This window comes from Phyllostomus discolor, chromosome 3, assembly GCF_004126475.2.
Source record: "Phyllostomus discolor isolate MPI-MPIP mPhyDis1 chromosome 3, mPhyDis1.pri.v3, whole genome shotgun sequence".
Classification (NCBI taxonomy): Eukaryota; Metazoa; Chordata; class Mammalia; order Chiroptera; family Phyllostomidae; genus Phyllostomus; species Phyllostomus discolor.
This window is the reverse complement of record NC_040905.2, coordinates 187,636,519-187,765,591: the sequence shown is the minus strand read 5'-3', so window position 1 is coordinate 187,765,591 and position 129,073 is coordinate 187,636,519. Positions and strand designations below refer to the sequence as shown.

Below are 129,073 nucleotides of genomic sequence, written 5' to 3'. Positions count from 1 at the left end.
AGCCAGCATCAACTGCAAAGGCACCTCCACATGATTCCAACTCCAGCCCTCAAGTCTCTCTCCAACCTTCAGACCTTCCTGGCTGAGGCCCCAGACAGCAGAGAGTAAGCACAATCCATCCCCGCTGTGCTCTGCTCTACTTCATGACCCATAGAAACCCTGAGTATAATAAGAACTATTGCCTTATGCTGGTACGTTTTGCGGTGGTTTGTTACACAGCAATACTAACAGAAACAGTATTCTATTCAGCACGTTCCTCACAGCTGGTGGGGGCAGACTCCCAGCTCCCCTTTATCTCGTACGTATTTTTTCCCACTCTGAGACACCTCCTTTAACCTGAGCTTAAGCAGCCTTCATCTCGTCTGTTTTTGAGGCTCTCCTTTCTGGCATCTTAGAAGCCTCACCATTAATTTCAGAGACTGGTTTATCAATTACTGCCAGGGGATCTGGGACTCCATTGTAAATATTTCTGTCTCGCTCATTTATGGCCCATTTCTCACGTGATCTACCTTTGACTTCTCATCCCATCATCTGCCCCTCGGATTCACATCTTGAGAGGAGTGCGGTGGGAATTTTACTTCTGTTGAAGAGACTGCAGCCTACCCACAGGAGTGTGGCCTCACCTGCTGGTTCTATAGGACAATTATACCATTGGTGGCCCATTATCAGTATTTTCTAGCATGTTCAGCCTTCACCCTGAGATAATGACAATGACGAAAAATTATTGAGATGTTGCAATGTGCCAAGCTTGTGCTAAGCTCTCCAGATATCCCTTTCAATCCTCTCAGCAACCTCATAGAGTAAGAACCAGCATCTCTCCCATTTAAAAATAAGGAAAACAAAGAGCAGGGAAGTTAGTATTAGCTCAAGGCAACAAGTAGAGGGGCATTCAGAGGAAAGTGGTCTAACACAAGAGCCCACGCTCCTAACTACATGTCCCACGTGCAGGGCATTAAACAGCTGGCAAGCTGCACACAGAGCCCAGCTCTTTAATAGCCTATTCCAATGCTAGGCGAAGATCTTGTGTATTCATCCCTTTCCCCTTTCTCTCCCCCACAGCTTCCTACTTCTGCAATAGGGCACATACGTGTACACCTTCACAGGAATAAGCAACTGCTTGAAGGTGAAGAGAATCCAGTTGAGTTCTACACAGAGAAAATAAACATTTCTCCCAAAGAAACAGCAAGGTCTGTAGATGCATAATCATGGTTGTTAAAACCTGGCTGGGACCATTTATATTAGCTCATGGTCACTTAACTTTTTAGACTAAATATATCTTCATTCAGCTATATCTCCAATGTAGTTCTTCCCAAGAATAATAGGTGGAAACTTGTTTTATATTTGTGTAACTCATGGACCCATTCAGGGGTTTATTCTCTTGAAAGAAAAGGTAATCTGCCTCAAAGGGTAATCTGGACCCTTCCAGAATGTGCAGAAGTTTGGGCTAGGACATTTAAACGGAGGGAAGGAAGAAACTCGGGCTCTTGTCTTGGACCCACAGCTCAATGCGGCGGCTGGGGCTTGCGGGGTCTTTTCTGGCCCTGGAAGCCACATGGCTGATGGCAGCACCAGCCCCACATGCAGACCCCAGGAAGAAGCCTAAGCCAGACTGCCACCAGGAACAAGCTAAGCCACCTGGAAGATCGCACAGCAGCTACCTGCGATTGTCAAAGGGTGGTGTTTTCAAATGGGAGAAGAAACTCTGGGTGCAGCCTTGGACTGGCTTAGCAGAAGGTGGTGGGGTTTTTTGGAGGGGATGGGCTCTGAGGCAGGAGACTGCTGTCCTCCCAGACTGTGCAGCTTTTGAATAAAAGACCTCTTTCCTCTTCTCACCAAACCTCTGCCTCTGGAATTTGCCTATAGGTGGCGGCAGGCAGTGGAACCCTGCTTTTGTTGAGTAACATTGGCAATTTAGTAACAGTGTTTTGCTTTTTTTTTTTTTTTTTTTGACAGATATAGCAGGCTTCTTGCTTCCAGGCCTGCTATCATGATTGCACCCAGCACTTCGGCAGATCCCAGGATAGGCCCTCCTCTTTTGTGCATGGGGGAGAAATGGGTATTTTACTGAAAATTTCATGGGAGGAGGGGAAGAGGTTTTGTATTGCAAAATCATATTTTAAACCTTAATAAAATCCCCTTTAACTCTCTCTGTCCTCCCCCCAATTTTCCAGTGTGGACAGCATCTTCTTTTTCTTTTCAAAACTCCCACCCCTTCCACCAGGATTGTTCTCCCAACCCACACTCCTTTTCTGCCTCTCCCCACAAGTTGTGACCTCACCCCCACTCACAGTGTCCCTTCCAGCCTGCATCCTCAGACCCATCTTAGCACTCGGAAGAGGAATCCCCTCTTTAGAAGAGGAAAGAGGGTGGTATATATAAAATGGAATTTTTCCCAGTCACAGATAATATACTTTAAACAAATATTTCTGTTGCAAGGGTTTCTGTGGATCAACTTTTAAACTGGTATTAAAATATTCTTTTAAAATTAAGGACTACATCATAATTGCAAAAGAATAAACATAATGTACATGTATCTGTTAAAGCATTAAAAATAAAAACACACAAAAAAACCCCTAGTGTACTGGATTATGCTGGGAAAGCGTGGTTAAGCAGGGAAGTGTTTCCCAGTATTCCTTTTACTCTGCAGCTCAGAATTAGAGTTGGCCAGAAGAAAACTCGTGCCGGCATGGAAGGTGGAAGTGGAGCGGCAGCCACAATTCTCACCATTCTCACCATTCTCACCATTCTCACCATTCTCTAAAGGTCATTGCGGTCAGGTGTGGTGATGGACAGGTGCACAGGTTCCCAGTGAGTTCCAGCTTGCTCTTGTTCTCCACTTTGTCAGTCACCTTTCTTCACAGCTGTTCCAGGTGTGCTTTCTTTACTGAAGCAAATCAACATTTCAGTACCTGCAGGTATTGGTATGGCACATGCTTTATTCTTAATGCCCATTGGGAAAATCCACTAGAAGCAGTTGTCTGACTCAGCAGATCTAATGGTTGTTAGAATGTCTCGACAGAGATGCATTACAGAGCATGTGCAGAGCATTAGACAAGCCTTGTAGGTGAATCAGCGCAGACCTTTTGAGATTTGGAAGCAGAGTTATGTCATCCCTTTCCAATTGCCATTCTTCTGAGAAACAGTTTCTGACTTGTTTCTGGGCCCTAACAGAGACTACACCCCTGACTGTGTCGCACCAAGTTCCCAAGAAGCCCAAGATGCCCATCGCAAAGCGGCTGATATCTGACCCAGCAGGCTTGGGCGTGCGCACAGCAGCACTTCGTCATCAGGTGGGAGTGATGTAAGAGGTCAAGCTCAAGCAAGTCCTGAAGACACAAGTAAATTTCATCAGTAAGTGGCTGAGATTGTCATCAATGCTATTTCTGCTACTTTGCTTCTCCTCTCTCAGCCTGAACCTATGGCCTCATAGGGCAATCTTTATGATCATTTGATTAAGGAAGAAAAAAATGAGTCAGATTTACAGGTACTTCTATCCAAAATGTTGGCAGAAACTGAAATTGGACACCTACAGCATGACACCCCCACTCAAGTGTGGCTGTGAATGACATTGTGAAAGAGAAATCTTCATAGTGGGCAAAACTCCAAGCAGAGCCCCTGATTAGTTAATTTGCCTGGAAGGAGAGATGACCAAATGTATGGACCTATGTTGATTTATGAGCAATGACTAATGATTTGGCTGATTGGTTATAGACTTAGAAGGAAGGTGATTGGAGAATTGGAGGTAATGAAATATGGAGATATGAGGATGGACCTCTCTGAGTAAGCACAGAATATGATAATATTTGTGCCCCAGGTGAATGCTCACCATAGAGCAATTTTACCAGAGAAGGCTCTTATTAAGATTATTAATCAGGCAGACAAGATGACCATGGACACTTATTTACAAGTGGATTGAGCAAGGACAAGAGTAACTGAGGAAAGAGGCTGACTGATAACCCCAAAATAGGTCATCTTGTCAACAAGGACTTCCTCTCGTTAAAGCCGGTCCGTTTACCTCCACTGCTGAGTCCCCAGCTGCCAACAGCGAAGACCAACACCAACTGGAGATAGGACACTACTTCTCAGGCCACCTGGCATTTGGCTGATTACATTGGGCCATTTCCATCATGGAAGTAGAAGTGCATTGTTCTTATTAAGGCAGATATTTATTTTGGATACAGATTTGCCGTTCCTCCCCATGGCGTTATTTTCAACTCCCCTTCCCCCATCTATAGATTGACAGAACGATTTATTCATGACTGTGGTATCCCACACGGCCTTTTCCTTGTCCTACCAGAGAACTCATTTTACAGAGCATGAGTGCTGAGTCCCAGTCTTTCCATCCACTGGAAGTAGCTGACCTGGTTGAATTATATAGTAGCATTTATACAATTTATTTATTTTCATTATATTTTTTCCATTACCATTTAGTCCCCTTTTACTCCCTCCATCCCTGCAATCACCACACTGTTGTCCATGTCCATGAGTCCTTTTTGCTCAATCCCTCCACCCCCTAACCACCCACCCCCCTTAGCTGTCTTCCTGCTCTCTATCTATGAGTCTGTCTGTTTTTGCTTGTTAGTTCAGTTTGTTCATTAGATCCCATATATGTCTTTCTCTGACTGGCTTATTTCATTTAGCATAATGTTCTCCAGGTCCACCCATGTAACAGCATTTTGAAGATTCAGTTTAGTGCCAGCTAAATGGTGAAACTTTGCTCTTTAGAATGGATGAACTTGACTTTGTATATTCTTTTATTAGGAGAAATTTGCATGTTTTCAGTTATATGGATAGTTGAATTGTGCTATACAAAAACATGGTCTTGTAGGTATTTTTATTTGGAAGTTAAGTATGTCTAAAGAAGTGTTTGTGGAGACCAGTTGAAAAGGGGTGGGCTCTGCTGGATTATGCTGTGTCTACTTGGATAAACTGAGAACTACATTTCCTACAATTTCACTTTTGTATGATTCTGAATTAGAATTGGCCAAGAGAGAACCTTGTTCTAGATCTGACCGACGTAAGTAAAAGTAATTACCAGATAGGGTGCTGGACAGATACAGAGCTGCCTACTGTGTTCATCTTACCCACTCCCATTTGCATTTAAACATATCTTTCCCACCTGCAAAATCTCTCACTGGATCTCATGTCCTCTTCCACACTACCCTCTCTTCCTTCATGCTCTGTTCATCTTCACTCCTGCATCCTCTACTATTGGTTCCTGCCACATCCATCTCCCTGAAACTCTTCTTCTCCTGACACTCAATCTTTCTGGATTTCTACTACTGTTGTATGCTGATGGTGTTCAAAAATATCTTGCTGGATGTGTTCTCTGAGTTTCATACCTGTGTATCCAATGCTCTTCTCAACACTGCCACCTAGATGCTAGACAGGCACCTACAGTGCAGCATGTCCCTAACTAGACTCATGGTATTTTCCCTCAAAACTATACCTCCTGCAGATCTCAGTGAATAGGATCGTCATCCACTCAGGTGTCCCAACCAAAAACCTGGCTTGAAAGTTTCCTGCTTTCCCTGCCCCTCCCCCCCCACTGTCACTCTTATTGTTTCAGTTTCCTTTCTCTCTCGCCTGGATTACTGCAGCAGCCCTGCTTCCTGAAATTGTGAGGTTCTGGTGAAATAACACAACTGGAAGGCACCATAAAAATGCTACGGTGGATCCTCAGTGTGGACCCTGAGAAGATGGGACAATAAGCTCATTGCATGTGAGACACTGCAGCCAATAACGGGCTAACGTGAACAAAGGGGAAACACCCGCCCAACAGTGGACACTTTCAGTGTGTTAGACCTGGTTCCAATGCTCTTTATTCCTCAAATATTTACTAATTTCCTACCATGAGGTAAGAGCTGTGCCTGCAGGAGGCACTTCTAAGGCATTGATTCACTGTGTACTTTTTGGGCTCCAACATTAGGTGACATGCAGGGGACACAAAGACAACAAGTCACGGCCCCTGATCCTAAGGGGCTGTCAACTTTCTTCAGTCACTGCCCACGTCGAATGATATCTCAGATGGCCCCATCTACTGCGGAGCTCCTCCCACAGACAGTGTTGCATTAAAATTCTTTCCAGAGCCCATGATTTTCAGAGAATAAATTAAGTGCAGAGGAAAAGGAAAAGTCAATCTAGAAGCATATGTAGGCTGTTGTCTAGATGCAAAAATTCTTTTTTGATGACACATAGGGACCACTTCTTTGGGACCTGAATTAAATTGCAAGCAATTTCAGTAATGAATTCAGCCTTGTGTTCAGCCCATTCCCAGAACCTCTGGCTTAATTATGAGAAGAAAACTTATTTATTCTGGGGCATCACCACTTTGGTATAAATTCCTGGAAGCCATCAGAAAAGCAAAGGGAAGGTCTTTCTCAGAGTCCCTTCGCTGGATTTCTGAGAAAGAAGTGCTTCATGTTGGGGCCTGTCAAGTTGCTTTTAATATCAGCCCATGGATTTGCCACTCATTTAATTCTTTTTGAGCTTTGGTCTCCCTGCTCATCCTGAGGCCTAGGTCTCCTCTGGGGGAGTAAGTCAACCTTTCCGTGTCTTCCTCAGATATCATCTCTTCCTGAGCACATTCTTCATAATATTGGTTATAAAATACGAATACGTATTTAGTCTTTGACATTTTACAAAACTCTTCTCATGGATTTTAATGAATTGAATCATAATAGCAGCCCAGGGAGGCAAGAGCCACGAGGAACCTGAGGCTCACTCAGAGAAGAAGACCAGCTTGTCCGCGGCCATCACACGGCCGTCAGAGGGCAGGCATCGCCGAGGACCTGCATATTCCAGCTCGTGCCCTGTTTCCACCATTTCTGCTTCAGTCCATCCAGGGGCCAGAGTCCTTTCTAGCCCTGATCTAGCTCTAAGTCATTTTGAAACATGAATAAAATTATGCTGATATTGGGAGCCAATGAACATGGACGTTTCTCTCGGGGCCCAGCGTGGTCGTGGGGACCCCTGGCCTACCGAATACATACAAGGAGCTGCAGAAGGTCTGCCGAGGCACTGGCTCTCGGCCTTGGCTACTCATCTCCCCATCTACCTGGGGAAATGAACACTGTTGGAGCCTGGCTTCTAGCCCCAGAGATTTTTATTTAATTGGTTTTGGGTGCCCCCTGGCTATTGAGATGCTGTTAAAACTCCCCCAGTGATACTAACACGCATCCGGATTGAGAACCATTGCTTGGGAGCTTCCACAGGTTTGTTCATCCCTTGTGGGACTTGTGGGACCTGTGGGCTCATTCTCTTTCTTTCTCCTTTTCCCAAATGCTTATTGTACCACATGGAGTCATTGAATAAAACCTAGAAAATATAGAGACTCATATTTGAAGGTTGATTATAATTATTTCACAGAAATAGGAGTGTAGCTTTCTAGACTTTTTTCCATGTAGAGACACATAAATAAGCCTATAATGTTTTAAAAAATCAAAATGGCACATACTGTTCTCTTTGCCATTTTTTTTTATATACCAGTAAATTCAAATCAACGTCATTTCCAAGGCTTTACTAGCATTCCATTGTTTGGCCGCACCTCACTTTGTCTTTAATAACAACAAAAGTTTTCTTATTATCTTCATATCCACTTCCTTTCAAGCAAAGTGACACTCAAAATCCTAGAATCTAGTAAAAAAGAACAGTTTTATTTTGTTTCTCTTGGCTTCTGAGTCAACTCCAATTTACCTGAGAGAATTACAATTAATCAAACAGTAAACCATGCAAGAGTCTTTTTTGGGGGGAAATTTGGAAACTATTATTAACACTTAAGCCATAATAATCTTAAAGAAAGAAACTCTGGACTCTACGACCACGAACGTTTCATGATGTCTTCAGTTGTTTGAGGTCTTTTCTTTTATTGTGAAAGCCTAGCCAACTCCCTGGGTAGGCTCATTGAGTGAATCTATAAAATAATGCTAAAAATAGTGACAACTAATATTTGATAGCACTTTAGAGTGGCTAATTCTAACATAAAAAGAACTAATTGCTATTTATTATGTACCCTTATTGAGTATCAATGTGCAAGGTACTGAACTCGGCACTTAATATAGCCCTCTACTTGATACTGCATAAAGTCAACCAGTGCCATTCCTATCCCCATTTTACAGATGAGACATCTAAGTCTCTTTCAATGAATTGCTCAAGTTCACCCATTAAAACATGGATTGTGCCATGGTTGTACTCAGCGTTGTATCTTAGAGCCTAGCTCTGTGCTTTGCACTGTGCCTAACAGAGAGTAGGCACTCCATGCATAGTTGGTGGATCAAGAAATATTTAAATCACATACTGTTTCCTTAACTCATGCTTCCTCTGGCTGATGCAGAAATGCTCTCCCCAGAGGAGATTAACTTCCTGGACTTTCATTCTTTGCCAGTGATCACTCAAATAGTAATGAGTTGCTGGGTCAGAGAAATGTGCCCGAGTTCTTTTCTCTAGGGTAATTGTCCTCGAAATGTGGTCCCTGGCCCAACAGCAATGGTGTCACTCATAAGCTTGCCTAGAAGTGCAAACTCATGGACCCCACTCTAGACTGCTGAAACAGAATTTCTGGACAGGAGTCTCAGAAAACTTTTTTCCTTTCTTTATTTCATTGCTTTTAGAGAGAGTGGAAGGGGGAGAAAGAAACATCAATACAAGAGAGACACACTGGTTGGTTGCCTCCTGGAGGTGCCCTGACTAGGAATCGCATGAACCTGGATGGGGGATTGAACCTGCAACCTAGATATGTGCCTTGACTGGGAATTGAACCAACAACTGTCTGGCTACAGGATGATGCTCCAACCAACTCAGCCACACTGGGCAGGGCCAGAAAACCATTTTAAATAGCTTTCCAGATGATTCCAATGAACATTAAAGATGAACATTTTGAGAACCAAGGGGAATAAAAGGGTATCTTCTTGTTCTGAGACTCACAATAATAATTTAGAGTGGACCCATGATTTTCAGCCTTTTCCATCTCATGGCACATGTAAACTAATTATTAAAATTTGTGGGACACCAATAATGTATTTTTTTGCTGATCTGAGAAAAAAGTAGGTATAATTTTGATTCATTCATACTCGAATGTTGTGATGGCTGTCGTCATTTTTTCTATTTGACAATCTAAGGGAAAAGAGGTCAGTGCCCCTGACTAAATAGTCAGGTATTGCATGTTTTAAAAATTCTCACAGCACACCAGTGTGCCTGACATGGCGCACCAGTTGGAAACAGCTGGCTCGGACAATTGGGAGAATGGAGGAGCTATTTACACAGATTGGGAAGACAGCAGGGGAAAATTTGGATGGAGACCACAGATTTGGGTTTGGTATGTTAAATTTGAAGAACCAGTGGGATACACAGATGAAGATACCTGGAGGCACCTGGAGCCTCCAGGTTGAAAGCTCAGGAGGAAGGGCTGAGTTAGAGATGCAGATTCAGGACTGGTAGCTGAAGACATGAATAAGACTGCCCAGGGCCGTGCGGGGATGAAAGAGGCAGGTCATGGACGTGGCCTAGGTAATAGCATTATTGAGGAGGGCTGGGGAGAGGCGCTCAGAGAAAGGAGAATCTGAGAATAGCCCTGTTTTTCTATAAGTGACTTTCACTGGAATGTTGGTGTCATCTTCCCCTCTGGATTGTAAACTCTTTCAAGTCAGGGACTGTGTAAACTTGGATAGGTCCCTCGAACAAAAGCACATTGCTTCACACCCTGAATAATCAGTGACTTCCTGCCAAGATTCTGCTTTGCAGAAAATCCAATGTGATCAAAGCTACCAGCAAGATGTCTTCCCAAAAACACTTATATAATTTCCCCATGGACAGTGTGGCAGATTAAAAATAAGTGAATAAATAAAGGAGATCAAGTGTAATCCACTGATATCCATGCTAATCACATTAATCAGAGTGAATTAATTATATCTGAAAACAGATGCAAAGTTAAATTCCTTAAAAAATCAATTCATTAAACTCACATTGGAATGCACAGCCAACAACCCCCATGTTTGGGTACTATCGGCACAATTTGTGGCAACTTCTGATTTGCTAAAGAAACTGCCTAAAACACTTTAAAACGCAATTACAATTACTGTCTGGCATTTGATGGAAAGAAATCTCGTCAGCATTGTCCCTTGTGTGTCAACTGTCACAATTTTCTAAAAATTTTGAGGCAAAAAATAGGCAGGCTCTACTATTTGCTAGCCTCGATTAGGGTTAATTCAATGTGTGTCTGCAAATAATAGTGTTTAATGTAATCTCTCTAATTACAGATAAAACGCATTTTCAGTCATGCTCATCACTGACGGTATTTTTGGATAAGTTAAACTGACAGCTGCTTTCTAAAGGAAAGGAAAAAAACAAACCTTCCTTGGGGTTGTGATGACTTTCACTCTTTTTCTCTGTCTTTTTTTTCCATTGAAGTTCAGAAAAATATGAAACAGTATAGGAAATGGAGAAGCCAAAGAACTTATATGTATGGTCCAAAGGCATGAACTAAGTGGGGGAAATGCTAGAGAGTGGGGGTTGTGCAGGGAAGAGGGGAATGAAGAGGAGAAAAATTGGGACAACTGTAATAGCATAATCAATAAAATATACTTAAAAACAAAAAAAAAGAAAAGAAAGAAAAACACGAAACTAGATAGATACCAACTTTGGAAACCATGACATAGTCTATCTCGTGGGAATTTGATATGTTTTCCATCTCTCACTTCCATCAATGAATATCTAACTTGAATTCACTCAGCAAGCATTTTCTAAGGGTTTCAGGGAACCAGGCATTGTGCTGGACACTAAAGAGATCAAGAAGGAATGATTCTACCCAAACTGTCCTCTATAATTGCTCCCATGAACCACATCAAGCTTCCTACTCCAGTGGATATGATAGTCACAATGCCACTATAATCACAGCTCCTTCAGATGGAAACTATTCACGTTACTGTATTTTCTGAAGGGTCAATGCATGTTCTTCCTTAGCCACAGCTGACTGGGCCAGAGATGACCCAAGGGCACCTAGTCCACAGATTGCTCAGGCATCTAATCTGGCATGGCATGAATGGTTGAGCTAGACTTATTACATTTTCTCTCTCAGGAATAGGAATTGGAAAATACTGAATAAGGTGGTTAGTGGTGAAAGTGAAATTAGAAGGTGACAAGAGAAACCACAAGATAGAAAGAATTACGACCATGTGGGGGCAGGCTGCATCCGGTCTAGGAGGTTATGAAGAAGCAGAAACATACAGGACCTAGAGCAAAGTTGAATGAATCGAGGAATTAATAAATGAATAAATAATTGTGACTTAAGATGTCTTGGAGTTTTTGGTAGCCTCAAAACATGATTCATACTGAGTCACTATCCTTAATACTCCTGACACCTTTTTTTAAACCTGTGCTGCAGATGGGCCATTTTTCTTGCATCTTGTGTGTCTTAGCTGGAATATAGTTCAGCTTTGAGTCATGGAAAAACTCAAAATAACGGTTTAAACAAGGAGTTCTTTCTTTCTCATGAATCGTTTAATATAAGCAGCCTAGGACTGACAGGATGGCTCTTCTCCACAAAGCTCTCAGAGCACTAGATTCCTTCCGATTTATTTTTCTACAGTCCTGAAGAGGTGTCCTTATCTCCATGGTCTAAGGTAGCATTCATGTTCCAAATAGAAGGTGGAGAGAGGGATGAACGAGAAGTGAATGACACCAGCTGTTGCTTAACATAGGTTTATAGAACCCGGGAAGCCTTAAATGTGATTTTGGTGTGGAAATTAAGAAAAAGATTGAAGCTGTATTCCCCAAAATAGGGATGACACCAGAAAGAAGTACAGCAAGGCAGTTCCTTAACAGAGCTAAGCAAACAGAAGTGGCACCCTAAAGCAAGGGCTAATGTAAAAACGGGCAGAATTTGTAGATATCTTGAGGAGGTCTTTGGGCCTCCCTCTCTTTGGAATAGGAAGTTCAAAACAGTGCCTTCTAGATCCTAAAGAACAGAAGCCACAGCTAATGTGGGTTAAAATACAAATCAGACACATTCTAGGACCAGCCCTATACACAAGCCATCGGAGAACATCACCTATCATGTGACTACTCCTGCTTCTTTTCCAAGTTGAAATTTCCACCCATAGAGACACTTTCTGGGGCCAGACAATAATAATGTTGTCTTTAGAAGGTTGTTGTCAGATGCCATCTGGAAGGAGAGAGAGGCATATAGGACATAGTACCCAGATGACACTTTCACTCATGTCCCATTGACCAGAACAGACTGCCAAGGCTACCCCTAGCTGCATGGAAGCCTGAGACGTGTTTATCCTGAGTGGCCTTGTGCCTGGCTAAACATTCTATTTCTATATAAAAAGGCTTGGCAGCTTCTCATAAGTTAAACCTACCCAGCGATTCCACGCCTACATATTTACTCTAGAGAAAGGAAACATGTTCGTGCAAAAGACCTGTAAGTGTCTCAGTTTTGCAAGATGAAGAGTTCTGAAGACTGGTTAAACAACGTGAACATATTTGACATCACTGAACCACACATGTAAAAATGGTTAAGATGGTAAGTGTTACGTGCATTTTACCACAAATTTTAAAGAAGTCAACATTTAGCTTCTCATGTTAAAATATTATTTTGGTGTATTTAACGTATGACAATTCAACTGCAGGCAAGTGCCCCCTTATTTAGTGACTTCCTGTCTCCCTCCCCACTCAAACCAGACCCGAGTGCCCCCAAAGAAGGAACTTAATCCTTTCTCCCCCACCCACTCCGCTTTATTTTTTGGCCAAGCCCCTGTGTTTAAATTCATATGCAAGATGATCTCTCATTATTTCTCTTTTTTTTCTTACTAATCATATTTTATTGCTGAGGAAACGAAAGTACCGTTAAGAAGCAGGAAGAAGGGCTTAGCTTTTAGACCACACGTGGCTCTTAGATGTCACAGAAAATACTTTATGCACAAACTGATGAAGTAAATCTCAAGAGCTCCGCATTTCTTTTTTGAACCATTGACACACACACAAAAATGCGTTTGCACCAACTCAATACAGGGTGTTTGGGGTAGAGTTGAATAAAGGTTGCACTGACCTTGCCCACAGAGAGGGGCGTCTAGCAATGTAGTTGTAATGGCTTCCACAAAAAAGCAGAGCACTGAGCCATCGCTGAGAACTCTAACCTTGATTCTTATAAATTATGGTTCACAAACAATTGATATCCCATCATCTTGATGCAGAGCTCAATCCTGCATACCCCTAAAGAATATACTTGGACAACGAATTGTTAGGTCCATTAAGTTACATGCAGTTGAAAGAAAAGCAGCTTCATACACTGTGCATTTGTGTCTTCTAAAAGCACCCAGCAGTGCTCCGCAAGCAGGAAGTAGTCAATGAGTGGTTATTGAATTTAGAATGTCCTTCTTCCCAATCAGTGAGGTTTCATATATTTCCAATTGGAATGCCTATTAATTTTTCAGCATTAGTAAGCTTTTGAAAAAATCCATTTGGGGATGTGTTTAAGAGTTCGCAGCAAATATGATTAAATAAACAATTACGAAAACACTGTTAAATGAAGCATGCTTATTCAACACACCAGCAGCCATTGATAAAATGTAATTTAATTTAATCATTTAAATGTACATTGTTAATATACAAGAGCATTTCTTTCAAATCACAGGTTAACACATACTAAAGAGCAATGCCGTTTGAGGAGCAGAGAAACTCTGGAAAACTCTGCTGTCTGAAATAAAAGCAAGGCACTCTCCATTAACAGCTGGTGGATTCCTGATTTCTGCCCACAGAAGGCAAGTTCTCGCTGAGAGAGACCTCCCACAAGGGAAGAATCACCTGCTTTAATTCTTGCTGTCCTCTTCTGCGCTAGTTTGGTCATCCACTGTATAAACGTGTGTGTCCATATTAAGACAAAGAAAGAGAGTTGGACTGATAGATGACTTGGGAGGCTCTCATAGTTGTAACAACTAGGGAAGACAGAAGAGCACTGGCTATCATCTTTATGTTCAGCACTCGTGTCTGGACCAATAACTAAAACCCTTCTTTATTTCTTCCAGCCAATCAACATCGTGGTTACAAAGTCTTTTCCTTAAATCTGATGGGTGTAAAAATAAAAAGTAACAGCATTTCTCTGGGGCTCTGTTTTTGTTGTTGTTGTTTTCAGACATGACAAAAAAAAGAAAAGAAAAAACAAGGACTGACTTTCTAATACTAATGGTGCACGAAAGGATTATGTATGCACAGTACTTCTAATATATTCAAATTCAGCTTGAATTTGGTCTGAAGCAATTGATACCTTACATGAAATGTTAGCTTTCCTGGTATTTAAAAATGTTTATTATGTTCACATAGAAGCTGAAAAAATTAATGCAAAAGTACTACTTTACTCATGGTTATCATCAGGTAAAATGTAAGCTTTACTGGTTATTTTTAAAAGCCTGTTTTCCTATAGATGCAGTAAGTCGAGTAAGAAGATGATGAAAAGGAGATTTAGGCCCTAGTCTTGATTCTGGTACTAGTTGTTTGACCTTGGGGAACTCTTAACCCTTTGATGGGCCCTGGGTTTTCTCCTCTATGAATTTCAGGGTGGGGGTGGACTAGTTGACAAATCAGGCCCTTTCCAAGTCTGACTTCCTAGAGACTAACATGCCAGATCCTATCGTCTTGATATAAAAATAATAATCTTTCATAAAAGCTCACACAAACATAATATATGATCAAATATCAGAATGACTCTTGGAAAAAACAGGGTTTGCTATCTGGGTTACTTTTTGCAGTGATTAGGTAATTCATTTGGCATTTGTTTGATTGATAATTTAATGACAGTATAAACAGCATAGTTTTGTTATTTTCCCTTTAAAAAGACTAAAGCAAAAATGATTTAAACCTAACAGAAACTATTGTGACATCAGTTTGACATTCAAAGTTTGTGGTTTAGCAAAAATGGCCAAAGATATTTTGACTTGATACAGAATATATAATATAAAGACTTTTAGGCCTAAAAATCTTCAAACATTATTTGAATTTAGCAAAACATAAGCAAAATTTTAATATCAAAGTGCTAAACAGTACTGCCTTAAAAGTCACTGCAAATGAATCATAAAATAACTGCATGGGAAGTAACATTTATTGTACAAATGGTTAATAAAAAGACACATTATAAATATATATGTAACCTGCTATATTTATATATTTTTGCTTATTTAATTTCTAATTGGCGTATCCAAGCCACTGTGAACACCCAATTTCAGTACTCTGTAACTCAGCTTCCAGGAGCTGGTGGTCTTGCAATAAATACAGGCAAAGCTATTACAATATAACGTGCATACAAATGTTTATACAAATAAGGACACTATGCAACAAATTATCTCATAGTAATATGGCATTAACAGTATAAACATACAAAAGGGAGTACGAACACGGAATGTTGAAACGCAGCCCACTAATCCTTTCTAGTACTCACATTCATACTATTTTTTAAAAAATAAGACTTGCTTGCTCTCCAAAATTGTCTCTTTCACCGATAACAAAAATTAAATTATATATATTTAAAAAACCTTATTACCCCTGGTGTTTACCCTGTGTGATCCAGTTCCTATTTATTTGCATGTTCTTATCTAGGGGTCAGTCACTTGAGACTCACTAAATGCTCCTGGGCTTCTGAATGGAAGTGTCGGTCAGTTGCTATAACTGAAGCAAGTTTAGGGAACTCTGGATAGAACACAACCAAAGCAGTTCCATCTCATAAACTGAGCCCCCTTCAGGACAGCTGGACAGTCAGGGCAGGGATCTGGATCCACTAAGAATGGCCTGAAATCTTGGATGGCCCATACCTCAGAAGGGTTCTCTGGGGCAGGTGCACAAAGCCTTTGCTAGGAAATTAGCATCTGTCATTTGTTAACTTGACTGCCTCCTTTTTACTTCCATATAAAATAAAGGAGAGTTCATAAACAAGACTTAGTAAGACAGCACTTTAAAAATTGCACTTGTATATGGAAGCAAACAGCCATTATCATTTTGCTATGTCTCATTTATAGGTTATCCTCCGTCTTTCACCGTTTGTTGAAATAAAGGAAGAAAGCAATTAAGAACGGGGAATTTGTGCCTTGTTCGTGCCACCTATGTACCCTTGATACAGGAAGTGTGTTCTAAAGCGATCCTCTCAAGACAGGTTCTACCCTGGCGAACAACCCTCGGCTGTTCTTGTTTTTAAATACAAAGCAACTATAATGGTATTCCCCAGAAACAGTTTTAAAACCGTTATATTATCCTTTTCTCCCCCCCTGCTGGGATAGCATCGTCCAAAAGTGCTTTGTTAGCAATTTCTTAGAAAACCCTCATGAACTATAACCCCCTCCCGCCCCAACCCCAAAGCCTAAATATAAAACACAACTCCAACACAATACTCTGCAAGTTTTCTGGCTTTAGGTTGTAAAGAAAAGTGCCAGAAACATACAAACAAAAAAAAAGTCTTTCTTTTTGTCAGGAGCTGCTTTTTGTCTTAAGGACGGACAGGCATGGGAGGCGTCCAGACCCATCCCTCTGCCGCTGAGCAAGCAGGTGCTAGCAGACGAGGCGGCTCCCTGCTCAGGCTGCCCCCGCTCAGAAAGGCAGGGTGTCCAGGAAGAGCCTGTCGATGATGGAAGGTGGAGACACCAGGTCTTCCAGCTTCAGGTAGAAGATGCGCTGGAGGCCCAGGGTGCAGATCTTCCGCAGTTCTTCCAGGGCACCCCGGACCTTGGGCTCGGTGGGCTCCAAAGCCTGTCCCTTGCTCTGGTGATCTTTTAAGCTGCTTGTGATCTTGTTGCATAGCTCCTCCACTCTCTTTGGTTCTTTTAACCCATGTCGTTCTGCAGAGGCACAGAGAAGGTCAAGTTTAGGAGGCAGTTACATCTTAAGAAACTTTGAATCCCTCATTCGAGGCCTGTCTTCTATTCTTCCAGTTGGAATGGCATTTTACAATCCAATTGCCCTCCCTCTTAGAGGCAGGTCATGCCCTTTGGTATCAAACAGCACCAGGGTTTAAAACCTAGTCTGTCACTCGCTATGTGCCCTTGAGTAAGTAAGTCCCATAACTTCTCAGCCCTGGTTTCCTCATAAAATAAAGATACACGCAATGCAGTTCAGGGTTTCTGGGCAGCCCAACTTAGGGGAATAACGCAGCTGAAGAGGACGGTTTCCTGCACATAGCCACACTGAATGAATGACAGTATGGTTATTATTTTGCTCAGCTAATCCTAGCAAGGTCTTACTTACAAAGGCCCTGTCAGGAGGCAACTTGTTTTCAGAGTGACCTGGAATCACATCCAAGCAAATAAACGAATATTCCCATCTTGACAGACTCACTTAGTGGGGGAGGCTGTAAGTTCCACTGGCTAATGCAAGGGCTGCCCCGCAAGACGCAAACCAAAGTGCACTTTTGTGCTCTCGTGCTGACCAGCGTTGAAAAAAATCCAGGTTTCCTTTTCCTTGTTTATCCCCCTTGAAACACCTATGGGCCTACACCTGGTGGTCTGTACAAAACACACACATCCTCCTGCTGTGGGGGCAGCAAAGTCAAAGAGGGGAGGAGGCCGAGGAGGAGGCAGCGCACGCATTTCATAATGCAGCTAGACACGAATAACCAGTATGCTACTTTCTATAGAACAATATATAAAATGACCCCCTTGTTAAATATCGTGGCCTCTTATTTTATGTATAAGCTTAAGTGGTTTTCCTGAAGTCACACAGCTGCTGAAAGCTGGGATTTGCACCCTGTCTTCTAAGGCAGACTCTTCCCTCTTGCTCCAAAGCGATGGTACCTCTCTCTCCCTGTAACGAGAAAGAAGCATGGCACCCAGTGCCAACTGCTTTGCTCTCTCAGCATGTAGATGTCAGAGCCCTTCCTGAGACAAGACCTTGGCCCCTGTTATCTCAGAGTGTTCATCATGTCTCTTCCTGGCCCCAGTCATCTCAGTCCAAGTTTTCCTCTCTTAGTATATCCTAGACGTAAAACAATAATTCATGAAAGATGAAAGACAATCACCCAGTGGGAAATCATATTTTAGTTTCTAATTTTCCCCACATTATTTTTTTTTTAGTTGGGAATATTTGTGTGAGAAAAGCTACTTCCCTGTAGCCAAAATTATCAGAAAAACAAAGCAACCACCCAGACATTTTTTCCTTCTCTTGCCCAAAGTTAAAGGAGACCCACACACCGGGAGATCTGCATCCTTCCCCAGCTGGGCTGATTGTGTATGACTTGGGTGCATTCTTCTCTCTCTAGGGCCCACCTTAGAGAAGGAGGGTGGATTTAATGACCTCCAAGATCCCTTCCAGCTTTGAGGTGTTATAATTATATTCAAGTACAACTATGAAAATTGCCAGCAGCATCTCAATGGATTGTAACATGCAGACGTCTCATCTTGATGCAACACAACACAGAGGAAAGGGCACTGGATTTGGAGCCAGACCCAAGTTCCAGTTTTGGTTCTATCACTTCCTAGTGGCGTGACCTAATCTCTCTGAGCCTCAATGTCATCCCAGGAAAATGGGTAGATATATAAGTTTTTGTTGTATTCTTCTTTCCTTTCTGTGTGTCTAAAGTATCACACAATAAATCAGAAGAAAGGGCGCAACTGTAATAAAACCCACTGCCATAGGTTATTGTGAGGCCCAGCTGAGACGACGCTGCATGACAGTGTTCTGTCATCCTGTGGTACGGTCAGCACCTAAGACGATGCCTGACACGTGGCCATGGCTGGCAACTGCAGGGTCAAAAAAAAAAAAAGGAAATAAAATCCCCTAAGCTTTGCAGTGTATAATTACGCTTTCCCCAGGAAACTATTAGCTAATCAGCCCAGATGCAAATCTGTCCTCTATGGTTTACCTTTACTCAATACATGCACTCAGGGGTGAACTTCAAGAGTAATTCAGCTTGCAGTGGTGTTCGGCCTAAATTTTTAATTCCCTCCCCCCCCAATCAAAAAGGAAAAAAAATCAGACTGCAAACTTGGCAGTATATTTTAAGAGTTATAAAATGTTCATAACCTTTGACCAAGTAATACCACTTATGGGAATTTATGTGAAGGAAAAACTCAACAGAAGAATAAAACTATATGCATGAAGACATTTTAGATAGTATTATCTATTTTAAAAACTGGTCAAAGATAAAGAGGGGAAGAATAGAGGAACTATTAAGTAAAAGATAGTCTGTCCACGTAATGGAAGATTCTGCAGACATCAGAAAGGACCAATATACTAAGGCTAAGAAACAATGTGGAAAAATACATAACATCACATTAAGTAGAGAATAGAACATAAAATGGCACCTAAGCTGTGATTATATCTATGTAGAATATATTTCTGCATACAGAGGAGGAGGAAAGAAAACAGAAAAGTGAACAAATTTATGAGATGGTCCAATAACTCTTTCTTTTAAAATTTCCAGGCTAATGCTGTTTGTATAATAAACAATGTTAAAATAGAACAAATGAGGATTTGGTCCTTCGTGGAGCCCTCTCGTAGCTATAACATGATCACACAATCATCTTGTTGATTGTACATCCTATTAATACTGAGATATACCAGATTAGGTTCATAACCCAGGGAGGGATGCTTCTTCCCGAATAAAATGCCAATCCATTGTTTTAAGCTTTCCTTTCTTTTCTGTGCCTCATGTCTTGAATTATAGTCAAGATCCCACATCCATTATCAGAATAAAGAAATTGAGCAATGTCGTTGGCTGGATTTCGGGAGGGGGTTGATTATGGAGCCTTGTAACCAGACTTTCTCATGGCCAAACTCACAAAAGGTGCCTGGGAGTTCTCCCTGCTCTCCAACCAGTGGTGACTGCTCAATAACTATGGCAACCATTATTTATTCAGTGAATTCAAGTGAAGATCGATACCTCCTGCCAGCTGGATCAACGCTAGGCCTGGAATTCCTTGAGGAATTCAGAGACACTCCTGTTAGAAGCCAAAGGCACCTTCTTTGTTGTTTTGAACAGCTACTGGATTTGTGGCTTCTTTACTTTTTCAAAAGGGCCGATTAGACAAAATTCAGTCTCCATGCAAACTACCGCCAGCAGCCAGCACGGTTTTCAAATCACTAGGGAGTCACTAAGTGTCTATGAGCTTCCTGGTAGTTTGGAATTCCTCAAAACCCCAATCACTGACATTTTAGTTTAAGGAACCCCCTTTCTTCTTGCAGCTTGGTAAACATGGCTGCAGAAGCGATATTCAGAGAGTTCACAAATTCTGGGGGAAATCAGACATTTGAATTTTTCCCCTTCTTAGAGAATTATACACAGATGCTCGTTTAAGATCTTTGTCCGCCATTAAACAGAACGAGCTTCTCTGTATTTTTTGCATTTTGATCTACCTTATTTTTACCCAGCACTTCAGTATTTTAACTCAGCTTTATGTATTCAAAACTCTAAAATACAACTTACAGAATTGGTTAAGTAATGAATTTATGTGTCAGAAGCATAGTACATATAAATCAGAAAGAATTTGAGTCACATAGTTCAGACTCCCACCCAAGACAAGAATCTCCAGTACAAGATGTTACAGAGAATACCCTACACCAGCTGGACTAGGTGGTCATTATTTCGCCTGATAATAAAATGCAAGGGTGGGCAAAAGTAGGTTTACAGTTGTTCAAATGGAAAGTAATGCAATAATTACTAAAAAATAATACAAGAATAAACTCTGTGTTTTGCACACTCACGACCTTACAATCCTTTGAATTAAGCAGGACAAAGATAATCTTTACTTAATAGATAAGGTAAGGCTCAGAGAGTTAAGTGACTTGCCCATGGTCAAAATTAACAGGTTGTTACTTTCTTTCACTCCAAGTTCAGAAATATTTCTATTACACCAGGCTGCCTTGAACATTATGTTAGAATGCCCCTCCTTGTTCTGAGATGACTCAGCTCCCTGCAATTCCCTCCTACTTTCTGTGTACCTAATTAACTAATTGATTAACGACTTCCTTTAACAAATATTTATTGAGTACCTATTCTGTGCCAAGCCCTGTTATAGCCACCGAGGTTAAAGCAGTTAACAAACAGACGACAGATCACACTCCTAACCTGTGTGGTATTAGCATCTAAAGACACTGTTGGATTCCTGTGCATTCTAGCTAGCTATCCATGCTGTAAATACCTCCTCTAAGAGAGAGAGGAAGGGAAGCAAGGAAGAGGAGCAGAGAGAGGAGGGAGAGTGAGGAGCAAGAATGAAGGAATGAGAGAGAGGGAGGGGAGAGAGAGAAAGAGAGAGAGAGGAAAAGGAGAGAGACTGAGTGAAATAACAGAGCTACTTAAGCCTATGCTCATATTTTTCCATTCTTCATCTAATTAAAATCTACTCATTCTTAAACCACAGATCAAATATTTCTTGAAGGAGGCTTTTCCCTTTTACTCCTAGTCTAGATTCTTTTTTTCTATTTTTTCTCTCTGAAGGACGTACAGGTTGAAATCAGATATCTATGTGACTATTGCCTGCCTCCTCCTCTAAATGTCAGCTCCGTGGGGGCGGGGACCGCGTCTGCTCACTGTCGCGTCTCTAGCACCGCGCCTCCTACACGGGGGAGACACCAGAAGCGGAGAGACCAGGGCCCACGTGGATTCCCTCTCGTGCTCACTCCAGGACATACAGTCATTGAGGACAACAGCCTGCACTCTTTTAATTTTTCTCTTCTTGCTATTGAGATTATATATGTGACCTAACAAATGGTTAATGCAATCCCATTGTACCTGCTTTTGCCCAAAATGTGAAGTGTTCCACTGCCATGACCTTGCTATGCTGTTTCCTTGATTTGCAACGTCCTTCCTCTATCTCTTCCCCTATATCTCGTCATATCTAGATATCACCTCCTTGGGAAGCCACTCACGACCAGCGCCTCGGTCTTTCTGCACCCCTAAAAGGCCAGCACCGAATCTGGACTTCCCCTGCACCAAATCTGCCCGTTTTAAGGACCTGAGCACTAACCACCACACATCAAGTTCCTTGCATCACAATCAGACACGACTTCCTTGTAGGCTTTCTGACAGCAGGATGCATACATCCCTGGAGACGGACACTGCACCTGACGGCCCCAATATTTGTTTAATGAACGGGTACTTGTAAACTGGTAATTCCACACGAACTTTGGGGGGACTCCTTATTTATTAATCTTAGTTAACTGCAACTACATATCACCTCATTAGTACCCTATCAGAAGCAAAGCATTTTTATTACTCTCTGTAAGGGATACGGCACTGGCAAAAGGAATGGTTAGGGCAGATGAACGGGGGACCTAAAAGCATTTAACAACCACAACTGTGGGGAACTCCCTTTTACTGTAGGGAAGAACAGCAATCGGAAAGAAACCATTTCCTGCCCCACCTCACCACCCAGTTTTTCACAAAGAGAGGGGTGGAGGAAGAAGAAAAAAGGAATTAGAAAAAAAAAGCCATGTTTTTGCAAACTATCAGTGCTGTCCAGATGCTTAATTTTCCTGGAAGCAAGACTGGTCAGCCTTCTAAGACCGTTTTTCCTTTTCATGCGTTCTCTGTGGTTTCGGGACAGACAGTTTTGGGTTGTGTGTTTTCTGATGCCAATAGCCCAAGTGATATTCTACAATCACCCTTTACGATCAATGGAGCTTATTCAGAAGTCAAGATTTCATGGGAGCCCATATTCAAATGAAAATTAATATCCAGAACAATGCACACTGCTGTTTCCCAGGCATGCCTTTTCTGCCACTTCCTGATGCTTTCACACATTTCAAACTCCCTCCCAAGCAGCAAAATCACAAAAAGAGTACTGTAAGGTCCAGAAAGGAGAGAAGAGGGGGTTATGTATGCTATAACCACAGCACCTAACGTAGCCCGCTCTGCACAGGCCCGCAGGACTGAGGCAGGAACTGAACTCCGTCATAAAAGACTCAGAGCATTTTAAGTGCAGCTTAATTCCTTTAATATCATTTCCCTTCTCTGTAGCCTCTCTCAAACATCTAAGAAGACATTCAGCAAACATACTGCCTTCTAAGGCCACACACCTGTTTCCTCATGGCACTGAGACTGATTGTGGACTACACGGGGTTCCCAAGGGCAAGGGGTGGGCATGTACCTAACTTGAGGGAGTCCCTGTCTCCATCCCTCCAGGACAGAATGCACGTGAATCTAGTGCCTCTTCTGAATCCCCATTTGGCTGCCTCACAAATCTAATTTGATGCAATCTTTGCTGCCTTGTGAACTAGGTGTTGTTATCCCCCTTTTAAAAATGGGGGAAACCAAAGTTTGGAGAAATAAACATCCACCCAATGGCATTTAACTATTTAACTATGGGACCCCAGGTTAAAACCTGGGGAGAAAGCTGGATCCCCAGTCCACGCTATTTCGACCCTGCCAAATGGCCTCTCCCTGAGCAAGGCTCACGAGACCCGGCGGGCTTGAGCAGCCGTCACCACAGGACACACAGCAAATGCCAGAGCAGACAGAACTGGCACCATCTCCTCATCCCTACTCGTCCGATCGCTCCAGGCTGGGGTTGCCTACCCTCACAGTTGTCTATTAACATTTACTCAAGAGTAAAACAACAATAACAACAACAACAACAACAACAAAAGACACAGACCTCAGGCCCTCCTCTTAAACTACAGCTCTCACACCTGGACTTGGCCTTTGCCCTCTTAGTCTCTTTTCTGCTACAATTTGTGCTCAAAACCAGCTGCCAGGGTAGATCCCTCTAAAATGCAAGCCTCGCATGATGCTCCTCTGGTCAAAACTTTGTGGGATCCCCGCAGATCCCCTCAACATATACTCCAACCATCTCACCCAGGCGTGAGAGGTTCTTCGAGTCCTACTTACAGCAGTCTCGTTTCCCACCCCCTGCTCTGTTCAGACATAGCCTTCTGGAAACATACTGTTAATGGCTTTAGCAAATTTATATTTACGCCTAGAAATCTCACTCCTTCCACTTCAGCTTGGCAACATCATATCCTTTGACCAAGGACGAGGTCATGGAACCTCTATGGAGGAGACTACCCCCACCTTTGACCTCTCAGCACTGTGTGCCCGCTCCCACATTCCTACAGCGGCCCTCAACACCCCGTGTCACGAGTACCCTCCGGGGATGTGTGTTGTCACCTCTGAACACCCACTGACATGCCAGAAGGCCTGGATTGGTGAATGCTTGTTGATGGACTATATAGATGTGATTGCCATAAAGAGATTAGCTATACAGATGTGATTGCCATAAAGAGATTAACTATACAGATGTGATTGCCGTAGAGATGTGGCAATGTACTGGGTTTACTTACTGAGAGCCAAGGCTGGCTCTAGATTTTGTTTCTGTTTTTAAAAATGAATGAAACGCCATACTCCCTAGTTTTGAATGCTTCACTGTCCTCGGAAAAGCTGAATGGTTTTGAAGTTGAGCTGAAGCACTTTAGTTGAAAGGCAGCCTTTGAACCCATTTCATTACAGTCCTGACACAGTAGTATGCTAGTGCCTTACATGTGCTTATTTTCTTCAGGTGCGCCTGGTTTGAAAGTCTTTTAAATAGAATCCATACCCTTAGAGACTGCCTTCATTTTTGTTTCATTAATGACTCCCTTGGAAGTCTCTGGCAGCTCTCATCAAAAAGAAGGAAGCTTTGCACTGGCCAAGTGGCTCAGTTAGTTGGAGCATCATCCCTTACACCAAAAGGTTGCAAGTTCGATTCCCAGTCAGGACACATACAGGAGTTGACTAATCGATGTTTCTCTCTCACATCAATATTTCTCTTTCTCTTTCTAAGATCAACAAATATATATCTTTGGGTGAGGATTTAAAAAAAAAAAAAGAAGAGGAATGGAGTTACTCAGCCAGGACCAAAGACCCAGAGGAAGTGAGGTTCCAACTTTGGTCTGTGATTCCTATTCTAACATATGCCATTTAACGTTCTTCGCCTCCATGTAAATCATTCATTGATGAACCAGCCTAGCCTCTTAAGGTACTTAGACAGATCTCACCAGGCTGTGCTTCAGTCTGATGAAAAGAATGGGAGGTGAGCCCTGAGTCTGGCTAGCCCTCCTCTGGAGCCACCACCAGCTGTCACTGCCTCCCTAGGCCCCAGTCTGGCCGAGAAAGATGAGATCAAACTGGGAACTCTGAAAGTATGAAGGCACAAAGGGAGCTCGGGCCGTGGGCCTGGGAGCAGCCACTGGGAGATGGCATCGCCTCTCTTACCCGACATGCCTTTCTAGTTCTTGCTCTCTTTCATGCTCTCCCTCTTACTCTCTCTCATGCTCTCTCATCCACCTTGGGACCCTTTATCTCCCAAAAGACAAGAAAGGGGGAGGCGTGTAGGGAGAGAATGTATAATACAGAAGTTGAATATGTTTTATGCTTCTGTTTCTAACTTTTTAAAATTATTGAGTTGAGCCATTTCTGCTCTTTATAAATTATCCTCAGTCCACTGCCAAAGCTGTTAAGTAAAGTTGTAAATAACAAGTATATAAGTAAATAAACATGTGTTTTATGCATGTGTAATTCTTTGGTTTTACTTGGGGCCAACGGCCAAGGACTGGGGAGAGGGGGAACTTGCCCCTTTGCCCATAGGAACAGGCTGGGTAAAGTGGTCTTCCTTTGAAAACCCCATGTGAAAAATCACCCTGAAGCAATGGGTTCGACTGTCAGCAGGGTGCTTGCGGAAGGGAATTCAGATTTTCATATATTGGGCCTGCTGACAATGGTGACCCCAACAGGAGTCCCTGTTTCCTGGAGGTTCATGACAGTAAGTTGCAGATACACGTCGCCTGTTTAAGCTGGGTTAAACATAGCAGATTTCAGAAAAGTGATCAGTTTCCTCATTTTCATGCATGTGTGACAGCCAAAGCCACAATCCACCTTAACACAGGAAAGGAGAGGAAGGGGGCGTGGTCACTTTGGCAGACCGCAGGGCGGTGCTTACCTGTGATCATGCTCAGTGCTGACAGGCATGCTAAGGCTTGGATATCAAGGTTCAGGCTCTTCAAACTTAAGGAAAAGTCTTTAATGGAGTCGAGCCACTCCCCAAATCCACGAAGGCACTGAAGTCGGTGCAGGACAAGTCCATTGCAGAACACAAACTTATCTTCAGCAGTGTTGACCTGTAGGAGAAAAGCCATGGGGGTGGAGAGTAGAGACACATTCAATAGGTCTATTCAGTCTGTCCCAGAGGGAAAATATCCTAACACACAGGGACCCGGACAGCTGTGGGGGCAGTGTTCAGAACCTAGCTTGGTGCCGTCACACCTGCTGGGACTCCCCTAATGACAAGACTGCACTCCTAGGATAAACAACCCCGACCCCTTGTCTATGCTAACTTCCTTGGGGAGCACCACACTCTGTCACAGACTCACCCTGGGACAGGACGCTGAGAAGCAGACACTCCTGAACTGTGGAGGTGAAGCTCAGTGCATCGCCTCTTTCTGCAGTGAACCAAGGCTGTTGGTTCCCTAGTTTTCTTAAATGTCAAAAAACTGATGAGGCCGGAGGCAAGATACCATGATTCCATTGTGCAGACTCTGAAACCACCAAGCCCCTACCAGTCCTGGAAGTCGATCACTAACTAAAAAGTGGCTCAAAATTTAAAAAGCCCTTATTTTGTATTACCTTCTCTGCTTTTAACAGTGGGGCTGTGGAGGGCTATTTCTAAATCTGTGCTGATGTATATTATGTCCATAAGCATCCCATACTTCTCTCATGAAAGGCACCCTGGAACTTCTAGGTGGACCTCACCTCTCAGCCAGGGCTGGTGGCTTGCATGCTCCTTTACTTTCTCTAAGTTTCCTTTTCCTGATGTATAAAACAGGAGTTCTAACTGCCACTTCCTAAGACTGTTGTGGGAATTCAGTCAAATATAGGGTCTGAAAGCCCAGGCATAGTGCCTGGTCCACAAGAGGAGTATTAGCTCCTGAATTCTATGGGATCCTAACTTGAATCTTAGCCTCCCTTTATGTTTCAAATCTCTTTCCACATAGTTACCTCTTTCAGTCTACTGCACTTACAACTTAGTATCTCTCTGACTGTGCCTCTTGGATGAATAGCTTCATTCATTCATTCATTCATTCACTCGTCAAGTACTTCCTGAGCGCCATGTATGGCCATTCCTGGAGCCGGGCACTGGGGAAAACTTGGTGAATAGAGCACATATAGCATAGTGCCTGCCCGCATGGAGCTAATCATTTACTTCATCCTTTGCTGCCTGCCTAATGGACAATAGTCACATCGCTGGTTTGGCTCCTGCGTACACCGGATTAGCAGTAAGGGTGCCAATTATTGGCCCTCTAGTTGCAATTCCACCTCTGTCTCCTCTGCAGAGGTGCACAAGGATGGAATGGCTCAATCTCAGAATTTAAGACCTGGACCTCAGACCACTGGCATCAGAAGCACTGGAGCAGAAGGTAAAATGTGGATTTCTGGACTCCTTCTAAGAGAGCTCCAAATGGAAATAGCCGGGGAATGATGCATAGGAATCAGCACTTTACACAAGAATTCTGGTAACACAGTATGAAATTGAGGGGAGGGGGCGGTTAAGAAGAAAATAAAAGGAAAGGGGGACTTTTTTTCCCTATATATTTGGTGAAATGTTGGTACCATCTGCTAAAAAATCCATAACTGTAAGGAAGCAAGGAAGATTAAATTTAAAATGCTACAGGTGGACCTGATGAGATGGGCTGAGGATCCCAGGTTCCAGCTTTTGGAAAAAGAACTCCCACTTTGTGTGGGCGACATTGAGCATGACGGGCTGAACCGAGTCTTTTGATCCAGCAGCTATCACTGCGGGGGTGAGGAGCTGTGGGAACTCTTTACAGCCACATCTGGTGCACTGGAACACTGACTTGTAAATAGAAACCCGTGAGGGAAATGCGATGTTCAAAATAAACACTTGCTCCCAGGAAATACCTTATGCACCATGCGACTCTTTCTAGAATCACAGAATGCTCGAGTTACAAGGAGCTTCAAAGGTCACCAGATCCAACCTCCCCAATTTACAGGGAAAGAAACTGAACTTCCGACGAGGCAAGTGACCTGCTCAGGGTCTCACAGCAAGTCTGCAGTAGGACTGAGGGTAGAGCCCAGGAGTCCTGGTTTCCAGTCCAACGCGGTACCCACTACTCAGGTTTTTTTATTTTTTATTTTTTTGATTTTAGAGAAAGAGAGAAAAGAGACAGAGAGAGCATCGACCTGCCATCCCACAGTTGACTGTGCTCTAATCAGAGATCCAACTCACAGCCCTGGCATGTCAGGGAGATGCTCTGATCCCCTGAGCTACCCTGCTGGGCCCCCACTACTCCGTTTTTAAAATGCTGACCATATTTTATATTCCCTTCTTGACCAAACTTCTCGCTGATGACTCATCTGCAACGCAGCAGGTTTCCAACTTCTTCAAAGGAAGGAGGGGACTGAAGGAAGATAAAATAATAGCAATTACCTGATGGAAAGTCTGAGAACAAACAGCTCCAAAAAGGCTGATTCTATAAGTAATGTCTGATCTTCTTTGGGGAGATCAGTGAATCCGGGGATCTTTTCTGCCCAGCTTCTGGATACGTCAATGGAGGCTGTCAGAAGGTCGTAGAACTGTTGGACGTGCTCAGCATCCGTGCCCGCGGCGGCCTGGTCAGTGGGACAGTACTGGAAAGCAAACCGCAGACAGCAGCGTTATCTCAGCTCAGCGGGGATGACAGCACATTTGCTAATGGGCTCTTCCAAGACTGTCTGTGCCTGAATCTTTACTTTTAGGTCCTGCAGTTTATGAAGCCCTTTTGCATTCACAGTCTCTGATTCTCACAATGGCCCTCGGTGTAGAGTGAATTTTGTTATCACTTGAGGGACAAAGAAATGTGTGGAAGTCCCATCAGTGCAGTGGTTTTCAACCTTGATGACTGCCATCGCCTAGGGAGCTTTAAAAAAACACTCATGTCTTTGTCATCACCACGGACATTCTAATTTAACTGGTCTGGGTTGAGGACTGGTCATGGGGACTTTCAAAAACTCCCCAGGTGATTTCAAAGGGCAGCCAGTGTTGAGAACCAACACCTCAGGGATTTGTGTCTGCATGAGCCTCCAGGATCTACTGATTCCACTAAAGCACAGCTGTCTCCAAACAAGATGCTTAATCAACCCACGGTTCTCCAAGTGTGGTCCCTGCACCAGCAGCATCAGCAACACCAGGAAATGTACTAGAAAGGAACATCTTAAGCCCTGCCCCAGACCTACAGAATTGGAAACTCTGAGAGTAGGCCCGAGAAACTGTATTATCAAGATTTCCCAGTGATTCTCATGCACACTGCAGTTGGGGAATGACAGAATGAATGAATAGGAGAAGAGAATGATGTTTGTTTGCTGTAGATGAATTTCTGTGAGACAAAACAAACCAGGAAGAGGATGGGGGAAGGGTGTCCCCTTGGCAGGGCCCAGCGAGCTGTGCACCATCAGACTCAGGACGTGTGGCTACTTGAATTAATGAAAATTAAATTAAAAATTCAGTTCCTCAATCACACTAGCCCATATTTCAAGCTTAATAGCCACGTGTAGTGTAGAGAGCATTTCTGTCACTGCAGAACATTCTATTGGACAGAATCGATCTAGAGGGTCCCCGGAGAAGAAAGATACAAATAGGAATAAAGTCTCTCCCCAGCTTTTGGATATGCTGGTAGAGTCAGGCAGGTTTGCTGAATCACGGAAGAGATATTCCCTGCTATCAGGCAGAAAGTTGAGAAAGTCAGGTGGGAACGAAGAGACAGCCGGCAGCGCAGACAGCTCTGCAGAAACACCCCTGCAAGTACGCACATCATTTCCCTCACACAAAGAGCTGCATGTGCTTTCGCATCCCTTATCTCCTGGGGTATGAATTTTAATTCCTAGTTTACAAATGAGGTAACTGAGGCTTGGAGCAGCTCTGAGGGCTAAGAGACTTTCCCGAGTTACGTAACAGCAGCGGTACGGCCAAGACTTAAAACGTGGCCTGTGGTTTTCCAGTCCTACCCCTCCTGGCTATTAATAATGTCTGATGTCGTTAGCTGGTAGCCTGTGGTATAGTTTACAAAAGCATTTTACGTCGCTCTAATTGGAGGTCTCCAGATATGTATTCATTTGGCCCCATGTTTTGTCGGCAGCACAGTGGCTGGCACGTGATTAGCCCTCAGTCAGAAGTTGTTGAACATTGCTCAGTGAAAGAGAGCGAGAGGAGTGCCTGGGTTGCCACAATGCCCTACCTGTCTGGAGAGGAGACAGCCAATAAGCAGCCAGATTCCTTATTGGAAGACCCTACTTAGGTAGGAGGAAATGAGGCACTCGTCTTAATTGGGTCTTTTTTTTCTTTGTGCTTCCCAAGAGGCATCATAAATAACAACAAGAAACTCAGACAAGGAGGACGAGCTACTTTAACCCTAGATTTGTCCAGTCCCCTAATCTGTGAAATAGTGTAGCTCTGCAGCTTTAGTATCTGGGTGAATGACTTCACTTTTCGGAGCTTCAGTTTTCTCCTCTGTAAAACTGGGACAATACCTTCCCCAGCATTTGGTTTGAGATGATTAAATGTGATAAGATATGGGAAGGGCCTGACCAGAGAACGTGTTTCCCAGGGACAGTGATGATACCGATAACAGTTGTGATGCTTAACTTGAAAACTCTCCCTGTCCCTCAGCTCTATGTTTATGAGAAGGGAGAAGGTTCTACTTTTCAGCCCTGACTTTCTAGGATCCTATAACATCAGGTCCAGTTCAAACCCCTGGGTCCTCTGTTACCCAGAAAATCCCACCCAGGGCCCAGATTCTAAGAAGCCCTGACGATCTGTGATACAACGGAGCAAAGTCCCTGCTTAGTTAAGGACGTTAGTCCGGTCCTGGTGTCACCTTCTCGCCACCATCTTTTCAGCATGCACACCACTATTAACTAGAGAGTAGAAAAAGGGGATTTATTTTATTTTTTGAACTTCTCCTCTGGTATGAATCTAATTCCATATACTCTCAAAGGGCAGGCTGAAAATCAGGGCAGAACCACCTTTCGAAAGCTGCCAGCACTACATGTGAAGCTTCCAATGAGTAGTGACACAGAGTAGAGGCAGCAGGTCACAGACCCTCCTCCAGGCTGTGGGCACTGGCTCGCCAGCAGCCCTGGACAAGCCACTTAGTTTCTCTAAGTAGGAAGGAGGAAGTGACTGCAGGAAGTAGGAAGTGACTGCAGGAGCTGAGTCCCTAGGATTCCTTCTGGCTCATGCATTCAGCTATCTTTCTGTTATTGATTTCTAGTTTAAGTCCATTATGGTTTGACAGCAGACACTATGATTTCCATTTTAAAAGTTTGCTAGGGTGTGTAGTATGGCCAGAGTGTCAGCAATCCTGGTGATGCTCCATGTGACGGCTCTTGCATGCAATGATTCTAAATGTGGCTATCACACCAGGTATGATGTTGTTGCCTAGAGTCTGACCTTGATTCAGCATATTTTGTTTTAAAATAGTGTGTGTTACACGGAGAGAAAAAAGACTACAGGATGTAAACTTTTTTCCTGGGAATGGGACCTAACGGCTCCCTTCTGCACTGACTTCCCTGAAACCATGGCTCACAACTCAATAATCTCTCTGCTTCTCATATGTGCTCACCATACTCCAGAGCACTTAGCTCTCACCCAGGGTCCTCTGCAGGTCCCCACTCCTGCTGGGCTCACATTTCATGCATCCTGCACACTGGGAAATGCCGTCCCTGCCTGCTCTGCATGTGCCGTTTTCTCTGATGAAGCCCAGCAAGGAGGAAAGCCAGTGGGCCTGGCATGCCAGGCTCCAGCCAGACCCTCGGGGCTTCACCTGCAGTGATTCTAGTCCACGTTCCAGGATTCTGGAGCCAGATTAGACACACCCTGAGCCACCAGTAACTTGGGGGTGAATCAAGGGTCAGCATCCAATGCTGAGGGAAAAGACAAACCAAGTATCCCCTCTACTTGAACATAAGATTTAAAGAAACACAACAATTAAACAAATAAAAGCTACATTAAATGTTGCAAATGATAAATACAACAAAACATTTTAGATCCTTTCTTTGACTGGATTAGCACTTTATAAAAACCTCACCAAAGAATACTGGACCTGGAGTTGGAAGAACCAGCCCCCCATCTCTGCTTGCGTGCTCCCCTATGTTACTCTCTCAGGGCTAGGCAGGTTTGGGGTTCGCCAAAGAGAATCTGGAAATATTTGTTTATTGATCATTACAGTCAAACTTAGGCCAAATAGAGAAAGACTTTAGAAATGAATCTTTTTTTTTTCCTGTTTATGCTAACTTTTCATTCTAGCTTTCATGGATAATTGACCCATCGAAAATCTGACTTTCAGTCTAAAACACAGTGTTACATTTACTGACACCTAATGTCTAATGGTGATTTCACCAGAGCACCTGGAATGAGAACCTGGAGCTACAAACAACAGTGAAAGTCACTTAAATTGAAATGAGCCTACACATTTCATATGGCAATAAGATGGCTGTACAGGTCAGATTTCAGGCAGAGCCCAGGCCTAAAATATATTATTAGAATGGGAATACCAGCCCTAAAAAAATTTAGCAATGTGATACGTTCACAGCAGCATGGAATCTGGTATTTACTCTGTCTCACCTGTCAGTCCAGGCTAAACATATAAAAACCCTCAGAACATGTTATCTGCTCTTACAATGCTACTTTTCCCCCTGCATCTTTATATATTTTAGACGTGATCATCCTGTAAGCCAAACTATGTATACATATTCTTAGGCTTCTATACTTTAAAAACGGACACTTTAAAAATTGGCAGTGAATGTATTTTTCCCTGTATGTAGTCTTTTCTTACCTAATTAACTCCTCTTAAAAACAAAACCAGAAGCAAACAAACAAAAACCTCCTCCTCTCACCAACGGCATCACTGCAGTTGCTGGTTTACTTTCTCTTTCTTTCATGGCAGGTAAGCTCTATGAAGGTAGGTGCTTTTCTTATGCAACAATGTGCCCCTTGCTCTAGAACAGTGCCAGCCACCCAGGAGCCAGTCCATAGATACTTACTAAATGAACTAACTGCTTTCTTGAACATCTATATCCCTACTGCTCATTCCTTGTCAGCCCAAGGAAAGCTGGGAAATAGGAGATTCAAAGTAAAATCGAATTGTTCTCATTAAAGTATATTGATGGTTCTTAAATTTTAGTGTGCTGATCGTCTGGGGTGCTTGTAAAAATAGCGACTCCCGCCTGCCTTCTCCCTTCCGCCAGTTCTGATACTGTAGGCCTGGGTGTGGCCAGGGAATCTGCATTTTAAGCAACCACCCTGGCTCTTTCTGGTAGAGGCATTCTGGGCACCACACTTTGGGAAATGCTGACCCATACCCGCAGTGGAGTTACAGCAGGCATGAGGATCAGAGAGTGAGGGAATGAGAAGGCTGGAAGGGTCACAGGCCTGCACTCTGTCTGATCTCCTCACCATTCAGATGAGGAAACGGGTTCCCGGAGGAGCAGGAACCGGCCTGCAATCGTCTAATGAACTGGCGGCCGTTTCAGAGGAGCCTCATGAAACCATCGTCCGCAGAGTTTTCACGCTGTTTACTTTGTAGGTCTGACACGTGTGGGCCATGTTATTTCTCAGGCTATCTTGTTAACATACTCAGATGCCATTTGCTGGTGCCTGGTTTTATCTAAGCAGTATCTCTTGTATTTGGCGTCTGTTACTACACCAAGTGACACCAATTACCAGAAGACATCCTGGTTTGCTGAAAAATACTTGAAATGACCAACTAATGAGGAGGTTAAGTTTATTTTCTCATTAGTAATTATGAAGGCTCTGAAACCAAGCCCAGTATCTATATATACTTGTATTGCTAAATTAAAAGCAACTGTGGGGCAGGGAATAGCAACATTTTAAGAAGAAACAAATCAAATGTGACATGTTTTGACTGCACTGATATACAATGATCTGAGCTCAGTTTTGAAGGAGAGGAGTTTGGCCCAAAGGAAACGTGACGGTCCCAGAGCCAGGAACGCTTCACAAAGCGAGCACTCTCTTTCTGGCCTCGCAAACGCTCGTTCCCTCTGTGACTTGGAACACAACTCTTCCACCTCCTTTTCCCACCAGTGAGCGAAACGGCGCACTACCTTAAAGGCACATATGCCGACACGAGACTATTGGAATGTACATACACGTCTGGCAAGCATGTCTTCATTTCTCTATTTGCCTGATTCACAAAGGGAAGCTAGTACCTTTTATAAATTGTTTCCATCAAATCAACTATCTGACTCAAAACTGACAGGGAAAATTCTTCTTTAAAATGTAATAAATTATGGGTACACACCACTGCTGTTAATGGGCAGGAGCAAATGAAGAGGCTGTCATTTTTTACTTTGCCCACTTCTAAATGGTTTGTCTTTTCAAAAACCAATGGATATCTGTTACTATTATTGTAATTTTTAAAAAGGCTAGTTAAAGTGTCATAAAATAGAAGTGGCAGCATGGTGAAAAGGAAACATATTCAAATGCCCTGAATGACGAGATTTAGATCTAGGCTGAGCTCTGCCACTGACCTTGGATAAGTCACTTAACCCCTGGAAGCCTTTATTTATTCCTCTGAAAACATGGGGGTTGGATTAGATGACCCCAAAGTCACTTCCAGTTGTGTACATTTATAAATATAAAACTTTAAGGAGAAGGTACTATGAAAATTGAGTTTCAATGAATGACATTCTTAAAAAAAATTACCAAAGGCATAAATTATATCACATAAAGCTGGGGTTTAAGTACTAGGTGCTCAATAAATTCATCTTGCTTCATTCATTTTGTGCTGTTTTTTTTAGAGGACAAAGCAAGTTCAATCTTATTAAATAACATGTTACTTAAAAAACAATATATATATATATATATATATATAGTCACTTGCATTTGGGGATAATAAGCTGAACCCCAGAATCATAAAACCTTAGAGCTGGAAGGAATTTAATATCATCCAAAATAGCCTCTCTGCTAGTGAAAAATCCTGTTACATGTTCTCTTTAGTTCCTTTTTATTGACGATCACAGCTTCCACAGTAGCTCTTGTAGCTAAGAGAGCTCATCCTTGTCTTCAGGGTGAGCTGAAACAGGGCCCCTCCTTCTTCCTCCAGATCTGTCCTTGAGAGCCACAGTCCTCTTTGCCACAGGGCAAAAGAGTGACCTAATCCTGCCAAACCTTTTCCCTTCCTGTCTACCTTTGGTCATTTCCTCCAATCGTCCCTGACAAGTTTCCAGAAGCAGTATGTCCACATTCCTCTTGAGCCTAGCTTAGAATTGGACTCGACCCTGACATGTGGTCTGATAGAGAGGACAGAGTCCATGGGACCATCCCCAACTTGGTTTTGGTACCATACTCCTGCTGCCCAAGGTAATTTGGCATCTCTCTCTTCCACCACATGTCATGTATCCTCTGTTGCTTCGTTGCAAGTGTGCATGGAATAGACTCCAAAGATCTTCTTAACATGGACTACTGACAGGCTAAGGCCCTCCCATGTTTTTAAATTCTAAATGCTTAGCTTCACATTTATTTTTGTTAACTTCCTCCATGATGGTTTCAGCCCATCCTGTTCCAACCTGTCGAAATCACTCTGACTGTTGATACTGACATCCATCATATTAGCGATCCCTCCCAGCTTCCTGTCATCTGCAAATGTGATCAGCATGCCTTCTCTGCCTTCATCCAAGTTTTTGATAAAAACTCAAAGTTAATTGATTTGGGTCCAATTTTTGATAATGTTATAAAGCCATCTAAAAGCAAGAGAATCCAAGCTATGAGGTTCAATCTGATTCCAAAACAATGCAATTAAAATAAATACGCTTTACAAAATTGAGCCAGGCCCCAAAGGTAGATCAATGTGACACAGACTCTGTCATGGTCAATCTGCTATTTTGGACAAAGCTAACCATTAAATTGGATAACTGTTTGTTGATGAGGATCATGACTCTGGTCTAACACACAGAATGGTGCAGAGGCGAGCAAACATGCTGGACTGATTTCTCGGTGTGGAGACAGTTCCTAGCTGGGACAACTCGAAGTGCTGGGGTGGGGGGGGATTTGCCACTGAGTAACTGAGTAGTCCATGTGGACCTATAATCGAATAATTTGGGGCCTCAAAAATCACTTTTTGAGCCTCAATTCTCTGGCCAGACCACCAAAAGTGATTTTAAATATCCTGGAAGAATGACAGATTGTGTTATGTAGTCTTGGCATGGGCAGTGCCAGAAAGCTTCATTAAGTCAGAAAAATTGCCTGAGGGGAGGCCAAAGTCCCTTCAGGGAGAAGGTCTTTATTCCCAGCACCCTCTCACACTGAAACCAGAGAAGTAGTCAAATTTGGTATTTAGGAGCACAGACTTTGGGGTCAAATACACATGGCTTCTAATTCTATTTCTGATGCGCATTAGCTTTATGATCTTGGGCATTCATTCAGTCCTTTAGCCTTTCTCAGTTTTAATCTCCACGTCTTTGAAACAGAGATCATAACACTTACCTTAAAGGTATTGCTACATGGCACCTGACATGTGAAATGTTCACACTCATTAGAACATCCAACAGATGGTGAATGAGGTTTGGTCACAGAGATGACACACAGGGAGGGCACTGTGCTAAAGATTTGATGAGTGTCATCTTACTTCATCTTCACAAACCCCAGGAAGTAGATATTATACCTATTATACCATAACACAGGTGAGGAAACTGAGGCACTAAAAGGTTTAAGCAGATGCTCAAGGTTATCCAGCTACTAAATGATGCTTCTGGGATTTTAATCTAGAAGCCTGCACAGTTCCAAAGCCCAAGGCCTTAACCACTGCATTGTTATGCTAAACTATTATTTGAGATTTGACTTTAGTCAAAATATGCTACTTGTAATCAGAATAAGAGTCCTCAACCTTTGGTGCTGAAGATCTCCCATGCTTCTCCTACAAAATCTTGTGATCAAGTGATGAGAAGAAGCTTCACAGCCCATAATAAGTGTAGGGATGGGGGGAGGAGAATTGAAGTAGATGTACCAATCACAACACTGTAACCTAAAAGAAGGACGCATAACAGGCACACTCGCATTCTTTTGTACCTGTTCAGTTGCAAGTTTGAAATACTCATTAGACCTGGGGAGGAAAACCTGGTAGTAGCTGCCAAGCCAGACCAACCAACTGGGGATCCCTAGACTGAGAGCTCTCTGATCTGTGTGCAAATTGTGTTTCTAAGTTTTCTTATCTTAGAGTGAGAGTAGCTATCCCTACAGATCATGGTTCTTTAAATGGTTAAATGAGACAATGTACCACAATGTCTAGCATGTAGAAATTGCCCAATAATTGAAATCTTTTTTATTCCTTTTCCTCTCTGGCGAGACCCTGTCTTACTAGACGTTTGCTTTCCTAAGTCTTTTCAAAACCTGCCTTAGGGTAATGTTTACACATTTGCTTAGAAAATCCTTTTTCTTGGTTCTTCTTTGTTATCTAAATTTCTGGCAACTTGCAGAACTCAGGCTGATGACATTTTACTGTATCTCACATGAAATAAAAATGTTGATACATTTTGGTTGACTTGATAACAACATTGGTAATCATTTATGGCTTTCAAGTGTTTTCTCAACCATCCTTCCTGTGTGACTGACGATCGGAACATCCCTCTGAGGTTAAACATTGTAATCATCCCTCTGTAGGGATGAGACAGCCAAGAGCAGGAGCCAGGTGACACAGGTAGGAAGCAGCACATGCAGCATTCCATCCCAGTCCTCCTGATGTCAAGGCCAGAGCTTGCTCCTCTCCATCGATGGTCTAATCCCTCTGAATAAGCAGCAGGTCAATCAATGCTGATAAAATTGGGTAAACTCCTTAAGGATAGCTTAAAGCTCACCCAGAGGGTTTGATCATAATATGAAAAAAACCAGTAGTCACTTTCTCTAAGCCGTAAAAGAAATCTACAAATTGTATTTCACCTGTGCAGATTTTCATTGGCACAACCACCAGGAACCCTGCAACAATAGGTATGACAGGTGCAGCACTGTCAGGGCCATTTGTTAAGGCATTCAGGGATCCAATAAGGCAAAATTATTTGGTGCAACGGATGCCCTGGAATTGCTAAATGAAGTGAGAAATATACAAAAGGTATGAAAACTGTTTAGCACAGTGGCAGGCTTACAAAGTCATTCAGTCAACCCTTATTACTAGTATCATGAGTAGAGACACTGATCATTCATTCGAAAGCAGGACATCAGAAAACTTACTCTGGAATAATCAAGATCTCTTGGTGTGGAGTCTGTTAAAGCTCGGACAAGGGCGTTCATCATACAGAGCGGCGGAGAAGGTGGAGAGGGCTGAGAAGGTTCCTGCTGTAACGGGCTCTTTGGTTTTGAAGGCAGCCGACCTCTCCTCCCCTTCAGACTATCTGTGCGGACCACTGGTGCCGAGAGAAAGAGAGAAAAGATGTCTTCAAAGATATTCACGAACAGCCATAAATCGCAAAAGGAAATAAAAAACACTTCACTGTTGAGCAATCATTAATAGACCAACCATTTAAAAATGGCAGTAAGTTTGGAATAATATTCACACAATGACTTCATGAGAGTTGAAACAAGCAGCATTAAAGTCATCCATACTTGCATTTGGTAATGAATTAGCCCTGAAAGTCTCCTTCTTAAATAGAACAAAGATGTGTGTACACAGCTCTCTATTGATTTTGAGAAATTAGAATAAGTAGTCCTTAGCTATTTTTAAATGTAAACATACACTGTGAAAATAAAATGTTGGAAGGAAAGGAAAACAAGGAAAATTCACTATCCCAACATAAATGTTAACATTTTTCTCAGTGATATCTGAAAATACATATACGCAAGTTGGATAAAAAGCATTATATCCATACCTTCTTTAACCATTCCGACACTGAGACACTTCTGAAATCGACAGTACTGACATCGGTTTCGACGTCTCTTGTCTACGGGGCAGTTTTTATTTGCCAGGCAAACATATTTTGCATTTTTCTGCACCGTTCTCTGAGAAAACACAATACAGGGATAGTCAACTAACAGTTTCTGGAAAGAGGTAGAACCTGACAAGATGTATTTTAATTACAATGTGAAAAGCGACAGTGCAATTCGTATAATTAGATAAATTTAATTTCCTAACACGCTAGCCTGCAGGAAAAACAATTTTATTAGTGTTAGCTGCTGACAATGAAAATCATCTCGGATTGTTCTGAAGCAAGTCTCAGGAGACATCCAAGTCTGAATGATAAAATCATATCTGAAATTACCAGGTCAACACATCATACCTTGGAGGATTAGATTATCTCCACTTTTAATATCCCTTTGGGAACAATTTTCTACTTGTTCTACTCCTCTGATTATTGCTGACCTTATTAAAATAAAATAAAAATTATCCGGGATGTACTTTGCTGGCTGTCACTTTTGTAAGTCAAATATCAGTAACTGGCTTCGTTTCTTAATAGAGATGAAATCAGAAATAGCACACATCGGGATTTGTCTAGTCAAAAATATATAGGAGATAATGTTTTAAGGCGAAAAATCACTTAATCAGCCCGTGTAGTTGATTTTATCCATAAAAAGAATATAGATGGTAAATGGCTATTTTTGGTATTTAAAATCAACATCTTAAAATTGGACACTAAAAACCACTATCACATCCAGAGAGAGAGAGAGAGAGAAAGGATTATGACAGCCATACATTTTCAATGAAAATTCCCACTAATATAGGTTATTTCATAAATGACTAGAGGCATAGACATCAAACTAGCCATACTGTAAAAGACACCTCATAGAACTTGGATATAAAGTAATGTTGTATTCTTCAGAATCACGTTTAATTTCAAAGTGACACATGGAGAAATAACTGAGCAAAATTTCATGCACCAACTATAAGGGAGGTTTGATTTCTTTTTTAACTTAAAAACGTTGGTGCAAATAAATGTATGTATTTACCACTTAGGATGAAATCATTCAGAAACTACCTGAATCTATACAACTCCAACTATGGCAGAAAGTTGGAATTTATTTGATAAGCCTAAAAAAAAAGAAATCCAGGTAATTTGGGGTGAGTGATCTATTTCTTGCCCCAAACTCTGGACTAGTGTTCAAGCTTTACTTGCAGCCATCCTCAGCTCCCATGCATCAGTTTCCATCCTATCGCCCTTTCATTTCACTTCAGGAGATCATTGCTCAGCCGCTTCAATGAAACTAAAATTTCACAAAACCAGATACATTTTCCCTGCATGCGTAGGTCATTGTAATTTAAAATGCAGAATTCCAAACTACAGACATGCTTCTGAGTTTCCGGCATTTAAATTGTCAGCAGTCTTTAAGAGTAGGAGACTTGTGTTTCCTGAATGAAGCTCTCTTTCACCGAACATGCAGCAATTTCTAAAACCATATTTCTTGTCCTCAAGGCTGCATGCCAGTGTGAGGGCTGGTGGCATTTTGTGTCGGGTATACATTCCCCTGATAACCTGAAAGCTTTCCCACGCTTGTGTGTGGCCGCACAGTTTAAGGACAGGGAGAGATCGTTACAGTTCAATCACGGAATTCCATCATTAACTGCATTTCATGTCACATTTTTTTAAAAAAATTCAATTTAATGGTAGAAAGCCACTGGGTAAAACCTGCTCCTGTTCCCTTAATTAACAGATCTGTGGGGTGGTTCTCTCCATCCTACTGCCCGCCCTATCAAATATAGATTTGTTTTCGAGGCATTGCTGCAGAAAAGGAACGCTGTTGGGGAACACTTAATTGACATTTCTAGATCAGGAATGTATTACCATTCCTGTATTTTCGTCAATTCTCAATTATTCAGGGATGGTTATATTTGAAGTTACTTGCCCATCTCTTAATTGTTTTTCAATCCCCCACCCCTTTTGGCTGTCTGTTTCACTGCCCTTCAGCATTTCCACTGAAATTATGTAAAAATCAATCTGTGAAAGGAATGCACTTCCTTGAAAGTAACCCTGGTGAAGCTTGAGTAGTTAAGAATGAAAAAAAAATGGCTAACCTCAGGGTTCTACGTTTAAAACATCATAATCCTGTGCCTACCTTCTATATGGCACTTACATTGCAAAGTCTTCCCACAGCATTTCCTCATTTTTTTCTGCAGAATTTAATTCGTCACATGAGTTCTATCCCCAGATCAAAAATAATGGTTGCTTGTTGGTATGTATACCAATCCAGAAACATGTGAATATTTACAAATATTTTGTAGTTTGCACTTATAATGAACTATTGTTTTACAGCCCTTTATGATTATAAGGTGCTTTTATAATTGTTTTATTTCATTTAATACTCACAGCCCTTCTCTGAATTTCATTCACCTGATAGGGAAACTGAGACCTAGAAAGAAGCGTCACACCCAACGTTATAGAGTTGTTAGGTGACAGATCAAGGCCTCCTATCTGAGTGTTCTCCAAGTCCAGCCTGCTCCCAGAGACATCCTATTGGCTCCCCAAATCCTAGTTATCCAATCAGCATCCAGCTTCCCCTCTCCCTCCACTCTGCCCAGCACTGCAGGGCTATTGTGGGAGAACATTCCTGGTTTAGCAAATGCCTGAGATAACAGTCAGGGGAGTGGGGAGAATTAAGTGTCTGAAAAGTCTGGGGGCCAATTACAAAAGCAGAGCTGCAAGAGAACAAGGTCTCTTTCCCCTGAGTGGTATACAGAGCGCCCAACTCCAGAGTCAGGAGAAACCAGTTGGAAAGTTCCTTTTGCTGATCAATCACTGGTAATGAGCTACATGATGCTTTGACTCTCTAGGCTTCAGCTTCCTCACAGGTAAAATGTGGGTGAGGCCGAAACCTCCCACTGTAACACCCTCCTTCGGTCTATGAGATCACGAACACCTTCTACGCCCCGGCACTGTGTGTGGCACAGAGGCAAGGCGCACTGGTAAGCCCCCAGCTCCTGTTTTCTATGGAGGGAGCTGTCTAGCGGGTTGCCTATTCTGCGGCCGCAGAGGTGCGAAGACGGGTACACTCTGGGGTGTGTGAACATGAGCTGGCATCCTGTCTCCCCCTCACTCTCTGAGTGTGTGCCCTGGGCAGTTGAATAACCTCTCTGAAGTTTCCATTTCCTCATCTACAAAACAAGGATACTGATCATCTACCCTCAAGACACTTAAAAATAGTGAGTGGCCAGAATGTGATCTCAGCTCTGTCTGATTCAACAGTTTTAGCTCTTACTATGAAGGTTAAATGAGATACAAATGTCCATGGCCTGGCACACTGACCCTACCCCTCAGAATGGACAGAGGAGACATGGGATGAGGTTTTTGCATTTTTGAGATCTCTTTGAAAAGCTGCTGAAAGCTCCCTCTAGAAAAATGATCATAAGATAATGCCAAGCCAGGAAGTTCAAAGCCCCCCCAAGTCCATCTGGGGAGGCCTCCTATAATGGACTTCAAGTTAAACCACCCTGAGAGAGTGGAAGCGATGGTGCTGTGCTACAGGAACGCAGAGAGGTAACAATTGTGTCTCTCAAACGGAGGAAGGACCCACTTAGATGCTCACTTGAGCGGGTGGCTGAGAAGGCTGGCGCCAAGGGGAGGTGTGCGCTCACCTTGAAGAAGCCCTTGCAGCCCTCGCAGGTGCGAACGCCATAGTGCTGGCAGGCAGCGTTGTCCCCACACACAGCGCACGTGCCCTCGCCGGACGACGAGGTCCTGATGGGCGGCGACGGCAGGCTGGGGCTCTCGCCCAGCAAGCTGGACGCGGTGGGCGACGCTGTGAGGCCGAGCGGCGAGAAGGCCAGCGCGGCAGCCCTCTTGGGCAGCGGCAGCCCGTAGGGGTGGCCCTCGAGCGCGGCGGCCTGGCTGCCTGCCGCAGCGGCTCCCAGGGGCAGGCTGAGAGCGGCGGTGGTCGGGTCGTAGCCTAGGTGGTGGCCGCCGGCCGGGCTGGGCGCGGGCGGGTGCGGCGGCGAGGGCTTGAAGTGGAAGAGCGGGAAGCGCGCGCCCGCCACCGTGGGCACCGCCTTCATCGGCGGGTCCAGCAGGGGGCCCGGGGCGATGCAGCCCTGCGCAGAGGGCAGCGCGTCGTCCCACAGCGCCCCCGCCTGCGGGGGGAAGCCCGGCGTGGTGGGAGTGGACGGCGGGGACGGCTTGAAGTACATGGAAGTGCTGGGCAGCACCTCGTCCTCCGGCCCGGAGGGGGGTGGAATGGATGACTGCTGCTGAGGCTGCTGCTGATGGTGGTGGTGGTGCGGGTGGTGGTGGTGGGGGTGGTGGTGGTAGCCGTGTGCGTGGCCCTCTTCCACCTTGATCAAAGGTCTCGGCCCAGGGGGCTGCATTTGGTACTGGCAGGACTTGAATTCGTAGTTGCTCGAGTAGCCCTCCACGAAGGTGCTGAAGCTGGGCAGGGATGTGGTGGCCGTGGCCGTGATCTCAGTGCTGCCGAGGTCCATGGTCAGCTTGGCGTAGTCAGGGTTCATGATCTCCGCGGTGTACTCTGGGCTGTAGGTCTGCACTGCATAACTGGAACCTGGAGGCGATGGACTATACTGGGCTTGCACGCAGGGCATATCTGCAGCGACAGGGACAAGGGTCTCTCAGAAGCAAGTCAGCACTCTTTCCTGGCTAAGAGGGAGCGCCGACTTCATTGCTCTTTAATTTAGGTCTAGGAAGTAAAAAGGAAGTGACATCCTTTCCTCTTTCTGGTAGCATAGATCCAAAGTCCCATGCTTCCTTCCTTCCTTCCTTCCTTCCTTCCCAGGGAAGAAAGCTGAATCCCTGTGAGACTGTCAGAGGGGTCACAGGATGCCCCTGGGGGCCTCCTGGGGACCTCTGTGCCCACCTTTCTTCCCTGGCCCTGTCCTCCACCAGATCTGGGAGATTTGCTGTCTTCTCGAATAGGCCCAGCGATGTTTTTAGGAGTGGTTTGGGGCCCTACAAATTAATTGGAGAGACTTCAGCCACTAGTTTGGAGGACAGAAAGAAAGCCAGTGGATGTTCTGTTGGTTTGTCTTTGGGGGAAAGGCCAGTGGTCCCCCAAGCCACACAAATTGATTTATAAACCTATGAATTAGTCAATAAAAGGTGTCCTACATGGGACTTACTGACCGAGGGAAACAGTGACATTCTAACATTTTGTAAGTGTCAACCAAGGCTACCTACACATGCTGCGGTCGCTTTCTCCCACCTCCTCCCCACGCCTCCAGGTGGGGCTGGCAGCCCACACGCACTGGACCCCTGTGGATGGCAGCAGGCAGTTAGGTGATGAGGTGGAAATGTAGGCCCAGGAAATGGACTCGGGGGAGTCTGCGCCATCTGCAAAGAAAATCAGCAGCTGCAACAGAACACCCACCAAACCTGCCCTCTGCCATATACAGTGTGTGTGCACATGCATATATATATATATATAAATATATATCTCCCCAGTTCTGACTAATAAAGTATATCAGTGGCTGTTTTGTAACAACAGCTTACAGCTATCATAATAGGTGAGTTAATTTACATATTTTCTCATGACAGAAGAATCGGTCTCCCTAAAAAAGACAGCAGTTTCTTAATAGTTTTATTTTTTTCTCTTCCAGTTTGACTGTGTTGAACCCCCAAAGCGACTGGTAGCCAGGGTGCTTACTACAGGTCAGAGAGGCTGAGCTGGATCAGAGGGCCCTGAGAATGATTGGCTCCAGCGAATGACTTATCTAATTATTTCCCTTTCTGGATGGCTAAGTATAAATGGTAAAATGGGGCAATTTCTGGTGGTTGGTTTTTCTGAACCAAAGGAAAACCAGGTGCCTAACGTCTGTTTGGCATGCATGATGTAAAAGGTGTGACTAATAGAAGAGTGAGTCCTTCACATTTCCTTTGACATCTTTCTCTTACCCACATTTCCAAATCTGATTGAGTCATGCGTGTATGGGATGGAATCTTGACTTGAAAAAAGGTGATGAGGGCCTGTTGGAAGAAGCAGTGATAAGGAGAGGCCAGTTCAAGCCTTGATTTTTCAAGCAGGGCCTTAAAAACACTCACTAGTTTGAAGTTAAAGGCTCACATAGCCTCCTTACAGACCAGTTGCTGGGGGTGAAATGAGAGACTAACCATTTAAAAGAAAGAACACTACCTGATGTTTCGTCTGTTCTCCTTCTCCCTTCAGACCTCTAGGATTTCTCTCTGAGTCTTTTCTGTCATCCTTCCTTGCCCATCCCTACCTATTGCTCTTGTGTCTTTAAGTGCTTTCCAGCTAGACAGTGAGCTTGCTGGAACTGAGTTCTATTTACCTGCCTATCTTTGGTGCCTACACAGGCCTGGCACCTGGTATCCCTTTGACAAATGCATAAAGAGGCGTTACAAGCCAAGCTTGCAATCCTTTCTTTTGCCAACTCAAATTGACTCCTTGGTTTTTAGGTCAAATGCCTTTTCTCCTTCCCTTTGAGCTTCAATAACCCACACTTCTGTGCCCAAGTGATTGGGGTTTTATACAAACAAAACATGCTCTGTATTGCTCTAAGTGACCTCATAACTCTCAAATGCATAAACTGCATACAAAAGGAGAGCAAAAATGAAGACATTAAAATGTATTGAAAGATCCTAAGCTATGGTGTATTTGCATTTTTTTCTTAGGAGAAATATTTTTTGAGACATGCAATGCTGAATTTAATCTGGCTGCTCCACTCGGTAGCAACAGGGTGTGGTATCCAGAGGAGCTTCCTGCAAGGAAGCCACCTGTGCTGTGAAATACTTGTTCAGCAGTCACTGTCCTGGCACTGGGCACATCGACCAGTTTGCCCACTGGTTGTGTGGCTTCCCCACTCGCCTCTCTCAGCTGGGGAGGAAGAAGGGGTCGTGCCTTCAGACCTACCTGGAGGGTATCTTGCGCGCTGAATGGTGGGGCTGTGGGTCTCTCCAGCGGAGGCTGAGAGCGAAGGAGGCGATGACGTGCGGCTAGGCGAGGCGGCGGTGCTTCCCGGCTCAGCTGAGGGTCCGGTCACAGCGCCGGGGCTCGCCGGGCTGCGCTCTTCCGCAGTGGACTCTGCGGACACCCGGAGAGAGAACAAAGGTCACAGTAAGTCCAGGCTGAGTCATCAGGGCCTGGGCGTATTGGAAGTTGGTGGGGGCCTTTAGAAATGCTACGTTAATTACAAATAATTTCAAGGGTAAGAAAGCAGTGCTCAAGGTGACTGGGGTCCCGAAACAAGACACACCACACCACCTTGGGGTACCCGAGGAATAGTTGTCCATACCAGCCGCGCTCACCGCCGTTTTGTGGCACTCGAAGGAGGCTGAAAACGCAAAGCCTGCCGTCGCCCAGAAATTGATCTATCTGCCCCCAGAATTGGTTCCAGCTCAAAAACTCAAGAAAACAAGCGAGGAAAAGGACTTGAGGAAAGAGTTCCGCCCGAATTGGGGGGGGGGGGGTGGTGTCAGTGAGTGTGCACGAGCGGAAAATAGGCATTTTCCAATCCCCCGCCCCCGCCCCTCAAATACAAATTTTACACATTGCATAGGAAATGCACGAAGTCCGGAACGAATGCATGAATGCCCCGAAGAATTAAGAAAGTCTGAGCTTTTCATTCTAAATGCTAATGGAGCTTCTCTTCTATTAGCTGCGAGTTGCGGGGGGCCAGGGGTCAAGCAAACAAAAGGGCACGGGGGAAACAGGCCCACGCTGGAAGCAAGGCGACAAGGCGGATGGCGTTCGCAGCTGGAGGGAGGCCCCCTGCACCCAGCGGGCGGCATGCTCGAGGGTGGGCGACTTCGAGGCTCGAGGCCATCCGGCGGCCCCGAGGGGGCACATTCCAGAGGGCGCCCGCGCAGCTCCAGGGCGAGTGTCTCTGCGCTTTGCTTGAGCGAAACTTTGTAGCTAAAAGCGTGGCTCCGCGGGCCTCGAGGAAGGATCCCACTGCCCCAAACTCCGCCCTATAGCGCCCCCTTTGTCGGGCCCCACTCACAGCTCCTGGGGGAGGGAACGTGGAGCCAAAATAAACAAAATCCGCAGTCCCCGCGGGTGCGCGGTCTGCGAGGGTCATGGAAGTGTCTTCTTCCGAAGCCCCGGAACCTACGGCTTCCCTGAAGGCAAAGAGAGGTATTCGGAGCCTTCAGGTCCAGGAAGCCCCCGAAGGCCAGGGAATGGGGGATTCCCTGACACCCCCAATCTCAGCCGCAGCCTCTTCTCCAGCCCCGAAGGATCCTATGGAAAGCTTGAGCGAGCTCTAGCGCAGGCACGGACGGATCTTCCCACGGCGGCAGCTCGCGCTTCCAGTCCTCCACATCCCGCATCCTCAGTGGGGGCCTCCAGGAGGTGCCCGCATTCCCGCCCTTCCCACGGGCCTAGCAATCGGAGCCTTTCTCCGAGGATCAGCCTCTGACTCCGGTGGGCGAGGGTCGCGTCTCTTTGAGGAAGGGTCTCCCCTCGAGCACCAGCCTTCGCGGGAAAGAGCCACACCACATTTCCTACGGCTGAGCCGAGACCCCGCGGCTCTGCCCACCCCTCCCAAAGGTCGGGTTACCTAGGCAAAGCCTCCTCGCCTGGAAACACGTTCCGTGGCTGCTGCTCGCGGCCGCCGGGCCGGGAGCACGGAGCCTCGGGGTTGTAAATTAGGAAGAAATAACTACCTCTGTCAAAGCCCCTTTCTTTCTCGTGGGCAGACGAAAGGAACACCCCCGTGTTCCCCTCCCGGTGGTGAAGCGTGTGGAGGAAACCGTGAAACGCACCATTGTGACCCCGGCTCCTCCGCGGAGTTTCCAACCCTGGGGAGCGGGGGCGGAGGCTGGGCGGGGGCAGAAGGAGTGGAGGAGAGACCGACAGAAAGGGAAAGACAGAGATTCTCAGAAAGACCAAGGGAGCGGAGACAAACCGCGAGGAGAAATCCTGCGAGCGCAGGGTCCCAGGGAAGGGAGTGGGTGGGCGTGGGGGGAGGGAGCGGGTGTGGAGGCTGCTGCGGCCTCAGGACTCTGTGACACTCGCACGGGAGCATCTCCTTCAGCCAAGGTGGCGCGAATAAACTCTAACTTCATTCACTGTGCCCAGCGGCCCCGTTGGGCAGCTTTCTCCTTCCCCAACTTAGTTCTAGAAAACATCTTTTCGCCGTGGGAAAAGAAGATTCAGGGTTGAAGTCGCGATGAAATGACTGAACAGGAGCCCTGTGCCCCTCTCCCCTCACCCCAAGACTCTGGGATAACGAGCAGCCCGGGATTTCTGATTTCCAAACTCCCTGCAGCCACCTCTTCCCTGGGGAGTGCCCGGGGGGCATAAATAAAAGGCGGTCTCCAAGAACGTTCTTTCAAATAGAGGGGCAAATGCTTAAACCTCACGGCTGCCCAAAGCTTCGGAAAGGTTCTAGAGGCGCCTTTGGAAGCCAGTCCCCGCAGACTGCCTTGGCACGGCCGCTCTCTTCCCACAACCGAGAACTTTCATTTCTATTAGGAGTAAGACACTCGGAGCAACTTCTCCAAAAGCGCGAGTTCTGTCCATGAAGAGCACGACCTGCCTTTCCCACACCGAGCCAAGCCCGGAGGAGAGGGACACTGTCCCCACGCGTGTCGGAGCGCGGGAGCCCGCAATTACACCCGATTACCTCGGAAGGGAAAGTGTAAACGGGCAAGTCGGCGACGCCGGGCAGACGTGCTTAGTGGAGCTCCGGGCTCATTTCAATACAATCAGCCGCATTCCTACAATTATGCCCTCTTCCCTAAGACCCTCCGAGCGCCTGGGCAAACTCTGGCCGCCGCTGCTCCGGCCCCTTCCCTCCCGGGCGAGCTCTCAGCCAACCAGCTCGAAGTCACTCTTAGGTGTGTTAACTTGGACCCACCGGGGCCCCTATTTTCAAGCCTAGTTAAAAGGCAGGAAAATTACTGCTGTTCATCACCGTCGCCGTAACTCCCTGCCGCCGCTGCCGCGGCCGCCGAGAGCATCATTACCATGACAACTAGAGCCGAAATACCCTGAATTACGTCGCTGGAGCTGCCACTGCACAGATCCCGGTCCTCCTCTTTGTTAGAGGCTTTTCGCCCCTTCGGGTTGGGGGAGGAATCCCAAGAGCTCCAGAGCTCCCCGCGGGTCCGCTACGAGGGAAAAGTTTCAGGTCAGAGCCCACCCGCAGCTCCGCGAGCAAAGCCGCCGCGAGGAGGTGTGTATGTGTCTTGGGTGGGGGGAGCCCCACGCACAAAGTTGTCAATTTCGGGAGCGACGCTTCTCCGCGCGCCAACTTTTTAGCAAGTCCCCCAATTAACCGGGCGAGTCTCAAATACGTACTTGAATGCTGTGGCGGTTCCGTCTTTAGAGCGAGTTTCTAGAGAGCTGCCCCGAAATCTGCACTTGGTGGCGAGTCGCGGCTGCGGTCCCGGAAGGCTGCGGGATACTAGTCCAGAGGCTCCCAGAGGCGGCGAGCGGCTGGCGGGGGATGCTGCGATCCCGACTCATGGGAGGGCGCCGCCGAGGGGTTCCGCGGGCGTCCAGGCTCGCGCCGCCGCCGCGGGAAGGATGCCGCCGCTGCTCCCACCTCCACGGCCGCGGCTGTCAGCGTTGCAAAGTGAGCCCGGGAGGGGCGTCCGGCTGCCGCGCGGCGCTGCACCCGAGAGGGCGCAGAGCGAGAGGGGTGTGAGCGCGCGGGAGAGAGTGGAGTGTGTGTGCGGAGCGTGTGAGCGCGCGTGTCTGTGTGTGTGAGTGAGGGAGCGGGTGTGAGCTCGTCTGTGTGTGGGGAGCGGAGGAGGAGCAGGAGCTGGAGGGGTGGGGGGCGGGAGGCAGGAGACTCTGCTCTCCCGGCTGCGCGTTCGCTCGATCTCTCGGCACGTCATTTATGCCACAGGAGCCCTAGCGGCCTCTCCATAGAGTGACTGGAATGCAAGACGTCAATGTGACGCCATGGGACGCTACGTCACCCTCCTCCTCCCTCCCCTGGCCCAGCCGGTTCCGCGTGTGCGAGGGTGTGTGTGTGAGTGTGTGTGCATGTGCGCGCGCGCGCGCGTTACCCGGCCATTCGCCGGGCGACACTATGGAAACTATGCGGCGTAGCCAGCCCCAGCCCGGAGGTCTTTCCGACCCGCGCTGGCAACCCCTTTGCAGTGGCGCTGCTCGCCCGGGCACGAGTCTGCGAGAGAGAGCAGAGGCCCGCCCGCGGGTCAGGCGGGACCGCCCAGCTGTCAGGCTGGGGTGGAGTAGAGTTGGAGGAGTGCTGCTGGCGCGCCTCCGAGGCTGCCCCGAGGCAAGGAGCCAGGGCGAGGGGGTAAGGGAGAGGACAGCTCTTCCGAAAGAGAAGGCTCCGCCAGCTAGCTTCTCCGAGTGACCTGGCAGCGGGTGCAGATGGAGTCAGGCACCAGACCAGACTCCCTAGGGGGCAGCTGCGCTTTCCTCCAGCAACAGTTCTAGAACTGTTTACGTCTGCTCAGCCCTCTGCGCCCAGGCTGATCCCTGTGCTCCCATCATTTGCTGGGTGCGTGTTTCACACAGGGATACAGATGGCTCTGAGACGATAAGGTTTTATTTCTTTATATTTAAGGTATGTGTTTCATAACTGGACCCATTGCAACCCAGCAAAATGTACGTCCACCATCCACGCACTTCCTAAAGCAGAAACTATTTAAATGTGTGTAAAACACACACGTGTTGAACAGCTGAGCGGGTCTGACTGTTATAAGTGTTCCCCCTGCCCCTCCCTCCTCAGAAATTGAACTCTCCGTTCGCACTTTCACTTTTTGATGGTTGTACACGGGCCTACTTTCCCATCTCCCAAATTAAACATTTCGAAATCAATCAGCAAGATTTATTAGTCAGTCCCTCCCTAAGGGATTTGCTTTGGCCTCCTGGGACACATTTGTCATTAAATGGTGTGCCAAAAGCCTGGGCGACTGTGTGAGCGAGAGCAATTTCTTACTGGAAGTGAATTTAAGTGTAAATTTCTTGCCGAAAACAAAAACACAAATATATGAGTTAAAGATTCCTAGTCCCAAAGGTTGCATTGGAGTGGAAGCATCCTTTTTGAAAAGACGAAGGAATTATGCGATCCGAAGAGAAACCAGAGTATGGAAGCAACCCCTTTTAAAGAACTGAATTTTCGAGAAAATATTTGAGTGAAACAATGCAGACAGACATTGTTTCCGTGTGTCCGCTTGATTCAGGTGTGACATTTTATTTCTTTGACCTGTCACAATCGTTGTGTGAGGGGGAAGGAGAGAAAGGAGAGGATCCCGTTGTCTACAGCACACGTTTCAGAATGCAGGAAGGTTCTAGCTAGCACCAGAAACTTAAAAACAAAACTAATGTTATATATATGACACAGGTATATTTCTTCGCTTCCACTTCCACTTGAGACAGGGTGGTGTGTAGGAGACCTTGAGAGGGTGCCCCGAAAATTGACCCAGTGGAGAGGAACAGAGCAGAGCCTCTTCATTGCCGCAAGTTCCAATCCAGCCTCGGAAGGAAGGAGGGCGCTGCTGCATTGTATCCATTCAAAGGCTGGGAGGTGGGGGGAGCAGGACCTGGAGCCGCGCGGCGCTGACGCACACGAGGCGCGTGATTGACGCAGGCCGTGTTACTAAATTCGGCCATTGGCCCGGCCCAGTCGCGGGCGCGCGCCGCAGATAGCGGAGTAGGTTCCCTCTCCGTCACCCCCGCCCCTTCTCCATTCAGCGCCGCGCGGGGCGGGGCGGGGCGCGGCAGGGCGCGCCGGGCGGGGCCCGGCGGGGCGTGGTGCGCGCGGCCGCGCTGGGATCCGGCCGCACCAAATATAGTCGGGCCTGGCTATTTTTAGCCAGGGCTCGGGCGCGAGCGCGGCGCGTGAGGGGGCGCCCTGACCCCTCCAGGAGTGCGGAGGGGGTGGGGGGGTAGCCATCTTGGACTCCGCTCGAACCCGTCTGGTGACCGGCGACGCTGGTCCGGGCTTGGCGCTGGGGGTCGGGGTGAGTGGTCTGAGCTGTGGGAGAGAGGGCGGCGGGGGCTTTGACGGGAGAGGACGGGGGTCCGCCATGAGGGTTGGCGCGGGAGAGAGATCGGGGCTCGCGGCCCTCTTGGTGTTCGCGTGTGACGGACGGTGATTCCCGCCAGCCGGCAGTCCCGTCTGCCTTGCCACCGGGCGGCCTGGCCTGCCCGGAGTCGCGTGGGGGCGGAGCCGCCCGCGGCCACCACTTCCTGAGAGCCGGGGATACCCCTCCCAGACGTCACGGAGGAGCCGAGGCAGCGGTGGCGGCCCCGGGCTCATCCTGCACTTGCATCACGGGTGCAGCAGCAGCTGCTCTGCTCCTTTGTGGCTTTTTCCCCTGTTGAGTAACTGCTTTGTTAACTGAAAATACCATGACGGGCCAGTGTGATCACCAGCTTCAGACCTCAAAGAAAGTGAAGCTGTCAGGCAAGAAGAGGGAGACTCCCTTAGTCGGCTGCGATGGTATCTGGTGGGTGGGTGTGTAGAGAAGCACTTGACAATTTCCACGTATTCTTGCCTAACTTTTTACCCCCAAGAAGGTTTAAAAATACTTTTATTTCCATGCTGTAAAAATTGCATGTGTTCTGCACCCCACCCATTCCTCCTTGAATTTGAAATCTTAATGCTGAATTGGAATCACACTAAAGGAGAAACCCTAAAATTAGGTAATTTTTTTTTTAGGAAACAGGACATCTTTCAACGAATTTATTTAATAAGCTGCGTTGTCTAAATGTTAATATGTAAAAGGTCCTTGCCCTTTCAAGGTAGATATAAAGCCACTAACCAAGTTTGTTCTCTCAGTTTTAAACCTGCGTCTTTGTTTACTGTGAATTAAAACTAATTCTGTTTTTTTTTTTTTTTTTGCTGCGTATCTCCAGGTTAAGCATTTTTCTCTTTGGGTAGGTGTATCTTTCTGGACATCTGTGTTGGTTAGTTTTGTGCTTCCCTGCCCCCCACCCCCTTACATCTTCCCCTTCCTGAGTGTGATCACCAATCTTTGTTCCTTTATGACTGTGAGGCGCAGGGCTGTTGTCTGATTTCCCTGAACCAATCAGCTGGCAGTGCTTCTGACTAGGAAACTGGACTGACTGTTGGCGAGGTTCCAGTGGTCACTGATAAGTTGGCACCATTTTTGCACTCAAATGGAAAGTCATGGAAGCAGAGACACAGCTCTCTTACAAACTGGGACACCATCTTCTTCTTAATCCTAAGTCCCTAAACATATGCAGTTCTTTAGGTAACCTCAAATGGGACGAATCATTCTCTTCTCTTTTTCAAATTAATATCTGTTCTGTAACTTTTCAAAAGCCTGATTTACTAGAAATCAGGCATAATATTCTGTAAGGAATATGTATGACTTTTTGCAGTAATCTGAATTACCTTTTAGATGACTATTTTTTATTAAATCAAAGTTCATACTTCATAAATCTCTCTTTTTAGGAAGTCAAGTAGCATAAGACTACCTTAATCTATGAAATGTTAAAAACTTATGTGGTTTGGCCCTTTTTCTAGAAGAGGGACAGACATTCACGTGTGGCCTAGTTTATATAAACAAAGCAAAGAAAGCAGTTAGTTTCTGTTATGGCAGCCAATCTGTCAAAACTCTTTCTATGCAGTAACTTACAGATTCACTGTGTATTAACTTTCATGTTTTGGTTTCGTAGGTATAACCTGCAAGAATGAAAGTGCTCTTTCTCTTGGAAATAGGACTTTTTTTTTTTTTGGAAATTTGTGTGTGATATAAAGCAATTGCTTTAATAAAGTGGAACTTAAACATTACTTTAAATATTCTTGTTAAGCAATTCCACGTAAGTTTGTTAATCTTGCTAATTTGTAAAGAATGATGATGAGTCTTATTAATGCAAAGATTGGGTGAAGAAAGGTAAAAGATTCCAAGCCAGAAATTGTTTAACTAAAGTAAATATAGGAAGTAAAAGTAACCAAAAAAGTTGTATGTAAATCCAGCTTTTCTAGAATCGGTATAGAAGTCCTATACTGTATTTAAGATATGCATATAAAATGTAGTAACGAGCTACATCAACATATACTTAAGTGTATGGGGCTCAGGAACGTGGGAAGATTATAGTAGTTTTCTATCTGACCTACTTGCACACCATCCCTTCTTTATCAATTCTGTCATCTCCAGATTAATCTCCCTAAAATATGGCTTTTGTTGTATCACTCTCAGCCTCAAAACTCTTCAGCAGTTGCAAATTGTCTCTACAATAAAGCCCCAAAGCCTTTACATGGTGCTCTCTTAATTTCCACAGGATTTCTCTGTCCTAGTCAGACTGGTATCCTTACTTGTTCTGCAAACATCTACCTTCCCACATTTGTTCATAGTGTTCCTTTTTATGGCATTTCCTTTTTCCCCTTCTCTGCTTATTGAAATTTTACCCTTCCTCTAAAATTAGCTCAAGAAATGAACTCAGGTTGTGCTTTAGTCCTTCATAAAGTTTGTAATTAACTGCCTAGTTTTTAGTCTTTGTATCTAGTGCTCATTCCCCTGTCGAACTATAAGCTTCAGAAGCATGCCTCACATATCTTTGAAATTTCTCTGGCCCTTAAGTTTAATATGGATAGTAAATATCCATAAAATATTCCCCCATTTAAATTGGAATTAATAATAGAAGTAACAAATTGTATGAATAGATTGCCTTGGCATGAATGGACGTATATGAGATCATACATTAGTTGTTTTCCTTACCTGAACTTTCGATACTCGTGACTGAACATACCTTCTTAAGGTGCCCACGCAAGTCCAGACAGCTCCAAGATGATACAAGGAAATTGCAGTTTGGCTTGTACCTGTAATATCTGCGTAGGAAGATTTCCTTTGATTTCTTTTTTCCTGGTAGGCTTTTGGTTTGACTCTCATTCTATTCTCTTTCCCCCTTTATTTGCATTTTCTCTTAGGCTGCTTCAGTGATAAACTGGATGCTGTAGGCTAGGAAATGTTAATAACTTTTGGGGGGGAAATTTCTTGAGGTTTAGAAAATTGAGAACCATGGCATCTATGATAGCCAGTTAAATGTATTAATTTTTGAATCTCTTAACCTTTCCAAAATATATTTAAATAGATGTGTATGACTCTATATATGCAGAAGTAAACTAGGCAAAGAGATTTTGAAATTATGATTTGTTAGAAGTTTTAGAAACAGGCCCATGTGACTTAGAATATTAAAATTTACTTTAATAAAGAAAAAGCAGAAGATCAGGAAACCCTTTTTATGTTATAGAAAATTTTGGGAAAGAGTAAAAACCCAAGATGGAAAGATTACTTAGTATAAGTGATGATAATATTTTAAAATCTCATTAAATAATATTTTTCTGTTCATTAGTAAATAAAAGGACAAGCTTGCATTCCAGTTAAAAAGGGTAATTTATTTCTCAGTCATGCTTTCCCCTGTCTTTTGTACATGCTGGAAGACCACAGTGGTTTGGGGAGAAAAGTTATTACTCACACGTGATAAATCAGTTCAGGATATAATTTATGTCTGAGAAATAAGATTTACAGTTTGGCTAGATTTGATGGGTAAAGTAAATGTCTCTTTCCACATATAACTGCTCACTTCTTTCCCATCACCTAACCCTTAAAAACAAACAATCACCTCACATATACAGCATATTATCCAAGAGTGGGATGCAGTATTTCGTGGAGACCATCAAGGTTGCTTCTCAGAGGCCTGGATTTGGCTTTGCTGCTATGAAGTTGCCCAGCTATGCATAAATTAATTTACCTTTGGGGGGGCGTTAATGTCATCATCTGTAAAATTATAGTGTTGGGCTCATTATATGATTTTTAAGGATGTTTCAGGCTGTAAAGGAGTGCTTTTTTAGGTTTGTGAAGTATTGTGAATCATGAGTCAATTCTGGTCTGTTCTGTCACTGCGTGATTGCTGTAGTCAGGAGGCTCCTTAACTCTTTGTATTTAACACGCGTGCTTGTAGTAGTAATATTGGTAGTAACATTATATGTAGCTGCTTGGACCTGCATGATAATTAACTGTAGCCATTGAGTGGGATCTTGGCGGCCTGAGAGAGTTACTGTACTGCCAGTATCACAGCCTTTGCGTCTCCGTGAAGTGGAAACAAGTAGAAACCTGGATAGTCCAAAAGTCATCTTGTATTTTTAGCTTTGAAATTTGTTTTTGTACAATCATTTGAATATGAATGAAACACAAATTGACTTCATACAAATTAATAAACTTTCATTGGAATGGATTCTGTTGTTTGTTCCTTTCCAGTTCTCTGATCTTCACTGTGTGCTAGGAATAAGCCATTTCTTCTTAAATGTTGCAGCCAAGGCAGAACTGTCCTTTCTGCGTTTTTCCTAGAGAAGGACTGGTGATGGTGGGATTGCAAGTCTTTGTAACTCCTTTTAGAGGGTGAGTGAATGGAGAAAGTGCAATATTAAGAAGTCAGGACAAAAGAAAAGTACAAAGTAGCTATTAAGTTGAAAAAATGTTCAGCAAAGCAAGCAGAAAGAATAAATTTTGTTTGCAAACTTGGCATGTTTGCAGTTGGGTACCTCTTTGTGGATAAATAAGAGCTGACTGCATAGGCATTGGGAAATACCTGAGTTTTAGCACATTACATGTTAATGTATCATCTCAGTTTGGATAGTAAAAACCTTTTGTCCATTAATTTAGGGCTATTTTTAAAATGCCTGTTCCACATATTTAGGTATTTGGTTTCCCGCTTAGATCATGTAATTAGTAACTGATTCTGATATTTTTTTAAACCATAATACATTTTCCAGTATTTATTCCGCATGTTTATAGTTTACTACTGGAAAAATTCCTCCCTAACATCTGTTCTGAATTAGTTCCCTTTTCCAGTTACGTTTTCCTGTTTTATCAATTGTAGTGATGAGGATAGGAAGACATATTTTAAAGATTTATGCTATTTTAATTCAGTGAAATTGAAATAAACTACCTTATTATTTTTGACTTCTGAAAATGATGTCTTACTTTAAATCCATATGTTAAATTACTATCTTCACTTTAAAAAAATAGAATAAACTGAATAAAATTTGAAATCAATTTACCATAGTTTTGTAGCACTTTATAGTTGTCAATTGACTTTTAGAGACTTTTTGTATTTCAGAATTTTTTGAGAGAAGCTTCTATTTATTTCAGAATCTTTTAAAATGTCTTTTTTGTTTAAACTACCTTGGCCATGTTTATTCTGGGGGATGAAATTATTGAGCATTTAGAGCAGTTCTTGGCACAGAGTAGGTGCTCTGTAAGCATTTGATGAATGAATGAAAGTAGTTTTTAAGAATCTCTATTCAGAATACTCTATTTTCTTTATCCTACCCAGTCTTGTGGCTTTACTGACCTTTCTGAGAGAGCTTTACTCGGGGATTAGGCATAAGAGAGGAATGGAGCAGGCCTGCTGTATGCTATTGTGCTGCTGTCAACTCTACCTCCCTGTTCCACCATTTACAGCTTAGTCTTCTCGGTGCCCGTGTGGAGGGTAGTACCCCAGAGTTACATACACCTCTCGGTGACATTTCTGTCAGAACTAAGAACCAGTTCAGGTATCCTAAGGGATCGTACCACCTTTCGACCCCAGTACCCCAAGGATTAATCTCTGGCTTATCTCTTAAATATTTCGGCGTGCTGCTTCTGCTATGACACTTTCATGAGACTATGTTCTTCTCTCTTTTCTTCACTGTCTCTTCTCTGGGCATAGATGGCCTGTTAAGCAGGAGTTCTTCACTTCCAGTCATTGGATTTCCAACTGTAACCCTGACTTAGTTTTCCAGTTCTGGATGCTGCTGTTCACGGCCTCTGGGTGCAGTCACTTGTCTACTATTTGTTATCCATAGACTAAGGATCCAAATGTAGAATATTATTTGGGATCTTGAATTATATCTTCTAAACATTTACTTTATTAAACATTCTAAGATTCAATTTTTGTAAAGGCAATGCATTCACATGATTTAAACAGACAATAAAATGTTTAGCACTAAAAAGTTTCCCTTCCACTCCTGTCCCCAATCTACTCAGTTCCCATCCTTACAGCCTTTTAAAATGCATATTGAAGCCAATGCAAATATAAATTCTGTTTTCCTCTCCTTTTTTGTACAAATGGAAGCTTGTATGTATTATTATGCCTTTTTCACTTACAGTGTGGAGTTCTTTCCATAACAGTGGGAAAATATCCAAGATATATTTCACTTTAACAGTATAATTGGAGATCTCTTCCACATCACTGTGTGGCTATAACATCATTTATTTAACTGGCCCCATATTGATGGACTTTTGGGACATTTTCAATCTCTTGCTGATACAAACAATGCTACAGTAAATACTTTTGTTACATAGATTATTTCACACGTGTGACATATGTTTGTAGGGTATATTCCTAAAAGTATAGTTGCTGACCAAAGAGTTACCTGATGGTAACTCTAACGGTATCACCGAATTGCCCTCCGTAGAGGTTGTACAGTTTACACCCCCACCGGAAGTGTTTGAGAATGCGTGATTACCCATATTCTTGCCAACAAAATGTGTTACCGAACTTTTGGATTTTTTCCAATCTGATAGGTGAAAAGTGCTATCATCATGTAGTTTTAGTTTCTATTTTTCTTATGAGCGAGTTTGAATATCTTTTCATATCTTTGAGAGCCATTTGTATTTCCTTTTTGTGAAGTGTCTGTTACTACCCTTTGCCTCTTCTGGGAGGGATGAGGTCATTTAAAAATAACCTTGAGCCTACTTTATCATTTTGGAGATTGGCCCTTTGTAATATGTAAGTTGGTATATTACCTGTTTACCGATTTGGCCTGTGCTTTTCACCTTTGCTTACGATGTTTTTGCTCTGTAGATTTTTTTTCTAAAATGTAGTTGAATTTTATGACTTCTGGATTTTGTGTCATAGTTAGAAAAGCCTCTCCTACTACAAGGCTAAAAGAATTTTCCCATGTTGTCCTCTACTACTTTTGTGGTTTCTATTTCACGCTTAAATTTTTGACCCATTTTTCTTGGTGTATGGCTAAGGAATGGGTCCAATTAAATGTTTTCCTAAAGGCTGCTCAGTTCCAGCATCACTAGTGAATAACAGTCCGTCTCTACGTTGTTTTGCTTCTTACCAAAAACAACAAAACTTAAATCTACCCACCCCCATATACTTTGTCGTGATCAAATAGGAATACAGTTCTCTTGTTTCCCTTCCTATAGAATGCCTTCTCTGATGCCAAAGATGTCCTTCACTGTGCTGCCTCCTTGCTTTCCTCAGCAACACCAGCAGCCTGGCAGACCCTTCATATCTGAGTCAATAGAGGCTGCTCAGAAAGCTGTCCAGGATATTTTAGTGAGCAGTAACTGGTTAAAAAGAAACCCTAACCCTAATCAGGGTCCTGTAAACCCTGATTACAGGAACTGTAATCAGGTTCCTTAGAAGACTGTTCAAACCAGAGGTGTCTTCTAGCACTCTATCGCCATGTTAATCAGCTTTGCCACTGCCTGGGTCCTTTACTCCCGAGGCACTTCAATTCATGTTGCTTTCCTCTGTACAGATTCATATCATTTGCCACATCTGCTCTGACCGACAGTAGGAGGTATTATTACCTTTTGTAATTTGGAATGGGAACCATAATATGCCAAAAAAAGTGGTTTGGATTCTTCACGATGCACTGGCCACTCCAGAACCTCATTTATTTGAGAAAGTGATTATGGATGAATGATTTGGGGAACATGTTTTTAATTTGAACCCCAAGAAGATTAAGTTTTTTCATCTAGGGAACTTAGGGGAAACCCTGCCACTTTTCACCTAGGGGAAAGTGTCCAAGCAGGCAGATGAAAGGGAATTTACTTGATACCCTTGCTAGCACTTTCGAAGCTAATTGAGCTGGTTTTACAGCTCCTTGATAAAACACTCTTTTCCACTTTGAACCATTGCACCAGATAATCTTTCTCTGTCAGATTTGTCTAGAGTCTAGGGCATCTTGCCTATTCTTTTTTATTAATCCTTTTTTTGGGATCATATTTCTTATCTCTACTTTCAGACTTTCTCCAGTGTTGGTAGTATATTGTTTGTCCAACACCAATCTGAGTTTATTTTGGCTGAAACCAAGTTTGGCCAAGTACAGTTTAGTTGAAAGCAAACGAGTCAACTGGACAAATTGGCTCAGACAATGATTTGGTAAAAACCCCGAATGTCCTAAGTTACTAGTTTTTTGAGTGGTGGTGATTTTGGTGTATATAGGGTGGTTAAACACTTTTGATTCATTTCCTAGGGGTTTTTCTAATTTTTCTTCTTTTACATTTCAAATTAGTTTTCAGTTACAAGAGCACTTTTTTTGCTTGTGAAGTTAAAATAACCTACCTGCCTAACAACAGAATATTTGAACAAGCTTGATCATAACTGCAAGATGCTAAGAGGTTAATTGGAACAACCAAACCACCGAGCGATAAGATAAAAACATGTTTCCTTTATTTTTTTCCTCTTCATTAAAAAGGCAGTGCATGTGCAGTACAGGACACACAGAAAAATGTAGATAAGGAATAGAAGGACAAAAGGGAAAAAAAGCCATAAATTAACTCACCCAGGAATAACCACAGTTGTTCTTTAATAGTGTCTTTTCAAATACATTTTATGCACAGTAACTGCATAGTGTTGGTAGTCTGCCATTATTTAAGCATTCTCCAGTTATTGATTAGTCACCTTTGTCCAGGATTAGATTTTGCTTCCTCTCTGCCTTTTGCTTGTGAGTCTGGGCCTGTCCACTTTAATTGGAAGTGGACTGCCATTCTATTTTTCCTTCTGTTCCTTAGTCCTGCCTAGGCCCACATTCGGCCTGGGCCCCAAAGACCTACCCTGCTTCCTTTAAGTGAGACACTGTCAATGAAGCCATTCTGCCAAGTCTTTCTGTGGACTTACAAAAGGGGTTTGGTTCCAGAATGTCTGCAGAACTCTCCCACTATATATAAAATAATTTTTTAGGTTCATGCTTGATGTATATTATGTGTATATGTATGTAAATTAGATGGAAAGAGTTAAGTGAGAGGAGGGATTTGATTGGGTCCTCACTAAAGTAAAAATAAGGAGAAATTCATTATCCTTGGAAAATTATTTAAAGAGATTTCTGTAAATCAGAATTGGCACATATATGCCCTGTGTTGTGCCCAAACTCAAGTCCATGGCACATATCACCAATCATTCATAACACTATTTCCTATTGGATCCAGACTGAGCTTTGGGTCATTCTTGAATTGGGATTCTAGGTAGCAGTATCTATTGGAATTGCTATGGGAGACAAACATGCTTACTATTTTCGCTCTAAAATGTTGCATTCAATTTTTTAAAAAATATATTTTATTGATTATGCTATTACAGTTGTCCCATTCCCCCTCTCATCCCCCTCCACCCTGCACACCCTCTCCCACTCACATTCCCCCCCTTTAGTTCATGTCCACGTGTCTTAAGTTCTTTACCTCCTACATTCAAGTTTTTTTTTTAATTACTGGATTGAACAAGAAAGTTATGAAATATTTTATATTTGATAACTATAAAGTTTATGGTGGTAAACATAGGATGTGAGTAAAGAGTAATTATCTGAATCTCAGGCAGAGCACATGCCTCATAGTTAAGATTATAGAAGCAGCATAATTAAATTACAGGTTTGTTATGGAGTAAAAACAGTGTCACAATAATACTCATCATTATAAATTGCCTGTGATTTGGTCCTAGTGATTGACTCTGTAGCATTCATTCCACCCCAGGTGATTAGTCTAAGCAATCTTGGTTAATTCCATGACCTTTGCCAATGAAGGGTTAGGAATGAATGGCTTGTAACCTATCCTGCCTAATGAGATGTGAAAGGGAGTCTGGAGGAGAGCCAGAGTGCTTTTGGGAAAGGGTTTCTCATCCCTAAAAAGAGATGAAGAAAGAGATGGTGCCTCTTCTCTGAAAATGATGGTTAGACCTGTCCAAGTCATGTTAGGAGAAACTAGTTTTGGGTGAATCTGATCTAGAAGATGCCAGAACACAGAAAGAAGAAACCTGAGCCCTTGATGACCTTACTGAACTGCTGATTGTATTGTACTTGGTCTGCCTTCCCTCTGAACTTCTAGTTCTGTGAGATAATACAGTTCCTTATTGTGTAAGCCAGTGTGGTCTGGGATTTTGTCACTTGCAGCCAAAAGCATTCTGAGTTATATACCTACTTTGTCCTAAGCAGATTCATGTCAGATGGCTTTGATTTTATTCCGATAAAATCAGAGGTTCTTCCCTCCCCTGCCTTCTGGCTTCATAAAGTGGATGCAGATTCTAACTGGCTAATCTCAATCTTCTCTCAGGGACTCTGCCTTAGAGCAGTTTTTTTAAAGAAAGCAGCAAGGAACCAGTCGGCATCCACCTTTTCTGGAGTCTTGGATTGTTCAGATATCTGGTGGTGTGACTGCTCCTGTTTGTCGTTTATTCCATTTCCTGATTCTGATTCTGATTTCTTGCTCTGATTTCAGTTCCTTCTCTTGCATATTTTGCATCTTATGTCTGGCCTCAAGGTTGTTTAATACATTTATTTTCCTCTCTTCCTTCACCCTTCTGCCCCCTTTTCTCCAAATCTCTTATCCACTCCTTCTTCACTTTGTGACTACTTTGTGGCTAGTGGGGACCTTTCTAAGAAGATGTATAATCTTTGCCAGAATTAATAGTGAGTTAAATAAGTAATTGTAAGATATTTGGTCTAGACTGGTATGGTAATAATTACTTGGTCCATTTTGTCACCTAGGGCCTTTTATTCATGGCACAGAGTAAGCAGCACCAGAAGTGATCTTGGGGTCAGGACACTTGAATGTTCATTATGGCTTTACTATTTGCTACTTGAAAAATCTTGGGCAGATCACTTAAAGACATTGAGTTTGTTTGAAATTTGTTACTAATTCTTTTCTAATTTTTTTCATAGCATTATTATGATTTAAATAAAATAAGGTGTAGAGGGAAATGAGAAAACTTAAAAAAGAATACTCAAGCTTGGTTGGATTTTCTGGTTATTTTCCAGTAAACAGGTGTCAAAGTCTGGAGAATCAGCTCTGTGTAGCTTGTAAAAAGGCAATGGAGTAGGATGTGGGGCATAATAATAACAGTAATTAGGATTGAAGCTGATGTTTTTGTGGCAACTTCCAGCCTGAAATGACAAGAAAGGGCCACACAATATGAAGGGGAAATAAAGGTCAGGATGTTGATCTTGAGGCTTATTTCTAGTTCAACCAGAAATTCTGGTGAGCCAAGTTAGGGGAAAAAGAAACCAATAGAAGAAATACCCCCTCTAGTGGCGAGGGGCCAGATTCTATACTTGATTGCTAAGATGGGGTGACTGGGGTGTGGATGACTTCTTTGGAAGAATCCTGAAAGGCTGGAGTTAGAATAATTAGGGAAGATCTTTAGCTCCAGCTTTGTTTATCAAGAGTGTTAACATATTTCACAGAACAAGTAGTAATTTGGCACCCTTATGTGGAATCAATTGTCCGGAAAATGTAGAGGGTTAGGGTTGGAAAAGGTTCACAGTTTACTTTTTGCCGGCCATTTAGAGATTATCAAAATCAGGAGACTGCTGTTGCTAAACTTCTTGTTTCTGAGATGATACAGTAAATACTTTTATAAACCCATTTGTAGGGGGATAAAGCCTATTTAAAGTTACGGATAATGCCATATATTTGCATATATTCTTATAAAGTAATGGTTATGGATTTCCTAAGGATGATTTTTGATGTGAAATTTTAAGTGGCAGCCCTGAAAACCAAATGTTTAATTTGCGTCTTAGAAGTGATTTAATTGCCACTTGTGGAAAGTGTGAAGCTGAGTACATTACAATATTACCCAGTATTCAGTGGCTTAAAAGGAACATGAAATGCATTCTTTTTTTTTAAAGATTTTATTTGTTTATTTTCAGAGAGGGAAGGGAGGGAGATAGAGAGAGAGAGAGAGAGAGAGAGAGAAATATCAATGTGCAGTTGTTAGGGCTCATGGCCTGCAACCCAGGCATGTGCCCTGACTGGGAATCGAACCTGCGACACTTTGGTTCGCAGCCCGAGCTCAGTCCACTGAGCTGCACCAGCCAGGGCGAAATGCATTCTTGAAGGACATCCGATCTTAGGGACATATGCACCTATTTAAGTAAATATAAAAATCAGTTGTAAGCCCTGGCTGGCTGGTGTAGCTCAGTGGATTGAGCGCGGCCTGCGAACCAAAGTGTTGCAGGTTCGATTCCCAGTCAGGCCACATACCTGGGTTGCAGGCCATGACCCCCAGCAACCGTACATTGATGTTTCTCTCTCTTCCTCTTTCTCCCTCCCTTCCCTCTCTAAAAATAAATAAATAAAAAAATCTTTAAAAAAATAATCAGTTGTAGAAGTATAGTAAATAACATAGAAAGATGCTGCTTAAAAAAAGCTGCTTACTGAAAATAATGTACAATGTCTAATTTTTATAAATAAAACTTTAAAATAGCATATACAAAAATATAGTTTATGATTATTTGTCTGTATTTTTATTATTTTGATAATGAACATATATCACCTCTATAATTTAAAACATTATAAGAATAAAAAAGAAACATAATGAAAACTTTTCCTAGGAGTTCCAGTTAACCCTACCATGAAATCTTCCCCCATTTCTCCTGTTAAGATTAATGAATGACTCTTTTTTTACTTCCATGCTACATTTTTCATACATTCATCACAGTCTGAATTGCACTATCATGTATGCATTTGGCCTACCTACTCTGTGCATTCTTTCAAGGTCTGGATCATGCCAGATTTATCCAGGTATTTCTGTCTGAGCCAAGAACAGTCTTTCCTATAACAGGTGTACAGTAAATATTGAGTTGGTGCTTAAATCAGGGAGCACAGTGAGTACAGTGGTTGTGCATTTTGTTCTTGTGTAACATGTATTCAATACTGGACCATATTCACTAACTCTTTAGTAATGCCAGTGGCTAATTAGGTACAGTGTAAAGTACATGGGCCAAAGGGTTTCCTTTCTGAAATGATATTGGTTGCCTCCAGGGATTTCTTGCCTCTACATCCTAAATTAGTTAGTGTGGTTCTGTTACAGAAATGTGTGTAGTAAAAGGACAAGAATAATCAAACTGCTGATGACATGGTTCCTGCTCTGTTACAGATGAGACACTATCTGCTTAGTATTTTAATTTAGAGTAGTTTCTTCCTACTTTTCTCTCCATACTATTTTTCCTTTCTCCATTTCTACCCTTTGCTATAACTTCTCCTTGTAAATATAGCTGTATTTTTTTTTAATCCTCATCTGAGGACATGTTTTTTATAGGTTTTAGAGAGGAAGGGAGAGAGAAAAAAAAACACATTGATGTGAGAGAGAAACACTGATTGGCTGCCTCCCGTATGTGCCCCAGGGATCAAACCTGCAACCTAGGTATGTACCCTGACTGGGAATCAAACCTGCAACCCTTTGGTGTGTGGGAGGATGCTTCAATCAACTGAGCCATAGTTAGAGCTCTATTTTTGATGTGGTCATCAGGGGTCAGTTAGGAATGAATGAAAAGAAATACAAATAGAAGAATTAGAGCTGATAGCATTATTTGTAGTGGTAAGATTTTTTTAAATTGAAAATTTCCTGAGCATAGGTCTGAATTCTCTGTGATTCCCAGTTATTGCCAGTATGCCCTCATGCTCTGTTTCTTCCTTATGTTCTAGTCGCAGAGGCTTACTTATTATGCCCTAAAAGTTCCTTCGAGGGCCTTTCTTCAGACCTTTTGTTACTGGGAGGTCCTCTGCATATATCCATTGATCCAAGTACTCCCCTGTCAGAGAGAGTCAAGTCAGATGCCACCTCCTCAAAGATGCCATTATAGACCCTCTCAGTCAGTTTCATTCTTTACTCATTCTTCCGTTAAATTATTATAATTCTTTAAGAACAGTAACTAAAGTTTGTCCATTAATTTGTTCATTCATTCTGTACACATTCATTAAGTGTCTACTGTTCATATGTTCTGGGAACTAAGAGACAGACTACTATGACAATATGTCCTCAAGGAGCTTAAAGAATAGCGGAGGAGGCAGGTAAGCAGAACAGTTTCCGTACAATGTAATAAGTGCAGTGAATGGGCAATTTCTTGGGAGCATGGAGAAGGAGCCTCTAATCTAGCAGGGGAGGGTAATTCTAGAAAGATCTGAGTTAAATATTGAAGTTGGAAATGGAGATAGGGATGGGAATTTCCCAGGCTGATGGAGCTGCATGTTTTAGGTCAGGGAGATGTGAAATGCCTTGCATGTTTGAACAATAAGTAGCTCAGGCTGAAGTGTGGAGGGCGGCAGTGGCAGAAGCAGAGGCCAGAAAGGCAAGAAGGGGTCAAATGTGATGGACCTTTGTCCTCAGTTAGGGATGCGAGCTTTCTGAAAGCATTGTAGAGCCTTTGCAGTTTTTATATAGGGGAGCAATGTAAGTAAGCCTTGAATTCTGTGAGTTTCTTCAGGGTAGGAATCAAGTCTTACACTTAGGATATAATACGTAGCTTAATACCTAATAGCTCAGTAAAATTGAATTATTTGCTGGGTACCACTCCTTTTTTTAAAGAATTGATTTATATGAAATAATAATAGTAATAAACGTCTACAAGCATTATCTTAACCTAATCCTTACACCTACTCTCTGAGGTAGGTATAGTGCCTTAGAGGGTTTGAGAGGGGATCATAGTGTAGTAGCTATGTGCTTACGTTTGAATTTTAGCTCTTCCACTTACTAGTTTTGGACCTATAAGTTACATATGTGCCTCAGTTTCCTTATCTATGAAATGATAATGGTAATAATGGCAACTCATATTGAGAATTAATATTTGTAAATATATGTAAAGTGCTTGGCTGCATAGTTGCTGTATGATTACATGCAAAATAAGTGTAATTTTTAACTATCATTAAGAAACATACATACCCCAGAGTCACAGAGCAATTAGTGATGAAGCCCAAGGTGAACAGAACAGTCTCATTTCAGAATCTTTAATCACTATACATACTATGTTATAACTGTTTCTGTGGTTTTAGTGAGATGTAAAGATAAGATGGGTTCTGAAGCAGTGAAACCGAATTTCAGTCACCATGGGAAATACCACTTGGGGTAAGGAATTCTTAGGAGCTGTTCGAATGACCCCCACCTGAAGAAATCATTCTGTGCTACCCTCCCCGCACATCAGGGAATTATGTGAGAAATACATCTCTACATCTTAGGTAAATGACATTACTCTAGATTCACAGTGCACATGGCTAATGAGCCTAGAGAATACCCTACAAAGGTCTCCCTTTAAGAGTTGGTCTGCTAGTGCTGACACCTAGTATACTGTGTCAAGGCTTGTGGCTCTGTTCCCCTTCTTCATACTCCCTAGATTTTTCCAACTTTAGGACCCAAGTGGGAGTCTTATGTTGGAGGATGTTGTGCAAACCACATGCGTGAAGAAAATAATTTACATTTTTCCTTTCTTAGCTTCTGGAACATCAGCGATTCCATCCTCCCACTTCTATTGGGCAGAAATTGAGGTATTCTCCTTATGCTCCCTCATCTTCTCCAAAACCCACCAACACACACACACACACACACACTCACTCACACACACTCACACACACCCTTTGCCATGCCTGTTAGAGGAATCCAGAATTAACTACTTTACTTATTCTGATTCAAGGACCCAAGAACATAGTCTTTGATAATAAAGGAGCTTACCAGCAGTTCACTTTTTCTTCTCCATTCCTACTCTTCCCACTCATGATTGTCTTTTAGCTTTCTTTCCTCTGCTTCTTTACTCACCATTTTATCCTTTGCACAATGTCTAGTATATAATAGGCATTCAATAAATAGTTGTTGAAAGAATAAAAAGCTAGATGGATTGTATATTGAATGCCTTAATGATACTTAATTACAGAAAAATTGCATGAGATCCAGGGCGAAAATATTGCCTTGATTTAAATTTTTTAAAAAATGTTTTATTTATTTATTTTTAGAGAGGGAAGGGAGGGAGAAAGAGAGAGAGAGAGAAACATCAATGTGTGGTCACTGGGGGCCATGACCTGCAACCCAGGCATGTGCCCTGACTGGGAATTGAATCTGCAATGCTTTGGTTTGCAGCCCGAGCTCAATCCTCTGAGCTATACCAGCCAGGGTTAAATTTTTTTATCAGAGCAGATTGTTCTTAGCAAGTACACCCCACCTTCACCTCCACCACCACATTATAGCTCACACAGCTTCCAGATTTACTTGGTCACCCCAAGGATAGTTCTGGTGGTAGAGGGATTGAGAGGATTCCTCAACAAATGTGGGAAGGAGTCTCCAGGCTGGAGGCAGGTCTGTCTCATGGTGTCTGTTTTTCTCCAAGCTCCTTTGCGGTTTCATGACTTCACAGTGGAAATGTTTCCACAGATTTAAGTCCATAAAAGAAATCAATAAATCATTGGAGACATACTACTTACCTTTAGAAAGTGGGGGGAGAAAATCTGTGGAAAGTAGAAGATACCCAGAAAACTCGAGTTCATTGTTTCAATTCCTTTTCTAGATTTAAAACCTCCTTGGAATTCACTGGCTTCTACAGATTTCGGTGTTGGGGGGATGGGGCTAGGCAGCAGACTTACTGTATTTTGCCATGTGTAATGCATACTTTTTTGCCCAAATTTTTGAGAGAAAAGTAAGAATGTGCATTATACGTGGGTAGTACCTGAAATACTTTCTATCTGTTCTTGTGTTTTGTAATTATTTGTTACATAAAATTTCTTATACCATAATATGTTAAAAAATAAATGCTACAATTCTTTTATAATACAAAAAGCAAGTATATAAGTATAAATAAATAAAACATTGAATTAAAAAAATTAAAATGAAAGATTTTTTCCCTGAAAGTTTGTGCCAAAAACATGGGTGGGCATTATACACGGCAAAGTACAATAATTCTTTTAGTTTCCAGTTTTCGAACCCGTTGCTTATGTTACATTTGAAATTGTAGTAATTGTTCCTTATAATTGTCTTAATACCTCAGCCCTCCCATCCACCTTTTCTCCCACTAACTCTACTAACTTTTTAAAACTTTTAATTCAAATTGTTGGACATTACTTATTGATCAGTGTGTTAAAACCTGTGAAACTATAGATATCTGGGCCCATGTAGTAATTGTTCCAAATTCTGGTATCTGCAGGAACTCAGACTTACAATGATGGTGATGCTTAGACAACCTCCCCTCACTGATTTCCTAGGAAAACCTCTAGAAATGTGAAAAAGAAGCTTAAACTTGAGGACCTTATCTTTGCCTTGAAGTCCAGACTCGTGTTTAGTCTGGGCAATGACAGTGTACCAGTAGACTGTCCAGACATGTTCAGAGCAGTGACCCTGGTCCTTCAGGACTTTGGCCCTGGATCTCATGCAGTGTACTGCAGTGTGCAGAAACACTGTGTGTCCAGAGACGACCATCTCTTGAAGCCCAGCAGTTTGTGTGTGTGTATGTGTGTGTGTCTACAACCTGGAGGTAGCCTCCAAGACTTCAAGTGAAAGTGAAACCCAGGCTTGAATTCGCTGTACTTCACACGTGAATCCTGTTCACTGCCAGCTCTGTATCCAAACCTCCTTAAGGAGTTAGAAAAAGACCAAATTAAACCCAAAGCAAATAGATAAACATTGGAGCAGAAATCAGCCAAATAGAAGAGACAATAGAGACAATTTACAAAGCCTAATTTGTCCTTTGAAAGTATAATAAAATGGATAGACTTCTGTCATGATTGATAAAGAGAAAAAATAAGAATTACAGCATTAGGAATGAAAGGAATATCATTATAGATCATACAGACATTAAAAGAATAATAAAGGGATATTAATGGAAATTTTATGCCAATAAATTAAACAAATTAGATATTTTCAAATTCTTTTAGAACAATTTACTAAAGCTAAAACAAGATGGAATAGAAAATCTGAATAGCCCTATTATCTATTTAACATTCTGAATTTGTGATTTAAAAAAACCTTCCTGTGAGGAAAACTATAGGTCCAGATGGTCTCTGGTCAGTACTATGAAACATTTAAAGAAGAAAAAATGTGAATGTTAAACAAATTTAAAAAATAGAGAAGGAGGAACATTTCTTAACTCATTTTATGAGGCAAGCATTTCCAGATACCAAAACCTGAGAAAAACATTTCAAAAAAAGAAAGTTGCTCACCAATATTTTGTATGATGATAGACACTGCAATAGAGTGAATGTTTGTGTCCCTCCAAAATTCATGCATTGAAATCTTAAAACCCAAATGTGGTGAAGTCAGCAGTTTACATCTTGAAGACGGCCCTCACATGACACTGAATTTGCTGGTGCCTTGATCTTGGACTTCAGAGCCACCAGAACTGTGAGAAATAAATGTTGTTTAAAGTTACCCAGTCTTATTTTTTAGCACTTTTTAAGTTTTATTTTTAAATATATTTTATTGATTATGCTATTACAGTTGTCCCAATTTTTCCTCCTTTGCCCCCCTCTGCCTGGAACCCCCATTCCCTCCGGCAGTCCCCCCACTTAGTTCATGTCCATGGGTCATACATACAAGTTCTTCGGCTTCTGCATTTTGTATACTATTCTTGGCCTCCTCCTGTTTGTTTTGTCCCTACCAATTATGCTTCCTAATCCCTGCACCTTTCCCCCCATTCTCCCCCTCCCCCCTCCCAGCTGATAGCCCTCCAAATGATCTCCATGTCTATGGTTCTGTTCCTGTTCTGGTTGTTTGCTTAGTTTGTATTTTAGATTCAGTTGTTAATAGTTGTAAATTTGTTGCTATTTTAATGCTCATAGTTTTGATCTTTTTCTTAAGTAAGTCCCTTTAACATTTCACATAATAATGGCTTGGTAATGATGAACTCCTTTAGCTTTACCTTGCCTGGGAAGCACTTTATCTGCTCTTCCATTATAAATGATAGCTTTGCTGCATAGAATAATTTAGGTTGTAGGTCCTTGCTTTTCATCACTTTGAATAATCTTTGCCAGTCCCTTCTAGCCTGGAAAGTTTCTTTTGAGAAATCAGCTGACAGTCTTATGGGAGCTCCTTGGTATGTAACCCTGCTTTCAGGATTCTCTCTTTATCTTTAACCTTTGGCATTTTAATTATAATGTGTCTTGCTGTGGTCCTCTCTCTTTGTTTCCAACTTGTTTGGGAATCTCTGTGCTTCCTAGACTTGTATGTCTATTTCCTTCACCAAATTAAGGAAGTTTTCTGTATTATTTTTTCAAATAAGTTTTCAATTTCTTCCTCTTCCTCCTCTGGCATCCTTGTAACTCAGATGTTGGTATGTTTGGAGATGTCCCAGAGTCTCCTTGTTTTTTAAAAATTCTTTTTTCTTCTTGCTGTTCTGCTTGAATGCTTTTTTCTTCCTTATGTTCCAAATCATTGATTTGAATCTCAGCTTCATCCCCTCCACTGTTGGTTCCCTGTAGATTTTTCTTTATTTCACTTAGTGTGGCTTTCATTTCTTCCTGGGTCTTTTTTATGCAGTTGCCGTACTCATGAGTTCTTTGAGCATCCTGATAACCAGTGTTTTGAACTCTGCGTCTGATAGGTTGGTTATTTCCATTTCATTTAGTTCTTTTTCTTGGGTTTTGTTTCTATTCTTTCATTTGGGCTGTATTTTTTTGTCTCCTCAATTTAGCAGCCTCCCTGTATTTGTTTCTGTGTATTAGGTAGAACTGCTTTGACTCCTGTCTTAGTAGTGCAGCCTATTGTAGAAAAAGCATCTGTAAATTGTGCAGGGCAGAGCCTTAGGTAATTGCTAGGGTGGGGCAGTCCATTTCATCACTTTGTGGCTCTGTGTGTGGTGGTGCTTGGAGAGGGGGCAGTGCCACTGCCTGGCTTCTGGAGGTTTGCCTGGCACTTGCACTGTTTCCAGTCACTTTACTTTCTCCCGATATGCAACTGGTGACCTTCCAGCTGTTGACCTGGTGCTTAATCCCAGAGTGGGTAAGTCTGCGTAAGTTCTAAGTCCATGCAGGCCCTTTAAGAGGAGTCTCCTGAAAACCCAACAGTTTCTTCTGCAGTCCCAACCCTCATTGGTTTTCATAGCCAGAGGTTGTGGGGATTTATCTTTCTGGTGCTGGAATCCTGGGTTGTGTGATTTGGCCTGTGGCTGGCATCCCTTGCTCCTGAGGTATCCCTCTCAATTTTTATCCACCACATGTGAATGTGGGACTGCCCATTCCACAGCCTCCCCATGCCACACTGCGTCTCCATGCCTCTCTGCCTGTCTCTGTGTTTCCACCCCCCCACCCATCTGGATGAATGTGGCTTCTTTAAATCCTTGGTTGTCAGACTTCCATACAGCTCATTTTTTCTGATGGTTCTGGGTAATACTTGTTTTGAGGTCTAGTTGTAACTTTTTCTGTATTTGTGTGAGGAAGCAAAGCATCTTTACCAATAGCTTCATCTTGACTGGAAGTCTAAAGTTACCCAGTGTTATGTTACTGTCATAGCAGCACAAACTGACTAATAAAAATCCTCAAAATGTTAGTGTATTAAATCCAGCAATATATAAAAAGGTTAATACATCGTGGACAAGTGAGTTTATTCCAGAAATATAATTTTTAATCCAAATATTGATATATTTCACATATTAACATGATAAAGGAAGAAAAAAATAACCCTCAATAAATACAGAAGAAGCATTTCACAAAATTCAGTAATTTTTGATTCAGTAAATGAGGAATAGAAATTTCTTTAACCTGATGAAGAACATCTATAAAACACCTATAGTAGCATCATATTTACTATTGAAATATAGAAAGCATTTCTCATGATTGAGAAAACAAACTATGGATGACCTCTTTTACTACTTCTATTTGATATTGCACTGGAGCTCCTAGCCATAGCATTGAGGCATGAATAAGAAGTGAAAGCCGTCGAGCTTGGAAAAGAAGAATTAAAATCCCTTCTCTCACCTAGACATGATCTTTCCATAGAAAATTTTAAGGAAGAAAGGAAACAACTACTAGAGATTGGAAGTGAATTTAGAAAGTCCATAGGAAATTAGGAAGGCCACTGTGATTTTATTGAGTGAATTTAGAAAGACCAGACACCACAAGGTCAATTGTATTTTTTTAGATCAGCAGCAAACAATTGGAAAACACAATTAAGAATATGATTCTACATTATTATGTATATTCTATAACCACAAAAAAAATTAGAATACATAAGAGGTGGATCATGGACCCAAACAAAAGCAAAACTATAAAGCTTCTAGAAGAAAAGACATGAGTTACGTGAAGATTTCCTGCAGAGTACGTAAATAGCACTAACCAGAAAGGAAAGTGACAAATTGGAATTAAAAGCTTTTGCTCATCAAAAGTTACTATATCAAAAATGAAAAGGGAAGACACAGACTGGGAGAAAATGTGATATACACATTTCCTACAAATCAATAATAGGTAAACAGAAAGGGCAAAAGACTTCAGTAGGTCAGGAGGAAAGATGTACAAGTAGCCAATAAACACATGAAATTGCTCAGTACCATTAGTATTCAAGGAAAATGCAAATTAAAACTACAATGAAATACCATTTCATACCCACTACAATGAATAAAATGAGAAGACAGACAACACTGTTAGACTATGGGGAAACTTCTGGTGGTAATATAAAATTATACAGTCATTTAGAAAACTTCTTGACAGTTTCTTATAAAATTAATCATATACCAGTTCCGTTGCCCAGAAATTGTACTTCTGGGTATTTATTCCGAAGAAACAAAAACAAACCCACAAAAGGACATGCGCATGAGAATGTTCACAGCAATTTTATTCAGAATGTCCACAAACATAAAAGAACCCAAATATCCATCAAAAGAAGTATAAATTATGGAATAATTAAAAGAATGCTACTGAAAATATTCACATGATTATGGGGGTTTCTAGCCATTGTTTTAAGGAAAAATAAGGATAATAAATATTGGAAAGGAAGAGACAAAGTCATTACCTAGAAAATACTAGAAAATATGAGCTAGTCAAATGACAAACTTTTAGAGCTAATTTGAATTTTTGGTAGATGGTTTGGTTAGTGTGTGTGCCCATAAACATACACACACATCATATCACATGACATATTATATACTATATCATATGTGATCCCCTCATACACATACTTTATATATGTCTATATACACATGCACATACCTGCCTTTTGGTTTCACACTTGTGAACCAACACAAACTAGCCAGAAAATATGATAGAAAACAAAATCCCTTTCACAATTGGAATAAAAAAGTGCAGAGACCTTGGAATTAATTTAGCAAGAGATATGCAGGACTAGATGAAGAAAATTACAGAGTTTCCTGAGGGACAAGAGAAGAATAAGTGGAGAGACCAAATTTCTGGATGAAAAATCTCAAAAATATAAAAGTGTGAATTTCCTCCAAATTACTCTCTAAATTCTAACCAAATCCAATGACAGATTTTGGAAGTTTTCCAAAATGACTCCAAGGTTTAGGTGACATCACAAACACTTCAAGATATGTAATAAAAATATTTTTAAGTACAGTGGAGGAGGGCAACTTGCCCCATAAGTTATTAAGATAATAATGAAGCTATGAACTGGTTCAGAAATAGGCAGACCACAGGAACCGAATCAAAAATGCAGAGCAGTCATAAGTGTGCATAGCATTACATATAATTAAGTTATAAATTCATTTTAAATCATCAGGGGAAGTGTTATTAAAAAAGCATTGAATAGGGTGCTAGTTCACTTAGAAAAATCCTTTTGGAACTTTCCTGCTCCAGTTGCTCTTCACAATGTCAAATTCTTCTGACTTCCATTATTTTCCCCATCCTCTGCAGCTGCTTTCAATTCACTTCATTGCTGCTTTGTCCAAAATTTCTTTCATATTCTCTTTTGGATCCAGGTTTATCTCCTTCCTCCCTACCTTTCACTTTCCTGTATCCGTTTTCCAGCTGATGATTCTCTACCTTTCCAGTGTAAGACCTCAAGTCTTTTTGGCTTCGTGTACCTATCTACCTTAAAAAGGCCTTATTACTGGACTGGGCAAAACAGTCTTTTTTTGTGGGTTCATGGGGTCAATTCTCATCAGATTAACTGCAGAATTTCATTTGCGGGCTTAGAAGAGAAGAGGCTGTGAATACACAGGTGTTATTTTTGTCACCATCAGAGTTAAACGGTGGGTCAGTCATGAAGTGGAGGGCAGTCATTACAATCAAACCAGACAGGGATTTTCAGACTGCAGGGGCACTGTTAAGATGGCTCAGAGGCTTCCAGAGTTGGACAAAGAGTAGGGCTAGTAGGTAGGGAATGACTTCCTAAATATGCTTTAACCAAAGTAATATTGGTATGATATATTGAGGGTTCACATAAAATTTTGTTTCAGGGAAGGTTACTGCTACTGAAAAATTTGAGGGTCACTTCTTATAAGAACAATTATATGATAAATATGTTCAGTAGAAAAATAACTGATTTAAAAAGTAGCGTGATTTGTAAATTAAAATAAATAGCTACAAAAAACAGTTAACAGGAACATCTGAGTGGTGGGAAGTGAACAACTTTACTCCTTTTGCTTATCTTTAGAATACTTTATAGTGTTAACAAATTATTGTTCTTATTTTATTCTTTTGAGGTATAATTTAGATCAGTAAAATGCACGTATTTTAAGTGTACAATTTGATCAAATTATAGAATATTTCTGTCACCCCAGAAATTCTTGCATGTCCCTTTTCAAGTCAGTAGCTCCACTCTCCGTGTCCCACCAGAGATAACCACTGTTTTGTCCTAGTTTAGATTTGTTTTTGCCTGTTTTTAAACTTCTTATAAATGAAATCATACGGCATGTACCTTTGGGCCTGGATTATTTTGTTCAGCATAGTATTTCTGAGATTCATTCATATTGTGTATATTATTAGTAAGTTTTCTTTAAGTTGCTAGGTAATATTTCATTCTATGACAGTATTACAGTTTGTTTATCCCCTTGTCAGACATTTGGGTTATTTACAGTTTTTGTTATTAGGAATAAAGAGGCTCCGAACAATCTTGGTGGCCATATCCATTTCTCTTCGGCACATACTTAGGAGGAGGATTACAGCATGCATGCATCTCTGATTTTTCAAAATTTTGCCAAATTTCTCTTTAAAATGGTTGCATGAATTTGTATTTCACTTAACAATGTTCGAGAGTTGCCCATTCCCTTTTTTTCTACCATTATGAAGTAAACAAACAAGGCCGACTTCCCCCCATGGGAAGACCAAAACTAAGCCTGGGGCAACGTGGCAAAACCAACTCTTGCCTCTCTAGGGTCCACTCCGAGAGAAACGTGCCAGCAACAGGTCTCTGGCTCAGCAGTTGTTGTCGGTGTCCATGCGTTTCTGGGTTGCAAGCCCAGGAGTGTAGGAGGTTGAGTAAGGGTTGTGGAGAGCCAGTCTCAGGAAAGGGCTACAGACATTAGACGAGAATTGAAGTTCCCCTGGATAACTGGTTAGTGTGTCAGCTCCTTCAGGGAACCAGAGGATCTTGGATAGAAGAGAGAGATCATGAACCAGCCATATGCTGAATGCTTAGATAGTTCAGCTTTGTTTGTTTGTTTTTTCATTGTTGTTCAGTTACAGTTGTTCCACCTTTTCCCCCATTGCTCACCCTTACTCTGATCCCTCCCCACTCCCACAGTCATTCCCCACCTAGTGTCTGTGCCCAAGAATCCTCTATTTGTGGTCCTTTGCTTGCTCCTTCCCTTTTCCCCCTATTACCTCCTCCCCCTTCCCTTCTGGTCACTGTCAGTTTGTTCTTTATTTCCAAGTCTCTGGTTCTATTTTGCTTATTTTGCTTTGTTGATTAGGTTCTTCTTATAAGTGAGATCATAGTATTTGTCTATCACCACCTGGCTTATTTCACTTAGCATAATACTCTCGAGTTCCATCTATGCTGTCACGAAGGATAGGAGTTCCTTCTCTCTTTCTGCTGCATAGTATTCCATTGTGTAAATATACCATAGTTCTTTGATCTACTCATCTACTGATGGGCACTTGGGCTGTTTCCAGCACTTGGCTATTGTAAATAACACTGCTATGAACATTGGGGTGCATAGGTTCTTTTGAAAGGTTGATCCAGGATTCTTAGGGCATAGTCCCAGCAGTGGGATTGCTGGATTGAAAGGCAGTTCACATGGTTCGGGTTTCATCTGATGTTTATACCAGCATCAGGGTTGTTACCTTGTCTTTCTGGGCACATGGGATGGGAAGCTCGTGATGTGCCAATAATCTGGGCTGACTTGAACCAGATTATGTTTGTGCTTGTCTATGTGCACATAGACAAACTTAAAGGCAAGTAAGGCAGAGCTGATGCAGACAGGAACATCACTACCCCAAGCCTAAGTGTACAACTGTACCTAATCTTTGGCATAGTTTGTGAGTCAGTTTTCTAGGCAAGAGGCTAAGTGCGTGGGGGAAGCTGGATCTGTGAATGTGTGAACCAGGTAAGTGTTGCTTGCCAAGATAAGTGGAACTGTCTGAACTAAGTGGATGTTAGTGGATCCTAATGCTGACAGTGACAGTGAGGCCTGGTTTGTAGGTGTAACCCCCATAACGTTACTCACCTTTACCCTGGTCATAGTCTGGATCCTTAGGCCTTCCTGAATGATGCGGAAAGTTGTTACTGATGACTCAGATGAGAGCTCAGCTGATTCTGACTCTACTTCCAAAACACATCATGAATCTTTTTGCCTCATTCTAGTTTTATTGCCATCACTTTAGCTGAAGCCACCATGATATACACGTGTATTCTTCAGTATATTCTACTAGCCGCTTTTGGGCTTCCCCTGTCAACTTATGCCTCTCAACTTATGCCACTCAAAATCATTCTACAAAGCATTATTGATCATGTTATTTCTTAAAATCATATTGAAAAATCAGGAAAATATATTTGAAGGTAGATAATATGGATGCTAGCAAATGTGCCAGTGTAGGAGTCCTAAGGCTCAGGTTCTAGTCCTGGCACAACCACTAACTGTGTGACCGCAAAGTCCCTCACCCCCACCCTCCCAGGTCTCAGCGTCCTCACCTGGGAATAAAAGGATCGGACCAAACCAGGAAGTCTCTAAGGGCCATTCTAGGTCTAGCATTCTGTGATACCTTGTGGGGCTGAGTCAGAGGCTTTTTCTGGAGTTCTTGCCTGGGATGGAGAGAAGTGAGACTCTGCAATGGTATTTCAGGCAGCTCCTGTCTGTCTTCTCCAAGATGTCTGGTATCTCCAAAGTTTTTAAGACAGTACCTATCACTGAGGAAAGCTGCATGAAAAATTTCCTCACTTTAGCAGGCGTGCTTTGAGGACTGAGGGTTCCCTGTGGTTTCACATTGCTGGTGTGGGCCCGTCAAGTTCTCTGCTCACTGTGCGCTCTATCTCAGGGTCATGTGGATTCTCAGAAGCCACCTAATCCAGGCCTGTTCGTAGAAGGTGAGTTTACATATTCAATGGGATGCCGCTGCCATCTTGTAGGATTCTAAGTTGTGGATGTAGACATACACGTTTGTCCAGTTATTTTTTTAGAATGTAAGTTCTAATGGTTTTATGCCGTGTAGTTCTTATAGCACAGAGCTGTACCCACAGGTTGGGCACAGTTCTGTTTCTTGGTTTTGCTATTACAATGTAGTCATACAGGGTACAGGCACAGGGGAAACTGGGTGATGGGTACATGGGAACACTCTGTCATATTTTTGTAACTTACTGTGAATCTTTAGTTATTTCAAAAATTTTAAATTCAAGTCTTTACAAGGTGGTTAACGGGACTCTGTAGGGTTGATTCCATAATGTCTCCCACAATTGTCTGAGTTGGGGTTTTTTTTTCCTGTAAAACAAAATGTAGACAACCTCACAATGCAGTGACTTTTCATAGTATAACTATGAAGTCTGTTTTCACGGAATTTTCTGTTGAAATCTCAACCCACACATTCGGCAACCTGTGTGTTCATGCTGTGTTTGGACAGTACCGAGGCCATCCTCAGCAATAGCGCTGTGTGTGCTGGTCTTTCCGGACCCTTGGTTCCACACTGGGCACCCCCTTCTCTTCTCCAATTCTAGGCTCAGACCCGCCCCAGCTCTGTGCAGACAGAGGGCTGTGGATGGCCTGGCCAGTGTCCGTAACCTCTGAGGAGAGAATCCCCAAGGGACCACTGGGGCTCATGGGATAAGATGTGCCCCATGGTCATTTAGGGATTCAGTCAATCTAATCCCTTCTTCTCTAGATCCGAGTGGAAGGGGTCAAGGGATGAAGAAAAGGCATTGGAAGGAAGGGGAAAGATTAACAGCCCCCAGAGTTGTCCATGTCCTCATCCCCAGGACCTGTGAATACAGGAGGTTACATGGCAAAGGGGATTTAAGGTTGCAGATGGGATTCAGGTTGCCGATCAGCTGACCTTAAAGAGGGAAGCTGTCCTGGTTTATTCTGTTGGGCCCAGTGTAATCATGTTGATCCTTAAAAGTAGAAGTAGGAGGCAGGAAGGAGAGTCAGAGAAAGAGACGTGATGGTGGTAGAAGCAGGATCAGACAGATGCTGTGCTGCTGGCTTTGAAGACTTGTCACAGCACAACAGACTACTGATATAACGGAAAACTAATATTCTCTTCCAGTACTTAAGGTCTCGGGGTAAGAAGGAGGCCTGGCCTCAGGAATCAGAGAGAGAGTCCTGGGGCTGGGTACAGTGAAATGTGAGGCAAGAGGCGGTGATTGGGTAGGACAAGAAGCCCAAGGTTAAGGGGGCATGGCCTTAGGGAGAAGGGCAGTGCTATGCCAGGAGGCACTGGATAAAAGAGAGGTTCCACTCGTGCAATCGGAGGAGCAGTTTCGGGGATTTGGAGTACAGAGGTAGCAGCGTAGAGAGGTGGGGTTTGGATGGGAAAATGTGTGTTGGAACGATGGGTTTGTGTTAAGATGGGGAACAGAAAAAGGGAGTGGAAAGAGCACAGGGCTAGGAATCAAGAGGTCTGGATTTTAGTCATTTTTCTGGAAGTCTTTAAGCTTGCTGGTCCTCAGTTTTCCCATATACAGGATGGGGGAAAAGTAGATTTACAGTTGTTGATACAGAAAACAACACAATAGTTAATAAACGGTTATATGAGAACAGACTCTGTGTTTCACCTCCTCAACTTAAACCTGCTTTCCCCCACCCTGTATGTGATGAAGCGCTCAGAGTACGAAGATCGCTTTCCAGACTGGAGTAAGTGTTATACGATGCAGTGAGGGACCTTAGTAAGCAGTTTAGGAGTAACCTAACTGTGATTGTAACATTTATTGATTATGCCACTAAGTCAGTGTCTCTGGCCCCTGCTCAGCGCAGTGCCTGTAAATGGCAGTAGAATGTGGCTTCCCCCTTAGTAGCACTTGTGAGTGTCCGCCGTGTTGCCTCAGCATAGAAATGATGACCATGGCACACATGAACCTCCTTGCGATTGAAATATTTTGCATTTGCAGACTTGCATGTACACAGTGCTTTTCGTGGGACAAACTCAAAGTCTGCACAGACTGCCATCTCTTCTTTGTTTTGGGGGTGGACAGGGAATAGCCATTTTGAAGTTGGCCAAAGAAGCATAGGACTGTGAACCCCCTAATCTCTCTTAATTCTTAAATGTTAAGTATTCCAGAATCCTGAAATACTGAATTTAGCAAAAACATCTTTGCATTCAGTTTGATTTTGTACACTTTTTAGCTTCTCACAAACCTTTCACTGACAGAGCATTGTAGCATCTGCCAGTGATAGGGCAACCAGAGGGTTTGGCAGCTTGTGGGTGGGAGTTTCAGGGTTTGGGGACTTGGCGGTAGTTAGATTGGGCTGTCGGTGTGGGAGGATGGAGCTGTGTATTGATGATGGTCTTGGCTTTTCCTAAATCACAATTGCATCATATGAGATAGCTGAATTTATGTGGAGCTTTACAAAAGCCTCCTGGGAAAAGGGCAAAACTGGTTTTAGTGCGTAAGAAATTTATTTATGGCAATTATGGTACCAAACTGAGACTGGAGACTGTTGAGAATCTGGACTGTTTTCTGGTGGAGGGGAAAAAAAATTTACTTTTGTAAGTAGGAATCATAGAGTGGAATCGCTTTGTAGTGTAGTGATTTTTGAAAATCTTCTTGTCCTTTCCATAGGGCAGCAGGTAGGATATTCTTGTCATAGTAATTCAATTAAGGGGTGGCTTCTGGGAAGGAATTTGAGGGAGATAAAAGAATAAGGGTGAGTGGAAGGAAAATGGCTAGCTCCCCGGGAGGTGGTTGAGGATGTCAAGTACGGTCGGCCAGGTTTCGTATGACTCATCTGCACGGCAGGGCCGCGTGCCTGGTGCTCCTGGAAACACACACACACACACACACGACCACAGCTCTCCGTGGCACCGAGATGACTCAGAGAGAAGGGGCTGCAGGTCCATCGGCAGGTTTATCTGATGTGCATAAGTGCGACTTATGTTTCTGAAAGTTAATTTGATTTTTTACCTTGCTAGTGCTCTGATTTCTAGTGATGAATGGCATGGAAGGGAAATTGTGTTGAATGATTTTTTAAAAACAAGATTAGAATACCTGAGCATACCTTAGTCATCCTTGCGTGTCATACTTTAAAATGGGTTACCTTTGGGAAGATTCTGGTAAGAGTTCTTCTAATATAGTGTAGTATAATGTAATCTATCTTTTTAAAAAATTTTTTAAAAGATTTTATTTATTTATTTTTAGAGAGGGAAGGGAGTGAGATGGAGAGAGAGAAAGAAACATCAATGTGCGGTTGCTGGGGGTCATGGCCTGTAGCCCAGGCATGTACCCTGACTGGGAATCGAACCTGCGACACTTTAGTTCGCAGCCCGCGCTCAATCCACTGAGCTACGCCAGCCAGGGCCGTAATCTGTCTTTTGACAGTTGGGATAAATAGTCTGAACTTTTTTTTCTGGTCACTTCTTTTAACTAACTGCCGCATCCACTTTTCCCTGGGTATCTTCCTTTAATTGCATCTTAAGTAAATATCAAAACATCCTGATCATTTTTAATGAGTAAAGCTCAGTTCAATGCTTTTTAAAACTTCAGTATCATGTCCAGTTTAACTCTTCCTCTAATCTATTGCTTTAAGGGACCTAAAAAGTGAGTTGGAAGGGGGAGGGTTTGAAAGAGGGCGAGAGTGGGTAGAGAGAAAGAGACACTGACTGAGATATCTTCTCCCCTTCTCTCTGCCTGTGGGTTATCCAGGATAGTCTTACACCTTTGACCACCTGCTGGTTGTGGGAAGGTGGTCTTACTCAGGGCCCTCTGGTTCTATCTGTTTTTAGCAGCGTCTGCTGATGAAATGGTCTCTCTCTGATGGTTTCTTGTTCAGCCAACCTGACCCACTCTGTCAGTGGGGACTTTTCTTACAGAGGGGCAGCCCTGCGTGGTCCATGGCTGCAGCCTCCTTTCAAGTGCAGTGTTACTTCATTTGTCCTGGCTGTCTGGATAGCCCCTTTTGTCTCTTTGTCCCTCCTCTATTTTATAGTCTACTCTGAGGACTGTTGGAAACCACTAGGTTTTCTGCCATACCTTCTGTCATGAAATGGGGGTGGAGGTGTCACGCACCCTTTTCTTCCTGGGATTACTACCATTGACTTCTTTCGTGTGCTCTGTGGTGTGCTGTGGCGGGGCAACTCCAGTAAGCCTCTTGCTTCAGAAGTCCCCAGGGAGAAGTAGGCGTAAGTCACTGTGTTCAAGTGCACACACCCACCTTCGGACCAACCTCTCCTCCCGCCTCTCACCAGGCTCCACTCTGCTTCACTCATGGCACAGTGAGATGCCACTTGTCTCCCTCTCTTGTGGCCACTCTCAGCTCTGCAAGGAGTTCTCTGGGAGCAGTGCACCCCCTACCCCCACCAACAAACTTGGCTTTGTAGGGTGGGGCAAAGAAAATGTCATCACTGTAAACACTGTACTCTCCATGAGGCTGGGGACTTCGATCACTCTCCTCCTGCCCAGCCTCTGGCGTGCACTGGGGAGAGGTGTGAGGGTTGGGTTGATGGCTGTCGGTCCCCGGGTTGGCTTTACCTACTAGTAAGCCTTGAGGGAAGGTGTCAGTCCCTTCAGATATGGAGATAGTTCCTGTAGCTTTCATTTAAAGACCCCAGAGCCAGTTCTGTAGCCATAGGAAAAGTTCAACTTGGTCCTGGCTTACTACTCTCTGGTTTTTATACGTGTTCTGTCAGTGGCCTTTCAGCATTATAGGGTGGTGAGGCAGTTTGTGTGTGTGCGTGTTTTGGTTTTGTGTCTGCCAATTTATGTTTCTAGAAAGTTCATAGAAAATAAATAATGGTCTGTAAAAAAATAGAACAAACTGACAGTGACCAGAAGGGGGGGGAGATAATGGGGGTAAGAAGGGCAAAGTGAAGGGTCAAGTCAAGGAACATGTATAAAGGACCCGTGGACAAAGACAATGGGGGAGGAGGATTGAATGTGGGAGGTGGGGGGTGGTTAGGGCTGGGGAGAGTAATGGGGGAATTATGAGGACAACTGTAATGGAACAACAGTAAAAGAGAAAAAATAATTATAAAAAATAATAAGGCTCTGTTTACTTCAGTACTGACTTCTTGTTTCCCAGAAAATGTTTAATTTCTCTGGCTAGATGCTTTATGCTTACATTGTTTATTATAATAGGGATCCATTCTGTCACTTAAGTAAGTCATGGGCTTCAAGATGTGCCCCACGTGTTGACAGCCCAGGAAGGCAGTAGAGTGTATGTTGGAATCAAATCACCTCGGCTAGGGTCAGCAGCTGTGTGAGACTGACTGAGCAAGTTAATGTTGTCCTCACAGGCAAAATAAAAATACTACTAAGGATTATAAGGGTTTTGAGGACACAATTGAATAATGCATGTAAAGTATTTAACATGCTGCTTGGATCATAGGAAGTATATAATAAGGTTAGCTACTGTTACCGTCTTTATGGTATGGTAATGCCCTATTATCTATAGGATTGTTTGATTTCATTATGATTTAAAATAAAATCACACCATATTGGGCAGGGGAGACCAAGACTGGGAATTCTAGCAGTAAGGAGGTTTAGTATATATGATGTTAGCGGGAAAGGGAATCAAGTTCACGAGAACAGGCAGCAGAGATTAGGGACCCCATCTGAAAGATGGGGAGGTACAAGATCAGGTATTAAGGTCAGTGAGTATGGATAACTAAAGATGAGGCCGCACACAGCAAGGATACAGCTTGCAGAGTTGAAGACTAAAGTGTAGAGCACATCTCAGTGGGTGGGCTACCTGCGATTATAGATTGGAACAAACGGGGACCCCTGATGGCAGTGCTGCCTTTACTTTTTGATCCTAAGTGGGATTGAAATCCCATATATGTTAGCTGTCTGCACTTTCCTTTTGTGAATTATCTACTCATACTATTTGAAATTTGTTTATTGAAACTTTAGTGTTTTTCTTATCAAACTGTGCATGCTCATGATATATTAAATTTTTGTTGGTCATGTTTGCTGTTAAGTTTTTTTCCACTTGTATTTACCTTTTAATTTTTGATTTTACATTTTTAGGGTATATGGAATCAACCAAATGAAAAGGCAGCCTATGGAATGGGAGAAAATATTTGCAAGCCATATATCTAATAAGAGGTTAATATCCAAAAGATTCAAGGAACTCTTGCAACTCGGTATCGAAAGGAAAACAGATAACCTAATTCAAAATTGTGATAAGGTCTTGAATAGACACTTTTCCAAAGAAGACATAACAGCAGCCAACAGGTATCTGAAAACACATCAGGGAAACACAAATCGAAGTTACAATGAGCTATCACTTCAAATCCGCTAGGGTGACTATTTTCAAAAAGCCAAAACATACGAATATTGCCAAGGATGTGGAGCAGGGGGAATGCTTGTCCACTGCTGGTGGGATTGTAAATTGGTGCAGCCACTATGGAAAACAGTATGGAGTTTGCTCAAAAAATTAAAAACAGAACTGCCACACAATTCGGCAGTTCCACCTCTGGGTCTATCACCAAAGGACGTGAAATCAGAATCTGGAAGAGATCTCTGCACCCCGTGTGCTCTGCAGCATTCTTCACAGTAGCCAAGACGTGGACACAGCCTAAATGTTTGTCTACTACTGAATGGATAAAGAAAATGTAAACGGAATGGAATATTGTTCAGCTTTAAGAAAGAGGGAAATCCTGTCAATTGCAACCATATGGATGAACCTAGAGGTCATTATGCTAAGTGAAATAAGCCAGACACAGAAAGACACATATTTCATGATTTCAATTATATGTGAATCTAAAGCAACAAACACAAAAAGCTGATTTCATACAGAGAGTAGGATGGTGGTTATCAGAGTCTGAGGTGTGGGGAATAAGGGGAGGGAGATAAAAAAGAAAAGAAAAGAAAGTAGAATGGTGGTTGCCAGGGGGTGGGGAGAGGGGTCTGTGGAGGCTCCTGTTTTATGCGTGCAGAGTTCCAGTTTTTCCAAACGAAGAGTTCTGGGAATGGATGATGGTGATGATCGCACGACAGTGTGAATGTACTTACTACCACTGAACTGTACACTTAAAAATGGTTACACTTAAGATGCATTTTATATTATGTATATTTTACCACAGTAAAAAATTGAAAAAAGAAAGTAATAGGAAAAATATGTTGAAACATAAGAAAAAAATAAAGTAAGAGTTAGACATTGCAGAGATTAAACAGATAGCAATAGGATAGTATGAGGGACAGCAGTTTGGTGGTTCCTCAAAAAGTTAAACATGGAATTACCATATAATCCAGCAATTCCACTCCTAAACACTGGAAATAATTAAAAACAGGGACTTAAAAATGTATGTGTACATCAGTGTTCACAGCAACACTATTCACAATAACCAAAGGGGGAGACAACCCAGGTGTCCACCCACAGATGAACAGATGAACAAAAGGTGACATGCACATACAGTGGGCAATGTTACTCAGCCATAAATTACATTCTGACACATGCTGCGACAACATGGATGACCTTGAAAACATGCTAAGTGAAACGAACCAGACACAAAAGGACAAATACATGATTACGTATATGTAAGGTAAATTCATAGAAACGGAAAGTAGAATAGAGGTTACCAGCATCGGGAGAGAGGAGCAAGGGAAGTCACTGCTGCTTATTGGGTGGAGTTTCTGTTTGGTACAATGAAAAAGTTCTGGAAACAGAGATGAACATGTAGCATTGTGAATGTACTTAATTCTGCTGAGTTGTACACCTAAAAATGGTTAAAATTGTCAGTTTTAAGTTATGTATATTTTGCCACAATAAACTTTTTTAAAAGAGTTTTTACTTTTAAAGCTCTTTCATGACTTTTAAGATGACTTACATGACTTTTTTCCAATGTAACTTTTTACATATAATTCTTTATATTTTCCTTCAGGCATTATAAAACTCAATTTTTGCATGTAACTGTTATCCAATTAAAATTTATTTATGAAATATAGATATACATTTATCATGGGATCATTTGGTGTATATTCTCTTCCGTACTGATTAGTGATCTTTCTTTTTTCTAAAAGCTTTTACCTATTTTTAGACAGAGGGGAAGGGTGGGGGAAAGAGAGAGAAAGATGAATGTGTGGTTGCTTCTGGCATGCCTTGAACTGGCGACCTGGCCCGAAACCCAGGCATGTGCCTGGATTGGGAATTGAACCGGTGACCCTTTGGTTTGCAGGTCAGCACTCGTTCTACTGAGCCACACCAGCCAGGGTGTAGTGATCTTTATCACATATTAAACTTATGTGTAATACTCCTGAATTATGTGTAAATTCCATTATTGACTTCAAGTCTATCAAAGGGATTTTATTTTTATTTTTTGCCTCATAGTGCTTTGGGGTATGGGAATGTGGACACTGAACTTCTGGATGTATACTTACCCCTTTTGGGTATCGTAGCTGTCCCATGTTAATATAAACTCAATGTTTTTAAAATGTAATTTTCAAGTGATGCTATAGCTCATTCACAGCATCATTCATAGCATTTATAAATACTAGTCTTTCCAAATAATGGCCAAAGCCAACACCACTGGTGCTGACAAGTAACAATGCCTGTCATGTTCAGTTGCATTAGCCAGGAGAGGTGAATCAAAGGAGCCCTGATTCTGTACTATTTGTGGAGACACTGGTTGTTACTGTATCATATTTATTCTTATAAGTAGTAACACTTACCCTTCCAACTGAGCTGGTGGCTGTTAGTTCAGCAAATTCAATTTTCCAAGTGAGAAAACTTGTCCTTGGCTCTAACTCATGAATATAATGCCTGGTGGCAGGTATAATTCTTCCATTATTGGCCTCATTCATCACACACTGAGGCAAGTGGCCAGAACTGTGCGGCTGAACGTGGCAAAGACTGGTAAAGGTTCTGCTTGCTTAGTTTCACTAACGGGTTTTATTTTTTCACTTTAATAATGATATGTCTGTCTACATATAGGACTCTATTTAAAGTATATGTTTTAGATTTTATTTAGTTTTAGAGAGCGGGAAATGAGGGAGAAAGAGGGAGAGAAACATCAATGTGTGAGAAACATCCACGGGTTGCCTCTTGCACACGCCCCAACCAGTGACCAGACTCGCAACCCAGGCACATACCTACCCTTGCTGGGAATCAAACTGGCAACCTTTCACTTTGCAGGATGGCGCTCAACCAACTAAGCCATGCCGGTCAGGCCTAGAGGGTATATATTTTGAATAGGAAGCTGCTTCAGATCTTTTTTAGACTACTTAGAATTATTCTCTGGATATTATTTATGAAGTGAGCTTGTCCACTTGAGTATGCTGGTCTCTGGGCAAAGGCTCTGCTTGCCCAGTGGTTCTGTATCTTGAGTTTTGTAACCATTAGGTCGTGTGTGAGGGGGAGGCGGTGGTGTTCAGGCTCACAGAGGAGGACTCTAGGACGGTGACGTCTAGCCATTTCTTCCACCATTTGGGTTCTTGTTCTCTTGCATGTAAGGGATCTGGAGATACATAGTTAACTCTCTGGATCCTGAGTAGAGCATCAAAAATGAGGTGATCCTTAAATTTTTGAGCTTCCTTAGGCTCCTGGTATGGTGCGCAGTAACTTTTATGGGCTTGGATTGACTAAATCATTCTACCTCCTGTTTCCTTCCAGGGAAAGAAGCAGAGTACCAGACAGAAGTAGGAATGCCATTCCCAGTGGGTTGGAAATCTGGCTAAGAATGGATTCCTGGATTCTGTGGAGGAAAGATGTTTTATTTGGAGTCAGTGCCTGCAGATTTGGTGGGATTATAGGAAAAACAACCAAAGGTTTCTGTGGGAAGCAGGCAGATTTTTAGGGAGTTTAGGAATCAGGATTAGTAACTGAGATAGAGCAGTTTGAATGTTCAGGGATTTAAGGAGAAATCGGCACATCTTTCTGGAACTGTGACTTTTTTTGGATTTATGGAGAAAACAGGTTTTTATAGCTTTATCTATAGATCAGAGTTTCCTTTTGCAGGTTCAGGACAGGATGGAGGAGACAGCCTGTTGTACAGCCTAATGGCTCGGGATGAGCAGGAGTGTCCAAGCAACCCAGGAAGAATAGCCCTTGAGATGTAACTGTGGCTGGGCTCCTAGGCCCTGATTAAGAAATGGCCAGAAGGGAGGGCAAGCAAGTAATAAGAAGATTGTAGGTAGTTGAAGCGTCACTCCCTAAATTCAAATCTTCAGTTACACATGATCTGGTAAAGGAGATGTTTTTCTCCCCCTTCTTTAAGGGCTTGGTGCTCAGCGCTGGGAGAGGGATCAGTTGAAGTGGAGAGGACCAGGCCTTAGCAGTGTCCAGTGCCACAAGAGAAGCAGTAGAGAGGGGAACCTGGGGTTAGAGACTGGACAGTTAAGGGTTCAAAGCAGTAAGCATTCCAGTAGTTCAAGAGGGACAGGCAAATGGCATAATAAGCAAGGTCATGCTGAATGGGCAGGCATAAGGTAATAGCAATAAGATGGCAGAACTTGGGGAGATAGGACTGTTGTTCAAGATTTTCATTTTTAGAAGAACAGAATAGTTAGGTAGTAAATAACGATTCCAAAGATTCCTCTACTAGATTAGTGGAGATAAAATTTGGTCTCTCGACATTTTAAGTTTCAATAGTATAGTTTAAAAGCTAAAATTACAGTATTACAATATATTTGTGAATATTCTTACAAAAATTTCTCATTATAAGTAGATATGGATTATACTGTTAAGATACAAGATCTATCTATCTAAATATCTATCATCTATCTATATCTATAATACAAAATTAGCTTGATTCCCTTCCTGAATGTGTACTTTTTATTTTTGGCTTGCTATTCGCAGGGAGTGACTCAGAAACGGAAGTGAAAAATCATTTTACAGTTTGACTAGAGATTTTTTTCTGTTGGGGTGGTTGTAACTCTTACATAATATGAATACAAACCTCTGAGTATTTGTTAGATGTCTGGTGCTACGTTTCTGTGTAAAATAACAATGCCAGCCCCTAATTTCCATGCTTCTCTGATTATATGTAGACTTGTTTAAGATCATCAAGTGCAGTGATTCATCATTCCAAGGTGCTCTGCGAAAGGCTGCATTGTTACAAGACCATTGTTCCCTGCTGAATATATTTATTTTGAGCTTTGGTTAATTTTTTATTTTTAACATACACTCCAGATCTCTATCTGTACTTATTATGTAAGAACTAATAAATACTTGAATGCAGTGATCTACTTTTGAAAATTTACTTCTTATAAAAATGAAAGGCTAGTGTGTCTTAAATGTCCATTTAGATTTATTCTCATTATTATCAGCAACATAATTATTAATCATCACCATCTGTCAATATCAGTTACTAACCATTTAGTTGGAGGATTATTGTAAGTTCCAAGAGCATTTACAAATAGTATATGTCAAAAAACAGAGTCCTTAGAAAAAAAGACAAAAATGAGTAATGGTCAAAATTATAAGCAGTTTCTTATTTTCAAGTGGGATGGTTTCCAAATGTTGTTTGTAGGTAGTTTTTTTTTTAAAAATTTAAACCCTTTTTATTGGTAGATTGGTAAACAATGTTTTCTATGGGGTGTATAGACCCAGTTTTGCTCCCAAAAAACCCATTCAAGGGTTGAAATTATGTGTTTAAACCCTGTGAACAGAGTATTTGAATGTGAGTCTATTGGTAAAAATGTATCAGGACTCAACACAGAGCCTTCCACTAGAGCTGGCAGAGAGTAATTCTTTTCCCGTTGTCTTCACCTACACCAGGGAAAACCTGAAGATATTTATGTCGCATGATGTGTTTTGAATTGTGTCCCCCACAAAAGATATGTTGAAATCTGACTTTGGGTGGTAGGCACACAATGCAATATACAGATGATGTATCATAGACATGTACACATGTATCAGAAACATATGTAGTCTTATTAACCAATGTCACCCCAGTAAGTTCTAAAAAATCCTTATCCCAGTTACCTGTGAATGTGACTTTATTTGAAAGTAAGGTCTTTGCAGGTGTCATCAACTTAAGATGAAGTTGCCTTGGATTAGGATGGGCTCTAGTCCAGTGGCTGGTGTCCTTAGAAGAAGAAGGAAATTTGGATGCAGAGTCAACCATGTGACGATGGAGGCAGAGGTGGGGCTGAAGTGTCTGTGAACCGTGGAATGCCAAGGATTGCCGGCAGCCACTAAGAGGAGGCAAGCAAATTGTCTTCCCCGGTGCCTTCGGAGGAAGCGTGGCCGCACTCACACCCTGATGCGCACTTCTGTTCTCCAGACCTGTGGGACAGGAAATTTCTGTTGTTTTAAGCTGTGCAGCTTTGTGGTGGTTTGGTATGGTAGCCCCAGGAAAATAACACACCTTCTGTGTAAACAAAATTTGACCATTAGGAATTCCTCATATGCCTATATGCTCCACAATTACTCTGAGAAAGGATTTATTACAAAGACCAAACTTGATTTGTGTTGAGACTGAATGCTTGTGTCTCCATGAAGCTCGTGTTGAAATCATAACCTCCAATGTAATGGTATTAGGAGGTGGGGCCTTCAGGAGACAGGTTATGAGGATGGAACCCTCATGAAGGGGATTCATGCCCTTATCTACGGCCCCCAGAGAGCTACCCTGCTCTCTTTCTTCCAGGTGAGGGTACAGGAGAAGACGGCAACCTGTGACCCAGGAAGCCAGCCCCACCAGCCATTGAGTCTGCTGGCTCACCTGTGTGTCGGACAGCCTCCAGAACTGCGAGAAGTAGACCTTTGTCGTGCCAGCCATCCAGTCTGTGATATTTTTGTTGTAGCAGCCCAAACAGACTAAGACAGCCTGCTTAAATTCTACATGTGGTTTAGTCTGCCACTTTAAAACACAATGGTGGTGATAATATTTTAAAAAAAGATTTTATTTATTTTTTAGAGGAAGGGAAGGAGAAAGGGAGAGAAACATCGATGTGAAAAAGAGACATTGATTGGTTGCCCCTTGCATGCACCCCAACTGGGGAGCAGGCCCACAACCCAGGCATGTGCCCCGACTGGGAATTGAACTGCTGACCTTTGGCTCTGCGGGATGATGACCCACACCAGCCAGGCCATGGTGATAATATTTAGATGACTGTGTTGTTAGTGTTTCTAAACTGTAAATCCTTTAGTTCATTATGAATTTAAGATAGGTGAAGATCACAGTCATACAATTCGTAAAGTTACTGTGACAAGACGTAAATATATGAGAAATACTGAAGACTATACAACAGAAACCTGTACACGTGAAACCGTGCCTTCAGTAGAGAAAGAACACATATTACATAAAGATGGATTAGATATAGTTAAGTTTTTAAAAGAAGATCCTTGTGTTTCCTACTCTTACATGTTTTCAATTAGAACATTGCTAAAACTCTAGATTTCTGAAGTAGCAGGAATCCACTGTAGCTTTAGGGTTCCCCCTCCCTCCAGAATGGACTGAGAGTCCAAGGACTTTAACGAGTTCATGAAGGCTGGTCATCTTTCTCAACACCTCACGGAGAAAGAAAGAGAAAGACTTGGAAAATTGTATCAGTCTTCTGTTGGGTTCCATTTCTCATCTGTCGTTCCCCTTGTCCACAAGTTAGTGGTAACGACAGCCCCTCAAGGTCTGATGTATCCTTTCCACCCCCGTGACGATGCACTTTCTGGTGCATCACCCAGGTCAGCAGCATTGTGTTTCACACTCGGACCATAGTTTTTTTAGTTTGTATGCAACGGTTAAGAGCACTGGCTTTAAACTCGGACAGTCCTGCGTTTGAGTTCCAGATCTGCACTTGCTGCTGTAAGTGGCCTTGGAAAATGATCTTGAGCTCACTAAGCCTCTATTTTCAGAACTCTAAACTTGGTATTCTCTTGTTATCTTCCTCATAGACTAGCTGTAAGGATCAAATGAGAAATGCATATCAAGTATAAATACTTAGGAAAATGCCTGGCACATGGCAATATTTATAATGGTGACACAATGACTCAGTAACCAAGGGTTATATCTACATGTTTATGAAGGGATGCAGTGATGTCAGAAAATACTTGCGACACAATTTTAAGAGCAGAGAAATAAAATTGTAAATATAAAACACGATTTTTAATGTGACGAGGCTAATGGTCACCCAACATTCCATTTTATCTCCTTGACATTTTCATTCTTCCCACCCGCAATTATGTAACCAGTTACAGACTGTAGGCTGTGAGCATAAAAGAGCTGGTGCAAGACCCTCCACCTGTTGGGTCGTCTCCTAAGATGACTGAAGGGGGTCATGTGTTTCGGATGCAGCTGTAGGAGGGTGGGGCTTTTAAGTCAGCCTGGCCTCTTGATGGACTGCAGCCCCTGCTGACACATGATGGACAGACAGGTGGCAGGAGTGAGAAACAAGCCTTGAGTTAGGCTGCTGCGATTTAGGGGTTAGTTTGTTACCACAGCATAATCAGGCCTATGCTGCACAAGACCCTAACCTTTACTGAAATATGTACAAAAAGTCTTGAAGACAACTCACCAAAGTTGTAAGTGGTTATTATCAGATAGTGATTATCAGTATGTTTCATTTTCTTTAGATTTTTTTCTGCATAAAAAAATTTTTAAAGGGAGGTAGTGATGTGTTTAGTTCATTTAAAAATTTTTTTGATCAAAACCGGTTAAGTTAGAATCACTGACGTTTAAAGGGTATGCTTTAGCTACGTAGCGACAATGAACATGAATTGCTTTGCTCTCTACCACTGCCAGCCGAATGAGGATTTAGTGTAGGTTAGGGGTTGACAAACCACAGCCTGTGGCTTGCAGCCTGTTTTTTGTAAGTAAAATTTTATTGGAACACAGCCACATTCATTTGTTTAAATGTTGTCAATGGTGTTTTAGCTCCACAAAGGCAGAGACGAGTCATTGTAGCAGAGACCACCTGGCTCCTAACACCCAAAGTGTTCACTGTCCGGCCCTTTTCGGAAAGTGGGTTGTATCTCTGAGCCGGGCCAGGACTGGGATGAGGAGAGTGAGACATTTGCCTAAGGTGCAGAATTTCAAAGGGGCACTGAAAAACTCAAGATTAAGTGCCATTTTAATGAAATATTTAAAAATAAATATGAATGCGAAGCACCCTTAATGAACAAAAATAACAACATTTTCAGCAAAGGGAAAATCAGTGATAGCACCTGCCAAGCCATACTGGAGGCTGAGGCCACACTCATCCTGTCTTCATCTAGAATTTTGATAGTTTGCTCATCATGCAGGGCAGAGAAATGCCCTGAATTCCCTAGCACAAAGCTTGGCTATATTGGGCTTCTAATAAGTTTTTTCATTGACTATGAATTCATTAGCCCATGATACTGCAGAAGAATTAGGAAAACTCTGTGAGAGCAATTTGATCTAGCCGTCCTGGTACTTGTGTACTTGTCTGCAATTTGTAGAATTACACTGAAAAGATGTGAATACATATAAAAAAAAACTATTCCATAGTTGGTGCACCAACAAATATTGATGATGGGTTCTACCTTAGTCCTAGACCCGTGGGTGCTATCCTAATTTTATGGCTGTGTTAAGGTGGTATTTTGGGTATTTATTATACTTTAGGAATAATTTTGAACATCTTTTTTTTTGAAATTTAGATGGTCTGTAAAAACTTGCTCGTAATATCTGAATGCTTGACATGTTACTTTTTAGCTAGCTATTTCTGGAGTCTTGTCCCATTTCTTAGTTGATAAGTTCATCAGATAAACCAACCTCAGCCTCTCCTTCCAGGATTTTCTTGTAATATCTCCATTTTGACTGAAAGATGAAGCCCATTTCCAAAAGCCAGATTTTGGGGGATTCTAAGCTACATTTTTCAGAGTTCAGAGGGTCATGTTCTATGTACACTTGAACTTTATTCAATAGGACATTTGGATGTATGTGCTCTCCAGGAATGAACATTGTATTGATTAGTACAGAGGCTTGGATGAGAATGGGGAACATGTACCCTTCTCTTCCCAATACCCACTATTTGGGAGAGAGAGATGGATTTTGGTGAAGGTTGGGAAAGGAAGCACTTTCTAAGTGGATGCTGAAGTTACCTAATAGCCATTAGAAAAAACATTTTTTTAAAATTCGACATTTTTTAAAAGATTTTTATTTATTTATTTTTAGAGAGGGGAGGGGGGGTAGGGAGAGAGAGAGAGAGAGAGAGAGAGAGAGAGAGAGAGAGAGAGAGAGAAACATCAATGTGCAGTTGCTGGGGGTTATGGCCTGCAACCCAGGAATGTACCCTGGCTGGGAATCGAACCTGGGACACTTTGGTTCCCAGCCCGCGCTCAATCCACTGAGCTACGCCAGCCAGGGCTCATTAGATAAAACATTTTAAAGGGAGTGCAATAAATGTAGGAATGGAGGACACAATTATACATTTAGTTTACCCTTGAAAAACAAAACAAATACACCCAAATGGTAGTCATTCAAGTGCAAAGAGAAAATTATTCATGAAATTCTGATAAACTTACAAATAGTTTTGTGTGAATTATACTTAAAACGTTAGCTGGCGTTTTGTTGGATGTCTTTGTTACCAGACATCTATTACCTACAAGTCAGGAATGATGGTCCTTTGTCATGTAGGGAAGTAGAGAAAGAACAAGAAAGGTTCTCCTTCCTCACCTCAGTTTGATGTGGACAGGGTAAGGGTAGGACACAGCGAAAGGGAAAGCTCAGAAACTGTATTTGAAGAGGGGGAGGAGGAGAAAGGAAGAGATTACAGGGGACATGTGGAATGGGGAGGAGGAAGAGGGCAGAAAGACAGTGAGGAGCATGGGCCTAATTGCTTCATTTTGTGCATGAGCTGGAGATAATATGATGCAGACAGCCTTAACAAGCGTTGTCAGTGGAGACTCGTTATTTACTATACAAGTGTCCTGCAAGCAAGTTGCATAAAGAGGGGAAATGATTCAGACCTGGTGCCACTATGATGCTTCCTTCTGAAGGGACTAATATTCTGAATTTTGAGAAAATTCTTGTGTCTACTATGAAGTGAACTAAGGAAGAAGTAAGCATTTATCAAGGACACATGGCAAGATCTTTGAGGAATTTGACTGAGAATTAAGGTCCTAACACTTCATTTATTCCCACTATCCTAATTTTCCTTTTATTTTTCCAATTTTATGACATGTTTGGTGAACACTTTCTCTGGTATGTGGACAAATGGAAGGGTTTTTCTCAAGGAACATTTACTGCTCTTTCTTAAATTTACTTAGAGGAATTGGTGTCTTAATTTTTCTCTATTAAAAAAGTTTTTTGAGAGAAAAGTTGAAGATTTTCTGCATGGGCATTTTTCTAACATTTCATAGATGAGTCATGTGATGAGAATATTTCTAGTTTTCACAATAACTGTCTTCTCTCTGGAGAGAATACAAAGATAGAGCATTTCTTAGTGTCTCCCACAGCACCTGGTCTTGTGCTTTGTTTACAGAGGGTTCTCAACAAGAATTCACAAAATTAGAAATGTTAAGGTCTTTATAGGCAATGATATATATATATATATATATATATAAAAGAATTTTTTCTACCTAAAGAATTAATGAGAATTGTGAGCTCTTAAGCCAATTTGTGCATCTGTTACATTTTATATCTGAATTATGCTGCTGGTTTTATCTTTTTAATATAACTTATATTTTTATCAAACTGATATAAATGCATGGCAAAAAAGTCAAACAGAATAAGACTTACAATGAAAAACAGCAATATACTGTGACATATTTTTTTACATCTGATTCCTGTCTACTATTCATTATTAGCTGTTTCACCTCCTTTTTTTCCTAAATAACACCCTTATATTAACTTAAAAAATTTTATTTTATGTACTAATGAATTTCTGCTATTCTTAGATGGAGTTTTAGCTCTCTCATATCATGCATTCTTTCCCTCCGCCTTCCGCCCTCCTCATTCTCCTGGTACAGTCATTTAAGAGTTTTGGTTAAATCAATATTTAGAAGTTCTTTTTTTTTATTGTTGTTCAAGTACAGTTGTCTCCATTTTCCCCCCACAACTCCCCCCCACCCCACCCCACACATCCCCACCTCCCATTCTTTATCCTACCCCCTTTGGCTTTGTCCATGTGTCCTCTATACATGTTCTTTGATGACCCTCCCCCTATTTTTATTAACAATTCTTTTTAATGGTTGTACTCATTGCCTTATCAAATATTCTCCTGGGCATTTGTTTCAAGAGAACATCAGAGGTGTGTACAAAGGTTTATATACTAGGATGTTCATTACAGTCCTTCAGTAGTTATGAAAAAGTTAACAGATTCTGAAGTTTAGCATCAGGAGTGTTTTTTTCTTTGCTAAGAATGTATTATTACCTATTCATATGATAGACTGTTAAAAGTAATGCTTTTGAATCATTAAAAATAATATTTTGGAACACCATTATTAGAATAGACAAAGGTTTATGACATAATGAATAGAAAAGATGCGAATAAACCAGTTGACAGTATACCTAAGTTGAGCCAATATTTTTTTAAAGAAAAAGGAAAGGGAAAAATGTACATTATAAGAAGTTATAGAAAGCTATGTACCAAAATGTTAAAAGTAGTGTTCTCTAGTTGATAGTACTGAAAAATAATATATTTGGACATTTTTGTGGAATTTTGACAGGAATTAAATGAACTTCCTTTTAGCTATATTTTATAGGAAGGCAAGAAACTGTCATCATCAGGTAGATTAATCACTCTAAATTTATTTTTGCTATTTAATTGACAAAAAGTTCACCTTAATGTGAGTTTTGTTTCTTTGATTGTGCTCAAATGATTTTTCATGGCTTTCTTTTCTTGTTGCACACTGACTGCTTTGGAATTCCCTTTATGTCTATTCATGTCCTCTGGATGGTAGATTTCTAGATAGTAAGATGGTGGAAGAGATTATTCTAAGCAGAGAGAACAGCGTGAGCAAAGACATAGAATTATAAGATTGTAGATTGCATTTTTGAGGTAGCAATTCCTGTTGGACAAGACTGTCATGCACATGTGGGAGAATAAGGCAGGGGAAGGTAACCTGGCCTTAGAGATGTTGACCACTGACTGTCCTGCTAAAAGATTCCTTCTAAGGGACTTTTTTCCTGCCCACAGCCCTGTTTCCCAAGGGTCTGACTCTCTGAAACTCTGATCCTGCCCGCTCCCCGTGTGATCGGATCACGGTTCCCTGGGCATCCCATCCAAGTGCAGGCACTCCCTAGGCTGTGGCGTGGCATTTCCGTGATCTAGAGTGAGAAGACAGACGAGGGCATTTGAACTCTTTAGAATTTGGAACTGGGAAATGCACTAACTGGCAGTGGGGGCAGAAACGGCAGAACAGTGTCGAGGGGTGCCAAGGTTTAAAAGGTACTGGGAGTGGCCACACTGGGTGCTGCACGCTGGCTGAAACTAGGAGGGGATGGAAACAATCGCCGGAGGAAGCAGGGCAGCAGAGAGAAGGGAAACCGAAAAGAGAAGCACACACACTGATAGAGACAGCGGTGAGTTTTAGGGCTTTCCTGTTTTTCTGACGGCTATCAATACGTGGCCTTTTAAACGTGTTCTTTTCTCGAAGTCACTTGAGTCCTTTCTAGCATGTAGGTATTTTCGGGGGCCATATAGTGAAGAACTTTGTATGGTAGGGCAAGATGTTGATAATTTGCTAGGCGAGGGATAAATATAAACTATACATGAGATGCAAAGTAATATGATTAGAAGTCTACAAAATGAAGAGTAAATTAGAAGTGGTATGTAGGAGAGATGGCAAAACTTATTTAGGAAGCTATTAAATGAGACACACAGGAGGTAATTAAGGCCTTGAGTTGAGGGTGTGACAGAAATTAAATGAGTAGCAAATGTAAAAGTGTAACAAAGGAAGAATCAATAATACACATTAATTTATGAAATACAGAGGATAAAGAAAAAGAACACATCAGAGTTGGGGCTGAGGTTTTTAAGGCTTGGAAGTTAGAATTTAGAAGTTAGAAATATATTAAGAGAAATAGGGAAGTTAGGAGGCTGGGTTGTTTTGGGTTGTGGAGGGCTAGACAGCTGTTTGGTTTTGTTTCTGTTCAGTTTCAGGTGTTGTGGGAAATAATGTCTAGTTAGCTTCAGTAACTTTCACTGAAGTCCCACTACCCTGTTCCTGGCCCTGGACAATGGAAGTCGGGGACTGAAGGACAACGATGAATAAAACACTGTTCCTCTGAGGAGTCTGGAGTGTCATGGGTGAAGTTGTCTGTTGGGTAGAGACATACATATGGAGCAGCTTAGAGAGAGCTTTCGAACCGACGATCCAGATGAGATCTCAACAGAGTCCCCCGAGCACCGGACTTTCGAAGGATGCGGTGGGATGGTGTAAAGAGGACCAAGGGCAAAACCACGGGGGATGCCTGGTGTCATAGGGCAAGAGGAGGAAGAACAAGGGGACGCATGGCCAGGGCATCTCCCATTAAAACAGGAAAGTACAGGGTCACGAAACCAAGGGAAAGGAAGGTTTCAGGAGACACAAGATCATCCGCCAAGTTAAATGCTGTGGAAGCCTGAGAGGATGACATTGGATTCCACATGCAGGAGGTCGGCTGTGCCCTCAGAAGGAATTTCTGAGTGAAGGGCTAGTGAAGAAATGCAGGGGACAAATGGTGACCACTCTGCTAATAATTTGGGTTGTTGAGGGGATGGGAAGAGGAAGAAACTTGTGGGAAGGGGCACGGTCAACAGATTTTTGTTTGTGCCTTTTTAAAATCTGGGTCTAGCTCAGTAGGCAGTAGAAGAGATGATCGGTCAGGAGAGATAAGAAAGAAATTAAGGAAGGGAACTGGGAGAGCAGGATTTAAGGGGGTGAGAGGGTTTATAAGAAGCGTCAAGATGGAGAGGGGGACATGAGCAGAAGGTCAGCCATTGCACCCTGGAGCCGGAGGCTGAGAAAAGGAATACAGTGTCCAGCACAGAGGAATTCAGAGGGGAAGAGAAAGGAAGTAAAAAGAAAAAATACCTCACACAGCTTCTATTTTCTCAGAATAGTAGCAGGCTAGAAGCAGGAGTCTTGTGATTGGGGATTTTAGGAGCATAGAGGAAGAGAAAGTTTTGAAAGGCCACTAACTAAAGGGAATGAAATAGGGAATTAATAAGAGGTGAGTGAGAAGGGTTTTGAGCCACAATAAAGTGACAAGTCAAGATGAGAAACTGAGAGATGAATCAAGAAAACTAAAACTATTTAAAGTAGTGCTCCTCAAAGAATTTTCACCCACACTATTTTACACATAAAGAGTTTAACTCCAAGCTATTTACTCATGTATCTGTTGGAGTTCCAACCCCCTGCCCTCTTTCTGTGTGAAAAGAGATGTGGCAATTGATTAGAAGGTTAATTTGGGGAATTGGTTACATCTGAAATATGACTAAATCTGAAAAATAGAAAATTGACCCAACCAAAAGGTCTGTGCCAATGTATGTGGGACAAATGTGATAGCTGGCCAGAGAGTCACAGCAAATGATTCAGGAATATTCTATGAACTATAGTGTTTGTGTGCTGGGTAAGCATATTTTTTTTCAAATTTTTGAAAGTTCTTATTTTGCATATAAATATTTAAATGTATAATTTATACAAAAGGGCGGCCAGCTAACTTACTATCTAAAAGAAACTTAGTTGTCACAATGTCTGGTCTATAATGAAAGGCCAGTTTTCAGCATTAAAGTTATAGTTGTGGAAGATAGTCTGGAAAATTATTACACATTCAGAAGTAATCAATCATTTTTAGCAACGGAATGAGAAAATTATTTTAAAATGTCTTTAACATTATTTAATTTATTCCAAGATCTCAAGACTTAGTCCCTTAAGTTTCTATAAATCATTTTACAGATTAGACTGAATTTCTGAGAACTCATTTTTCAGCAGAGCTCCAAGAAAAGTTGAGTTTTCTTAGAGGTAGTAGGGAAGTAATATTCTTGATATTCTTATTTGTATTTGTGGACAGGATCAAATAAAAGCTTTATATTGAATGTCAGGGGTGACCATGAGGGGCCAGATAAAATGTCCTAGCTCTTCTGTGTCACTCCCACGTGGAATTTCAGAAGCCGCAGACAGAGGGGGCAGAGCTGCCCCAGCAACAGGCAGAATGTCATTATTACTCTTGGCCAGAAAACTCCCTAGACATTATTGTTTCGGTCGTTGAAGCTAAATAGAAAATGATTTCAGAAAACGATGAAAGTTTTATTAGGCATTTTGCGTTTCCAAGTTGTGATCGTTGGTTATCCTTCATCCCGCTGTGACAGCAGATGGGAATGGCGTCAGCGATGCCCGTGGGCTTCAGCGTTAGGTGGGGGTCAGTGATCGTCCTGGCCTCCTGCCCGGGAGACGGAATGGAGTGACTCAGTTTTCTTGGGTGAATTCCAAGGAGGCTGCGGGAGAGCCCTTCACACTGAACCCATACTGAAACCTTTAACACTTGTTTAATTGGTAGGACTTGTCATCAGGGTGGAGGTAATGCTAGTGATAATGCAGTAGAGTGATACCTCTCTCTATTTGTGTGCATGTGAGTGTGTGTGTGTGTGTTCACTGCTGCTGGCAGTCCCACACTCATGATCCCACAAGGGAACAGCTGCTTTCTGACCCTCACTATCTTGCTGGCCTCGGTTTAGGAAGGTGTGCTTTGCATTTCAGAGGTATTCCTAAGCAAAGAACCCGGCTTCCACGGTGAAGTGATGTTGGGCGGCTTTGTAGATGAGGCCTTGGTATGGCAAACCAGACTCCCTGACTCAAAAGCTTGGACATTGCAGATACCCCTGTTTGTGAGGCACCTTGTACAAACAACGCTCCCCCTTAAACGGTGTCTGAGGAGTACGTCAAGAGTACCGGAGTCTGCTCTTCACTGTATGCTCAAGCGAACAGTGAAGTCTGCTCCAGGCACCTTTTAGTTCTCTTCAGTGTTCTGCCACCAATATTTCCCTGGTAGCTGGCTATGTGCCATCCTTTTTGCTACCTCTGCCAGGAATTCTGAAAAACTCTACCATGTACAAGGTAAGAATTCTCAAATGGGAAAGCAGGCGAGCTTCCCTTGCGCTCACGTCCTGCGCCCGTCGCCAGGAGGGCGCATGCTGCTGCTGGAACCTGGTGTTTCTGCTGCCACAGAACCAAAGCTGTTCTTCCTCGTCAACCCAAGGCCGAAGTCCTTTTTGAGTATGACAGCATCTGTGGTGAAGGATGTATCAGTTTTCTGCATCTCCTGCAGGGCTGTCTTGGTTCCCTTTAATCAGAAAAAGAATGGTGTTTGCCTTTTCTGACGAGACATCTGTGACCTCAGCATGCTCATCCTATACAACCTGTACCAGCTTTCAGTAGGAGATGCAATATGGCATAAAGCAAAGACATAGCATGGGAACCAGTAAGATCTGGGTTTGACTTCTCGCTCCACTACTTTCTAATTATGTGACCTGGTAGAAGTTGCTATAAGCGTTCTTTATCCACCCTGAGACTGCTGTGAGACTTAGATTACTACCTGTACCATTCTTAGCATAGGGCCTGACACCTGAGAGTACTCAGTGCATGGTAGCTATTATCACCATTATCACCGATCGTCCTGAACTTGGGCATAAGTCTTCTTGAAATTTGACCGCCAGAACAGTTACATTTTTGTTCTTGGGAAACTGGCAAGTAAACCACATCCTTCCAGGCGTATTTGGATGAGTCTGAATAATACTAGTATTCTTTTCACATGGAAAAATCATACAATAATTAATAAATAATAACAGAAGAACCCACTCTGTGTTTCATGTACTCACAACTGTAACCCTACTTTTGCCCCATCCTATGTAATGTGGGGCCGTTTGGCATCTGTACTTGGCCATCTTCCAGCACCTGCGAAATAACATCTTGGGTGACATGATATACTTCTATGATTTACTGTCATGTAAGTCCCTGCTTTGGATCATTTTTACAAGCTCCCTGCGGTATCTCTAGGTCAACCCTGAAAATGTGTATCTGTGAACCTAAGATTCGTTTTCCCTGCATAGATTTGCCAAGTCAGAGAAGCACATTCCGTCAGTAAAAGGTGGTCGGCTTTATGTCCATACCCAGGTGTTATAACTGTGTAATGTGAACGATTCTCTCTGTCATTCAAGCCATTGAGAGCAGTCCACGGGAGCTTGGGGCCCACCTTTGCTCTTCTCCTACAGCATTCGGTCCCAGGGCTGCTACTGTCTGCAGCCCCGCTGCCTCCCTTCCGCTCGCTGCGCCTCTCCCGTCGGGGTGTCTTCCATGACCTGGGAAAAATACAGGCCGTTCAAAAGGGCCTCCAGGACACTCTCTACCAAAAAACTAGTACGAGAAGTGCTTGCATTAGCTGTTGGCTTTCAGAGAAAATATCTGTGTGGGTTATGCCATCTGTCTTTTCCTATACCTACGTCCCACTTGAGGTAAAAGCAGAATGTTTCCACTCAAGGTGCTCCGAGGGGGTTGCTCTGTCAAATGTCTTTACGCCCCTCCTGGCAAATCACCCCCACACACCTTCATATTCTGTGTGTGTTTTTCATGTAAAGAATTCTCCTCTGTGTGTCCTATGCCAGTTTTTCAACTGATGTGCAATTTTTCTTGTATTTTTAATTTTTATAAACAAGTACATTTTATAATTGAGAAACAGGCTAGAGTACAACAGGCTACAATGATACAATCCAGGTTTCTATTCTTGGGTCTCCTCTTTGTTATTCTGCACACTCCCCTAGGTCATTTCGCTCAATTGCATGGCTTGATCACCACCTTCCGGATTGTGGGTTCAAATGTTTTTCTGTAGCTCAGACCTCAGATGACGGACAAACAATTCCAACCGCCTCCCAGGCAGCTCCTCCTGGACCTACCACAGGGAATACGTTATGGCCACAGCTGATGGCTGATGGGTGGTCAGAACTCATCACTTGGATTTTTGATCTGGGGATCAGTAAAAGCATGGTTTGCACTTCTGTGGTAGAGCTGAGATGAAGTGTGGTAGCTGCTGGCAACTGTTTCTTCATCAGATGCTTGCAGCTAGTTTCAAAGAATAAAATAAACTTGCAGAGAAAAGCAATGATGAGACAGAAAATTCTGGTGGAATTCGGGTTTCTGGTTCCAACGTTGCTGATGTTCAAGTGTCTGTCTTTGGAGTCCAGCTGTAGCCCTGCCCTTCTTGCAGTGCTCGGACCAATACATTTCTCCCTTTTGCCTGATTGATTCAAGCTGAACTTCTGTTACCTTGCAACCTACAGTGTCAAGCAGTCCTATCCTCTCTCTCTTCCTCTGTATTATTTGTTCCACGCATTTTGTTAATATTATTTTATTAGTGTCCTTATGATATTAGGTGACTTGCATTGATAACACTTTCGCTGAGCACATACGGAGTGTTTAAAGTAAGCAATGTCGTTAGGAAATCTGGCAGAACAACTGAGATGACTTAAGGATGCCGAGAAGATTCGTCAGGAGGGCTGATCCACATCTGAGGTTAGTCAGGACTGTTCTCTAGGGACCAAATTCTTACCTAGAAAAGGACAGGGAGAGCTGAGGCTTGAACTCTGATTTATTTTTCCCCTTCTACTGAGATAGAATTGATGTCCAGCATTGTAGAAGTTCAAGGTGTACAACATAATGGCTTCACTTACTTTAAGCACTGATTTAGAATGGGGGGAAGTGGTCTACACTGTTTCACAGAAACACATATGTAGGCCGGGGAGCTGGACGGGGAGCTTAGTTCAACATGTGTATATACCCACTGTGTATATACCTGTATATACGGGTTCAACATGAGGAGAGGGGATTTGAATTTGTTTGTTTTAAAAAGAATTTGGTGAAAAATTGGGTTTTAGTTTTTTAAATAAGAAATTAAAGTTTTTATTAATCCAGATACTAATATAATGACTAAAAAAATGTGACCCAGGGCAGCTTAGTTCATATTCTTGCTTTATGGACTTAAAAGAGCTCTTTTAACTTGGGCCTTATAAAAACGTTATCATAATAAAAAGAAACACAACCTAATAAAAATGAGAAAGAGAGTCGAACAGATACTTCACAAAGGAAGACATGCACATGGCCAATCACAAGGACATGAAAAACATGTTCAGCATTATTAGTCATCAGGGAAATGCGATTTAAAACCACAACAAGCTGACATCGAACAGCCAGTAGAATGGATGCAATTAAAAGGGCTGATATCACCAAATGCTGGAGAGGATGTGGAGCAAGCAGAGCACTTATTCATTGTTGGCGGGTGGTTAGAATGGTTTAACTGCTTTGGAACACAGCCTGGAAGTTTCTTAAATAGTTAAGCACATGACTTCTTCATGATCCAGTAATTCCTCTCCTAGGGATTTACCCCCTCCCCACAAAACTGAAAAATATGTCCACAAAAACTTGTACGTAAATGTTTAACACATCACTTTTCATAATAAATGCAAACTGGAAACAACTGAGGTATCCATCTATGAGAGAATGGATAAAGATACTATGGTGTTCACGAACAATGAATACTACTTAGCAATAAAAAATGACAAACTACTTATATATATAACAGCATGAATAAAATTTTAAAAAAGCCCTCAAAACTATATTGAGTGAAAGAAGTATAAAAAGTAAATATTTTATAATTCCATATATATGAAGTTCTAGAATAAACAAAACTAATTTTTTTTTAAAGATTTTATTTATTTATTTTTAGAGAGGGAAGGGAGGGAGGGAGAGAGAGAGAGAGAGAGAGACATCAATGTGCGGTTGCTGGGGGTTATGGCCTGCAACCCAGGAATGTACCCTGGCTGGGAATCGAACCTGGGACACTTTGGTTCCCAGCCCGTGATCAATCCACTGAGCTACGCCAGCCAGGGCACAAAACTAATTTATGATAAAAAAATCAAAACAGTGGCCGCTTCTGGGGGATGTGGGTGGGGAACAATGGGAAAGAACAGGAGGGAACTTTCTGGGTTAAGGCTGATATTCTATAACTTCATAGGGCTTGGGTTACGCTGGTATGCATTTGTCAAACTCATCAACTATTGCACTTAAGGTTTTTGCATTTCTCTGTACATATATTTTATCTAAAAAGAACTAAATAAATATTAATGAGCTATAGAAATGATCCCTGAGAGTATAGTCTTAAAAATTGTAAATAAATATTAAACTCGCCAAAGTGTTTTGGAGAAGGTGTCCTGATATTGTCAATTACTTTGAAATGCTTTAAAAATGGATGGATTGGCCCTGGCTGGCATAGCTTAGTGGATTGAGCGCGGGCTACGAACCAAAGCATCGCAGGTTCAATTCCCAGTCAGGGCACATGCCTGGGTTGCAGGCCACGGCCCCCAACAACCGCATATTGATGTTTCTCTCTTTCTCTCTCTTTCTCCCTCCCTTCCCTCTCTAAAAATAAATAAATAAAATCTTTAAAAAATAAATAAATAAAATAAAAAAGATATTAAAAAATGAGATGGATTGCTGACTGAGTGGAAGGACTCATGGATTTTTATGTGGTGAAGACATGGCAAGATGCTAATTATGAAATGCACTTAGTAGGTGTGTGGATTTTGCTGGAGGGTTCTTTCACCTTTTCTCTGAAATGTTTCATTATAAGATAATGGAAAAATAAATAGAAAAATGGAAAAAAGGACATCAAATATATTAGTTAATGAGAACTGATTATATGTTAGCAAGGGGATTATATACAATTCATTAAACAGCCAGCTTAAGCTTAAATATATTGCCACCACATAATACATTACAAATAATATATAGGCACACCCCACACAATGCTGATTTGAAATAGTGATGCTTATCTCAGAAACATTTATTGGACATACATATGTATATACATTCATTCCAGCTCCGAGCAAGCATAACGGGTTGAGATCCATTCAAACTCAGTCAGCCAGAACTGGGGAGTAGGACTCACCACCCAATTTGCTTGCTTGTCTACTGTGGTTTCTCTTTCCAACATTGTTTCCATAGTTTCATTCTGGCGAATGGGTTTGATCCATAATGGCCAATAAAGTTGTGGCAGTGGAAGTATTGAAGGTGCTACAAAACTATTATGCTGGATGTGCACAATGCTGATTTTCTGTAGTGGGTGATCTCATTAAGGAAGTACATGGTAAAACCCAGCAGTCCAGTCCCTCCTGGAAACCCTGGCTAGAAATCCTCTCAAAAGGGAGGCAGTCCAGAGGACAGGTTCTGCAGCCAGACTGCCTGGTTCCAGCCTTGACGCTGCTGCTTACCTGCTGTGCGTCCTTGGGCAAGTTAAGTAACCTCTGTGCCTCCTTTTCCTCATCCATAAAATGGGTGTAACTCTAGTTCCTACTTCCGAAGGCTGCTGTGAGAGTAAAATGACTCAGCATGTGGGAAGCCCTTCGCAGGGCTCTGGGCACTTGGTGAGGACTCAGGACACGTAACCCTTGTCATTGTGACTGCACAGGCCTCAGCGGCGTCGCTGCAGCCTGGGAGGGAGCGGGCCTCGAATGTCTGAACAGGGGTGGTAAGAAGTTGTGGCCGCAGGGATGTCGTGACTTCAGGGGCTTTGAGAAGGAGGAAGTCATAATTGCCAAGCTGTGACGTGGACATGTGTCTTCACGGGGACCCTGTGGTCATGACCCTGTGCAGTGTGGATCCAGTTCGTGCTCCATTTCGCAAGAATGCAGTCCACGTGCTAAACCTTGAGGTGCCATCCCCCTTTCTAGGTTCCGGAGAACTCGTTCATTGGAAGGTCAGTCCTAATTCAGTTCTGGACGTTTGTCTCAGACTGTAATTTTATAGTAAATACATACATACACATACATAAAATTTCTGTTATATATGTTACGTATATAAAATTTGTGTGTGTGTGTGTGTATTTATTGTGGTCACCTAGTGTTCACACTCACTTCCTCTGTTTGTGAAATCCAGTGTGAGACTTTGGGACAAACAGGGCCCACTCCACGGTGGAGGCCAAATGAGCCAGGTGTCTTTTTCTCCCTTGCAGCTTGAGTTTAGACATCTTTAGCTCTAGAGTCTTCCGCTCAAGAATCAAGAAGCAGGGACAGTACAGAATCCTGGTGGCAGCAGTGGTGACATCCAGCATCCAGGGGTTGTCATGTCAACAGCTGCCGCAGACTTTTCTCAGGGGCAGGTGGTAGCAGCCAAAGCTCCTCGGTGACTGGCTCTTCCTGTCGTGTGGCCTTGGCAGTGGTTCGGGTTACCTACCTTCTCTTGGTTTTTGCTTATTTTTAAAGCCCAGCTCTACAGTCTTTGAGTCATGGATTACCCAGTAGCTTTCAAAGAAGTCTTTTTTCTCAATCCTTGGTTAGCCAAGGATTGGTCTTATTGTCTCCAACCTGAGACCGTGCCCAGGGGCACGATTTCCTGTGACCCGCTGATGCTGCTCTGTACCTGCCGCCAGTCTTCACATTCGAGCAACTACACCGACTGTGGAAACGTCTAACCTTTGTCTGTTGCGCTCATTTAAATTTTGAATTTTAAAGGACAGGGTTGTGTACCCAGACATAATCAACCGTGTTTCTTGTCAGAAATTTGCTGTTACTACCATGTGCATTATATTTGTTCAACTCATTTCAGTTTGCCAAACACCTACAGAGCATTTTACCTTGTTCCAGGTGATGGGTAGGCTCCGAAGGTGCAAGGTCAAGTGAGACATGGTCCGTGCTGCCCATATTTAGAATTATAGCTGTTTCATTTGTTATACCATGGTGAGACGGGGGCAAACCAATTCAGCCACACACAAAGGGAGACAAAACAGCCCACCGAGTGGGTAGCAGCGAGGGTGAGGAAGGCTGTGTAGCAGGTGGTTAAAAATCTTGATCTAGAAGTCTGACCAGCCTTGGTTCCTATGTGGGCTCTCATCTGGTGTGTGAAATAGGACACATTTCTTAACCTCTCTAAACCTCAGCCCTTGTATTTGTAAAGTGACGACAATAATGCCTACATCCTCATATTATTTTGAAACTTAAAATGAGATAATGGATATAAAACAATTAGCACAATGCTTGGTACATGAGTAAGCACTTAGCAAATACGGTAGCACGTCCACTGGAACTGACTGCCCAGAGGGATTGTGTAATCTCTAGGTTAAGTACAACTCTCAAGAGCATAAACTCTTCCTTGGTAGTTTATTTTAGTTCCATAATCTCCTTGATCATCAGTCCCTCTTTTTTTTTTCCTTTTTTCCCTAGTCCAGTTCTATTGTATTAACACCACTAGTCAGAAATGTATGTCTTCTTCCAGCTTGGATAAACCCGTTTTAAAGAGACATGGTCAATGTTTTTTGCTGGTTTTCTCTGCTCGATGCTATTCAGCAGTATTTTTAATGGAATTTTTGGCCATAGCCTCGTGATGGGGCAATGTCCTTCAGGGAGCTTCTGTCTTGTCATGGGTTGGAGTGATGTCCTGACACAGGGATGAGAGTATTTTTGTTTCTCCTCAGTGGCATGAAAATGTACTTTGCACACAGTGAAACCTCTTCACCCCTGTCCTGCTCACTCGTGGGCACTGGCCAGTGTTTGAAGTAGACGGCCTGACTCATGTGCTTCAAGACGTTCATGATGCGTGGATCTCTCCTCCAGGATTCCCCCCCCGCCCATGAAGACCGAGGAAAAATGATTCATTTACCCAATTTGCGATCTGATCTTCTCCCTGAGTGTACCTCTTTCAGACCCTGATCATTAAATTGTTATTCAGATTCTTCAGCCCACTTCTTGAAAAATTTGTTATAAAAAGTGTTTTATTGCCTTTGGAGTCCTTTTCAAAGTATTTTTCCCAAGTTATATTTGGTCTAGTTTTCAGTTTATAGCTAACCTGCTTATGTTTTGTGGGCTTCTTTGTTTTCCTTATATGGGCTAATTTTCCATGATTAAAAACTAACTTTTTTCAGTCCCTGTAGTGTTTGTTTTTCCTGGCCATCAATTAGACAGGTAGGGTTTTTGTTTGCTTGCTCATTTATTCTTGGAAGAGTTCTTAATTAAAAAAAAATTTCCATGGTACTCCCTTCCCAGTCTATATACAACTTTACCTTGGACTTCTGATAAGGTGTTTGAAAAAAGTCTCCAGACTTATTTTTGCTTCTCACTCACTTCTCTTCCCACCCGACACCTGTGCTTGCTTGTGTGGGAGTCAGTGAGACGGGCACCAAAGGAGGAATTGTGGACTGGAGTTCTATGTAACTCTGGTTAGGCCGCTCGTCCGCCTGGCCTCCAACTTCCTCATCTGCGAAATTGGGGGACTCGATTCACGTTTTCAGTGAGTATTTACTAGGCACAAAGTATGTGGTAGGCACCCTACCACGAATTAAAAAATCTGCAGCGAACAAAAGTCACGGTGCCTCCCTTCATGGAATGTGCCTTCTAGTCTGAAACCGTACGAATTCCAAGGCCCTTTCGCTCGGTAGCCCTGTATGTACAGGGGGCGGCAAAAGTAGGCTTACACTTGTGAGCGCGCACAACGCAGAGTGTGTTCTGGTATCATTATTTATTAATTATGGTGTCACTTTTCACATGAATAGCCGTAAACCTACTTTTATCCCACCCTGTATAATAAATGGTACTTCCACGAAGTTCCAGAACCCTTTCGAGCAGGATAGGGGAAAAATGTAATGTGTATGAGATTTCCTTTGGCTTTTGGGGATTCCTTCAACTGAAAATAAATACCTTATAGTTTGTCTTCCAGGGTGTTCTGTGGAGACCAGTGTGAGAGGTTCTATCTATAATCGGAAGGATTTAGGTCAAAAGCTGCAAACTATATCCATCCCCCCCCCCAGATGGAATCTTACAGCACTTTTTTGGAAATACACTTCAAATCTCTGCTTTTAGAAGCACATTTGGAAGAGAATTACTGGAATAATTCCCACTGACCGTTGTTTAGTTGTAGGAGTCAGCATCAGTGAAAGAGGAAATCAAAGTTTTCTTGTTGCTGTCGATACGACAAGACTTACTGAGTTATAAAATTGTCTTTATTCGTAGGTGATAGAGCTCCTCACTGGTGATTAGTAAAGTAATAATGAATAATAATGGTAAAAATGTAAATTTATTATTTGGCTGATGATATAGTAAGTGACATGCCTTGGAAAAATAATGGGCTGGTAAACTTTTAAACTTCCTTGTCAGTGGGCTATTAGTGTTATAGGAACTATCAAATAGGAGTCCCTAAGAGGATGTTTATGCCAAGTCTCCTCCTCTCCCTTCTTGTTCCATTTAATTTAAAGTGGGATCTTTGTGGGGATGGTCTATGCCAGATAATAAGAAAGGGTTGAGGTATATTGAGGTGATTTTGGAATTATTATCAGAATGGAGCTCTCTGAAAGAATTGTTCACAACAAATAGTGCCTGACAGGAAAAATGAAACAGAATGAAAGAAGGAAGCAAAACAGCAGAAAGTAAAGGACGAATGGGTGGACAATCCAGGAAACATCTGGCATGGAAATCAGTGCATGACGAGGTTTTGCTTGATTTTGTGGGAAGAAATGAAAGAGCGAATGGTAACTTTTTATCTGTTTCTCAAATTCTGTCTTTATTTAGGATACTAATTTTTGTTTCTGCCCTCAAGGATCACACTTGCATTTTTTCCTGTTCATTAATTCATATTCAATTTTCTTAATATCATGGTTCTACTTTCACGTCTCCTTAGATGAATTTTCTGAAATTTCAGGAAAAATAATCCCGGTTACAGAGAGGAAGTGCAGTCCAGTGTTCTGAAAGTGTTCATGCATATACATACTTACACAAAAATAACCGTAAAGAAAACACCAAGCAGTGCCAGAAGAAAATTGGAGGTAAAGAGCTATTAAGATTTCGAAGGAGGGAAAGAGCACTTCCGAATTGGAAGAGAAGGAAAACATCTGTGTTTCGGATTTATACTGGCTTTAAAAGATAGTCAAATGAAGGCACTCAGAGATGCAGGGAACACTCTCTAGGTGAAAAGAACAGTAGCTCTGGACAGGTATAGTAGGAAAGTATTTTGGCTTGGAGTTAAGTGAACTTTGGTTCGATTTTCTCTAATTCCTAGTCTTCTTTGTACACATTGGAATAATGACACCAAAACTTTGCTGCCGAGTTGTTGCGAGGTGTAAATGGGGTAATGGACTGACATTTCCTAGCGCAGTTCCTGCAAAAAGTGGGTGCTTGGACAAAGACCCTCCCTTCCTTTTTTCATGTAAATGTAGAGAATGTCAGAGGCCAGGCACCAGGAGGTCTTTGGAGCCTTAATCCCGGCTCTGCCACTGACCAGCTGATGCTAAAGTGCTCTGTCTCTAAAATGGAGATGATAATAGTACCAATTTCACAGGGCTGGTGTAAGGAGTAAACAAGCTGGTTCGGTAAAGGGCTTACAGAACATGTGGCACACAGTATGCACTTATTATTGTCCCTAGGCCCTGAGGGGCAGCTGGAAGTTTTTTTGAGTCAAGGTGTGGGGGAGAGTGCCTCAGTCTTTCCTTTAGAAAAGTCAAGGTGTTTGTGCTTTAAGAGGGACTGGGGACAGGCCAGAAGTGGGGGAGACTTATTCAGAGATTGGCAGATCCTCTGGATCGGAGATGGAGAACCTGATGGACAATGACGGCAGCGGGAACGGAGAGGAGTAGGTCACTTCGACTGCAGGTGTGCTTTTAAAACTTAGCTGTGCACAGGAATCAGCGGGGGATTCATACAGGTTCTGGTCCAGTAGGTCTGGGTGGGGCCTGGGAGGATGGGTTTGTAACACCCTCCCAGGTAGTGCAAATGATGCCAGTTACAACTACCCCCAGTAACCGAGTAAGGGGGTTTGTGGGGCAGGATAGGATCCCTCACAATGGGAGGAGTTGACCATCGATTATCCATGGGGGTGAGGAGAAGACAGAGGGGTGGTGAGTTTTCAGCAGAAGCAGGTAGACTGGGATGGAAAACACTGAACTCAGATTGACATGCTGCGCTCAACGTCCTGAATCTGGAGTTTTAGGGGGTAGAACAGTGTAATGCCAAAACACTAGATTTATCAGAAGACCTGGACTCCCTCCTGGCCCCAGCCATTATTAGAACGATGACTTTGGACTGCAGCTCTTCCTCGTCTTCAAATGGGAGACGACACCGACCCCTTCCAAGGGCTGTTGTATCGATGAATGGAGACACGCCGTGCAGACGCCCACGGTGGCCGGCGCGTGGTGGCGCGCACTGAATAAAAATTAACTTCATAGTTTTTACAGAATTTATGAACTAATCCAGCTCCCAATCTAGACTTTAACATATATGTTTTTTTTTTCCCCCGACAGTGCACGTACTGATACTTCAAATTGTACGGTAATTTGACAGCCTTCTGAACTTTATGTTTTCTAAGTATTCATTAGCTGACATAATTTCAGGGGACTCAAGTGCCAGGATTGGCAGCGGTTCCACCAGAGCTGCATCCATCAGAAACCTGCAGTTGTCACATTCTTCCTTTTAAGGCACTTCTCCAGGAATAACTGTCTGAATCAAAGAGGAAAATATCTGGTCAAACTCATTTATAATCATAGTCCAATAATGGGAAGTGGCAGGCTGTGGGAGAAAGCTGTGGGCTTGCACTTACATTTCCAACCAGAGGCAGCATTATTGATGATTGCAGAATTAGCTCCTTCGAGCTTATCTGCAGCCTTGAACTGGACATGTTAGACTGGTCGAAAGTAAATATTTCCCTCTTAAACTTCATTTGAACTCTCAAAACTGTCCTTGTCTCTGTTCCTACACATGACCAGTGAGATTTTAGAAATAAGGTTAAGCTGAAACGAAGAGATACATTTATGATAACAAATGATTTGTGGCACCTATTTTATTCTGGAAGTCTTCATAAATAATTATTTACAGTATTAACAAACCGTGCTATACTACTATGTTGCTGGACTCGGCAAGAACAAGTGCTTTCATCTGTTGCTTCATAAAAGAGATCAGAAAGAAATTCCAGACCGTAGTATCAAGATAGTATCTGAAATATAACTGAGAACAAGTCATCCGGAGACTCGTTAAGTTACAATTCTTTTAAAAACAACTTCTCCTTTCCAAAAATTAAATTACAGAAAATATGCAGGAATATTTTGGGCTCGACTGCAGGGACAAACAGCGGTGCAGATTTGGGGACTTTTATCTTCTCTAGTGTCATCACTTCAGCAGGAGGAAGTTCAAATCGCGTGCACGGATCGATGACCGAACAAATCATCTCCGCTCCCACTCTGCCTCTGTTCTGTTGTCTCCAGTGTTGTCTGTAGCCAGAATCCATTATTCTCATCAACTCTAAATAAATAAATAAATAAATAAACAAATAAATAAATCAATCCAGTCCTTTAAGGCTGAAAAGAACTCCAGAAAAAACCTCTCTGCTGCCAGAATTATTTTGATCTTGCTTGAGTGGTTGACTGAAGTCCTCGCAACCTATTCACCGTAACTCCAACAGGTATGGTTCCCTCGAGATGGACACGAAGTGTGGCTGACTCTAGATTCGGAAAGGGAAACCCTCCATCTCCTGAAATTGCTTAGCCACTAAGGCTGTCAGAGTCTTCCTCAAAATAACATCGCATTTCTCCTGAAATTGGAAGATGAGGTTTCGATCTAATTGCTTGCTTGCATAGGAGTGAGCCAATTCTAGGTATAAACTATTTTCTACAGATAACGGCTATTAAAATATTTGTCGGATGAGCAGATTCTGCTATTTAGCTCCTCCAAAAAATCACTTTAGATATATTATTTTCCCCCCAGAAATCCTCTCTTCTTCTATCTATCATCCATCCAATAATCTGAGAGAGAAACCTGGACATTATCCTGAAATCCTCCCTGCCCTCCCTATATCCATTCCACTTCCAACACTGGCTGACTTTTCTATCCTAAGTGTGGGCTGACCCTGTCCTCTCCTTCCATCCCTTCTGGCACGACCCTGGCCCCAGCCCTCACACTTCTCTCTGGGCTTTTACGACAGCATCCTTAGGGCTTTCTCTGCCACCTGTAATGACCTCCTCTGATTTCTCCTTCCGAGTGATATATTTGAAATCCAAATTTGATCAGTTAGTTTCTTTTCAGCAGTCCTTCATTACCCACCATAAAACAAAAACAAAAATGAACTAAGCTCCTTGGCATAAAATCTGAGGCCTCCCATGACTTGGCTGAAATGAAGCTCTCAGGTGTATTTTCTACCTGCTGCTCACTGCCTGACACTTCATGCCGAACAGTCCCTTCCTCTCGGGCACTACGGACATTTGGGCTGGATGACTCCTCGTTGGGGGCAGGGAGGCTGCCCGGTGCCATCAAGGTGTTTAGCAGCCCCCCTCGTCTCTACCCACTGGATGCCAGTTATGACAACTGACAATAACTCCAGACACTGGCAGGTGTCCCCTGGAAGGCAGAATTGTCCCTGGTTGGTAAATAGGAGCTCGGTGGTGAATCACAGACTCTTCACATGTACCAGGCTATGTAGTGCCTCTACTACTTTGCTTCTTCTGTTGTGTTTTTTTTTTGTTCGGGGAAAGCCTTTCTTATTCTTTGACTAATGTAAGAAGAGCAAAGAGTCTGTCCTTCTGTCCTTGCCCTTTGTCTCCCTTTGCAGAGAAGGGACTATCGATCTGATTGGTTAAGTGCCAGGACACTGATTGGACCATGAGCGAGATCATTTCTTTGAAAGAATCACATAGGGGTATAACCCACTCTTCCAAAAAGTTTTTAAAAAATTAACCAATTAATAATACATGAATCTGTGCTTATAAAAATTTGAATAAAATAGAACATAGAATTAAATGTGGAAAGCTTTCCAGGGTCAAAGCATTCTAATTAAAAACATTTGTGCTGATAAATAACCGCTCCAACATTATCACCACTAGACATCCTTCCGCTTTGTGGCCACAGCCCCTGGGGGGCCCAGGACAGTGTACAGACTGAAGCTAGGTTGGCCACCGAACGGCAGGAAGTAATTCCCTTCAGGATGCTTGCTGGGGCTCTGGAAGCAGGCATTCACCTTACGGGCCTACCGAACCCGAAGAAGGACTTCTCAGCAAGGCCTCTGGAGGCCGTGTGTTCCACACCTCCCCAAATCCTTGCAGTTCTTCTCCCTTCTGTTTGCACGAAAACCCACAGACCGTAATAATAATCAGAGCTGTTGTCAAGAGAGACCGTTGACGTTTGTGATGGACGATGCTACAAACATCCGTCGATCCTCCAGCCTCAGAGATTCTGCTTCACAAGATCAAGGGTGAGTCCTGGAATCTATATACGAAATTTTTTTCAGTTCCCTTCTCCTCTCCCAAGATGAATCTGACTTGCAGTCTGGCGTGAATGCCAGGGACTAAAGAGCTACAAATAAAAATGTGAAAGAAAATATGCATCCAGGTACCCAACATTTTGACAGCTGAGTTTGCCGCTTCATCATGTTCATGTGGATTCGGCATGCAGTACCCACAACTTCAAAAATTCCAAGTTACATAAATCCTTATAGCAGATGGAAGGAAAGATGTCTCTACGTGCCCATGTCCTAAATACTAAGCAGAGCTTAAAAACAAACTAGGTAAAGAGGAAATACCTGCAAGGGCTCTTTGTTAAGATAATAAAAATGTGCCTGATGGGAGGGAAATGTAGTTATTTCCATTTAGTCATTTAAAATGTAGTTATTTTCATTGTAGCTGTTCCCAGCTATGGGAACAAAGAGTGAAAAAAAATCCTTTCCATATAAGTTTAATTCCAGAGAACTCATCCTTTATATGGGGTATTTAAAATAACTTTTCTCCCTAGTTCTGTTGATTAGTACTCCTTTTAATCCTTTCCCACCACTTAGGGTCCCATGGGAGGTCACGAAGCATGGTGGGGGGGAGTGTTGGGAGCGGTAGAGATGAGTGTGAGAGAGACAACTGGAAAAATGTGTGGAGAACCCTGATGGAGACAAACCTGCCTGCAACACTGGGCCTGTGCTATGGTGACAACTGTAAAAATTCTGTCTGCATATGGACAGGGACCGGAAGGGAGCAAGAAAAAAAAAATACAAACAGTTTGGCTTGTAGGATGGCAGAATTCTGGGTAGCATTTTCTTTCTTTTATATTGAGTTTTGTCAACGTTTTTGTAATGTTTTATAATAAACAATGCCACACAAAAAAAGCAGCCGAACCTGCTGACTAATTGTTGGTGGAAAAAGCAGCTTAGCATCAACACTATCAGAGCACAAACTGCTGCTTTGGGCAGATGGTCTCCAGCATTCAAGTTGATGACGTCAGACAACCTTAACCAAGGAGTCACCTCTTTCTGCCCCACAGGAGCATTTCCCCCCTCAATGAAGTCGTTTTGGCCGGCACACCAGATACTAGCTCAACCAGGGCTATAAGGAGAGTGTTTTGTTTTGTTGTTTTTGCTTTGTTTAAAAAAAAAACAATTGAAACGGTTGACTGGTTACACCTGCTCTCAGAAAGTTCTTGGACCAAGTGATCTTTCACAAAACAGGGTCCTTAAAAAGTGTTGGTCCGACTCCACTTTGAGGAAACTATTGGCGTCACCTGCAGGAACTGCTGCAGCTTATCTGTGCAGAAACAGAATGGCAGAAATACAAGTCAGGTTCTTAAAAATTTGACAACAGAACGTAAGCTTCGCTTCCTGCACATCTGGTGTTTAAAGCATATGGATAATCAACACCATAGACTATTGGCACTTCAGGCACTTGTCAGTGAATTCAGTCCTGAAGTGACTTGTAACTGTGCCTCTTGCCAAAGGCTCACCTGAGACACGAGGTATTGGAGGGAGACACGTTTGATAGACAGAGCTCTAATCTCGGGTCCTGTGATTTGTTGTAGTATAAAGGGAGCAAATGGCTGGGCTGGATCACCCCTGCTCCTGATAGAAATACTCTCACTGAGTTAAATATTTAATGTTATGCTTTGAGCCTTTATGAGATTCAATATCAGAATAGACCATTGGAACAATTTTTTTTGCAAAGATCCTTGCTGAGGATGTTGTGCCTTATGTTATCTAAAATCTGTTATTAAAAATACATGATAAATTCCCTCCAGTTTAGGATATTAGCTTTTCTTTGCTTGTAACACAGGGTAGAAACTGGGTGTTTCTCTTTGTGCCTCAGGTGCCAGGACACTCACGGTTTATCTCTAGGACTCACCCCCGGCTGTTTGCAGATCAGAGGAAGGGATGAATGAGCTCAGAGGGCAGAGTCGGGCATGGCCAGGAGGGTACCCTTTGGTGCCCATCCAGTTGCTGCGTCTGTCATGGCTTCCGGAAGTTCAGTGCTCCCCATTTAATGATCCCATTAGCATTGTTTTTCTCCAAGAATTGGTTGTTCCTGAAGTGCTAGATTTTCATAAAGGGAGGAATGTGTTTCATTTTCTATAAATATCAAAATTAATTACTGATCATTATAACTACTCATAAAAATTCAAAATGAGATGAGCATGTTCTTCATAGATTTGTTTTAAGCCTCAAAGAGATCCATTTTATTATAGCACTTACAGCTCTACTATTTAAGGAAATTATGACATAAGGTTCATAATTTAATTAAGTCAATACCTTTGCCTAAACCCCAGGAAGAATTCAGTGAAGACTGGTGGGTAAAATGATGGTGTCTTATTAGGAAAAGTACAGGAAGTGGAATGACATTGCTTTTGTATATTTCATACCGGTTTATCTAGTTGGGAACATATGCATTCAGTTGCTCATTCATTCTTTCCATCATTCATCATGTGAGCCTAATACGTTCCAGGGACCGTTTTAGGTGCTGAGGATTTATCGGTAAGCAGAACAGACAGAACTCCTTGACTTTACAGGATTTATATTCTAATGTGTGTGGGGGTGACAGTCAATAATAAACAAATAAAAATGCATGGTGTGACAGTTGGCGTTAAGTGCTTTGGAAAAAAGTCAAGTGGGTACGGGAGCGATAAGGTGGACTGGGTGTGGGGGTGGCATTTTCTATTTTAAATAGTGTGACCAGGTGGCATGTGAGCAGAGATCGGAAGGAGAGAGCTGTGTGAGCCTCTCTGGGAAGAGTTTCCATGTAGAGAGAACAGTTTGTGCAAAAGCCCCAAAGTAGGTGTGTGCTTGGCGTGTCTGAGGAATGCGGTATGGGAGCAGAGTGGTGGGAGGCTGGTGACGGAGAAGGGAGCCAGGTCATTGGGCCATTTTAAAGGGCTTTAAAAACGGGATGGGGAAACCTGGAGGGTTTCAAGCAGGGCAGTAACGTGATGGGAGGTGTTTTAAAAGCATCGTCTGGGTGCTTTGTGGAGAGTACACTGCAGTGAGGAGGTGAGGGTAGTGGGTGCAGGAAACCTAGCTGGAGATGATGGTCGTTTGGACTTGGATTGCCATGGTGAAAGTGGGAAGAAGAGGTCAGATTCTGGATTGTGAAGGTAGAGCCACTAGGATTGCTGACTGTCAGGATAGTATAAAAGAAAGATAAGTGTTTGGTCGGAGCCACTACTTCAGGGCATACAAAGAATGGAGTTTCTGTGTAATGGATATGACTGGCTTATTTCACATAAGCATAACATTCTCAAGATTTACCCATCTTGTGAATTGTTGTCCTTTATCAGGCTGACTGTACTCTGCTTATCCATTTATATGTTGATGGAACCACAGTGATATTTGTTAAATGTTATCACTCTTAGAAATGTACAGTCACTTGTTTCCATCACGGTCGGGATAAAACGGAAAGCTGATACTGCCGCCTTCATTCTGTTCACGGGCCCTGACACTCTCCACTTCACTCGGGCTGCCTGACCTCGCTCTGGTCTTTTCCGCATCCGAGTCTCTGTCCCAGCTTCTTCCTGGGCTTACAGTACCTTTTTTTTTTTTTTTTTTAAAAGATAAGCCCAGCTTGTTCCTCAGGATTCCATTCAAGATGTCACCTTCAGGAAGCTTCCCCCCTTTCGTCCAGGGTGGGTCAGGTATCCTCTTTTTTTGTGCTCTCAGAATCTCCCAAACTTCTCTTTACCAATGCACTTGTCACATTAAGAGCAAAGACAGTGTTTTATGTCCCGTGAACTCCTGGAGTCCAGCATACTTTTAGTGCTCAATGCCTTTCTGTTGAATGAATGAATAACGGAGTGGGCAAGGATCGGGTCTCATGGAGGATGTGGGCCTCGAGGCAGTGGCGATCCCATGAAGGGGCGATCCCATGTGGCCCACTGAACCCCGACTCCGTTCACACCATGAGTGAGGTTTGGTGCCTGCAGAGGGACTCGCGAGGCACTGAGACCCACATCCCCAGCCCTGAGCTGTTAAACCCACCAGGTGTTTTGGTGCTGCCAGCTCAGGTTTGCCCTCTTGCACTTTTAGTAAATGATGCTTATGCCCTTCCTGCCTCTGTTCTCTACCAACTCCTCTCCTCCCCCTACTCCGAACTTGGAAATAAATGCATGGGTTTAGGTCACTTACACAAAAATGAGACTTTATTCTGTGAAGTAAGTGTTTAGTTTGTAAAAGGATCAATGGGCTATTTTGGATCAAATAACTGTGTTTTCTTTAGCCATCTAAAATGGTCTATTTTCATTTTTTTTTAAAGCCATTGCCTTGTGAAAGGACCTAAGAATATCCCCAACTTAGTGTTAGATCCCGTAATTACATTTTCCCATTTTTGAAAGCAGTTATGTAGTCCTTACAATAGAGTCAGAGCAGCTAAAAATAAACCTCAGGCAGTTCATATTAACTGGGTAATAATAACAGGCAACAAGGAGGCTCGGTGTCCAAATATGATGAAAACAGGAAGTTCATTACACAAGCTGTTCTTTCCTGATAGATCTGAATTCTTAAAGCCTTAACTCAAAAATAATCCCTTCAGGTTATAAATAAAAGCAGAGAATTGTCTCTTACTTGCGGCTTAATGGGGATGATAACATTGTAGCTAAATAAATCCACAGAGTTATGATAGAATGTAGCACCGGAACGTCTGTGCGGGCGGAGGAAGAAGTGAGTTTGGCGACCCCTCTCCTCCCAGACGGGCAGCTGGGTGCATTCGTCCTGGGTTTACTCTGTTCTTACGCTGGTCACAAGTTGCCAAGGAGATACTGCTTTACTTGGGTGCAATAGCAGGAAAGCAGAAAGCCTTCAGGTATGGAAAGTACTTTTATTTTTCCCTGGGGAGAAAACGAACAGAACAACCCTACCTATAAGTGTCTGCCAGGTATTGAGAATTTCTCTCTTGGGTTTTCAGGGTGAAGTGGAAATGAGGCCCAGAGGAAGAGGTTAAACCCTCTTCCTTACACAGCTCCTTTTGCTCCAGTGAGTGTCAGTGATTGGAAAGATTCAGATTTTCTTGTTTAAAACAAGGTGAGCATGGAGGAAAATTTTAATTTATGTAACTAGAATAAACCCCATTAGCTCCCTTCCCAAAACCAAATCCCAGCCCTCTGAGCGTCCCTGGGCCTTGTGAGGGGTCATGTGACCTTGCCATTCACCTCCTCTTTGGGAATCTCTCCCTCTTTGTTTCCATGGCCACCAGTAGGGCCACCCTGGCCCAAACGGGCATCCATCACATCTTCCTCTAATTTCCTGCAACACAGTGGAGACCTGGCTGGGAGGTTCAGTCAAGACCTGACTACAGGGTTGGGGTGGGGAAGAGATGGGAAGGACAGAGAGGTGCATGTGTCGCAGAGAGTGACCAGCGCATGCTGATCTGGCAGTTTTCTCTGCCCAGGCTGGGTCAGTAGCATCCGCAGGGTTTCGCCTTGAACAAAAGAGCAGGCTTGGGGGTGGGCGTTGGGGACCTTCATAAGGCGAGAACTCCCAACTGTGCCCCTTCCAGGTTAGGCACACTGCCCCTTCCGAGAGAGCCGTCTTTGTTTTTTGTTTTGCTTTTTTTTTTTCCATGCACAACAAACCTAGGAACATGCCACAGGAAGGGAGTTCTCATCACTTTTGAAGTGATTATAGAGAGGGTTAGTCACCGTGTGGCTTGGGAGGGCCACGTTGCCAAGGCCTCACATTTAAGAACAGCCTCAAATGTGGACTTCCGGCGTCACTTTCAAATGAGGTTAAACATACAGTTACTGACACACACCGATCCAATGGGGGGCGGGGAAGGACATCACGCAAGACTTTAAACTTGTGTTCCATGACCACATCACGTTGGCTATTGGTCACTATCAATTTTATATTTTGTAAACCTGTGACTAGCACAATTATATCGCACTATGGATGCTCATTGAGTGCACACCTTGAGAATATATCACAACTGTTGTGGTCCTGTTTTGGCATTTCTTCACTTCCTAAAATACTGCCATCCTCAGAAATTGGAAGTGGCCTTGCCTCTGAGAGGCCCTGAGGAGAGTGTCCATCCGTGGTGCTGCCCACGGGCAGCATCGGGCTCCTCCGTAAGGGAAGAGGAAGAGCGACTGCCCTGGAGGGATTCCCAGAGATATTCCCTCCCGGTGGGTGAATGCTGTCGTCCTTAAACTTCCATGTGCAGCAGAATCTCCTGGGGAGCTTGTTAGAAATGACATACGAGGCCCTGAGAACTTCTGGCCCTGACCCAAGATCTTGACTCAAGGGGTCTGGAACTATGCTTTGTAAAGCCCTGTAATAGATTCTAGAGGGAGCTGCTGGGGGAAGGTGAAATAATAGAAGAAGTCCCCTTTGGGAAATAAATAATGATTTCTTCTGGGAACAGGGAAGGCTCTGTCGTAGAGAGTGGTCTCCCGACCACTTGGATCAATAAATACACAGAGCAAGGGACCTGGTAGTTGAGAGGGAAGAGGGTAGGCAGGGACGGACGTGGAGCCTGGCGGCAGAGAGCTGGGAGCAACCGAGGAAGTGTGGGAATGAGCGGACTGTGGGGGTAGGCGCTGTGCCAGAGGGACAGGGGACGTGGGCAGTTTCTGGGGGAACTTCCCTAAGGGGGCGTGGCCGAGTAGAGTGGGTGTGTCCCAGAGGGTCAGAAGTGAGAGCAACCTGAGGAAGGAGAGGCTCTCTGGGGCTTGGTGTAGGAAGAAGCTCAGAACTCATCACTTTCTTCAATAACTGCAAATAAGCTCGAATGTTCCTTATAGGTCACTTAGCTAATACATGCACAGTGGAGACAGACTTCTAATGACATTTCTGATTAATTCAGATTTTTGTAAAAATAAGGGTATATTAAGAGTGCTTGAGGTAGGGGAGAGAGGTGTCCTAAGCTGTGGGGTCAGGAGTGTTTTTCTAGATTTTTGAGTCATAGTTTGAGCTAAATGAATTGTGATATTCCTTCATAGCCCAACCTGTGCCGCCCATACCATTAGTACTTCTGCCACTGGGTCAGTTTTATGCATTTAAAAAATTATAGCTCAAACACATCAGTTGTGTTTCCACGACCCACTTATAACTCAGTGCTACACGTGCCAATCTTCTGTGTTACTCTTTGTCCATTCCAAGGACCTGCCACAAAAGCTGTCCTGTGAGTAACAAGAGACATTTGTCCACTCTCTATAGGATTGCATAATTATTGGGGTTTCTTTGCTTTTAAATAATAATCATCGCCGTTACATGAGTTTTTGTTAACTTTAAATTTCACTACTTTAAGTTTTCTAATGGTAGCAGCTGTGCTCCATTTGTTGGAGTTCACTGCTCAGCAACTTGACTAAGAGCCACTTATGCAAACAGTCCAATGCTCAGGCTTTCTGGATGGCGAAGCTCTATTGTTTCTCGACTTCCATGTATTATCCATTTTTTTTTTCTTAGTGGAACAACATTAATATACAACTCGACCTCTATTTTGCTTCTGTTGTGACCATCGCAGGTGATGGTTCCCAGGCTATAAAAAAATAGAACAAACAGTGCTGAGGGGGCTCTGAAGTCAGTGACAGTTGTTGGATGGGTATATGCATCTGTGTGGTTTGTGTGTAGGAAGTTGACATATAGTCTACTTAAGTGATTCAGTAATTTTTTTTAATGCCTACTATATGCCAGACACGATTTAGGTGCTGGGGGCATAAGACGGCACAAAGCACCACTCCCATTCTCAGGGAACTCACGCTCCTGTGGTGGGAGATGGACAACCAAGGGAGTGACAGGAAGTGTGCTATTTTATGGTAGGATGGTGAGAGCAGGCCTCCTTGAAGAATGGCATTTGAACAGAGACTTGAAGGAAGTGAGCAAGCTTAGTGGCTGTCGGGGGGAGAGCTTTGTTGGTGGAGGAATCTCGGGTACAAAGGTATTTTTTAAAAGATTTTATTTATTTATTTTTAGAGAGGGAAGGGAAGGAGAGAGAGAGAGAGACAGAGAGACACCAATGTGAGGTTGCTGGGGGCCGTGGCCTGCAACCCAGGCATGTGCCCTTACTGGGAATTGAACCTGTGATGCTTTAGTTCGCAGCCTGCGCTCAATCGACTGAGCTACGCTAGCCAGGGCTTCAGGTACAAAGGTCTTGAAAGAGGAGACTGCACAGGATTTGGGGGGATATCGAAGAGACTGGTGAGGGGGGAGTGGAATGGGGGAGGGTGAGAGGGAAAGGAGATGACATCAGAGAGTGAGCCAGGAAAGATCACGTTGGGGGGTCTTTTTGGCCATGGTAAAGACTCTGAAAATGTTTTTTCTTGGTGGAATGGGAAGCCACTGGGGGGATTTGAGGACAGGAATAATGTGAACATTTTAATAGGAGCACTGTGGCTGCTGTAAGGGGGGAGTGTCAGGCTGAGTTTCCAGAAGTGGAGCCTGAGTTGGGGTGTGTGTGTGATTTATGGACACACTGGTGGGGGAGGGGGTAGATAAAAGAAACAGGGTAGCAGAGGAGAAGCAGAGTAACAAAATGTGGTTTTGGGTGTGCTTCAGCCTGATGTCCCGGGGAGCTCTGGAGCACAAGTAAAGCTGTAGGGTTTTCTCACTCTAGAGGAGGGAGAGGGGCTTTACTTTGACCCTGGTTATTGGAAAAAGACTCTGGGGAATCAGATGGACAGTGCAAATCTCAGGTGTAGTGGCTTCTGTTGCCCAAGTGCAATTCTCACCTATGCACTTACAGCAGCCAGGGAAGGGCTCACTAACCCACTGATAAAAGGGATTCCAGCTCTGGCTGGTGTAGCTCGGTGGATTGAACATGGGCCTGTGAACCAAAGGGTCACTGGTTCGGTTCCCAGTCAGGGCACGTGCCTGGGTTGTGGGCCAGGTTCTTAGTAGGTGGTGCGTGAGAGGCAACCACACATTGATGTTTTCTCCTCTCTTCCTCCTTCCCTTCCCCTCTCTCTAAAAATCAATCAATAAATAAAATCTTAAAAAAAAAGGGGGGATTCCAGAGGATCTGAGTGAGCGGATAGCATCTTCTACATGGAATAAGGGTGGAAGTAGAGACACCAATTAGAAGGAAAGTGCAGTATTTCAGAAGGCAGATGAAGGTGGCTTGGGCTAGAATGCAGCAGTAGAGGGGTTGAGAAATGGTTGGTTTCTGGAAAAATTTATAAGGTAAGGCCCATAAGATTAGCTAAAGGGTTGCTTATAGAATATGAGAGAAGGAGAAGAATCCAGGGTGACTTCAAGATTTGTGACTTCGCCATTTATTGAGATGGGAGACACATCTGTGAAAGGAGCAGGGTTTAGAATGAGGTGAAAAGTAGTAAGTCCGCTGGAAACATATAGATTGGAAATGCCTCACAGATGCCTAAGTGCAGATGTAAAGGAGGCACTGGATGTAGGGGGCTGAAGCTGTGAAAATACAGTTCAGCTCCTAGGTTCCGATGACTGACTGCTCTTGATACTAGAAGAATGTGCGTGTGTCCTTGAGGTGGCACTGTTGGAAACTTTTATTGGGGTTCTGAGAGTGGATGTGGAGTGAGGAAGCCATAATTAGCTCTAATAAACCTCAAAAAGGGCAAAGGTGAATATTGGAGACCATAGGTCAGTAAGCTGGATGACAACAACCTCAGGCGCCATTTCTAAAACAGACCATTAAACAGATAAGTTTTTGGTCATTTATCAAAAATTGTAATAATTTAGAGGTAACATGGATTTCCAAAGAACAAATTGGACCAGACTAACTTCATCTCTATTGTTTTTAAAGATTTTATTTATTTATTTTTAGAGAGGGGAGGGAGAAAGAGAAAGAGAGAGAAACATCAATGTGCAGTTGCTGGGGGTCATGGCCTACAACCCAGGTATGTGCCCTGACTGGGAATCGAACCTGTGACACTTTGGTTCGCAGCCCGTGCTTAATCCACTGAGCTACGCCAGCCAGGGCTTTATTTTTTAAAGTATTTTAGGCACAGAGGTGTGGGAAATTCCATCTTAGTGTATCTTGATTTTTATACAGTATTTGTTAAACTTTGTTATCATAACCTTCTGATGAAATGAAGAAATGTGGGCCAGAATATAGAATAGTGATGTAGCTTTCCAACTTGCTAAACAAGAAGAGCAAAGAGGGGTCAACCTTCAGGTCATTTTTTTGCTGCCAGACAAGTTTTTACATCTCTAGGCTCTTTGCTAGTCATAATTTTTAATCAACAACACAAATGAAAAGCTGGAAAGCTTATTATCAGATTTAAAGATGCCACAACCTGGGGAGAAATAGCTAATACATATATTGAATTATAAAATGCAAGTCTAAAAGAAGGAGAAACCCAAACCCACAATTTTATATTTAATAGGGACAGATGCAAAATATAGCAAAATATCGCATTTCGCAGGTTGTGAGAGATGTCCCTTCCCAGCAGTGAACAGTATAAACACTTTTTCAATTCTCCATTGTCATTTGTGGCAGGAAGTGAGGAGTGCAGGCTCTGGAGCCATCTGCCTGGGCTCGAAAACTGGCTCTGCCACTCACTAGCTGGACAAGCCCAGGGTGTGTTTCTTAAAACCTGGGTTTTATTTTTGGTCCCTGGAAGATGAGGGTGATAATAGTTCCAACTAATACTGTTGCACTTGTTGTAAGAATCAAACTTATGTAAAGTATTTAGGACAATGCTGGGACATAGAAGAGCTCAATAGAAAATCATTATAACAGGTTCGACAGCGTGATCTGGTTGCTAGAAAGGTAAAACAATCACTGAGTACAATTGTAGAAGCCAGGTGTCAAGATCAAGGGAAGCTCATGGCCCACTGTGCTCTTTACTGCTGGGGTTTCATTCCGTTCTGGGTGTCCCTAATTAAAGAAGTGTCTTCCACCCGTGGGGAATTGAGTGCCGAAGGTGGTGAAGGGTACTGAGACTCATGCCAAATGAAGAGAAATTGAAGGAGCTGGGATAGAGAGAATGATTTCTTCTTTTCCAAAAAGACTCAGGAGACGAGATAAAGTTTTCTTGAAAATTCTGAAGGGCTGTCATGTGGAAAAGGAATTAGGCAGAGTCCCTGTTGCTCGGGAGACAGAACTGGAAGAAAGAGTAGGAATAAAAGGGGGCAGAAAGGGGTGAGGTGTTTTAACTTTCTGTGATGTGCAGAGGAGGACAGAAGCTTGGTGTAGCTCTGCCTCCAAATTACCATATAGGATGCCAGGTCTTCTCACACCACAGGCCCCACTTTCATAATCTGTGAAGTCAGGGTTTGGATTATTATGTATCTAACGTGGAAATTGTAGTTGGTCTATCAATGGGCTGTCTTCCTAGACGGTGGGTTTCCTATCACTGAAAATGTTTAAGTCGAGACATAGTATAGCAGATGTTATTGTATTTGATTAGAATTCATTTGATCTAAATGACAACAAAGATCTCTTTTTTTAATTATAGTTTATTGATTGTGCCATTACAGTTGTCCTGAGTTTTCTTCCTTTGCTCTGCTCCACCCAATGTCCCTTACTCCCTCAGGCAATCCCCCACCACCGTTCATGACCATGGGTCATGCGTATAAGTTCTTTGGCTACTCCATTTCCTATACTGTACTTTACATCCCCATGGTTATTCTCTGACTACCTATTTGTACTTCTTAATCCCCTCACCTCTTCACCCACTCACCCCGTCTTCCCTCCCGTCTGGCAACCATCTGGTAACTAACTTCTCTGGCTATATTTAAGAGTCTCTCTTTATCTTTAAACTTTGGCCTTTTAATTATGATGTGTCTTGGATTGGGCCCCTTTGCATCCATCATAATTGGGATTCTCTGTGCTCACTGGACTATTTCCTTCACCAAATTAGGGAAGTTTTCTCTCACTATTTTTTCAGATAGATTTCCGCTTTCTTGCTCTTTCTCTTCTCCTTCTGGCACCCCTATGATGTGAATGTTGGAAGCTTGATGTGAATCCCTGAAGTTGTCCTGGAGGCTGTTTACACTATTCTTTTTTTTGGATTCTTTTTTATTCTTCTTGTTCTGCATGGTTGTTTTTTGCTTCCTTATGTTCCAAATCATTGATTTGATTCTCGGTTTCATCCACTTTACTATTATTTCTCTGTAAATTATTATTTTTTATTTCAATTAGTGTATCCTTCGTTTCTGACTGGGTCTTTTTTATGCTGCTGAGGTCTTCACTAAGTTCCTTGAGCATCCTTATAAACAGTGTTTTGAACTCTGCATCTGATAGATTGCTTATCTCCATTTTGTTTAGCTCTTTTTCTGGAGTTTTGATCTATTTCATTTCGGCTGTTTCTTTTTCTCCTTGTTTTGGCAGCCTCCCTGTGTTTGTTTCTATGTATTAGGTAGAACTGCTTTGACTCTGTGTCTTGGTAGTGTGGCTTAATGTAGTATGTGTCCTGTAGGCATCCAGTGGCACAGCCTCCCCTATCACCCAAGCTGGGTACTTGGGGTGTGCCCTTTGTGTGGGCTGAGTACACTCTCCTCTTGTAGTTGAGCCTTAGTTTCTGTTGGCAGATCAATGGGAGGGATTTACCCAGGCCAGTCAGCTGCAAAGACTGGCTGTGACCATTGATCACCAACCTCTGCCTTCTGTGGAGGACCAGCTGTGCAGAGTAAGGTGGGAGTGCTCTGATGTGGTCTGTGGCTATCTACTGCGTGCACTGGGCCTGGAGTTTCCCAGGTGGTGCAGGCCAAGATCAGCACCCACCTGTGTTTTGCCCTGGGCCACGCTGTCTGAGTTGTAAAGCAATCTGAGATGGATGCTGCTTGTGCTGGGCTTGGAGATTCCCAGGTGAAGCCAACCTGTGAATTTAATCTGGCTGCTGTGGGGGCTCATTGAGGCCAGCTGTTGCTTGTTTGATGGGATTTAGGAGCCAAGACCAGCCATTCACATGGAAAAGTACCTTGGGTGGGCCCATAAATTGGGTGGGGCACAGTCTCTGGAGATCTCCAAGGCAGGTCAAACAGTGTTAGCTAGGTTGATGGGTCTCAGATATGGTAGCAGCTTTCTGGTTCTGTAGGGAGAAGGTTTAGAAAAGACAATGGCCTCTGCTCACCTTGATAGCAGACACTTCAGTTTCTCCCTATAGCCACTGGTGCCTTTCAAGCTACCACCCCGGTGCTGGAGCTCAGAGGGAGTGAATCTGAGTGGTTGAGGCCATATGTGGGTTCTTTAAGAGGAACTGCTTGGGGCTCCAGAAGTTTCTGCTATTGACTCAATCCCTGCTGTTTTTTTGCAGCCAGAAGTTGTGGGGGCTTATCTTCCTGGCACTGGAACCCCAGGCTAGAGTCCTGGTGTAGAGTCCTGGTGTGGGTCTGGGACTCCTCGATCCAGAGATATCCCTCCTAAATTTTTATCCATGTGGGCGTGGTACCAGCTTGGTCCTTGTCTGTGCCCCTCCCACCAGTCTGGGTGGATGTTGTTTCTTTAATTCCTTAGTTGTCAGACTTCCATTTAGCTCCATTTCTGATGGTTCTGAGTGATGGTTGTTTCATATTTTAGTTGTAATTTTGATGTGGTTGTGTGAAGAGGTGAGCCATGTTTGCCTATGATGCCATCTTGACTGGAAGCCTCAAAGATCTCTTTTAATTCTAAGATTGTAGGAAAAAAATTTGTTTGTTTATTTATTTCAGAAATGGAAAATGCTACATTTTCAGAAATGACAAAAACTAGTGAAATACAGAGTGTAGGGAGTGCTGCTGTAATCTGGCGCAACACGAGGAGTGGCCACCTGGTTTTGTT

General features: G+C 42.7%; 1 protein-coding gene and 1 long non-coding RNA gene across 5 annotated transcripts; one reads left to right on the top strand and one right to left on the bottom strand.

Moving 5' to 3' along the window:
- Positions 1 to 13,553: 13,553 nt before the first annotated feature.
- On the bottom strand, positions 13,554 to 49,744 carry NR4A3 (nuclear receptor subfamily 4 group A member 3). Of its 4 annotated transcripts, XM_028517782.2 has the most exons (9): positions 45,744 to 45,911; positions 44,768 to 44,839; positions 42,505 to 43,463; positions 38,810 to 38,939; positions 38,175 to 38,347; positions 28,389 to 28,588; position 28,230; positions 25,884 to 26,061; positions 13,554 to 16,814 (listed from the first exon to the last, which is right to left on the bottom strand). In XM_028517782.2, exons 3-9 carry the CDS (start codon positions 43,459 to 43,461, stop codon positions 16,567 to 16,569), a joined length of 1,887 nt encoding a protein of 628 aa, XP_028373583.1. In that variant the 5' UTR covers positions 43,462 to 43,463; positions 44,768 to 44,839; positions 45,744 to 45,911; the 3' UTR covers positions 13,554 to 16,566. The 4 variants fall into 4 exon arrangements, 1 of the variants encoding a protein (XP_028373583.1); XR_004902269.1 differs by lacking the exons at position 28,230; positions 44,768 to 44,839 and adding an exon at positions 49,137 to 49,744 and having other exon boundaries at positions 16,692 to 16,814; positions 45,744 to 45,914; XR_004902270.1 differs by lacking the exons at position 28,230; positions 44,768 to 44,839 and adding an exon at positions 46,834 to 47,094 and having other exon boundaries at positions 16,692 to 16,814; positions 45,744 to 45,914.
- Positions 49,745 to 51,557: 1,813 nt separating this feature from the next.
- Positions 51,558 to 73,312, top strand: LOC118499744. The gene is made up of 3 exons (XR_004902268.1): positions 51,558 to 51,778; positions 66,259 to 66,270; positions 73,302 to 73,312. It is a non-coding gene; the product is annotated as an uncharacterized LOC118499744 (long non-coding RNA).
- Positions 73,313 to 129,073: the final 55,761 nt, after the last annotated feature.

Bases quoted from the DNA above. Each gene is read 5' to 3' on its own strand.
- NR4A3 (XM_028517782.2), bottom strand. From the start codon at position 43,461: ATGCCCTGCGTGCAAGCCCAGTATAGTCCATCGCCTCCAGGTTCCAGT. The intron at 38,940-42,504 runs GTGAGCGCACAC...GTGTTTTCTCAG, and splicing joins GCTGCAAGGGCTTCTTCAAG to AGAACGGTGCAGAAAAATGC. The intron at 16,815-25,883 runs GTAAGCACCGCC...GTGCCTCTGCAG, and splicing joins AGCACTGAGCATGATCACAG to AACGACATGGGTTAAAAGAA.